This window comes from Pavona decussata, unplaced genomic scaffold (assembly GCF_977016875.1).
Source record: "Pavona decussata unplaced genomic scaffold, jaPavDecu1.1 SCAFFOLD_47, whole genome shotgun sequence".
Classification (NCBI taxonomy): domain Eukaryota; kingdom Metazoa; phylum Cnidaria; class Anthozoa; order Scleractinia; family Agariciidae; genus Pavona; species Pavona decussata.
The window spans coordinates 1646891-1751580 of record NW_028145469.1 but is presented as its reverse complement, the minus strand read 5'-3'; the positions used below and the strand labels follow the sequence as shown (position 1 = coordinate 1751580).

At 39.2% G+C, this 104690-nt stretch overlaps 11 protein-coding genes and 1 non-coding gene across 15 annotated transcripts; 5 read left to right on the top strand and 7 right to left on the bottom strand.

Annotated features, from left to right (window-relative positions):
• Nucleotides 1-1702: 1702 nt before the first annotated feature.
• On the bottom strand, nucleotides 1703-18207 carry LOC146482217 (uncharacterized). Its single transcript, XM_085107506.1, has 2 exons — nucleotides 18112-18207; nucleotides 1703-8975 (listed from the first exon to the last, which is right to left on the bottom strand). The coding sequence occupies exons 1-2, from the start codon at nucleotides 18167-18169 to the stop codon at nucleotides 4534-4536; spliced, it is 4500 nt and encodes a 1499-aa protein (XP_084963632.1). The 5' UTR covers nucleotides 18170-18207; the 3' UTR covers nucleotides 1703-4533.
• A 2626-nt stretch (nucleotides 18208-20833) lies between these two features.
• Nucleotides 20834-30554, top strand: LOC146482216 (5'-AMP-activated protein kinase subunit beta-2-like). Its single transcript, XM_085107546.1, has 7 exons — nucleotides 20834-20967; nucleotides 21643-21820; nucleotides 23534-23711; nucleotides 24280-24373; nucleotides 25101-25224; nucleotides 27677-27900; nucleotides 29387-30554. The coding sequence occupies exons 2-7, from the start codon at nucleotides 21703-21705 to the stop codon at nucleotides 29465-29467; spliced, it is 819 nt and encodes a 272-aa protein (XP_084963672.1). The 5' UTR covers nucleotides 20834-20967; nucleotides 21643-21702; the 3' UTR covers nucleotides 29468-30554.
• LOC146482215 (coiled-coil domain-containing protein 28B-like) lies at nucleotides 29507-33984 on the bottom strand. The gene has a single exon (XM_085107550.1). The coding sequence runs from the start codon at nucleotides 33849-33851 to the stop codon at nucleotides 33459-33461; it is 393 nt and encodes a 130-aa protein (XP_084963676.1). The 5' UTR covers nucleotides 33852-33984; the 3' UTR covers nucleotides 29507-33458.
• An 11-nt stretch (nucleotides 33985-33995) lies between these two features.
• LOC146482213 (large ribosomal subunit protein eL24-like) lies at nucleotides 33996-39693 on the top strand. Its single transcript, XM_085107547.1, has 5 exons — nucleotides 33996-34070; nucleotides 34385-34460; nucleotides 35107-35354; nucleotides 38777-38828; nucleotides 39546-39693. The coding sequence occupies exons 1-5, from the start codon at nucleotides 34066-34068 to the stop codon at nucleotides 39630-39632; spliced, it is 468 nt and encodes a 155-aa protein (XP_084963673.1). The 5' UTR covers nucleotides 33996-34065; the 3' UTR covers nucleotides 39633-39693.
• Nucleotides 38225-38293, top strand: LOC146482214 (small nucleolar RNA SNORD34). Its single transcript, XR_014864202.1, has one exon. It is a non-coding gene; the product is annotated as a small nucleolar RNA SNORD34 (small nucleolar RNA).
• A 622-nt stretch (nucleotides 39694-40315) lies between the features above and the next one.
• On the bottom strand, nucleotides 40316-42500 carry LOC146482212 (hemagglutinin/amebocyte aggregation factor-like). The gene is made up of 3 exons (XM_085107549.1): nucleotides 42037-42500; nucleotides 41521-41654; nucleotides 40316-41118 (listed from the first exon to the last, which is right to left on the bottom strand). Exons 1-3 carry the CDS (start codon nucleotides 42288-42290, stop codon nucleotides 41078-41080), a joined length of 429 nt encoding a protein of 142 aa, XP_084963675.1. The 5' UTR covers nucleotides 42291-42500; the 3' UTR covers nucleotides 40316-41077.
• Nucleotides 42501-45739: 3239 nt separating this feature from the next.
• Nucleotides 45740-54102, bottom strand: LOC146482211 (uncharacterized). Of its 3 annotated transcripts, none has more exons than XM_085107509.1 (5): nucleotides 53883-54102; nucleotides 53121-53784; nucleotides 49412-51591; nucleotides 48361-48904; nucleotides 45740-47511 (listed from the first exon to the last, which is right to left on the bottom strand). In XM_085107509.1, exons 2-5 carry the CDS (start codon nucleotides 53551-53553, stop codon nucleotides 47300-47302), a joined length of 3369 nt encoding a protein of 1122 aa, XP_084963635.1. In that variant the 5' UTR covers nucleotides 53554-53784; nucleotides 53883-54102; the 3' UTR covers nucleotides 45740-47299. The 3 variants fall into 3 exon arrangements, with proteins under 3 accessions (XP_084963635.1, XP_084963637.1, XP_084963636.1); XM_085107511.1 differs by having other exon boundaries at nucleotides 53127-53784; XM_085107510.1 differs by having other exon boundaries at nucleotides 53121-53754.
• Nucleotides 54103-54250: 148 nt separating this feature from the next.
• Nucleotides 54251-62617, top strand: LOC146482210 (lambda-crystallin-like). Of its 2 annotated transcripts, XM_085107545.1 has the most exons (9): nucleotides 54292-54386; nucleotides 55328-55401; nucleotides 55561-55608; nucleotides 57233-57260; nucleotides 58409-58618; nucleotides 59162-59326; nucleotides 59991-60185; nucleotides 60483-60588; nucleotides 61326-62617. In XM_085107545.1, the coding sequence occupies exons 3-9, from the start codon at nucleotides 55562-55564 to the stop codon at nucleotides 61550-61552; spliced, it is 978 nt and encodes a 325-aa protein (XP_084963671.1). In that variant the 5' UTR covers nucleotides 54292-54386; nucleotides 55328-55401; nucleotide 55561; the 3' UTR covers nucleotides 61553-62617. The 2 variants fall into 2 exon arrangements, with proteins under 2 accessions (XP_084963670.1, XP_084963671.1); XM_085107544.1 differs by lacking the exon at nucleotides 55328-55401 and having other exon boundaries at nucleotides 54251-54386.
• Nucleotides 62311-70651, bottom strand: LOC146482209 (uncharacterized). The gene is made up of 2 exons (XM_085107512.1): nucleotides 70599-70651; nucleotides 62311-67270 (listed from the first exon to the last, which is right to left on the bottom strand). The coding sequence occupies exon 2, from the start codon at nucleotides 67252-67254 to the stop codon at nucleotides 64276-64278; it is 2979 nt and encodes a 992-aa protein (XP_084963638.1). The 5' UTR covers nucleotides 67255-67270; nucleotides 70599-70651; the 3' UTR covers nucleotides 62311-64275.
• A 1579-nt stretch (nucleotides 70652-72230) lies between these two features.
• Nucleotides 72231-76704, top strand: LOC146482208 (uncharacterized). Its single transcript, XM_085107486.1, has 2 exons — nucleotides 72231-72295; nucleotides 73729-76704. Exon 2 carries the CDS (start codon nucleotides 73745-73747, stop codon nucleotides 76568-76570), a length of 2826 nt encoding a protein of 941 aa, XP_084963612.1. The 5' UTR covers nucleotides 72231-72295; nucleotides 73729-73744; the 3' UTR covers nucleotides 76571-76704.
• Nucleotides 76705-77817: 1113 nt separating this feature from the next.
• On the bottom strand, nucleotides 77818-94307 carry LOC146482207 (cytochrome b5 reductase 4-like). The gene is made up of 16 exons (XM_085107487.1): nucleotides 93678-94307; nucleotides 91423-91523; nucleotides 90673-90769; nucleotides 90364-90438; nucleotides 89275-89323; nucleotides 88729-88786; nucleotides 87616-87712; nucleotides 86591-86620; nucleotides 85999-86124; nucleotides 84479-84619; nucleotides 83026-83175; nucleotides 82032-82124; nucleotides 79940-80000; nucleotides 79597-79686; nucleotides 78982-79155; nucleotides 77818-78626 (listed from the first exon to the last, which is right to left on the bottom strand). The coding sequence occupies exons 1-16, from the start codon at nucleotides 93916-93918 to the stop codon at nucleotides 78572-78574; spliced, it is 1638 nt and encodes a 545-aa protein (XP_084963613.1). The 5' UTR covers nucleotides 93919-94307; the 3' UTR covers nucleotides 77818-78571.
• Nucleotides 94308-96863: 2556 nt separating this feature from the next.
• On the bottom strand, nucleotides 96864-102744 carry LOC146482206 (monocarboxylate transporter 10-like). The gene is made up of 4 exons (XM_085107485.1): nucleotides 102293-102744; nucleotides 100462-101021; nucleotides 98919-99288; nucleotides 96864-98213 (listed from the first exon to the last, which is right to left on the bottom strand). The coding sequence occupies exons 1-4, from the start codon at nucleotides 102474-102476 to the stop codon at nucleotides 97873-97875; spliced, it is 1455 nt and encodes a 484-aa protein (XP_084963611.1). The 5' UTR covers nucleotides 102477-102744; the 3' UTR covers nucleotides 96864-97872.
• Between the last annotated feature and the right edge of the window lie 1946 nt (nucleotides 102745-104690).

Here is a 104690-nt window from a genome sequence, read left to right as displayed (position 1 = left end):
AGAAGAAATTAAGGTGCTACAATGATCAAAATTTTGCTTCCCCTTTTCGCTTCAGCTTGAGTAGAGGTGACAAATAGTTAACACGCCGAGTTTCACATCGAAATTCCAAAGGGAAGACAAGTTATTTTAGACCTACAGTTTAGCTTTGCTTTGCCGCCATTACTCGATTCAAAAAATGGCCAAGAACCACATAGAGAGCTGGATCTGGTTGCACCGAGAGGAATATGACTTCATATGCTCAACACAACATGACCCGCAACCTGCTGAAACCAGCCACTTCTTTTTATCATGTTATTATTATTATTATTATAATTATTATTATTATTATTATTATTATTATTATTATTATTATTATTATTATTATTTTTATTAGCAGTAGTAGTAGTAGTAGTAGTAGTAGTAGTAGTAGTAGTAGTAGTAGTATTTATTGTTTTACAAATATTCTTGCCCATTCACTTACTTTAGGACTATAATTTAGTGACTTCTTCCAAGGAACGAGCGACTTCGTTGAGTGTATGGCGTCACACAAAGGATCTCAAACAAGTGAACGCTTTGTAGAATCATTACAGGCTTCCGACTTTGCGAATTTAGTAATGGCGGACGGGTTTTTGGCCGAGTTACTTCCAGGTCTAGTAAGCTTATGTAAAGCTTATTTATAGCTATTTTTGCAGTTATGAACACATTGAATGGACTGAAGAATGAAAAGGGTTAAAATAAAAATCAACATTTTCGTCAAAGTAGCACTTTAAATTGACGACAGGAATAGCTAAACTTAATTAAATCTTTATATGACCTTTAGTTCTCTGAGTTTAATATCCTCCGAAATCAATTTGTGCGCAAATTATTTGTCTTCGAAATCACATAAAAAGATTTTTTGTGCCGCAATACTGGACCTATATTTGAAAGGCGTTCAATTAGTGTGTGTGCAAGGGTCTCGGTTTTCACTTTTAAAATGGGCGTGATCTGTTGATGAAAGTCTAAACACTCTCGTTCGTTATAATTACACATGCTGTATCTCTGGCACTTAGTTTCTTAACTGCATTAGGTACAGTTACACGGGGCCATTTTACCGCGGTAAATGAACCTTTCACTACGGGAAACTGCATTTAGTGAGTGCCAGCGACCGACATTTCTCGAGTTAAATTTCCCGTGGTAAATATCCATGGATACATTAAAAAGATCACACGAAGCGCCCTTGACATTTGACGTGGTAAGTTGCAATGATTTTTTGGTGCCCAAGGTACAAGGGCCAATCACGATGCTCGGTTTAACATCAACAAGTAACCGCAAAGTGAGAGTAGCTGTCCTTCGCAGGTTTCATTCGCGCCGTTGCCGCCACATTTTTTTTACCTTGGCAAATCGCAAATCGAGTGTAACTGCTGGTTAACTCGGTAAGCTAAAGCCCAAGTGTGATGTACTGCGGCCGGGATGATCTACCATGGGAAACGCGAGTGTTCCTATAAGGAGTCGAACCTAAGACATTCCGATTACTAGTTCGGATGCTCTACCACTGAACTACAGGAGACCCGGACACACATGACATTCCAATCCTAGAAGTATGCAGGATGTTTCAGTGTCCCATCAACCTAGTTTAACGGCCTTAGCTCCCACGAGTCTCCAGTTGCTCAGTGGTAGAGCATCCGAACTAGTAATCGGAAGGTCTTAGGTTCGACTCCTGATAGGAGCACTTGGATTGTTTTTCTCATAGTATGCCTACGTCATTTACTGATTAATACATCATTCTCATTTAATCATCAGGCTTAAAATATTCCATCACATTATTTCCATTAATCTACATGTTTCAATATTGAGAGACCTTCCGAAAAGAGTTTCAGTCAGGGTGAATCAATCAAAGTCTTGTAATTACGATATCAAGGGAAAGGAATTGTCTATCACTAGTTAATATCTTTAACAATTCAATAACAATGAATACTTCTGTAAGATTTACATTCATAGGGAACTTAAGGCGTATTCGTGTAATACAACGTACCGACAAAAGATGGCGACTGGTACATTTACCCATAATTCTTAGTGTACGAAAACCCTAAAAGCGCTAATAAAAACGCCTAGAAAAGTTCTAAAAACCTCCAACCTAGCAAACACAATGGTGTTAGTAGAGGTACCAATATCGCACAAAACATGTATGGATTTCTAGAGCGGTTTCCAAACCAAAACCAAAGTAATTACTCTAGCCAATCTCAACGGATGTAAACAACACAACGAGCCAATCAGAATTCGAAGCAAATACATGTAACCGGTGGCAAGCGCGGGAAAACGCGTGCGGCCAAAACACGATTGGTTTTGGTTTGGATTCCCATTGGTTGAGAAAGTGGCGCGAGTTTTGTTAACCAATCACAGAGCTAAGTAATTCAAAACCAAAGCAAACGCGAAATTACTTCCGACACTCAATTGAAAACCGCTCTATGAGCCCAATGACTGTTAGGTTCCCAAGGTATGTGGTAAACTGTACGGCCGCCATCTTTTTCCGTGCGATGGATTGGGGGTGTTTACATATGAACTTTTTACCATCTATTTACCATTTTTCACATAAGCCATTTTCATTTCGCTTTACAACAATAATCTAAAATTGTTATGAAGGCAAAGTGACGAGAAACCATTAACATTGCTGGTAAAAAAGATCAAGTTTGAGAGTCGTGTAATTTAAAATATCGAAGGTATAATTTCGTTAACTCCGAAAATTTTATAGACATTTGTATGGAAACCGCGGGCAAGTTTCACCTGTCTTCTTCTTCAAACGTCTGCAAAAAATTCCTTAATTTCAGAACTACATTTTCGCTATTTTAAAAGACAAGACTCTAACTTGGCCTTTTGACTAATTTTAAGGTGCTCCTTCCAGCAGAGCTAATGGTTTTCCCTTACCGTGCCTACATCACAATTTTAAATTAACGTGTTAAAGGTTTGTAGCTGTATGGCGTTTTTCAGCACAAAATTGGCTAAAACTGAAGAGAGCTGATACAACGGAAACAACCCCTAAATATACGCAAGCTAGTATTATTAATTAGCATGTGTATTTCAGCTTTTAACATCTCTTGCCACTACAAATCATTAACAAGATCCTAGCTTTGGCAATTTAGAATTTAGAAAGAAAACAAATAGAAACGTCAACAATTTTAGTACATTACTAAACTTTAAAAAAACTACTATTACTATTATACTATTTAAAAATGCACCCAAAACTCTATCTCGTAACGTTTTATGATTCCCTCATTGGCTCCTAATGAGTTACGATTAATGATACAAATAACCAAAGAGAGCCAATCAAAGATCGAAAGTACTCTCTACTTTTTATGCCAAATCATGACTCACTTTAAAGACATTTGTAGAGTTATGCAACAAGGCTTTCTCGACATAAAAACATGCCTCTGCTTTCACCTCAAATTATATATATGTTATTTTCCGTCCGGGAGGTCCGTATTGGGAGAAAGTTTGCCGAGATCTTGAGTACGTGGTCTCGGCCAGTTCTCAAGATAGAGTGAACAGTTTTTCCTTATACGGAACCACCAAGGACTGCACTAAGGAAAAAATTAATGGAGAGTACGGCCTGTGAACACACACAAAGAAAGTCAATTTACACACGGAGGCTTCGCTTCGAAGTCCAAACCCTTACCCTTTCTACAGGAAAGGCATTATAACCCTTTCGTATACCTTCCATACAAAATTGTACCCCTTTCAGATACCTACAGTAGAAAAACTGCGTCTCTTTTAGGTTCGTCTGTTCTAGATATTTTAAATAACTAGTTGACAATTTTGCCAACACTTTTCTGTACTTCAGTTCGTGAAATCCCCACCCTGAAAAAGGTATCCCTTTCGGTCGAAGCCTCCTCGTATAGTCCATAAACAAGTTTCAAATTCGCTTCATTAAACAAGAACAGATTACCTTATTCTCACTAAATTTCGCGAAAAGTCGAGCGCCATATTTCGCGAGTATTAAATTTCACGATTTTGAGAGAAAATTAAAATTGGAGTGTATTAAATTTCGCGATTTTTTTCTAATCTTTGATGTGAATGTAGCTTTGATCTCAGAACTGACAGACAATTAGAAAGAACCAACAGATGGAAACTTTGACGACTGCACAATTGAGATTTTGAAGAACTTAGCGGCAGAGGACAGTTTTGACAGCGAGAGTGATGCACTGGAAGATAACTGATGGACAAAATCAAACAAAAAAACTCCTAAACATGAAGCTGAGACATGTTACAATAACAGTAATAAAACAACAGCTTGAATTTCATTAAAATTGTATTAAATTTCGCGAGTTTATTCTTCACGTGTCCTATATTTCGCGATTTGTTCAAAATCGCGAAAATCGAGAAATTTAGTGAGAATAAGGTACAACAAAGACAAAACAGAAAACTAATCTAAACAAATAAGCAAACAAAACATTATAAAAGCAACTTTTCTCTGGATTCGCTAATTTCCAAGCACTTTAATATGGAGCACTGCACAATATGAAAACATAAAATGTCTCAGCTTGTTGAATCCAGTATTGGTCTCAACTCGTCATCCTTTTTTCAGCGACACCAACTGAAACAAACCCGACACAAATAATACAACCTACGACAAACCATAACAGTTAGCCGACACAACTGCGATAAAACAGCAGCCACCACAAGAAGACCAAATACGGATGGGACAGCAACAAGAAGGATGATTTCCACTACTTGACAGGCACGCGACCAAGACGAAAAATGATCGTTAAGTGGAACTGCCAACGAAAAGAAAGAAGCAAAGAATACGTTTACAAGGGCCAAGACAACAAGAGACATTAGCGAAACAGTTTCTGCTATGTTAGCAATCCTATCACGAAACGGTTGAGACAAGGCGTGGTGAAGAAGAAAGAAAACACAAAATAAACTCATCAGGAGTAGACGAGTCATTGGATCACTGATAAAGGTCCTCAACACAACCAGGATCAGACGGCGGCCGATCATTACACTTTCCCAGCTCAAAGAAAGGCTTCTGCCATTTTCAGGCCTCTTGAAAGAGTCGTAAAGAACCTTCTCCACAGAAATTCTTGACATCTGGCTTGAGCGCGTGTCGGCGACGGTGGCAGCATTTCTTGCTCCACAAAACAAGTAGACGTACGACCAGTAAAGTAAAGAAGGTAACGGAAAAAAGCAGGCTAGAAGAAAGCTTCCAACAGAAACAGTTCTGTTGTACAGCTTGAGGGAACCCCAAAGCAAGACAAACACAAAAGGTACAAAAGATGTAACAATAAAAACAATCAAAGGGTTTCGCCACCACTGAAAACATTTTTGGTTCCCATCGTAGAACAAGCGCTGCTGTGAGCCGATGGAAACACAGCGCAGCAGATTAAGGCTGACAGAGGCCAGAGTTGTGTATCCTAGCAACACAGTTTGTAAAACGCCGCCAATATAAGGACCGGCAAGTGGGGTTACTTGACCTCGGAACTTGTGAACTCCCCAACTGAAAATATAGTAGGCCCCAATCATGAATAATGTGGCAAACACGTGCGATGCAGAAAATAGCTGTTTTGTTACTGCCGTAAGGCCAGGGAGAGGACAAATGAATCCAGTGGAAGAGAATTTTGGCTGAAAGTTGAACAGTCCGATCAAAGGCTCGATGAATTTAGTTTGAAGAACATGTTGTGCTGAGTCGGAGATGAGGAGAAGGTTTGCTGCCTGGTAGAAGTAAAAGAGAATCTTAAGATAGCCTCGGTCGAAGTTATTTTCAGCCAGATTCGCGGGTTCACGTTCCTTAAACCAAAGGATTTGACGTTCGATCCAATACACAACAGGAGGCTTAAATGTGAAATAAAACGCCATGAGCGAGACGTAAACCAAAATCACGGGCCAAAACCAGTTATCCTTGCACTTACGTGATGGTCTGCAGTTTGTAGAGTAAAGTGTCTCTGTGTAAGTCTCAATACACTTTCCACAAAGTTCACCAGAACGGTTACCCTGGCAACCATTGTATTCAGGAAAGTCTGTTTCCATAGGAGGACGACAATAACCCAAGGGGCACAAGGTGAACGTGAGTGCTGGAGTGACTTTTTCTTTAAATCCCCAAAAGTTGGGTTGGGCGATAATATTTTGAGAGCAATTTGCTCCAAAAGGACATACAAGACATTGAAATCCTGGTACTAATTGGGAGCCGAGTGCTCGACCGCGCTGCAGACTGTAGGAATTTCCTGCGCAAGCTGAACACCTAAACTCAAGAGTTAAGAGTTTAAATCTGCAGGGTACGTTGTTCACGTAAGTTGTGACTTGAGTAGTGAAATTAAAAATTTCCATTTGACTTCCAACGGGACAGTTAAAAGCCGTCATATTGTTGTTTCCAAGATCTATCAGTCTACCGTTTCTTACTTGCATAAGGGGACTGTTACCGCCATAGGGTGTAGCGTCCAATGTCGTATTGTACAGTTTTAGTGCTCCCGAACTTTCTGCGTGGATAAAGGAGGCCTGAGAGTAGTTAACCTGTGGTAGGAGTCGCTCCTTTACGGTTTGGCGGAAAACACTGTCTAGTATAACAAGACTCGCTGATCCAGGCACGGTGTATATATGCCCCTGTTGTGTCGTTGAAAAATTGTCAATGAAAGAGCAATTGTAAAATATTGCTTTTCCATTATTTAAATGCAGAGCGCCACCCGAAACTGCAGCATTTCTCTCAAACGTTGTACTTTCAAACGCCAGATGACTCTTGTAATCCCACGAGGGGAAGTCTTCAGCACTATTGATCTGACTGATCGTATCTTTCTGAATGCATCCTGGATTTTTTAATGTATCTGGAGAGAGTGAAAGGAATATAGCACCTCCAAATTCAGTAAAGACAGTATTATCGATGAAGAGACTGTCTTTTAATTCAAGATGGAGATTTCCAATATGACTCAGGTATAATGCACCGCCGCTGTTTCCACTGGAACAATTACTGAAGGTTGTGTTGAAGATTAAAATAACCGTGGAAAATGAAATTGGAGCCCTTTGGCTAACACATAATGCACCTCCAACTTTCTGAGGTTGTTTTAAGTCCAAAGGAACAAAATTGCCGTCAAAAAGGGAATCCTGCACAAGAAGTAAGTTCAAATCGAAGGTATAAATCGCTCCACCAAATTCATGAGCTACGTTCTGCAAAAATCGACACAGATATATTTTTAAGGTAAAGTTAGAACCGAATGTAGCAGCGCCGCCAGAGCCAACTAGTCCATTCGATTCCATGGTCACGTTTTTAAGAATAACTATGCTGTGGTTATATACTAATATAACAACCGCACCGACGGCATTCTGGCTCACGTTTCCAATGTTGTTTAAAAAGAGCGAGTTTTCTATTGTCACGTTACTTTTTTGTGTCCACTTTTTACCATGGTCGTCAATGAGCAGAGCGCCACCATAATTAGATATAAAAAAGCTGTTATTGATACTCAGCTCTACTTGTGTTTTATAAAAGGCTGCTAATGCTCCGCCAAACACAAATGGGGCGTCCGAAGTACATTCCATGAAAAACGAACTTTCAACATTTAAGAACAACTCGTAGTTTGACTCTAGTTCGAGCGAGGGTAGACCCGAGTATATGAAAACGCCTGCACCTCCACCTCCACCTCTACCGTGTTCATCTATAGCAGTGCAGTTGGTAAACGAGGAGTGCCTCAGCTGCACAGAAGCCTTAACAACATAAATGCAAACGGCACCACCCTCTAAGGCACTGTAAGCATTGTTAAAGTGGCATTTGTTGATGCTGATTCGAAGAAGATCTAGATCGATACTTTTTCTTGATTTACTTCTGTCCTTTGTTGAATATTCAGCATTGTTCCAGACCCAACCGGGTGAATAAATGTAAACTGCCCCTCCTTCTCCATTCGTGGCCTTGTTTCCTGTAAAATTGCTGTCTTGAAAGCTGACGTTATAAACTCTGGTGCATTCGATGTTTATCACCCCACCTTGCGCAGCTGTCGTATTAACAAACGAAGAACCAAAAACAATTAGCTTGTGAAGATCAGTTCCTCTCAACGATATTACTCCGCCATTTCCTTTCACTCTGTGGCCCCAAAAACTGGAGTTTGTAACTTGGAATGAGACATTTGATGCACTGACATTGAATGCTCGTGCAGTTTGACTTGTAAAATTGCTCGAGTTGATGAAAATAAGTACAGAGGACTTACTATTAACGACGAATTCACTGTCACCGTCAATTGTACTGAGAACATCTCGTCTAGGTAATGGGCTGTTTCCATGAAATGTCACGTTGAGAAGGTGGATCTTCTGGTTGCCACCGTCCATCTTTAGAATAAAGAGTCCATTAGAAGTGAACCAGTTGCGAGAAAATCTTACATTTTCGAGGGTGATGTCACAGCTTACAGAATCTTTAGTGTTAGACGATTTGATGAACGAGATACATGTCCCGTTATCTGACAAGACATTTCCCTCAAAAGTGGAATTTGTCAACGTGAACAATACTTGGGTACTCTGTGTTGTGTTATTTGTGCCGTTGAGAGCAATTGAGATACACTGCCTACCTTTAGAAAAAGTAGAATTTGAAATTTGAATGTCCCAACTCATCTTACTACTTTTTACGAACTCCACACCATGTTTACTGCCTTCGAATTTACAGCCATCGATCTTAGCAGAACAGTCTTGGAAGCTTAAAAAACTTTCATTCACGAACAGTCCAGATAAAGTAACATTCATTTGTTCCGCACAGTCAGAACCGTTAAAATCGAAGCCTGTTCCTTCCAAGCATCGAATCTGAGGCATGGGACGGCCATATCCTATCAGAGAGAGACTCTTGTTTATGTAAATTCCCGGATGCTCCGACACTCCTGATTGACAAGTGTAGCGACGTTTGTCAGTGTCCGTCCCATCTAAGTAAATGCTATCCCCATCTGACGCGAGCGAGACAGCACGCCCAATAGTTTCACAAGGGTTTGACCAATCACATGACCAGCTGTCGTTACCCGATGCACTGGAAATGTACAAGTTTCTTCCCTCGGTGACACTTCCTGGAAATTGGCAGAATAGAGAGGTTTGAGAATCGAATCGTCAGTAAAGGAGACGGTAGTATGGAGAACGTAGTCAGACTAAGGGTCACATTGGTGGGATTAGTCTTAGCACAAATAAATAAATCAGTGTAATAATGTAACATGACTGTCGACGCACACCTCACATGAAAAAAATATATATATTGTCCCGAGCAGGAGTTGAACCCACGTCTTAGTCCCCGGATGCTAGTCGGGCGTGATTACCACTACACCATTGAGGCAACCACGCTGGCAACGTGGCGGCCACTTTTCAAAGTGGGTAGTAGCATCATCCGCAGACCATTCCACAGGACGTTTTCTTTTCGAGGTATACGTGTGTTTCATGGCTTCTAAATCCCGAAACGGGATTAGTACAACATCAGTAACAGAAGCATTCCGAAGCCAGGAAAGCCTTAGTACAAATAAATAAATCAGTCTAACACTGTGTAACATGACTTTCGACACACACCTGTTTTTCTTTTCATGTGTTTAAAGTCATTTTATACAGTGTCAGACTGATTTATTTGTTTGTAGTAAGGCGTTCCTGCTGATGCTGTACTAATGCCACCAATGTGACGCGGGTACGATTCCTGGACCCGCCGTCATATATGTGGGTTGAGTTTGTTGTTGGTTCTCGTCCTTGCTCCGAGAGGTATTCCTCCGGGTACTCCGGTTTCCCCATGGGTTCCCCCCTTTCCTCGAAAACCAACACTTCTAAATTCCAATTCGATCTGGAAAGTGTCGCCAATTAACGCTCTGCGCTAAATACATTGACACTTAAATAGAGTGAGTTGTTTTTTCTATTCTATTTTTGAAGAAAAAGATAATAATAATAATATCGTGGTATTTGAAGCAACCTTCTTCGCGTCCCGATACTTAATATAAATATTTGTCTTCCATTCCTTTGTTGTATTCTATTATAATTAAACAAGACACGCAAGAATTTAGGTTGAAGAAGAGTAAAGGGTACATACCATTTTTACTCCAATAAATACAGTTTAAGTTTTTTGCGTTTTTTCTACATCGCTTCGTTTGTCCGTTTTAAAGGCCATATAACGTTTGTAAGTATTATTTTAGCTCGTCATTTCTGCTTATTTTGTTATTTCTATGTTCTTGTCTTTTGGTTCGTCCTTTTGCTGTAGTAACTTTTATTTTCCTTGTTCATTTTTCGAGCAATCGCATCGATTATCGCATATAGCAACGTTTTACCGCATCGTTTTTCTTTATGTAATTAACGAACATTTGACATTAAAGAACAAGATACAGCGCGTTGGAGCAATGGTTTTTTGGCCCCTTCACATGTATTGTATGTGGACCACGCAAGAGGGCGCGCGCGATATCAAGTGAATTTCAAACGAAGAATGAGCTGCAGCCAGTCATAAAAAAAAGCAACGACTTCCATTTCCATCCAATCCATCACAAACTTGCAAGCTATCAGCATTTTTGGCCTTTCAAATTAATACTAAAAATTTACGTCATACCCTGTTTCTGAAGACTGTCTACAAATCGTTAACTGAACACCCCCACAAAACAGTTAAAGGCCCTCGATGTTCCTTCAGGTAAGTTTGGACTGCTTATATTATTACACGTAAAGTTTTTCGAATAACCAGCACTCGAGCACATGTGCATTAAATACACGCCGTAATCTTGTGCGCGGACGTCTGCTACTTCCTTTGAGTTCCGCGCAGACGTTTTGTCATAAATGAAGCTCCATAGGTTGGCGATTTTTGAAGAAATTTACAGCATAAAATATCGAAAACGCCGATATTTCTCATTCGTGGGCTTACTCTACTTTTATATCTCATTTCGTATTTCGCCCCATAAAAGGGGACCCGGAATCTGGAATCCGACATATTTTTGAGTTTGGAATCCGGAATCCAGAGCCTGGAATCCGTAATCCAGTCATTGGAATCCATAATCCAGTCGGAACCCAGTTTCCTTTGTAATCTGGAATATAATACGAGTTTTTCAAAGCCACAACCGACTCCCAGTACTCCGTTTCCTCTCTACCCCTAGGCACCCCCTTCCTCGACCCCTCCCCCAGCACAAAAACAAGCTATTTTTTAAAAACTGGATAAATATAATACCAGGAGCCATAACCCTGGTTATGGCCCCTGATAATACTTATCAATACGGCGTTCCACCTTTAAAAAAAGGACACATGTACAATGCTTTCTTGTTGGGGACCTTCTCTCTTCTGCAAAGGTCTCTTTCGCACTCCAGAGACAAATAAAAAAAAAAAGAGAGGAGCAGAGACAAACAAGGGACTGGCGAGAGTGAAGTGATTCCGTTTTTCTTCCCATTTGCGATTTTTCGCTCCTATTTTTATGAAGGAACCTTTGCGGAGGATCGAGAGAGTTGAAGACCTTTTTGGCTTGTGGCAGAACTGGCAACATTGTTAAATCCTCCAAATCATAAATGGTTAATAAGAAGAAAATCCAGAAAATGTACAGGGGGCACCGCTCATTTCATAGAGAAAAGGGTGTTCTCCAAAAGTTATACCCGTGAGGGAAAAAAACTTTTACTTGGGCTAAAACACGCACATGAGAGTCACGCAGGCCTGTCAACACCATTATTGCCGAGTTAAAACTTTTGGAATCCGGATTCCAGCTGAAATATGGTATCTGGAATCCAGACATGGAATCCGAAATCCAGTCATTGTAATCCGGAATCCATGGTACGGCATCTGGAATCCAAGACCCTCTTGAATTCCTTTACATGGGGAGATACTCTACTTTTATTTCTCATTTCATATTGAATGGTGAATATTTTTTTCCAGCTCTAATGCCAGCAATTTCTTTCATATTGAAACTCCTAGTTTAAATATAAACTTAATCGACTTCATCTTCAAAATAATAATATAACAATAATAATAGCTTTATTGGCACATTCAATCAAAGTGAGTTTTCACAGACCAATTACAATAAAATCTAATATAAACAATTGAAATCTAAAATTTAACGTTTAAAAGTGATAAAACATTACCATATTACTTAAAAACTTAAAATATGCATAATCTCACCTATTAAGTGTCAATGGTTTAGAAACTCGTCAAGGGCACGTCCTTTAATCGCGTTCTTAAAAACATCAAATGACTCTATGTTTGCTAAACTTTCTGGAAGGTCATTCCAGAGCTGAGCAGCCCTATACGAGAAAGATCGCTGACCTGTTGCTGATCTAAAAGAAAGGTTATTAAGAGTGCCTGACTGTAACTTTCGAGAATCGCTGGCCAAGCTTGAAAAATCGAAACTCCTGATAATTTGCCTGAAGTTTACTTTTGGGGAACTATCTTCGAAAATATTATTTGAATGTTCTGGAAATTTTTAGTTTTCGAGAATTTTGGAGAAAACGAAATAACGGGTTTTGCCTCATTAATTATGCAAAAATCTCACTCAAAATTAGCCAAGTTCAATACGCTTGTGTTGAAACAGTACGCAACGCTAGAAAGCGAGGTCGGTTTTGAATAAGTGCATAACTCACCTACTTTCTATCAATGGGACCTATGTAAACTTTTGTAGAACTTTGGAGGGTTTTATGGCTCTTTGAAAAATTGACATTTTGAGGACTTCGCGTTTTGGCGAAAATTGAGTAAGTTTGAAGGTTTAAAATGCATCTTGGTATGTCAGGTATCGACTCGAGAGGAACATTGTGATGAAGCTTGGGTCTTCGTCTTTAATAATACGAAATAAAAAATCTGGGCAATCAATGCACGCGCTGACGAAAACCAAAGTTAGCGAGGCTTCGTTAACAAATTTGCATAATTCGCAACTGTTGAGAAAATGCTATGTTGTGGCGACTCGGTGAAAACATTGACCCAGGCTATCTTCAAATGGTTATTTTACCCCACATTGCATTTGTCTGTTTCTCTTTCTCGTTTAATAACGTGGTAGAAAAGGTCTGGAAAAACAATGCGTGATCGGAAAAGAAAATATTCGTCAAATTCTGGTGGGAAATTTGCATAATGCAAATCTTCCAATAAATCTTTCTGCAAAGGAATCTGATTGGGAAGGTTTCGTTAAGAGACCATTTGACCGAAACACCCCACATATAAGGAGTCAAAACAACGTTTAATAATTCGATTTTAACCAATTATTGTCGAATCTTAACCTTTAAATTAATAATGCCAAACTGATATTCGCTATTGCGTTACCTGCGTCACGTCAGTAGCTGTCGATAAGTCTTAGAATATAAAGCCGACAAACCAACTTGTGCTGCGAAATTGTCAATTACAACAACTAGAAAAAAGACCTTTATTTACTGGCATATGAGTGGTTTTGATAAAAATAAAACGTTTACATGACACTTGAATCACGTTTAAAAGATACATGCTTGTCAAATGAGATGCGAAAGTTGGACACAGGGTCGGTCAAAGTGAATATTTTTAATTAAATCAAGTTTGTTTACTGGAATGCATGCTTTTTCAAATAGCTAGTACAACCTTCTTCAGTGGCCTTCCAAATAATGATCACCCAGAATTTGGTCAGTCAAAAAAACTCTGTTCGTGTTGTTTGATACTGTACCTTCCCAAGTGACTGAAAAACAATGTCAGCTGGCACGCCATATTTTAACGTAATTACTGGTATGAAATATCACACATGCACGGATACACGCTTCAAAACCTGTGTGCCAATTTTCGTTTAACAAAATAATAACCTACCTACAGTCCACATTGGCTGTAGGGCATGCATTTATCTCTGTCGAATGTCAACAACAGAAACACGGGTGTCTCAGTGACACTGTATACACGCAATGTCTACTGCATACATCACAGGTAGCCGAAGCTCTATGACCTTTGTTTGACCTTTATATTTTGATGTCACGATGAGTGTTACGCAATGGCGTAAATCATTTCGGTTTGTATGGGAATTTACGAACGTGTTTTGGAGTCGAAAATATAGGGCATAAATTGAACAAAAATTGCTTACCTTGTCTCCTTGATCTCTTGCCAGTGTTTGTGCGCCATATTTTGGCCATTTTAGTACGATTCCAGTGGGTATTTAAAGGTTTGCTGAACATTTTCCTCGCTCTATATCCTGCTATATATGTCCCCAAAAGGTTGGTCACTTCAGTAGCAATAGTTTTCGTTGCAACGTCAACAATGAGGTCAGTATAAAGTCTGCGTCTCGGACAAAGAACTGCAGACAACGGACTGGGTACAAAAGAGAAACTAAAGTAAGCGATGGACTTTGGACTACGGACTACGGACTACTGACTGTGTTTAAAGGAGAACTGAAGTCTGAAAATCATATCTTTCTTGTATTCATTCTCAGTAAGTTTAATATGTATCAAATCAAGTTTCGGTAGTTGTTTTTGTCCCTTTATTGTTTTTTTTTTTTTTTTAGAAACAAAACAAGGACTAACCCCACTTGGAATAAAATAGTGAAGATCGACAGTGCAAACATAAAATCTTGCTTTATCTCAGCGAAACAGCTGGATTTTTAATACGCGCTGAAGAGAGCCGTCATTTTAGTTTTAAGCGTTCATCTCAGGGTTCGATATGGTGAAAACTGGCGTGATTAAATTCGCAAAAGGATGTTTGATGATCATGATCGTGATCAGCCAATGAGCCCACGTGCACAATCATCTAGATGTCGTACATAGACATGTATGCAGGAGACATTTCGTGTATACAGTGTCACTGAGATACCCGTGTTTCTGTTGTTGACATTCGACAAAGATAAATGCGTGCCCTACAGCCAATGTAAACTGTAGGGCGTGCAGTCAGTCCATAGTCCGTAGTCCATAGTCCTCCTATCCTAATACGAACTTTATGCCCACCCCGTGGTCCGCAGTTCTTCGTCTGCGACTCGTATTTTATAATGACCGCGTTGTTAACGTTGCAATTTATTTCAAAGAATACTATTGCTACCAAAGTGACCACGATTTTGGGGATATATATCTATAGTGCGATATCGTATAGAGAGAGGAAAATTTTCAGCAAACCTTTAAAAACCCACTGGAATCGTACTAAAATGGCCAAAATATGGCGCACAAACACTGGCAAGAGATCAAGGAGACAAGGTAAGCAATTTTTGTTCAATTTATGCCCTTTACTTTCAACTCCAAAACACGTTCGTAAATTCCCATACAAACCGAAATGATTTACGCCATTGCGTAACACTCATCGTGACATCAAAATATAAAGGTCAAACAAAGGTCATAGAGCTTCGGCTACCTGTGATGTATGCAGTAGACATTGCGTGTATACAGTGTCACTGAGATACCCGTGTTTCTGTTGTTGACATTCGACAAAGATAAATGCATGCCCTAAAGCCAATGTGGACTGTAGGTAGGTTATTATTTTGTTAAACGGAAATTGGTACACAGGCTTTTTGAAGCGTGAATCCGTGCATGTGTGATATTTAATTACGTTAAAAAATGGGGTGCCAGCTGACATTGTTTTTCAGTCACTTGCGAAGGTACAGTATCATACAACACGAATTAAGAGTTTTTTTGACTGACCAAATTCTGGGTGATCATTATTTGGAAGGCCACTGAAGAAGGTTGGACTAGCTATTTGAAAAAGCATGCATTCCAGTAAACAAACTTGATTTAATTACAGCGGTTACCAATAACACGCGACCTATCGCCTTAAAAAGACTCCGATAAAGTTGCGTTTTGGTGGACGTCAATCAAAAAAAAAGCCGTTGAAATTGTTTTGAATTCTTAGAACATTTCAAGGCAACAGAACGAAGAAATGGACAGTTTTATCCGCTGACGGATGATAAACTTAAGGAAAGTTGATTTCCAAGCAAGATTATCTAAAAAAATGGGCATTGTTTAGACGAAGCAGTTTTTTTTATAAAACATTTGAAATCGCTACACCTGACAATTAAATCAGCGATGCGTGCAAGTGAGCAAATTATCACGTGCAGTGAAAATCGAATTTTTTTAATTCAAAAATACCTTTTATTTGCGCTTTATCTGGCTGGAGAATCAATTTAAATAAAGTTTACTATATCTTAGCGAGGTAAAATTCTTAGTTTCTTGCAGGGTTACCTTGGAATCTTGTCAGAATTCAACATAATTTCAACGGCTTTTCTTTGATTGACGTCCACCAAAACGCGACTTTATCCGACACTTTTGAATGCCGTAGGTCGCGTGTTATTGGTAACCGCTGTAAAAATATTCACTTTGACCGACCCTGTGTCCAACTTTCGCATCTCATTTGACAAGCATGTATCTTTTAAACGTGATTCAAGTGTCATGTGAACGTTTTATTTTTATCAAAACCACTCATATGCCAGTAAATAAAGGTCTTTTTTCTAGTTGTTGTAATTGACAATTTCGCAGCACAAGTTGGTTTGTGGGCATTATATTCTAAGACTTATCGACAGCTACTGACGTGACGCAGGTAACGCAATAGCGAATATCAGTTTGGCACTATTAATTTAAAGGTTAAGATTCGACAATAATTGGTTAAAATCGAATTATTAAACGTTGTTTTGACTCCTTATATGTGGGGTGTTTCGGTCAAATGGTCTCTTAACGAAACCTTCCCAATCAGATTCCTTTGCAGAAAGATTTGCATTATGCAAATTTCCCACCAGAATTTGACGAATATTTTCTCTTCCGATCACGCATTTTTTTTCCAGACCTTTTCTACCACGTTGTTAAACAAGAAAGAGAAACAGACAAATGCAATGTGGGGTAAAATAACCATTTGAAGATAGCCTGGGTCAATGTTTTCACCGAGTCGCCACAACATAGCATTTTCTCAACAGTTGCGAATTATGCAAATTTGTTAACGAAGCCTCGCTAACTTTGGTTTTCGTCAGCGCGTGCATTGATTGCCCAGATTTTTTATTTCGTATTATTAAAGACGAAGACCTAAGCTTTATCACAATGTTCCTCTCGAGTCGATACCTGACATACCAAGATGCATTTTAAACCTTCGAACTTACTCAATTTTCGCCTCATCGCGAAGTCCTCAAAATGTCAATTTTTCAAAGAGCCATAAAACCCTCCAAAGTTCTACAAAAGTTTACATAGGTCCCATTGATAGAAAGTAGGTGAGTTATGCTCTTATTCAAAACCAACCTCGCTTTCTAGCGTTGCGTACTGTTTCAACACAAGCGTATTGAACTTGGCTAATTTTGAGTGAGATTTTTGCATAATTAATGAGGCAAAACCCGTTATTTCGTTTTCTCCAAAATTCTCGAAAACTAAAAATTTCCAGAACATTCAAATAATATTTTCGAAGATAGTTCCCCAAAAGTAAACTTCAGGCAAATTATCAGGAGTTTCGATTTTTCAAGCTTGGCCAGCGATTCTCGAAAGTTACAGTCAGGCACTCTTAATAAACCAAAGGGGTATTCTTTGAATAGTGGACCGAAGAATCCTCAGCTGAAGGGGCCACTTGAGGAGAAGCTTAGGAATCGCCCGCCACGCCGAGTAGATTGCATTTGAATCGGTACAGCAACTTTCGACTGGACTGGAGTCATTTACAGCCCAGTCACTGTCTGCGTGGCAGGCGGGTGAAAGTACCCTCGCGTGTCTCTCTCTCGCGCGCATTTCTTCGCCAAAACACTCCACAGAGTCACAGTTTAATCTTCGATCGACGTCCTTGCTAGTCTGAAGTGTCAGCCCCACTCCGAAGTGTCAGCCCCTGTCACCCCCCCCCCCCCCCCGATTTCTATTCTGCAGCCTATTTCAATGAGTATTTCTCTAGAAATTTTTCTTATTCACGAGCTGACTCATAGGGCCCTTTGATAGTTGATTTCAACGTAAGGTTGGGTTTGAATCGCAATGCAGGCATACTTAATGTGAATTTCAAAATCTGGTCCGGTGTGATTAAATTTCGTGTCAGTTGAATTACTGCGGGTTCATCCAAATCATAATACCGAACAACGACAAACCATTTACGACCGTAAATATGGTCCAAAAAACGCCCCAAATGCTGCTTTTTCCTTTTCAAAAATTTCGGTGGGATAGCAGTAGATACTTTCTGGCTCTTGAATATAGTTTCCAAATTGTGGTTGGCCGGTTTAGGCTTGTTGCACGTTTCCTGTTTATAATCATGATAATTTGTCTGGAAATTCCTCTGCTGCCGTGCACATGCATATGAAGGTCGGATATCTCATTAATTGTCTGCAACAAAGAGACTGAAAAGACTTACCCTCTACGACGATATACCATAGTAAGTACAGTCCTAAAGCACCGAAATGTTTTGACATGATGCAAATTCAAAGTCATCGATTCAAAACGAAAGCGGTACTCGAAAGTGAAAGTATCGAGCACGCGATATCAGACATATCATGTTGCAGGTAACTTGTCACGCTCTGTGTGAGTTTCGCTATCTGTGACGGAGTTAACAGTCTGATTTCAGTTTTTTCTTTGTTTTGGTTTTTGGTCAGTTTTAAGACGTAATCAATCCTGTTGATAAAGGTTGAGAAAAATGACAGGTACTCCAAGTCTGGAGGGATTTAACGTTGAAGGTTTTGCTTCCATGCTGAAAGTGAAAGGAAGGCTTGCGAAACGAAACGAAATGAAACGCAACAAAATGACGGCTAAACCTTTAGAGCACCACACTAGTCAGATTTCTGTGTGTGATACTCTAAACGAGCAAAAAACCACCGGAAGTGCAGAGTTTCTAAAATTTAAATACATCTGTATTTCGCGAAACGAGCTCTGCAGTGGCGGATCCAGTGGGAGGGTCGGGGAGGTGCGACCCCGCCCCCCCTCCCCTTTTCACATTAGAACCATGGGTGTTTTTTTTGCTACTTGTTTGACACCTAAATTCTTAAATTGCGCCCTGCGCTCGCCTCGTGCTTCCCTTCGCTCGCCTAAACAACGCAAAAAAAATTCCGGTGAAGGAAAGTTTTGCGTGACGTGGACGCGGACGGATGTCTGAATTTGGGCCATCCGAAATCACTGCCACGTGCATTTGGTAGACCACTCGACTCGCGTTGGTTGTTCTACTTTTTGCTGTGCTACAGCGTGCTGACAAGAGCCAACCAGCTCGAAACAGCTGTCCACGGTAGCCACATTCTGTTGATTCTCGGTTTGGTCTCTATCATGTTGCTGTCGTGTTAAGTTTTCTACGCAGTCCGATCAGTCTTGCAAAAATTTGAGTCCAAAAAATAACGCCTGTTCTGCAGGCTAGCAGAAAAGCTACAGTTTTGGCAACAGGACTTATCTACACCGTCCGCTCTTTTTTCTGCGTTAAAGGATTGGCAATACTTTTTGAAAACAGCGCACACCAAAAATTACAACGCATACAGAATATGGCAGCCAGGCTTATAACGGACACAATGAAATTCGATCATATTAAACCTGTACTTTACAACCTTCATTGGCTGCCAGTAAACTATCGTATTCAATTCAAGATCTTGATGATTACTTTTAAGGCGATTCATGGCATGGCTCCTAGTTATTTAAGTAACCTGATCTGTATTAGATCATCGTCTAGGTATTCATTACGCAATAATGATACAATATTTTTAGAACGTCCAAAAGGGGTTATGCGCACGACTTTAGGTGCCCGCTCGTTTCATGCCTCTGCGCCTGCGCTGTGGAACAGCTTGCCTGCGCACATCCGCACGATTGATTCGCTAGCGCTATTTAAGAAATCTCTTAAGACTTATCTCTTTAAGCTAGCGTTTTAGTTTCGCATTACCATGTTATAGGAGTTTTGTATTTTATTTATTTACTTTTTTATTTATTCATCCATTTATTCATTATTTATTTGTTATTATTATTTATTTTAGTACTGTTATTGTAATGATCTAACGCAAATAGCATTTTTATTGTAATATCTATAATCTATTGTAATATCTATTATTGTAATATCTATTGTAAATATTAGTTTTTCTTGGATTGTAAAGCGCCTTTGATCATTCTAATGTTAAAGGGCGCTATATAAGTTAATAAATTATTATTAATTATTATTATTAAATTTACCACGACCGGGAAATCTTATGGAGTGTGTAAAATATGCTGACGGGGGAGACTTGGAGGTGTAGGCCGTAGGGTATAAGTAATTTGCCGCAAAAAAGTTTCAACAGTACAGTATATCTGAATCAAAGTTTGGACCCCCCCTCCCCCCCCTCCCCCATCCAAAATTCTTCGTAACTTAGGCTTTCCTTGAATGTTTTTAACCGGACATTCCTTCTTTTTGACATTATTCTTTGTAAAGTGCCATACCACGAACGCACGTTGGATACGGACATGAGAAAACAGCCAACGAGGCGCTTCCCATATCCTATATCCAATCGTGAGTGGAATAATTGTTTGTTTATTTATTTATTACAATTTAATGGCACAAATATAAATGAAATAAGAAAAAATATGAGAAATGGTTCACTTACCATGACCAGGAGGACCAGCAGCCCATGAGTTCATTGGCTCCTCCCATGACCGCTAGGCCAATCAAATCCCTGGAATGATCCAGTTTTTTTTAATTTTTATTTATTTATTTATTTATTTTATTTTGTCATTACTATTGTCTTTTTAATTTGGTATAATTTAAGGTCTATGTAAAAACGGTCGGTGTCATGCGGGTATAAGGGTAGTAATAATAGTGTCGGTTTAGTAACGAAAGGCGAAGATAAACGGTACAGACAAGAATCAGAACTCAAACAACAATCAGAAAATGTATTCAATATGGCGACCGCATTACAAAAAGGTCCTTGCCATGTGACTTGCGCGCGCATACATTGTTAACAAAGATCGCATGACAGATAAGGCAACAATAACAAACAAAACAAAATAAGATTAAAGTTCAAGACAAGTCAAGTCTATTCAACAGTCGGTTCGGTCGCGATCGGTTATCCTCCGAGCGACGGCCCAAGCCTGATTGACCTTTGAAGTGTACCACCATGCTTCGCGGACTTAGACTTTTGAGCCCGTGGTCATGCGGATTCGTTTACAAAATTGTCGCGCAGGGCCTGGGAGAATCGATCCCATCATCGCCTGCGAGCAAATTTTGTATTTTCATGGTGTTTTCAAACGGCCAGAGGTGACTTTACTACAGGTAAGATTTTTGACGCTCTGAAACATTATTTCTTTAAATTATCTGCAAAGTATTGAAAGTACACTTAAGTTCTACCTTATTGTTAAAGGTTTTTGGGGTGGTTTATACCGGAAAACCTTCAAGATCGCGACAGCTTATAGATTTTAAACGTTGGCTGCAATGCAAGTTGCTTTGAGTAAATTTTTCTTGCACAATGATTATATCATCAATTATAAAGTGAAGGTTTTTTAATCATGCTAGTGATAATATTATTATACAAGAAATTATACAACAACGAAGCCACACCAATCTCTAATTTTAAAATTCTTCTGAAACAACATTAATTTTTAGTACTAGATTTTGTGGTTTGTTTTAATTGTTAATAATTATTATGACTTTTTTTGCTGTTTATAATCACATGTACTGTTTTACTATTATAATTTACTTTTTAATACTTTTATTACACCCATTTTGAAATCACTGGTGATCCTTGCAATTCAACAGTGCAGTGCCATTGCCAAAAAAAAATGTGTGATTTCAAAATGGGTGTAATATTTAAAGTGGTACAAGTAATTGAACTTTGTGTCGTGCAATTTTGGTCTTATTGATACCAGCCTATTTGAGAAAGGGCCAGCCTGCCTATTAGTAAAGAAAGATGAATTGACTTGAGTTGACGTAGCAACCCTTATTTTTCAGCCTAGTGTAAAGTGAAATAAATAGTCTGTGAAGCTCTAGAACAACAGTAACAAAACAAGAATGGGAAACACTGGACTAGGAAAACATAAAGATGTTCACAGCTCAGATTCAACTTTAGAATTTGAAACTGGCAAGAAAATGTTCCCAAGTGATCAGGAAGCCAAGATGGTTTTGTCAGGTATGTACATGTAAGATTCCATTGTCAATGTGTACATATTATCAGTTGAGTCCAAAACTTGTTTAAGGTTTGAGAGTTTTAGACTCATAATGAATTGGCCGTGATTTAAAAGTTTGTTCAAATGACTATGACATTTAAGTAAACTTTATTAAACCTTAAAAATAAAATTAGATTCATTGATTGCAAGCCACAAACTCCCAGATGGTGACTGGTTGCACATGAGGAACCAAGGAAGTCTCCCTTAACAGTTTTTTGTTGTTGTTGTTTTTTTTTTATTTGACAGTTTGAATTGTTTGTGAGTAAAGGGTTCACGAGCAGTTCACGAGCAAGTTTTTGGTAACATGTTCAAAACATTGAGCAGTAGGTTTTGAGCTTGTAAGCAGGAGACTTGTTATTAAATTCTTGGTTAACTTGGAAATTTCGGAAATTTTCCATGTCAAATGGAAAAACCTTTCTCCAGGTATTATAAACTTGCCATCTCATTGGTAGATAAAAAAAAATCAAGATGGAAAATTGAAATTTTGTGCAAACGGATGTTAACTTCCCTGGTTGGAGTGAAAAAAGTAGTTGTCAGTTTGTTCCAAAAATTTCTGTTTGAAAATTTTCACTAAAATAAAATGGAAGCACCCCTGGCCAGCAACTGTCAGAACCCGAGCAACAGCGTTGGGAAGTAATTATTATTGCTCTCACCACTCTGCAAATTCTTTGCCCCACACAATATTATTATTAATAACAATTAAGGATAAAGATTAGGGAAGAAAACACAACATTTTGATGTCACCATGAAATCATTTTCAAGTAGCAAAATAAAAAATTGAAAACTAAATTTATATACCATGTGAGGTGATAACCTAACAATAAATAACATATATAAGTATCTTCCAAGACCTGTAAGTATGTCCAAATAAATAGTCTTGCGCAACACGCAATCTGACTCCATCCATGCAAAACTATTTGTCAAGACATACTTACCTTGCACACGCACTTGAATGTTATTTATTGGTACATTGTAAGTTTTTTTATCACCTCACACAGTATAACTAGTTTTTAAGTAATAATCAAAGATTAGAGAGTGTGTTCAACCATCTTGATCCCAGACTCTCTCTCCTTTGCCAAGTTGGTGATGATGTCATCCGCCCCTGCAAAATCTGCAGGGGATGTCAGATACACATCCCATTTGATCCAGTCATTGTCCCTTGTACAATCTTGACTCCAAACACAATAAGGAGTGCGTTCTTTCTACGTTGAACGCAATAAAGTTAGTTTTGAACTTTTTATTTTGTCACTTGAAAATGATATCATGGCAACATCGAAACGCTGTGTTTTCTTCACTTATTTTAATCTTTAATTGTGTACATATCTAAACCAAATCTAATTACAATCATAATCATCATAATCTTCACATTCAAAAGTGAAAACATAATTTAAAAGGAATATTGAGAATGATGTATTATTTAGTAAGTGACACGCATAGATTACTCGGAAAAAAAAATCCGAGTCAGTGACCTTCCGATTACTAGTTTGGATGCTCTACCACTGAGCTATAGGAGACTCGTGGGAGCTAAGGCCATTAAACTAGGTTCATGGGACAAATATCCTGCATACTGCTATAGGATTTGAATGTCACAATAGAATTAATATGATGGAATATTTCTTTTTCCTTTAGTATTGTTACTGAAGTCGTATTATTTTATTTTACTTTATTTTATTTAGCAAGGGAGCCAGACGTTGGCAGTCAAAGTGATTATGAATATGAAGATGACTTTATGGAACCTGAGCCACCACAGAAAAGAACAGTTCCGTCAGTGTTTATCTGGGAAAATGGCGGCAGAGAGGTTTTACTTTCAGGGAGTTTTAATGACTGGAAAACAAGAATACCTATGAATCTAAGGTTAGTTAATTTATTTAATTACCCAGTAGCATACTTTAGTTAGTTTTTATTGACTGAAATTTCTTTGTTTAAGGGCAAACATGGTACAGTCACAGAAAACTGTCTATTGTATTTCAGACTAATGCTCTCCATGTTTAATGTCTACCTACTGTACGTTAATTTAAGTACTCGAATTTTGACTGTATAAAACATTTCCAGTTTGTTGGTAAGAAGTTTGGATAATCCAAACTGCTGTAAGGCTAAATCAAGTGGATTAACCTTCCATCTGGGTTGCTAACCAATTACAGAGCATAAAGTAAAGTAAAACCATTTGAAACAAAATTAATGTGAATTTCTTTAGACACTCAATTTAAAAACTGCTCTATCAATAGTTAAATTAGTAAAGTGATTGATGCATTGCTTTAATTTGCAAATATTTTATTATGATAATATTATAATTATGATAGCTCAATCTACAATTAATTTTTGTAACATGGCTGACAATGTCACCTGTATCATAAATAATTTATTTATTGAATAATGTACATGTAGTTGCATGACTGAAATAACTTTTTGTGACTTTTCTTAGTCAAGGAGAGTTCTCAGCAATAATTGAACTGCCAGAGGGAGAGCATGAATACAAATTTTGTGTTGATGGTCGCTGGATTCACGACCCAAATGCTGTAAGTACATAAAATATAAAATTAATTCAGATAAAAGTAATGAACATTGATTTCATGGTTCTGGACCTGTCCATGACTTTCAAAATGTTACATGTACATCTGTAACTCCGGTCTTTTTCTTAAAGAAGACAAACTAGTACTTTGTTTGTGTTGTGGGTTAAAATTAAATTTGTTTTCAGTAATGAGCTATAATTTTAAAACTTCTCAAACCTGAGCTTATTATTAATTTTTCGCTCTTGAAATATATAAATATGGGATGAAGGATTCGAAGAACATTATATGCATAATAACTACAGTGTATGCATGTAGCTAACTATATTATGTGATTGTGTTGAAAAATTTGCAGTTGGAACCATGTTACTTAATAGTTTCTTACATATAAAACCAGGTCTGTACTAGTCCTTGTGTACATGTATATCAAGTTACATATTTGGACTTCCATTGGAAAGAACTGTTAGTTAATTACAATGGTATCATTTCACTTATCAACATACTTAGGATAAACCCTTAATTTCATCGAGTTAATCCACTTCTAATAAGCCCTCTTCCCCACCCCCTTCCCGCTTCCAGGGATAAGAATGTCATTACACCCCCACCCACTAGTTAATCCTCCCTCCTCAACCTGATTCCAAGGTGAAGTTTGAGACTTCATATCACATCCCTGACTCTTAAAATAATTACTTATAAATAGTTGAAGTACGAAGTACGATATCCTCCTCCCTTGCAGCCAACCACAAATGACAATTTTGGTGGCAGAAACAATGTGATTAATGTGAAGAAGACTGATTTTGAAGTGTTCCAAGCTCTTGAGTCTGACGCTAGTGCCAGTATTGGTTCTGCTGGATCAATCAGTGAGTAAATAAATCGTGGCTTTGCCTATTTATGGCTACATGTACTTCATACTGTAGTTTATTCTTTCCAATACTGCAAAATTCTCAATAATATTATTACACCCCTTCGAAATTAAGCCCCCCAATCCTCAGCTGCAAACACCCCTTGACAAAATACAGTGTAAGTCCTTCTTCCTAATATTTGCCTGTATACTGTCAAGGATTGCTGTTTTTGGCTGTACAGTTAGTGTTTTGTGGCATTTCAAGCTCTTTTCGGCCAAGTTTGAATTGCTGAATTCTCTGTGTCAGCTATTGACACTACAGCACTGCTTAAGTGTATACAAACTTGTTCACTATCTGCAAAAACAGAACTTCAAGCAGATTGGGCTATTTACTCTTGCCTAGCTGCAGACAAGACATTATCAGTACATTTTTTTTGTTGTTGTTTATAAAATTATTGACAAGAAATTTTTAAGGTTCTTAGCAAATGAATGTGATTTACCAGGAGTACTTGTAATTTGATGGACAATTTAAAAAGACTTTTCCTAAAGCTGCTGTTACACGTTGAAACTTTGAGCTGAAACTTGTGTGCAACGGCGCTGCAAAACAAGTTTCAGCAGGCGTTGCGCCGTGTAACATGGTCAGTTTTGTGAAACTTCCGTTGCGAGACAAGTTTCACGAAAAGTAGAACGGCTTTCTACTTCTGCAACGGTCGCAGTGGTGAAAAAACAAGAGTTTCACCGTGTAACACCACTCCGTGAAACTGGTCTTGTTTGCTGTTGCCCAAAGTTTCAGCTAAAAGTTTCAACGTGTAAAGGTGGCTTAAGAAACTGTGCTGCTGCATTGGCAGGGAGTGGAAACAAAATAATGTTTGGTTTTAGCAACACAGTTGATAAGGTCTGGCCACTGTACAGATTTGAGTGCTGATGTTACGTGCATTAAACCTTTGTACAGACTTGACTGTTGCCTTCTGCTTAAACACGGAGCGATCCTATAAAAGGGAAGGACACGCCCCCTTTGAAGCGCTTTGTTGGCTTCCTAACGGATCAGTATAATGGTGGATCACGTCGGTAACGGTCGAGGAAAAAAGAGAGAAGAACTATCGTTTGTAAAATCGAAGAGGGAATCGATTTATCAATAAAAATAAGCTAAACGCTAACTATAAATCTTGTAAAACACCAGAAATTAGCGACATTAACGATAATAACAGAATAATCAAGTTTCGTTGCCTCAATCGAAAGATTATACGAAACTTTCCTCGAAATTCGAAATCCTTCTACCAAATACACAGTACAAAGATCGAAACCATTATAAACTGAAGCCTGCGACGAACTGGACATTTGTATCCCTCCATCTGAACATGCCGATAACCAAAACGAGTCTGTGTTGTTCGCCAAAAAACTGGTGGGATTTTCAAAATTTGGAAGTTTTCCGCTAAACGACTGCTCGAGTCGTCATGTTGGGTTCAAGTTCATTACCGCTTGTGTATCTATCGATCACGTACGTGAAAACTAACTATACTAATCCGCTGGAAGTGGCAGTCATAAATTCTAAACTTCTATGCACAAATTTAAGAATAAAAACATCTAAACACATTTCGTACGTGATCATGCATATTTGCATAATTTGCTAATTCGAAAAATCACCAAAGATATAAACAAAACACGACCTGATGTTGCCCTCATGTATTTTATGGATGAAATGATAATGGCAATGGCTCTCACATCAGTATTAAAACTAGCCAGTACTAAATATATTCTAAGTTTATACAGTAAGCAATAGAGAGGCCGACTTCAAAAAGATTATCAGCTCCGTCGTCTTGCGTGCGATCGCTCGCCGCTTGAGACACTTCACTTTTCTCCTCCGTTGCCCGCTCCGTTGTTTCTTCTAGGCTTTGCTTCCGCGACTTTGTGTCTTTACTTAGCTCTCGATCCCCCACTAAACGACCCAAAGGATCGAAGCAATTCCATCTCGGAAGTCGGTTTTAGAAGAACAACCTATTTCGAGACAGAGTTTGTTTACGAACTTTATCCTAATCATTTCGGAAATATCTCGAAAGGATAAGATTTTACCAGCCGATAAATGAATTTCCGATCTCAAAATAGACGGATAACTTAACTTTCTAAATTCTTCTCCTGTAGCCATATTTGTTGGATTGATTTTGAACAAAATAATTCGAACTAAAACAGTTTTTCCACCGACTCGTCATGTCCTTTCGAATCGAAGTTGCGGGAACTTGAACGTGCTAAAATAAGACCTTTGGTAATCAACCAATCCGATACGCGCGTTTGGGATTTTTGATTGACAGTCTGAACCGTTCAGCCTGGTCTTATAGGATCCCTCCGTGTTTAACTTTGACCACTAACACATAACACATTATTATTATTATTATTATTATTATTATTATTATTATTATTATTATTATTATTATTATTATTATTAATTATTATTATTGTTATTGTTGTTGTTTTAGAGTCAATGTCAGGATCTCCTCCTGGTTCATATGGCCAGCTTATTCCATCACACCTCAATCCTGTTATAGTGCATGACGGAATGCACTCCAGTGTGCCGCCAGTTCTTCCGCCACATTTACTGCATGTTATACTCAATAAAGAAGTTGTGGATCATAATGACCCGTCCCTCCTTCCAGAGCCTGATCATGTGTCTCTTAATCATCTTTATGCACTCTCCATCAAGGTATGTAACTCTACCAGGGAAGCAAATGAATTTTTTTTCTCAGAGCACAAATGGGCAGTTTTCTGTAAATCGTGCAATCTGTTTCAAGCCTGCTGCGTAACAGCAGTCCTATAGCTTGGGGTGCCCAAGAAAATGCTCTGAGCACCTAACGTGTTTGCCGCAGCACCTAACACTTCACAAGTTAGGCTCCTAACTTCTTAGCTTTTGGCCTTGTGGGTTCCTTGAAATCTTCTTAGGCAACAGCCTTGTGTTTGATTCTGGCAGGGGGCCTTGTTTTCTTGTGGAAAAAACAGAAAAATGTTATTCACCAGGGTAGGTTGGTCCAAAAATATTGGGAAAGACTGTGCCCTCTGTCTTGAGTATGGTCCTCACAGCCTGCAGCCACAGGACATACTTAAGACCTCAGGCACAGTTTTCCCAATACAGAACTCCTGCCTTGATTGTTTGATATTGAAACTATTGACAGTTGCAACCAATTTAATATAGTTTGTTGAATTTTCTAAATCAAGATATTGGTGTGTTTGCCATTGTAAATTCAAAGTAAAATAAGTTTTTGTCTTCTTCTAATATTTTATTGAGAAAACTATTGCAATAGTTGTCAAGAGTTGAAATTGTGATTGATGCACTGCTAATATTGTAACTCTTGCTGTTGCGATAAATTGATAGTTTGATGTATTGTCACACTTCTAATGAACATTTTTACAGTATTAGATGACAACATGTACAGTGTATCCCCACTCTTTTATGTCCACCAGCATTTTCAACTTTTCATGAGACACATTTTAGCTATCAACATGAAAATACATCAAGTATTAAATCAGCAACACAAAATGTTGGTTGGACAGGTATATTCAAGCACATTTTTACAGTGCAACGCACCTTACCGTGGCCCCCCAACAAACTTTTTTTACAAGTTAGCCATAAAATACAAAACAACATGTTTTCAATAATTCGTTGTTGCGTCACTTGCCTGTTGGACTTTACAAGGAGGCATGACTGTTGATCAAATTCGCGTATCCTGATTGGCTAACTTGTAAAAAAGGTTTGCTGGGTGGCCACGGTAAGGCGCGTCGCACTGTTATTAGTCCTAAATTTAAATTAATTATTTAAAAGTTGGTTGTAAGTTGTACAATGTCGAACAGCTACATGCATATTCATCTCTGTTCCTCTTTCTGTGGGTATTGACAGCACATTATTTTAATAATCATAAGTACGTAAATAATTATGATCATCTGGGTCAGTGTAGCCCTGAGAAGGACTGCTTGGAGTGACATTGACTGACCTGTACAACCTGAGCAGAAGTCATCATCAGAGCAAGACTGATGATCACTTCCTCCCAGGTTGTCAAAACATCAGTCAATGTCACTCCAAACAGTCCTTCTCAGGACTTCACTAACCCAGATGATCATAATTATTTACATGACTCTTGGGTTCAAACCATTTACACATTTAATGAAATTTTTTTATTCATTTTGTTCTTTTGCAGGATGGTGTAATGACGTTAAGTGGAACACAACGTTTTAAGGAGAAGTTTGTCTCAACCTTACTGTACAAACCAATCAAATAATCCAGATGTCTATTTCTTTGTATGAGGGTTTTTTTTACAACTAGGGAGGCATTTCCAATGTTTATTTAAGAATTTAAGCTTGAAAAAGGTTATGAAAGTACAAGTCCTGTTACAGTACATGCTGTGGGATTATAGTGTTGTGGGATGAGCACAACATGCCGCAGTGTTTAAAAATGTTGCTTCAAGGCAAACAAGGCAAACAAGATTGGAGCTGATCTGTCTCACCTCAGTAGAGGAAAGGGGTGATGTCCACATCGACTTTACCAACAATATATACACAATGTATGCTTGCTTTGTCTCATGCCTGTGACACAATGAAAATTGCAGTATGTAGATGTAAACATCACCAGTTCATTGTGCAAGCTTTCAAAGAAGCATTTGTTACCTCTGTCAAAACGTTTATATAAAAGATTATGTATATAGTGGTAAAGCATCCAAACTAGTAATCAGAGGCTCAAAGGTTCAAGTCCTCTTGGGAGAACGTGGATTTTATTTTTCCGAGTTTCCCTTTGTCAGTTACTGGAAAATTACATCAAGATGATAATTGTTGGATTATTTTTTTATAAAATAAGGGCAAGTGTGGGTAATGAACAACGCACAAATAAGATGTTTGTATCAATGCCTTTTAAAGAATTTAAAAAGATTGTTTAGATACCTAGGGTATTAATGTTTTCAAGTTGCATGTGAACATAACATAATTAAAGCAGTACGGATTACTAGTAAGTAACTTGTGGAAATATAAGTTCATGGTCTCGCAGGTTAGTTAGATTAGACCAATGAAGGTTTTGGAATAATATTATAAACAGTAGACTCGACCTCTGAACAGCTTATTATTTTAGACACCAAAACCAAACAGTTTAATGAGGTGTTCCTGGCTGGAATGTAATGTTGTTTTAGAATTGAAGAAGTTGTTGCCCTATAGTTAAGAATTCCTTTAAAACCTCAGCCTGTTGTATAAACTTAAACAATATTTAAAAATTATTTTTAGTTAGTTAAATGATTTCCTAAATTTAGCTGCTGTAACTGATGCTGTACATTGTCTCTTGTTTTAATAGATCGTAAAATTAAATTATCAATTTCAAAGAAATCTGACCAGTTTGTCATCATTAGTAACATCATATAGGTCCAGAAAAAATTTCATACCTCCCCCACAGAAGGGATTTTCTCTGAGATCCCCCCCCCCCTCCCCAACTGAAAACTCCAATTATTTACATGTAGCTTCATACTTTCCTTTCAATTTTTTGGCCTTCAAGAACTGCCACCCCCTGGAATTTTTGGTGTTGTTCTTTCCTCTCGAAGGCTATTCTGTTGTATTTAGCTGGTTTTATCAACAATCTTGTCTGAAGTGAATATTATTCATGGTTTAGTATAACAGTCATTTTAGGGAATGGAGAAAAATGAAATTATTATAAACATCTTATGAAATAAAAATTAATTTCTTAGTACTTCCATAACAGGAATGCAATGTCATTTTTACTACAGTAAAGGTCTACATTCATTATAATTCTCATTTAAGTCCAGGCCCCAGTTGTTCAAAGAAAGATAACTTTATCCACTGGATAAGTCGCTATCCAGAGTAGCAAATGTACTCCAACCAACCAATGCTTCTGGCAAGTTTTCCACCCAATCCCATTCTTAAATTTGACATATGCTTCTACTCTATTCACAAATTATAAGACTATCGGGAAAATCTTGCACACATTTTATCTGCCGGATAGCAAACTCTCCAGTGGATAAAATTATGCTCCCTTTGAACAACTGGGGCCAGTATGACTATTGCTGACCCACTTATGTTCCAATCTCACGCACTGGAAAGCAAACAGAACTGTATGTGCATAGCTACATACAGATTGAATTGCCATTTTTCTAGCCAGTGAATACAGCCACCTCTCATCGTTCCCTGTGACTATGGCATTCATGAGGGAGAGGCAGTAAAAACATTAGTACAGTGGAACCCCGTTAATAGGACCACCTTTGGGCCGCGAGAATGCGGTTGTAATAACGGGGTGGTCGGATTAACGAGGTTGCAAGACTAAGGAAATGACTGGACTTTCAATTCATTTGGGGCACAAAAAAGTGGTCGTAAGGCGGCGTTCCGCTGTATTGACAAATAATGTCATTAGCAATTGGTAACTGCGGTAAAGATGAGTGGCTTGTCACATTTGTAAATGGCTAAAAGACTAAAGACTCATTTAAGGGAGTGACTGGTCCCTTGTGGAGCTAATTTCACCGGAGTTTAGGAATAGCCCTGGGTGGTACTAACCTGACAGTGTACAATTTTAACAGGAAGAGCTCAGTCCATGGCCACGCCAAATGGGTCTTGGTGAAATTAGTGTGAACTAAGCAGCAAATCATCATCAGATCTATACGCTGCAAAATTGCTGGCTGTCAGCATGCAAATGTCTGTAAAATTTCCTATTTTTGTGCCAACTATAGAACTTAAGGGTTTGCTGCAAGAAGGGCAGAAATCACTTTTTTGGCCAAAAACTCGAGAAATACTCCAAGTTTGCCCAGTTTTACCATGCACTGCAGCTTTTGGGCATTCAGTGGGTATCCCTATTATAATTTTCTTTTTGTGTAAAAAAAATGTTTACTCTCAGCCTCAAGGCTGAATTTCAAAGGATTACATGAGAGGAGCCAGTTACCTTCACTGTGGTCACTATCAAGAATAGTCTACTGCTGGCTACTAACAACAGCCCCTCAAATGACTTGTACAATGAAGATTCTTAATGAACTTACTGCACCCTTCAATGACACAAAGACTCTGAACTTCAAGATTCAACCAACCATTAAGTTTTTCACTGCCATCAATCACTGCAATGGACTTCTAAGAAAACAAAAGCGTTCAACTCAATGGCTTTAAAAGGTCATATTCGTGTGCTGTGATTGGCAGATTTTGATCTACTTTGTTGGTTTCTGTGTTTTTGAAGTCAGCCAGTCGTTGCCGTAATAATAATTATTATGATTGATAGCAGTGAAACACACAAATCGTTAGTTGGGGTTGAAGTTCAGAGTCCACATGTTATGGAAAGGTGCAGTAAAATTTGCATACGTAGCTCATGCTAAAAGTTTGTCCCAAATTGGTTGTGAAAAATAATTAGAACTCATTCATGCTGAATCAGGCTTCAATTTTAACATTTTTTATCACACAACAACAGTGCTGTTATTCCTATCTTTGAAAATGGAATCAAATATGAAAAATATCTCTAACTATGATGTACAATTATACCTACGTCTTACAAATCATGATGACCTCTTGTCGGTGGTGGTAAGATGATGCTTAGACCCGGTTAATATGCCGTACTTCCACGCCAAATCAAATTCAGTGAATTAGGTTCATGTGAAGTACGGTGTCTGAATCAATTCAGAATGGCTGATCTAATTCAGATCGGCTCAGCCAGGAATAACAACTGTGGACTGGCTTTGATTCAGACACCATACTTCACATGAGCTGAATCAAGTGCAGAAATCATTACAAATTTGCAATTTTCTTCAGTCATAGTATGCTTCTGTGAATTAAGTTTGGCTGAATTAAGTTCGGTGTCTGAATCAGTTCCGTCAGGATTACTTAATTTGGGTCGGTCTAAATTAGAATTCAATTCGGCTCATGTGAAGTACGGCATCTGAACCAGGCCTAAGTGAGAAATTGTAAAGTGGTTGGCGTTAAGAAGTGTAGAGCTCTACAGTACAGGTAACCAGGTTTTCTGCAGTTTACATTTTTAAAATGCTTGATGCAAATTCTTTTATATTATAGCCCTGATAATTATAGATTAGTATATGGGTCTATGAGTTTCCACATAGTGTTGAAAAACTGAGAGGGTACGGTGAAGCCACGATATGTTTCTCTATTTAATTCGGTACATAGCTGCTGCTGAAAAATAATATTGTTTACATGCGTACTTTGTCTTTGGGAATATTATTATTACACCCTGTAGACCACTCTGTAAATCCCCGACGTTTTCTCTCAGTAGCCGTTTTATTCTTTAATCTATTACGTTGAACTTTCTTGATGCAAGCTTTGAACGGTAGAGCTAAGAGTCTCCAAATTCTTCATTAATTTTTCCAGGTTTCCTCCGCTTTTGGTTTCTTCTTCCTCGCCAAATCCTTCCGTCATGTCATCAAGTTCAAAATGTAATTGCGCTAAACGCTCCTGAAGCTCACGTACCTTATCCATCTTCTCAATAGTACAGTCCTTTCCAAATGCATATAGTTTTCCGTGGTTGAAATCGTGCATGAGTTCAAGTAATCCTTTTTCCATTTGCTTCACGTCTGTTCTATCGGTCAAGAAAGAATGTTCCTGAATCTGTGGTTTGGCTTTCACCTGCGATCTCTCGCTCTCTTTAACTTCTCTTGATTTACTTTTACTGCTGCTTGGACCTTCCATGGTTGAAGCCGTTAATTTTCTACGTATTATCTATAGGCGGAGGCAAGAGTGGCTTTGTTGCTTTCTTGTGAACTCAACTCACTTCTTATATGTACGCGCAGGACGCCATCTTGGAAATACCCATAAGGCTATTCATGCGTTTCGGCTGGCTGTTCCAAAGGACGCATGCGCACAATTTTTCCTTCTCTTCCACCAAAATATTCATCGTACAGTGATGAAGTAAGTTTGATTAAAATCCTATTGCATCCAGACAGTAGTCAGCTAGAAAATAACAATTTCCAATCATAAAAGGCTAGTCTAATGACCGTAGTGTCATTTGAGCGAAATAATTTAGAATGGGAACTTGAAACTCTCTTCGTATTTATCTCCTGAAGCGATGCTTGTTTTTTGTGACATAGCTTCTACATAACAGTATAACTCCTTATTATAAGCTGGTTTTCTAGCCAAAACCACTCTGATTTATCGAAGGCTATCTCTGCTCCTTTGAATTATTTTTGCAAACAGTATTAAATTTATTAACTGTTATTTTTAAGGCTCGAGTTGTGCAACTATAGTGGGTACAAGATCTACCCCGGCCATGGCAAGCGATACTGCCGGCTGGACGGAAAGGTAAGCCTATGTACCGTTGTTGTCTGTAGTCAAGAAAGCTTCCATTCCAACGGGTGTGCAAGTTGAGAATTTAGCATATACCAGAATGAAGCTTATTAAAAATATATGTATTGAAAAACACTTTAAAAACAAACAGCTGTCGTTGAACTCAGCTGTGTGTTAGGCAGTCATCATATACTGGTTTTATGATAAAATGTCAAATTTCTTGTCGTATTTTTAATGTGTCACCAAATAATAATAATAATATAATAATAATAATAATAATAATAATCGAATATTTATCCAGGATAACCCTTCAGTATAGAATACTGTTATCAACGGGGTCTTGTTGACTAAGAATTAAAAACTTACAAATAAGAATAATTAAGAACTGATATGTAAAAGCAAAACATGCACTAATTTAGAACTACAGTAGAAATTTACAGATAAAAATCGTCCAAGGCTTTCCTAAATAAAAATCTAGAATTAATGCTTCTCAGACTTAAAGGTAAAGAATTAAATGTCGAGGCGCCTAAAAAAGCATACACATTACAAGAATTTATGAAATAGAGTTGTACATGATTTGAGCAATTCAAGGCATGAAATGGGCTATATTTTATATGCACAGTTCCATAAAGGTAACATTCAAACATTGCCATTTCATTAGGTCTTTAACTTCCTCAACAAGAAATGTGAGAGGGCTCTTCTGATGCACCGGAATCCTCGTAAGATTACCTGGACAGTCCTCTATCGGCGAAAGCATAAGAAGGGAACAACGGAGGAAGTCACGAAAAAGCGAACAAGGCGCAATGTCAAGTTTCAACGATCAGTTCAGGGAGCTACTCTGGAAAACATCCTGGCTAAACGAAACCAGAAGCCTGAAGTGAGAAAAGCCCAGCGGGAACAAGCTATCAGGTGGGTACTAACACGCCTTCAGACAGAAACTGACGAATGTTTCCCTTGGAGATGAGTTACATTGTACCCCGTAAATGTGTCATGGTTACTTTCTCAATAAAAGCATTGAACTTGAATAACTTTATTGAGGTATCGGTGTTGTGTAGCTGGCCACAGAGCTGTCATTAAAGGGGAAGTATCACACAAATTTGCTGTCATTTCAAAACCCAAAAATGTTTGTCTGTCATCAGAAACAACAAAATAATTGTCAAGTTTGTTATAAATTATCCCCCAGTGCAATAAAACTGTCGATTAGTGCCTCTGGCCAGAGACGGAGTAGGCCAGTATGGATTGAAACTTGAAAAATGTTAGGCTAATGTTTTTCAAGTTCTCGCATTATTGTTTCCAAAACACGCTGGAACAGATCACAAGTTGTTCCTTTCAAGAATTGAGTTGATTTCTTTTCTCTTGTCATACTAGAATTATTTGGCAGCTGATTGAAGATCTAATATTTCATCATTTTTAACAAAAGATATCAAAACCCCATGATACTTCTCCTTTAAAGGCCATAACACCTGTTGTATGGCTTAATACCCTTGAAAGAACCTTGATGTTGATATTGATGGTTGTAAAGTCATTTTACTCAGAAACCAACAACAATGTTATGGGTGAGAAGCTCACTGCAACAACGTGTGTCTAAAAATGTAACGACAGCCCTGGGTCAAATACAAAATTATGTCTAAAAGTAAACTTGACTCAAGCGAAAATGTTTCTAAATTTCACAGCAAGCCAAATGTAATAGACACTATTGGTATTTGTATTCATGTTGAACTGGATCTAGCTTGCAAAGGAGGCTCTTGCAGGGGAATATAATAATTATTAACAAATATTTACATGTAGTAAGATTCCCCCTCTTAAGCCTCGTATGCAAGCTTGTTCTAGTTTTTTACCGAGGATATGAATACAGCCTGTTGTTTATCTTGAACAAACTCAAATGTGTACCTGTTACATGTATGTAACTTTGGTCAGAGTAGTGTTCCAAAAATCATCGTTGTACATGTGAGTTATTTTGTGAACATGACTTTTACTTAAATACTTCTCACAGCTGACTATAGAATCGCCTTCCATTTTCTCAAGTACAGTACCGTGCAAATGTAAGTTGACAGTCCCTCGAAACTCGAACTTCGCGACTCGATCCTCGATCCTCGAAACTCGAAAGCTTCGAGTATTGAGGCTCGAGTCGAGTGCATCGAGTATCGAGTCGAGTGCATCGAGTTTCGAGGCAGGGAAACAAAGAACTTTTCGCGTGATTAGTTTTTCACACGTCTTATCCGAGGCCACAGTTCAGTTCCTTTTTACAGGAACCAACTCCGCGAGACGGCCATCGGTGTTTCCGTTTTTGTTGGAGCGATGTGCGCACGTGTATGCTCGAGCTGGAAAGAGTTAGCTCTCCAAGCGTTTTCTCGGTTCCTTGCCGATTACAACCGAAAGTATTGTGCGTTTTTAATCAAGGAAATGCTGTTTTTGAAGTTTTGATACGAAACATTAAAGGACAATCAAGCATAATTATGTGCAACGTACTACTTAGCGGGGCTAAAAGCGATCGCACGTTTCCATTTTCAGCTTGTGAAACAGCGGCCGAAAAAGTCGCAATCTTTTACTTTCGCTTCCTTCACTGTTAAAACAGGGTTTAGTAAACAAGTAATCCAGTCATCTGTCAGAGAAGGACACGGTTACAATCAACAGTTGATAGAAAATGAAGAAAACGTGACATTGCCTTTGAGATGATCTCGGTAATATTTATGCAAATTTGTAACGCTACGCCACAAATGTAAACATTCTCGGCGGCTTTCGAAGTCTGCTCAAAGGCAAGGGAACGGCCACGTTGAAGTTTCCCCGGTTCCTTGCCGAATCTACCGTTAATGTATTGCGTTTTTACATAAGGAAATGCTTCATTCGAAGGATTCAAATACAATCAAGTATAATCCTTGCGCAGCGAAGACATTTCAGAAGCGATCGTGTTACATTCCGGCCCGCGAAAAAGCCGCAATCTTGTAGTTTTCCGCTCGCTTCGTCGAGTTTGAAGTTTGATTAAAAAGAATTGGTGTAGCATATGAAAAAATTTAAGCATGTTTTAATGTCACAACAACGACGAACAGATGTGTTTTGAATAATACGCGGAAGGAAGAAACGCGCCGAAACAGATTTATCGAACACTCACTGCCGCTGATTTGAATTACTTCAACTTTCGACCAACCTAAAAAAAAGACCACATGCAAGAGCCATGGGAAAATCGCTTTTGTTCTCACTTATTGTTTGAGGTTCGAGAAATTAATCGTTTCCTCGAAAGCTGCCATCGAGATCCTCGAAAAATTCTTCGAGCGTCTCAATACTCGATACTCGAAACTCGAGCCTCGAACCTCGATACTCGATTCTCGATAGCTTCGAGGATCGAGGATCGAGTTTCGAGTCGAGACTGTCAACTTACATTTGCATGGTACTGTATCTGTTAAACCACAACCACTGCAGTGATTCCATAATAATAGGGAGCTTAAGCACAGATGTTCGTGAGCCACGGACGGCAACCAGAAGTCAAATGTTTCCTTTTATGGTGTGATTTTGTTCCTTACCATGGACACGAAGAGCTCTTGTTGATGACTGTGAAAACGCCCCAAAAAAGGGAAAAACTCAATTTCCGGTTGCCGTCCGTGGCTCAAAAAAGTCTGTGCTTAATTTCCCTAATGACTTCCTTTTTTTTAGACAACTGCCTGCATCATTTTCGAATGTCTTTATTCATGTCTTTTTTTATTTTGGCTGTACGATTCCTCTGTGCATTGTCTTTAGCCACCAAGTGTAGTGCAGGGCAGTGTAGTTTCGTTAAGCTGGGGAGCATTTTTCTGTGATGATGCCATTTTACCTACATTGTTTGAGATACTATAAGGAGTGTCTCTGAGAAGTATTTTCATCTGAGAGGAATGTTTTCCAGCAGTATTGTACCACACAATAGAGCAGCGACAATGGCAACGGCAACAAAAACGTCACCTGAAAATATATCTTTATTTCATTTTGTGCTACTTCGCAATTATTTCAACTCGCTCAGCTTCTACAGAAACGGCGAACTATCTAGGAACCAAATTGGTAGGAGTGGCATTCAAGTTAAGAAGGAAAATGAAAAGTTCACTGTTATGTGTTTACGTTCTCCACAAAACCTTGAATTTGGTCATTTCATGTTGTCGTTTTGCAGAGGACGACAAAGATATGTACCAAAATGTAAAACGCATGTGCAGAGCGATTGTTTTTGCTCATTAAACCTATTGTTTTGCGGTGTTGTCGTTGTCGTCGCCCTCATCGTTGCTTAAGCTTTATAATGTTTAGCAAGAAATAGAACTCTTCAAGTAATTAGTGCACTCGTAATTACCTTTTTTTTTTTCCTTTTCTTATAGAGCTGCAAAAGAAAAGGCCAAGGCCAAAGAACAACAGAAGAAGCTTACCAAGGTATTTGCTGAAATATTTTTGATATTCAATAATCTCTAGCCCTTTCTACTGAAACCTCTTGCACATTAATGAAAAAAAAAACGAGTTTGCCACAATTATGGAAAGATGACACAAAACGGACTGTTTCAAAGGTATGAATCTATCAACTCTGTGGCTTTGTCATCAAAAAGAACCATCATAGAGCATAAATGCCTATGTTATTGCAAGCCTTGGGTAACATTTTATTATTTGCATTCTGTGATCATTACATTTGTTGTTAGTAACATGATGTTGTGGCTGCATATCTGACCTTTCACATTTTCTTAGCTTTTAGTTTTTACATGAGCCTGCTCATTAGTTTTGTGATGCGACTACAGAGACAAAATGCTGACTCTTTCTTCTCTGTCTGAAATTAAGAACAATTTTAATGAACTTCCTGTGAGACAAAACTGAAGCTTCCAGTGGAACATTGTACGCATGAAAACGAGAGAATTCTAATGAATTTCATGTGCCAAAATTGAAATTCTGGTCATGGTGTCCCATGAGGTATAACAAAGAGCTTTCTGATGGATCTCGCAGGAAAAAGTTTTATTTTTATTTTGCATTATTTTTTCTGACGCCCCCTTACCAACCAATGCTGAGTGCAGGCTTATGCAAACTGCTTCACATTTTTTGTTTACCTTACATTTAAGTCTTATTATTTTACTAAATATATTTGCAAACTTTTGTTCCCAACAGGCACAGCAGCAACAGCCTTTGCGACAAAAGCAGAAGGCCGCCAAGCCCGTGCAGGCAAAGGCTCCACGTGTTGGAGGAAAGCGCTAATGAAACTCCTTAGTTCTTTAAAAAGTGACCAGCATGTAATAAAGCCTTTGATAAAATGTAACATGTTCATTGTTTGTCATTGAGTTTTTGCAAATTTTGCACTGCAGCTACAAATGGAAAGGGACCCTGGGCAGATCTTGGGCATCTGATCAATCTTTCCATCTCCTCCCTGTGAAATTGGAGGTCACATGACAATTTGTGGATCAAATGTGCTGTATAATTTTGTGAAAGGGAAATAAATCACCCCCCAACACCCCCTCCCTATCTTTTTAGGCCACATTTTGGGGAGTCCACAGCTTGACATTTGCCTGCCTTGCCTGCCCTTCAGGGAAGTACTTAGTTGTACCTTTTCTTTGTTTGTTTGTTTGTTTGTTTGTTTTGTTTCTTTTTTTGGTAATTGTGTGGTTGCAAAACATGCCAGTGATATGGGTTATTGGAATTGTAGGAGTTGAGTTTGTGCTGTTAGAGCATCCAGTAAGGGACTTCTACATTTTCCTTTGTATTGCGACCTAAACTGTTTTAGTGATGCCTCTAGTCTTTCCAGGCTTGCAAGTAGGATTTCTTACATCCAGGTACTCGGACAAAAAGTGATGGCACAAAAAAGCGAAGGGGGTTGATTCTATGGTGTAATCTCCTTTTTGTTCCCATTTTACAGTATAAAACAGCAATAATAAACATCAAAATGAGTGCAAGGGTTTTTATTACAAAGCTTAGCCCCACTACACGTATTACAACCTTGACACGTTATGGTCAGACTACACCTTTACTTAATGAAATGAATTCAGCATGTCACAGCAACTGATCGTGAAAAAAATCGCCAAACTGCTGCCAGAAATCAAATCAAATCCACCGTGCAGACCCTGGATAAAGTTAGCAGTGAAATGCTTTGAAACAAAACTGATAACAACCTTTCTTTCTTTCTTTTTTTTCAAATCAGTCCTTAATTTTCATGGTAGGCTTGTAGTGTGTCTTCTCAGTCTGCGGTTTTCATTTCACTTTTGTCCAAATCCGTGACATCCGACAGCCTGTTTTTATACAGCCATGTTGACTATTTTCAGCTAATCTTCGCAAGGTTCCAAATCATAAACTGCTCTCATCTCGCGGCTATCAGAATAACACCCTTAAAATTAATTCCAGATATAATCAGCTCGCTCAGTTATTACTAGCCTTTTTAAGCAAATCAACAGGGCTCGTGCAGCTTCTGGATTTCATAAAAGAAAAAAAAAACTAATCCAGCTCCTTAAAACTGGAGTTTAATTGAAATGATCAGTTTCACCCAGTCAAAACAGAAAGCTGAAAAATTGTAGAAAACTCCCTTAATACAAAACTACTTCCATAATAATTTTAATTAATCTTCTATTGTTGAATGCCTTCCCCTCTGCTCAGCTCTTATCCCTTGCACTAACGGGACTGGCGTCACTTTTTCCCGAATCCGTAACCGAGTTTTACTTGGCAGACCTCGAACATCCAGCGACGGTCACTGAAACTGAGTAGAAAAAATTACAGTTGGATTTGATTAGAAACTAAAAAGATTGAAGTTGTAGCCTGTATCGATGGGGGAGGGGGAGGTAAAGCCCATGGATTAGCCAATTCCCCCCAACCTCGCCTACCCCTTCCAACACCCAGCCACAAGTGTAACTTCACGCTAAATTTTCCCTGATTTTTTCAGTTAATGCTATCCGTCTACATGACACATGACTTTTGAACTTCTTGTTTATAAAAGGAGCGTAAGTGAAAGTAAACCCCAATTTGCCAAATAGATCAAAACTGATATTCACGTGCTGGTATAAAATGGTAGTCACAATTTATTGTAGCTGAAAAGTTGTCTTTGTTTGTAAATTCTTTTGTTCTGGATTTGGCACTAATTATTCATCCCTAATTCGCCAACCTGATCGAAGAGCTAGCCACGTGTATCCACGAGGGACAATGTAGTTCAACGTTCCCCCAAATGAGTTCACATATCGAGTGTTCTTGCAATTATAGTGCCTGTAGCCGCGAACATTGCAACACTTGAGACCAATCCTGTAAATATCCCCCCCCAAAAAAGTGTCACTCGTGCATTCAATTCTTTATATCACATGACATGAAATTGTAGCGGGTTTCATTATTTTTCAGTTTTTCGCGTTGAGCAGAAACGGATCAAAAAAATTTTCCCTTATTAAAAAACGCATATGTGCCATTGCTAAATTTGCAATTTTTTTTATATTTTATATACATATATACATATTTTTTTTGAAGGACAAAGGACAATTCTTGAGATTTTTTTAAAACTGAAATTGCAATGAAAAGGCCTGATTTACCCGGTGCTTTTTCAACAGTTTGTGTGGTACCCCATTTACAGTCGACAGGGTCGACTATAGAAATCACGGCTATTCACGGAATTCAATCAAACATTGTGGATTACCTGCGATCATTAGTGACCTTGTTAAAATAGCTGATCACCCCAGTGACGAAGCCATTTTTGGGACACTTGAAGAAGAACGAGTGTTTGACATCATGCAAAACGTGCGGAGTCCAGTTGCAGTGCCCAGAACGGTACAGGGCAGGACCTAGACGGCATCTGAAGTGATGAAGGCGATCCTGTTGGCATTTTCGGAAGACTGTGAGCCATTGGAACAGCGAATACCCTGTAACATTGAAGTAAATATAATCATACATCAGTAATCTTTAAAGGCGTCAGGCGCGCGTTTGATGCGTTTGGCTTGTCAAGCCTCGGTGTTTTTTTATTTATTTATTTATTTATTTACTTTTTTTTTTTTTTCATATTACTCACTTAAAATAACCCCACGTTTTCTATAACTGCTTGGAATAATCCCACGAACGTGCAAATCTCGTATTTGCAAATTTTTCTTACGCCTGCCGCAAGGCGAATTTGCGGCGAGAGAAACCCAGTTGTACTTCTCAACTGAAACTCAGATTGTTTTCAGGTTGTTTTGTTCATCATGATCTGCAAAGAGCTCAGGGAGCCGTGACTGTCTAAATCGCGGCAACCAGAATAAAACTATGAATTTTTCGTTACATTACAGCACAAGTATTTCAAGAGTAACAATTGTCTCTGACGTATTTTGAATTTTTTTTTGTCAGTTAATGGGTCTTTTTCGAAAAGATTCCCAGAGAAATTCCATTCAAATGCCGAGCTTTACAAACTCGAAATTCGAACGCATGTTTATTTCATTCTCGGAACTAATAGTCACGCGTGACATGGATTGACTGTAAAGGCTGGTTTCCATATGATCGCAGATCGCAGATCGCAATAAGGTCTGCGATCGTCTGCGATCCTGCGATCGTGATCGCAGACGATCGCAGAAGATAGAACTATGTTTTATCTAAAGGCTGGTTTCCATATGATCGCGGATCGCAGATCGCAGATCGCAAACAATCGCAATTGATCGCAGACGATCGCAGGAGATAGAACATGGTTCTATCTTCTGCGATCGTCTGCGATCATCGCAGACGATCGCAGAAGTAGTTTCCATATGATCGCAGACGATCGCAGACCTTATTGCGATCTGCGATCCGCGATCATATGGAAACCAGCCTTTAGATAGAACATGGTTCTATCTTCTGCGATGGTCTGCGATCACGATCACAGGATCGAAGACGATCGCAGACCTTATTGCGATCTGCGATCCGCGATCATATGGAAACCAGCCTTAACAAACGAGCACGATCATGGAAGGCGGCGGGGGTGTTCATAGTAAGTTCATGCACATTCTAGTTCAAGAATTTGCTGGTTCAAGGAAATATATTGTCTCGTACCTTGTATTTTTTGCCTCATTTCGTTTCTTAGAAGAATAAAAGGTAGTCAATTCACGGAACCAATGTCCGCCAGAATACGGAGCTGCATCGAGTGTTGTCACCAATGACCTATCCTCAGCTAGTAGGCTTTAGAGACTCAACTTTTTTATTTTGGCTGTAATCCTTATTTGACCCACAAATGACCTGTGATGTTAAAAATAAAAAAAAAAGAAAAGAAAAATAAAAAGGAAAAAAAAAAGAGAGACCCCGACCCCGCGTTTTACAATCTCGTACCCAGAGTCCTCAGGCTTTTTGGTCAGCGGGGCAACGCCGGGAAGACTCTGGTGACAACGAATTTTATCACCGCAGGATTTCTACGGTAAAACAATGGAAACCGTAATAAAAAAAATTGAATTTTTTCGATGTCCCCAGAGTCTTCCCGGCGTTGCCCCGCTGACCAAAAAGCCTGAAGACTCTGGGTACGAGATTGCGCGTTTTACTGACACCCCTCTGCCACAGTTGTTACACAGTTGGTCAAGTCTGTCATGACAGCGGGTTCTGCTGACGCTCTTTCTGAGCCGCTGTCTCCTGTTTTTAGGGAATAAGACAAATCAAACTCACCCTAAGACTAGCCAAAACACACAACGATTGAGTGTAATTCAGCCCCAAATCAATATTTACTATTTACTCTCCCCCGTTAATTAGTTGTTAGTATATCAATTAATTTTGATTAGGCTGAATTTCGTTACGCGTCACCAGCGGATGGTTTACCGAAGAAAAGCCTGGTATGGCCACCGATTAATCGGGCCGTTTTGGCTCAATTTGACAACAAAACGAGTGAGCGGGCGAAATCATCCCGATTTATAAAATTCTTCGGCAGTACTGTAGAAATTTTTTTTAATCAGTCCCGCGAACGATATTTTGTGTTAATTTCGATGATAACTTCGAAAACTTCATAGGGGGGATTTTTACTCAGAAACATTGTTTTCTTGGAATGAGACAAGCCGAACGCACCATTGGTTTTTGTGAGAAACAGAAAGAATTGTAAGTCCAGTTTTACACGCGACTCAAGAACAACTGTTATTCAATACAACACGGATGGGCGTCCAAACCCGGACTTGTTTCAAAGGTTCCACTTTGCATGGAGACGCGCGGTTTTTAAGAGTTCTATTATGTTTAAGAAGCCTGTCTCCTGATGTAAGGCGATGATGAAAACGGAAACTGGAAATGAAATTTCATTCATGTGAGCCGGACTTCTTCACAATTTTTTTGAAGGCAGTAGTGAGAGAAGTTAAATTTATAGAGTATAGAGTGTTCCTTCCTACTTCTCACCCTCCCTCTCCCCACCCCACCCTGGGGAAAGCAACTCGGAGTACTATTACCCCCCTGGATGATAGTTCATCAGGGGGGTAATATTTGCAGCACTATATCCCTAACGATTTATTTTACAAAGTTTCCACCTTGAATGATATTAGAAGAACTGACTCAAAGAAAATGGGTCAAAATAAGAACTGACAAAGACAAAACTGGTGAGGTCACACAACAGAGCTAAGCTGCAGTTAATAAGGCTGCCCCTAGGCCCCTGTGAGACATAAGACCCAGTGGAGAAATTAGGATGGTGGTTAGCTGTGGCTTTCAGGTGAGAAACAAGGTGAAACTAAGTGCCTTCATTTCTGGGTGGTGTGTGTGTGGGGGGGACGAGGGGCGGAGTTGAACAGAACAGAGAACGAGACCAAATCACAGATGGACTGGAACTCAAGGAAAGAAAGCGAATCTCAGACAGATGTGCGTTATTACTTCGCCATGCAGCAGTACCGTTCTATGGAACTATTTCAGTACTAATGATAGGGCGGGAACTTTCGGACTTTAGAGAAACGGGCCCCAGGAGAGCATCCTGTGGCTGCGAGAGATCTTGAATTGATATCTGCTCTCGAGATCTGGCGCCAGATTTACAAAGCTCTCCTAAGTTAAGATTAATCTTAAGTATCGTTACTGAGCAATAGTCTGTTGTTATTCCAACAATAGGCTTTTGTTAACAGACAATACTTAGGAGGTCTTGGTGAATCTGGTCCCTGCTCACTGTTCTTGTCTCTAAATTACTAACGCAAAGTCGTCAATACTGGAGTCGATAACTTTGTCACCTTCGCACAAGTCAATGTACTTTAGATGGGCTTTCATCCAGTAGAAAACTACGCTAAGTATTCACTATCTAGATTTTACCACAGCCTGCACTGATTTCCAGCTCAAACAAATGGACATTTGGCAAACTGAAAAAAGTGGAACAAGACAAAAATACTCGAAGGCATGAAAAACTGGGATATCACGTCGCCCGTTTCCCCACAATCTTCTTTCTCATAATATCGCTGGCCTTTGAATGTGTCTTAGGTTTTAATCTAACATCCATTAAACTTCCGAAAGACAGTTTTCGTAGAAATTACCATTGGTTTACCTAGCCTATTTGAACAAAAATAATCCTCAATATACATTTACCGAAAATCATTATAAATTTTTGTACACAAGCAGAAATCGTTTCACCGTGAGTTTATGAATACATTTACTTCTGCGATTATTAATAAAGTAACTACGAGTAGTATTGCTAAAATTAACTGTTATCTTGCACAAAATAATGTATATTCCAGTCTTAAATAAAAAGCTATATAAAATTATAAGTTGGTCTAGATTTTTGGCCGATATTTTACTGTGAATGAACTTTTCATTTCCTATTTAATCTCCGCCTCGCTGGATAGTTTTAAACAAAAACTCTTCAACATGAAACAACATAAAACTCTATCAAAGGAAAACAAATTTGTTTTCAGTTTCCTGGCTCAACGTGACCCTGTTTCAACGTCGTTCGAGTCTTAAGGGATCTATAAACAATAGCTTACTATCAAGACCTGTTTCAGTTTTTGAACGTGACAAACAATTTCTTCCCAAAACAGGACCGCGTATTCTTCCCCAATCGAGTAATCATTTTAGTGAAAATACCATGAAAAGGGCAAACATTTTCCCCTTTCAATCAAAACAAGAGAGGATGATCCTCTCTTGATCAAAACCACTTTGCCAATCTTCCTGGCCTTTGCTCAGAAACCATACCAAGGGCCTATTGACAATTGGAAGTATTTTTTCCCCAAAAAATGACGACCAAAGAATTCAGGGGCCAATTTAATAAAATATTCACACTTGTAGCTAACAACCTGCCTCCTTGGTACTATAGACTCATGCAGAAAACTAGTCCAATGAACATTGTTATAAGTCTTTAACGGTGATTATTGAACTTGTTTTTGAAATCTTCGTAGAGTTTCTTTTTGTGTGTGCATGTTAAACCAACGGCCCACCTCGTAAACTACAAGTGTAAAACTTTTGTGGAATTAGTCCCAGGTAATGTTTTGATAATATTACTGAGATTTAGAACTACATTTACGGCGAAAGGCAAACGGAAAAAATGACCACGTGACCATGTTTATACTTCGTTTGCGCTCGCTGTTTTCAGTTTCTCAGTAAATTTGAGTAGTTTTGCATTAACATGAAAGGCCAGAATTGTTTTGTACTATTCTCAACTATGAACTCATTTTTTCAAGAAAATATAAACGCGAATCTCACGTTTGCCGTTTGCCATAAACGCGATTCGAAACCTCTCTATTGTCATGCTGGAATCTCGATGAAGCATGATACTATCACTGGCTAATTTTATAGCCTCCTATCCAAATTAGTTATTCGTTTGGATTATTCTTTAAACTAGATTTTGTGCAGTGTACGATGCTATTTTGTAATACGACAGGCTGCTTAAATGTTCTTGTGTTGCCTGCACTTTATACGTTAGCACAGCACAGCACTACATGCTTGTCCAATTTGGAGAGAAATTGGACTCAAAAATTCCTGGCAGCCAAATTGGACTCAGCCTAGAGTCCCATTTTAGGCAGAACGAAGTTCTAATTATTGCTTTCGAACACTTCAGACATTTGCCTTTGAGCAAACGCCTCATGACGAATCACTTCTGGGTAGAACCTTTTATAACAATCCTCACAGTGACCGTGCCGGGAAGGAGCAGCGAAGTTGCCACACCCGGTAACGACGCATTCGTCTGATAACGAAGCACCAGACAGCAGAGATACATGGGAAGACGATGCCTCGGATGGGAAATCTGCCAAGAACAAGAGATAAATAACATGGTTAGACAAAATAAATGTAAATATATAAAACATATGGTCAGACAGTTGGTAACTATTATGATGAAGACCTTGTGGATACTTTAACCAAAAAGTCTGGAAGGCTCACAACTGAATGCAGTACTTCAGCCTAGCAGTCATACGCCACTGGCAAGCCCAGAAAACACTTTCAGTAGTTTGGGCAAAATTTTCCTAGGTGAACCCTGCCTATTATGCAGGAATTTGTACTGTACTGTATGGCAATCATTCAAGCATTGTATCAATATTGTATTAGCTCACAATGTCACTTATAAGTTCTCATAATTTGTGATAAATTCACCACAAAAAGACTTGGTGAAAACTTGCCAGAATGTTGGCATGCCCAGCTGCTAACCCTTTAACCTCTTATATCAAAGAACAAATTCTCCTATCTTGTCCCCATACTTTCCTTATAAAAGTACTGGAGAGATGTTATTGAAAGAAGAAGATTTACCTTGGGTGATCATATCTTTAATTCTCATGATCTCAGGGGTTGAATAAGCATTGATATTGCAAGGAGAAATTTGATGCTGATCACTGTTAGGGCTTAAAGGATTAGAATTGATTTATTAGTCTGTCTGATCAGGGGAATAATTTCTTGGTGAGCTGGGCTATTAATATAGTATCTAAGAAAGTATGAGAGGGCAAAAGAGCCTCAGGTATTGTACCACTATACAAAAACAACTTCTAAATAGTGAACTACAGATTTTGTCTTATGAAAAGATCAACAGAGATCTGTTCTTTAATAAATGAAACAAATGTAACACTTTACAAAAAAAAAATTTGTTTACATTTCAATTCATTACCTGGAACTGAACATGGTCCTGACTGAGGAATCGTGCTTTCCATAAAGCACCGTGAGCAGTACCCATTCATCTCTGGCGTCCCGAATAAAAGGCAGTTGGTTTCACGGCATTTGAGGCCTTGGACACTTCCTTCAATGCTTCCTGAATCAAAATCATGCCGTCTTCCTCCAGATCCATAAGGTGGACTTTGAGTCTGAGAGACTTGAACAGGTCCCTGGAGTGAATAAGATGCTGGGTGAGTGCTGTTGACAAACTGTCGATTCTGTTCAGTATGACGAGTACCAAAGAGGCTGTTACTGTTGCCGACACGCTGTGAATTGTTAGCTTGTGTAGCTGAAGTGGCAGTTGGTCGTGCATTTCTCTTCTTGAGGAAACACTCCTCGCATAGGCCATCTTTCTCTGGAGTACCAAATCTGAGACATCCTGTAGAGTTGCACGGCAATTGAGTCACTCCACCCGGCTTTTTAGTTGGCGATGGTGGTGGCACAGTCTGCTGGAAGCTTCTACTGGAATTGGACAGAATGCTGGCATTTCTTTGCTCCACCTTTGAAAGGAATCAAACCATATACAGTCAGAACATGAACGGATATGTACATACAGCTGAACCTTCAAATTTGACTACCAGTATGAGAAGACTTTTCAAATCTAGCTTGCATGCTTATCACTTGTCTTTTTTCTACAGTCTCTTTATCTGCTGGTAAACCACAGGAAAGAGCGAGAGTTCTAAGGATGTGACGGGTTTGAAATTTGAAAGTCGTACTTGTACTCAATCTTGTACTATTACTCAGATCTGAACGTCCCTATTATGTTCAACACCTAACAACTATTCACTAAAAAATATAAGAATACAAATTGTTGAATACATTTAATTCCAAAAACTGGAGAGCACATTGTACTGACCAAAAGCAGCTGTTCTTTAGGAGTCTTTGGAAACAAATTCAACCGTGAGTTAATCAGGCACTACAGTGTAGCTGAAGGACATTTCTGTTTGTTTATATTCACTACGTAAACTAGAGCAGCTTCTGTTCCGCTGAACTACGCAGGCACATACCTGGTTGTTGGAATTTCCAGATGCTGTTGCTCCTTGCCGTCTGGATGGCTGTGATACTGTTTCCCTGTTCAATTCAAGCTGAAATGCTCTAAGGTAGCACTGCTCACACAGACCACTGTCCTGCACAGCCGGTGCCCCGCACCCCATGGCACATGAAGCAGCATTAGGTTGAGCAGATGGTGCAGTAGATGCAGAAGTGGCACCAGTAGAAACAACCTGACGCAAAACTCCAACCTGCTGTGCTGACGAGGAGACAGGTGTGGTATAGGCTCCCGTGGTAACTGGTGTCACTTGAGCTAATGGCATGCTTGCTACTGTTGAACATGCTGTAGCTGTCATGCCATTTGGCCTTCCTGAATGCTGAGATCTTACGTCAGGATTAACGTAAGGTGAAACAGAAATCGGACCCTCGCAACGTCGGCATAAGGCGTTTGTTAGTGCTGCTGTCAGTTGATGAGTCGGGGCAACTGAAGCTGTTGCTGTCGTGGTGCTCGGAGGAGGTTGAGTCACTGGGAATGGAGCTGCAGCAGCAGTGGTCACAGCTGGACCTGGATTGTTCCTCATTTGTGCAGATGGACCTGATTTTCTCTCATAGCATTCTGCGCACAGATCACCAAGCTGAAACACCCCTTCATTTAAGCAGCCAGGAGAGGCACACAATACACCTTTCTTTCCAGCACCTGTAGGTAACGCACCTTTCTTGGAAGCAACTGTAGGTAGTCGAGTCTTGTTTACGACATCAGGTGGCCGCGGCAGCGGTGGAAGAGGAGGACTGGTTGGCATGGCAGTACCCACTGACTTGCCTTCAGAGGCTATAAAGGTATGGATGCATCCTGTGTAACATTGGACGCACAAGCCATACAAGGCGGGGACACCTGCAAATTGACAGCTTGGAGTCTGGCATCGGACAGTCATGGTGGCTGTTGGGCTACTGGGTGGCAACCCAGTCGGTGAGCTCACTCCCAAACTGTTCTCCATGCGAAGGCAGAAGGATCTGTAGCATCTGGAACACAAGTTATGATGTTCTGGCAGACCGAAGAACTCACAACCATTCGTTCGATTGGCACAAGGGACTGCTGATGCCAAACTCATAAAATTCATACTTGCTGCCAATTCTTCAGCACTTCTCTCAGCATCAAAGCACCTCTCACAAAGGCCACCCTTCTCAGCTATAGCACCATACTTGCACCCGGTGGTACGGCATTTCCTTTGAAGTGGAAGATTCGTGGAAGATGCCATTGCACTGGCATTAGGAGGTTCCCGTTGCTGTCCTGTAGACATCTGCCTCGACGGAACACGTGGACTTTGTTCACCAGCTGGACCCAAGGTCCTCAGATACTCATTAAGGCACTTTGAGCAACGATTGCCAGTTTCAGTTGACCCAAAGAAATCACAGCCCTGTGTTTGACATCGCACGATCTGAAGAGCTGGCTGTTGTGTACCAGGTTGAAACTGGGGACTCAGTTGTCTGTTTCTTGAGACACGTTGGTATTCCTCCCTAGCCTTTGCAAAATACCCCTGAATAAGATCTTTCATGCACTGAGGCTGCTCTGCAAAATGCAATTTGGCAACTAGAACAGGAGGCCTGGATTCCCCTGGATTACCTGGGAAGGACACTTTAGCGCATTCTAAGTACTGCCGCAGCCGATCACTTGCCAGTGGGGCTTCATGATCAAGCAGGAAATGAACAGGTAAGGGTGTGCCATCATATTTGACTAACGGCACTGCATGCATGCAGTTAGTTGAGGCTGGAGCTGGTGCACTTTGAAGACCCAGGTCTAATTTTCCATCTTCAATGCTCACAACAGCTGTGAAATGGCCATCAGCATAACCAATTACCAATGGACTCTTTACACAGTCAATAGAGTCCCACAGCAGGGGTAAATAAATACCTCCAAAGTTTATTGGCGCATACGACTCATCAAATTGCCCTCTCAGAGTTTCATCTGATAACACAATTATGGTACGACGCAGGATATTCGCAAGGACGAATATGTGGATCTCTTCCAGGCTTCCGAACTGTGCACCATTTGGGCCAAAGGGAAATTCAGCTCGTGAAATGTGTCTAATGACCTCCTCCCACTCGTGGGCCCATTGTTCTTCCGTTCGCTCGTATCCACCAATGTGATTTAATAACATCTGGTTATGTTCCTCAGTTTTCCAACGACTGTGGTAGAATCCTAAAAACGACAAGAAATGTTTTAGCTTAAAACTGTCATACAGTTATTATTGAATGGTTTACTAATTCTAAATAATATTATAGTCAAAGTACCAATAATTTTACATAATTCCTCTATCTAGAATGCTTTCATTTGAATGGCCACACCTTAGGAATTCATATGCAGGAACCAACCTGTACAGCATAATAAACAGTACACAGGAAAGTACTGCCCAGTAGCTTTCATTTGAGTTTAATCCCCAGGACTCAAAAGTCACAACCACCTTATAAAATACATAAACAGCACCAGAAGGACTGCGCAGTTGATTTTACGAGTCTGTGAACGGTCACATTTCAGGATTTCATCCATCCTCAAAACTTGGAACCACATTGTAGTCAAATACAATATTTATTATAATAAAATAACTCACAAGCAGGACCAGTTTTCAACAATACAATGGTCTTTTCAATTACCAAATGAAAATGATAATTTGATTTTCTACAAGTAGCATTACATGTTTACTACTGTCATATAAACATTGCAAACGCTTGCCTATGTGCTTGGCTTAGATGACTGAATCCCTAAAATGTCCATCCTTGCATTTGAAACTTCTTTCATGCTTTAAAGTTTTGAGATATTGAGCATGGCTTTTTAACCAGGTATTCCCAAGGGTATTCATTTATTTTGCAATTGATATTAATATTAATTAAGCAGATCTAGATTCCACTTCCCTGTTTTAATTAATAATTAAAAGGTGACAACAAGTATCCTGTTTCTTTTTCAAGAATGATGTATTTTTGTTTTTGGTTTCCAACATCTTTAATAAACTAGTATGTTATGTTATCATGTCTTTAAGTTACAGCAGGAAGTGAACTTGGCACTGTCAACAGCTATCTTTAGCCCATGAATCACTTAAATCATCATTTCCTTTTTGTGAGTGTCTTTCCCTTTTAACTCATTCACTTCCACGATGAGTACATTTTTTCCATGTGAATCCCACATTCTGGGAGTGATGACTTTCTCAGAGCACTGCAAGGCTGTCATTACTAAAGCTTTTGAAATCATCTAGAGTTAGTTACACACGTGACAGCAACTTGGCGTGACATTAATATATTACAACATGGTAGTCACATGATCTGTTTGATTGTTTCATCTTGACTATACCAGTGTGTGTTCAACTGTACTCATCGCTGGTTTATTATAGCTTTAAACGAACTGGTCTAGTTTAATGGCTCCTTAGCTCCCCAGAGTCTCCTGTAGCTCAGTGGTAGAGCACTAGAACTAGTAATCGGAAGGTCTTAGGTTTGACTCCTGATATGAGCACTCGGATTTCTTTTTTTCCGAGTATGCCTGTGTCTTTTTCTGGAATAATACATCATTCTCAAAACACACCGCCGCACAACTTATTTTGGATGACTACACTTGAAGAATTGTACCCAGACCTAACATTGCTCTCAGAGTATTAGAGCAGGGGAGGGGTGTTGTAGAATAAGCAATGAAAATTCCAAAACTATCCACCCCCTTCCCCCCCAACCCCTACTTTAACTTACTTGTACCTTCCACGTCCTCCACCAGTGCTTCGTACACTGTCTTCCTGAGAGTTTGATAGCGATCATTGACGGCCCACATTGCGATGGAAGCTGCATGCATAAGACAGTTACCATCACCAATAGTATTCACGGTCGCCATACGACATAACGAACTGCACCAGTTAAGCCTCCTGGCCGTCTCCAGCTCCCTCAGTATGTGCCCGTCCACCAGAAAGCTGAACACAAACTTGCGGAATTCTTCTTCGAGGTTTTGAAAGGATGGCAAAACCAACGAATAACTGGTCGAAGAACCAAGATGGCGGTGCTTCGTGGCTTCTTCTGGAACCACGACATCTTTACGTACGATTTCTCGCACGTTCAATGCCAAGTCGAGGTCGTTCAGCGAGATGTTCCGCTCAAACAAATGGCTTGGCGGTTGAAAACTAGCAGCCATTATTGGACACGTCTACGTTACGCACTAGATCGATGACGGAACTCAAACCGTCTTTTTTTTGGCAGTCAGATTTTTGATTTAATATCCGTTAACTTCAATTCGCCGAGAAGATTTCAAAGCGAATAAGCATTCCTCTGATTCCTTTGAAGAATGAAAAGTTGAAAAACTTGCCTTTTCAAAATGACGATGCTTTTCAAGTATCTGTAACAGGAAGTGAACTTGTGTCACGATCTGGGGAAAATAGTTGACGCAGTCATCAAAACAGTGCACATGATGGACGTCATACCCTTGCTAAAGAATACGTTAAATTGGCTGGAAATAACACTAACCTTTTTCGCTGAAAATCACCACCAAAAAGCCCTGACGAAACGAAACTACGAACAACCCAAGTAGACGACTTATCTAGTTCGATTCCGGGACTTTTCCCGCGGGGAATCCCCGACACCACTCCTGTTCGAGTTTCACTGCTGTCTTAGCCAATGGGTGCGAAGGTCACAACAACTTTTCTCTGGGGTAGGCATGGAGGAAGTTTTAGCATTTGGAATATAACTTCATTTTTCTCGAAATTTCTGTTCTTAATTTCTCATCAACACATCTTAAACTTCTTAATGTACTGTCTTGTTGAAGTTTTAAACGAAAATGTAAGGACTTTGAATTGATATTTGTGAACACAAATACGACAAACCCTACCCCAGTGAAAAGTAAGATACTTGCTGAATCTGTGGGCTCATCGATCAAAAATAACATGCCGTCATTGGCGTGGGTTTCCGAACTTAGCTGCAAGGGAAAGTTTTTACGATCCTTCCTACATAAACAGCCGCAAACAGGACAAGGTTTGTAAATGTCGCCAATAAGTATTATTCCTTGGGGAAGTACTCCCTTTCACATATGCAGAAATATGGCGTGAATTTGACGCTTTATCGTGAAAAGAAATACACATTTCAGTCGATAGTTAAGAGCGTACCATTGTCTGATAGCTTTCAGCGTTTTTGTATGAGCCAATGAAATAGCATGAACCTAAATTAGCACTGCATGAGCAGAATTTTTTGAAGGGGGAAAAAGCATAAATTCCGGTTAGCGTTCGTTGGAGATTAAAATTAGGGGTGTCATTCAGGAATTCCAAAGGGGTTGAACAGAAACGGACAGGAGAAGGTTGTGGGGTGGGGGAGTTAATGATCAGTCAATTAGGGGGTGTTTACATGTAAAAATTCGCACCAGTGCGAGTTTCATACCGGTATGGCATTGTGATTTCATGCTGTGTTTACGTGAAGAAATGATATTTTATATTTCCGCGTTTACATGAGGGGACAACTCATGTCATCCCAGATGGCAGTAATGCCATCTTGGATAGGATGCCAAAGAGTACGCACGTGCTACCTGTTCCAGACTCCCAGAAGAGTGATTTCACGCTGGGATTAACAGTCGTACCATGTTTACATGACATTGGAATGAGTTTTTGTACTGGAATGAGAAATCTCACTCCGGTACGTGCAGTGACCGGAGTGAACTCGCACCAGTTTGTCGACTCACTCTGGTATGAGATGTTGTGCTGGTATCATGTAAATGAATACAGAGCCACAAAAGGGAACCAGAGTGAACATATGTACCGGAATCAACCTCATACCCAAAGTCCTCAGGCTCTTTGGCCAGCGGTGGCTGCCAGGAGAGACTCTGGAGAATTCGAAAAAATCTAAATTTTTTTTATTGGCTGCCCTGTAACAGCTTACAGTGTTTTACCACTAAAATCCTGTGTAATAAAATTTCTGTCCCCCAGAGTCTCTCCTGGCGGACAACCCCCAGCCAAAACCCACTCAGAGTGCACCGGGATGGTGGAGGGGGGAGGTGGAGGTAAGGTACAGATTTTTCTGGAAATTATCACCTCTTAGGGCTTTTTAATTTCCATGCTTGTTTTCAGTTATGAAGAAATGGAGACTTGATTCTTTTTTCATTGAAGGTTACAGTTTTGTAAACATTTTTTTTTATTTTTGTTTATATGGCTGTTCAAAGAATGGCATCTTTACCCAGCAGCAAAGGAAAAGTGGCAATAATTGGCAGGTTGGTGTGACAGAACAACTGATGTTGATTATCATAAAATTACCGCAAATGCTCAAATTAGCACCCACCTTCAAATTAATGCCCCCCTTGAGGTTAAAAATATTAAATAAGTTGCCCTCCCTTCAAATAAGCACCCCCACCCCTCACCAAGGAAATAAAAATCAAAGAATATATGGTATGCGGTACAGACATCTTAAATGAATAAATCATGCAAACAGTACAAATCTTAGACCATTAATGTCTAACACACATATTTGTGTTTCTCCTTACAAATTCATTTCAGTTTTCTCAGTTTTTGTTACAGTTCATGTTTACTTGAGGCCAAAATTTGAAAAACAAAATAAGCACCCTCCTTCGAATTAGTGCCCCCCTCTTGAACCAGAAAATTACATAAGCACCCCAGGCACTAATTCAAGCATTTATGGTAACCTTTCCTGCCCCCCCACCCCCCCCCCCTACACCACAAAAAAATCACTCCAACCAATGACAGCAAACACAGACAATGCAGTAAACTAATAAATCAAAACTCAAAGCAACTACAAGTAACTTACTCCAAACAAGCGTAAAAAGGCATGTACAAGCAAGTAGCAGTTATCATTCAGTTGGATTTTAACCAATAGTACAGAATATTTAAATTGACGCCATGTAATTAAGTAATGCGGTTAACACTCAAATGAGAACTGCTTTAAGAGAGGCCTATCCTTGAATACATGATGCCCATCTAGCAAAAATGGTCTTTTCCCTGCACCCATCAGTTCAGCGAATACAATGGAGGAGAGGCCTCTCAGTGCTAGCAGGGAAGGGAATTGTTATTGTATTTTAACTCTGCAATTCAGCTGTGTAATATATGACTTTGATAATGTAAAAGGAGACCTGCATTGGTTGGTTTTCTGTAGACTTTTGTCTCTAATCAGTAGCTAGTTTTTATTTTAAAATGTTTCTCAAAAATGTCTCTTATTATAAAAATTGCCTTTTATTTTTTGCAAATCAATTCAAAGTTGGCACTGGCTAAGCTTATAATAATATTGTGAACAGGCATTATAGAGTGAAAGTGCTTGCAGGATAGGACTTATTAATAAATAATAATAAACTATTACTAATTTTGATCCGGCAATGGGAAGTGAAAATCAGATTAAACATGCTTTTGTTTTTAGTTTTGAATGAAGTTTTGGACTAATTAATAATAATATTTGTTTTTCACCTGAAAACGGCTAGCTAAATTAATTTGCATTGTTCTTTGTTGTGGTTATGGTAAGGTAATAAACCCAGGGACCATAACTATTGAAAGGCAAATAACAAGAAATGGTATTGATCTACGGTAGCATGAAAATATTTGACCTAAACTTAACCAGTCTGTTTAAACTACGATTATAATACATATAATACAGCAATACATGTAAATGATATGATTGTGTAGTTCCAGAGAACATTCATACTCTGATTCCTTGGAAGGTCATTGGAAATTCTGTGAGGAAAGAGGACCCAAAAGCTGACATGGAATTTCCAGGGATGGGGGGTCATTACCAAAAGAACTGGCCAATATGTTAGCAGTAATGGATATTTTGTGGAACAACACAATGTCTTGGCTTACTGTCTTTCTTTTTCTTTCTTATGTTGTCACCAGTGGTTTAATAGGAAGATGTTGGTCAGTGGTAAGTGATTTTCCTTGTATTCAGATGCCAGTGTGGCAAGTGATCTCTTATTAAGGGGCCACTGCTGTGGTGATCACCACTTCAAGTTGTAATACCCATCATTTGCCCAGATCCTGCCCGGTCACCACAACACCCAGCACCCCTAGCTTACTTTTGGGTGGGGGTGTGCCACTGGAACTCTGAAACCCTTACCCTAAACCAAACCAAATCCAGCTGTATTTTGCAACCGTATACAATAGGGTTTCAAAATACAGCTAAACGTATACTGGTCATCTAAAGAACAAAAATCTCTACTCTATCCCAGACTCACTATTTTCCAGAAACGTGGTCACTATCACAGTCTAGCTAAAACAAAACTAAAACATGTTTTTTTAAATGTCAATTCCTGAGAAACCTAGTCTAAATTCTTCTCGTTAACCAGTTTCCAGACTAAACTGCTTGAAAACCTTACCCTTCACAGTGGCAGTCATAGCCATATAGCTTATGCGTATATATATGGGAGTCCCCCCAGCTCCCAATTTTGTGGGGCAAGAGGTACATGTATGATGGATGCTTTGAAATTCCAATGCACATTTATTGTTCAACATCATTGGGGATGTGACACTTGAGAGAGTAAATTAGAGAAAGTAAATGTTGTTTACAGGGTGTGCTGGTGGTCTGGGATATAAGTACTGTTAAGAGGTATCTTTTTGGATCTGGAATTGTTGACAGATGAGCATCTTTTATTATAACTGATTAGAACTGTTTAGATGAAAAACTTTCAAAGCTAGTCTACTTTCCAAAACAATCTTTCTGTGAGACTAATGGCCCTCTTTGACATTTTATAAAAATAACCATAGCCAGATATTCAACAGTGAGATTTCAACAGTAGTGATTTGCCCCTTTGGAGATTGCTTTGTACACTCACTGGCCAGTTAAAAAACCTCTTTTAAAATAATTATTTGGTAAGGATTAACTTAGGGTTTATGTGCAGCTTTAGGGAGACAGAAGCTAAGTCGGCTGACAGTTGACAGGAATAAACTGTATTTTAACCAGTTGCAGTATATCTCTGTACAGTACACAATCTTTCCACAAAGTCATGAGATCATTATGTACATGTATTTTTTAGTGTATTATTAAACAGTTTTGATTGGTTGTATTGTTTACAGATATTTTCCAGTGCTGGTTACCATGTCACACTGTATGATACTGTTGCCAGTCAGTTATCTTCTGCACTAACAAGCATTGAAGCCCAGCTGTGTGATATGGAGGCCAAAGGACTGATGCGAAGTGATGAGATGACTGCTCAGAAGGCATTTCAGCTGGTTGAGAGCATCGATGATCTTCAGAAGGCATTGGATGGCGCTATCTATGTTCAGGTTTGTGTCAATATTCAGTTGCCTTGTTATCTAGTGTCATAAAATCATAAAATAGATTGAACAATGTTTACTCTTGTCCTCATCAAGCTTAATAAACAATTCCTAAATAAAGAAATGATGACAAATGAATAAAAAAAAATTAATGCTGGTGCTACTTTGGAAAGCAGTATATGGGAAGAAGTCTAGAAGTGCCCCAGCTCAAACTTATATCGATCAACTTTAAGATGGCTCCAGTCTATCCCGTAAAGAACTATTTTTCTGTCAGTGACAATATGAATTAAATTGCCTTGCTTGTGAGAGTTGTCTCTTTGGCTTGAGGAAAATTATACTGTTGCTATAATATTGTTTTAATTTGCTTTTCACTTTGGAAATGTGAGGGTCTTGCAGACTTCTCCAGGGAATAATTTTATGTACATTTGTACATTCTAAGAATTCAGGGAGAAACAAGGACAAAGTGCAACTTACAGGGTTAACTCATAAATGACTAACTGGTTTAAACTGGCTTTCCATTATTTATAATAATTGATTTGTTTTAAATGTCAGGAGTGTACTCCAGAAAACCTTGAACTGAAGAAGAAGGTTTTTGAAAATCTGGACAAGTGTGTCACTTCTAATGAAACAATATTGGCTAGCTCCAGTTCCTGTATTGTGCCGTCAAAGTTTACGGAATCTTTGAAGCATCGCAGCCAATGTATTGTCGCCCATCCAGTAAGTATAATCACCACTATACCAATAAATTATTTTATTTTATTTGTGTTCATGGGGTCAGTATTAACTTCAAAAAGTAACTTTTCAACAGATTATATTATGTAGTAGCTTTTAGAGGACACAAGAATTAATTTCTTTAAAAATTTACTGACAATTATTTGTTTAAGTCCAAAGGGTGTTACTGTAGTTTACATGCTCTTGATAAAGTTAAGACAAACTTTGCAATGCTTTAGACATTTAGACATCTTTTATTCCTGATGCCTTTCCCTTCTTGTTTTATATTACATATTTATTAAATTCTTAAAAAGGTTTCTCTCAATTCCTTACACTTTGTATGAACTAAGACAGCTTGTAACCATTACTTGAGAATCTACTCAATGAATTCTTTAATAGTCAGATGAAATGCATAGTACATGTAAGAGAAAAAACAAACCTCGCGATTTTTATTTTCTCACTACTTAAAAGCTTCTTAATAAAAGGTTGTATGTTGTAGTGTTTTAAATTCTTTAATTTTTCTAAAGTATTGACTTTTTAAACCTTTTTCAAACTTTGTTGTACAAAATGAAATCGTCTTCTGTTCCTTAATACTTTATGATTTCTTGATTTGTTTGTAAGGTTTATAGTCCTGTGCAAAGATGGGTAATATTTATTTTTTTCCTTTCAGATAAATCCGCCATACTATGTTCCACTAGTAGAGGTTGTGCCTGCACCCTGGACAGACATTAAAGTTGTAGATCAGACAGTGGCACTAATGAAAGAACTTGGACAGTCACCTGTTGTCACAAAGAAAGAAGTAAATGGCTTCATTTTGAACCGTCTACAGTATGCAGTGATCATGGAGGCCTGGAGACTAGTGGAGGTATGATAAAATGAGCAGGGACTGAGTGTACTTCAACCATAGACCTCTATGAGAACTGCGAAAGAAGCTTTGAACTTACAGCCTTTTACAATGAAATTTTGATCTAAAAACTGAAATTTAAGGCCACAATTAATGCCATTTAGTGATCATAATCTTGGCAACTGCAGCCAAAGTTTGGCCACATTTCCCTTTATATTAGAAGCTACATTAGAAAGTTTTGTTGTTTCTGTAAGCTTGCACACCCCCAGCCAGCTGACAAATTAAGCACTTTCTCATACAATGCAATATTTTCTGTAGGATGGTGTTTGTTCTCCTCAAGATATTGAGACCACCATCACAGAAGGCCTTGGACTGCGTTACTCTCTACTGGGTCCATTTGAGACCATGCAACTGAATGCGAACGGTATGTTACGGTTCCTGGTTGCATCCTACTACAAGCTTGTTAGTCAATTGGTCAGTCAGTCAATCAGTCAATCAGTCATTTAAAAACCCATACATCCAGTCAATCAGTCAGCTAGTCAGTCAGTCAGTCAGTCAAATCAGTCAGTTAAACAGCCATCCAGCCAATCAGCCAGCCAGTCAGTCAGTCAGTCAGTCAGTCAGTCACTGAACTAATAAGTCAGTCAGTCAGTCAGTCAGTCAGTCAGTTAATCAATCATTCACTGAGTTAGTCAGTCAGTCAATCTCAGTTAGTCAATCATTCGTTCAGACAGTCAGTCTGTTTCAGTCTTTTGAGAAGAGATAATGTTCACTGTTACCATCTTGCGCTATTTTTGAACACTTACTGTGTTTTAAATTTTAGTGTCCGTCGTCGTCAGTCATTTACTCGTTTAGACATTAACCATTACTGTGAAAGAATGAATGACTGGTTCAGTTAATCACGCAGGCAGTTATCGATGAAGTCAGTGTACATCCAATTAGGCAGTCAGTTAACACATATGAACAGACGTGCATTTCATTAGTCTTTAAGTCTGTCCTTTAGTCCGTTTATCTGTAAATCTTTCAAGCACCAAGCAACCAAGCAAGCATTCCATTGAAGGTGTAAAGTGAAGGTAGGTAGGCAGTGTATTTAACCCTTTTTGAGGGAATCATTTATCACGAACTTCTAAGACACCAACAAAGTGCTTTTCCTTTCAATAGGAATCAGAGATTACTGTGAGAGATATGGAGCAAACATTGAAAAAGTGTGTGAGGAACAGGGCGGACCGCGCTCACTTAGTGGCGATACATTAGACAGACTGGAGAAGGAACTGAATCAAACCTTGCCTTTAGATCAACTAAACAAGAGAAGGGAGTTACGAGATAGAAGACTTGCAGCGTTAGCAATTCATAGACGTCAAGAGACAAAAGACAATGAATCCGTCTAGCTTCTCTCCGTGGTATAATTGTTCATCAAATAAGGTTAAAGGCATTACAAAGGTGTTGTTGGTCGGTGGCCAGTGTTTAACAAGGGTGCCACTATAAAGCGTGTTCAATTAAGTAGGCCAAAGTCAAAAACAAAGTTATCACTTTAGCCAATCACAACAGACGTTGAAAGCACAATGCGCCAATCAACTTTCAAGCGGGTTCATTGAAATGGTTTCAAGCGCAAGAAAACGCGTGTAAACAAGTCGCGACGGCTAGTTCTGGTTTTACTTACAACTGGTTGAAAATTGGCGCGAGTTTTTTTTAACCAATCAGAGCACAGTTAGTGGTTTTTAACTGAGTGTTTTGAGTTTCGAAAGTGACTCGCGTTTGCCTTAGTTTCGCCTTACTATGCTCTGTGATTGGTTTGCAAACTTCGCGCCACTTTCTCATCCAATGAGAAGTAAGACCAATACCAATCGTGCCTTGCTCCCGCGCTTGGCGCCCTTTACACGTATTTGCTTCGAATTCTGAATGGTTCACTGCGCATTGCGTTTTACGAAACTCAATTGAAAACCGCTCTAAGCAAAACACGGGGAATGAAAAACGGAAGGTTATTTGGAGATGACTTGTCAGTGGAGAAACGAGGGCTGACAACAAACTCAGCTCTGTTTCTGAGATTAAAATCCTCGGTCACATTGGTGGGAGGCGAGTGCACAAATTATTGCTCAATCTCTGCTTTCCAGGTAAAGCTCGAACTTCTATTCATTTGTTGTTATTAGTTAACCAAATGAGGCGGAATGTGAAATCACTCTCCCTTTGATTCTGCAGTAAACAGTACTCTACAACTGTGTCATAGGAAAAAGCTTCATGATGACCTTGAACTGAAAAATGTTATTGGACCCTTTTTCCTCATAAATCAATTGGTGCAAACATAATACATGTATGGAAGAAATTATTTTATTTTATTTTGGAATCACTTTAGAAACGAAAGCGCTGTTCTGGGTTGTATTTCTTTTGCTTAATAGTCAATTTAATATTTTCAATTCTATACAGTGGGAATGCTAATAAATTGTTGTTTGTTGTTATTGTTGTTGCGTTCACTACAATCGGGTGGCTTGTCTGAAGATGTAATCCTCCCGTTCACATTAATGTAAGCCTGGCGGATAACCCTTCATAGACGAGTTATCCGTGAGGAGTTTGAACACGGCCACTTTGGTTTTCGTGGGGTACACAAAACTTAAAGAGGAAGAATTCTCGACGTTTCAGTAAATATCCGCAGAAACGTTTCTTAAAATCAAAGATATAAAGCCTTGAATAACTGTTTGTTTGTTTGTTTTTCAGGTAGTGTTTTAGCTCAAATTCTATTGACATCTTCAAGCACTTTACTAGATTTTACTTCACAAGAATGTAACCAATAATTTTCAAGTAAGCCCTGACGAAATAAAGGTTGTTGTTGTCGTGTTGCATTGCCATAAACACCACGACTGCCGACACTCCAGAAATGTACAAGGCATTTCATGTCAGCTCGTGTTCTCAAATGCCCGTCACGTTTTATGGCAATGTCACAATGCACGATTTTGCCTTCTGTAAGCGTTCGAACGACCGTGTACGTTTTTCTTTTCAAGGGAATGTAGCCCCGTTCTCATAACACTAGATTCGCCGACTACCCTGCTACAATTAAACAACTCGAAATCTCATGTCTTTTATGTCCTTCAGTAATTACGGTTAGAAAAAATATTTAATTGACGAACGACCTGTTTGATTGAAAGGAGTGTTTCCGATACATTTTACACTTATTTTCTTACAATTAGAACAGCTCCAAAAGTGGTCGCAGTTGCATCCGAGAGGTGGATGCTGACGAGAGGTTCCAACTGCAGAGAATTTGCCCGCACACAGAGATTTGACTGACTTGTAGAAACGATGACCTTTTTTGTCTTGGCATGGGACGAAGAAAATCTAAGGCTATGTTCACACAGGGCCGTTCCTGGGTGTATCTGGTCTCGCTCCGGTCTTTTTACGCTTTTGTGAGCATCTGTTCACATGGGACCGCTCCAGGACGCCTACGCCTTTGTCTTCTGTTTTGGTACTTCCGCCATTAGAGCACAAGGTATTTAACCTTAGAGTCATGTTCAGCACCGGCGGTAATGGTCATTAGCATTCTTATGTCTTCGCGGTACGTTGGTTCAATGTTTTCTCAATTCTCGCAGAGTAACTTAATCAAACCACGATCAAAACGCAGTACATTTAACTAGTATCCACGCAAAATTGTGCTGTTGGTAGCAAAACGAACCAGTCTTGGTGTTTTAAATGGTGCCGGTTCCACTTGGAACCGGAATGGCTCCAAAATTGGACCTGCGTTTTTGCACACATCTAAAAATGAGACCGAATTTATTTCTATTTTGGGAATGGTTAGCTGGCACGGATAGTAGGTGCCATGTAAGCAAAAGGCCTATCCAGCCCGATGTTTGGACCATTTGGAAGCGTGTGAACATAGCCTGAGTCTCCGAACGAATTCGAATCTACGACCCTGCGCAGATTAGTCCGATGCACTAACCATCGGCCTAATGGAAACTCGTGCACTAAGCACTGTAGACCATGAGTTGTCCCTCCATCCTACATTTTAGAATACTAAATATATGTAAAGGGTCGGTAACAAACAAGAAAGTTTTGCCTCGATCGATTTCAGTTTCATCTGCGACTGTTTCCTCTTTGACCACCACCGGAAAGTAACACTCACGCCTCTTCACAAATTAAGCTCAATGTCATCTCCTATCAGAACAAATGGTGCCCAGTCGCCCATGCTGCTGTAGTCGGTAGATTCTCTCATCCACTTCATGGTCTGGTGAACGGCCTGACTTGTGGTCAGTTTATCGCATACAAGACACTTGTAGAAGCGAATCATGAACTCTTTGGTGGATTTGTCGTCAAGGACCCACAGCGACACCAGAACTGAACGCGCCCCAGATGCCAGGAAGGCGCGAGCAATGCCCACCACTCCCTCAGATTTCAAGATCTCTCCACGGCCACTATGGCAACAGCTGAGAACAACCAATTTGGCGCGGACACCAACCTTAACGACGTCTTCCATGGTCAACATAAAGTCTTCTTTCCTTGGAACTCGAGGAGCAGAACGGTTTGGAGAAAGAGCAATCTCTCCTCTTTCTGCATCACCGTGGGCTGCAATGTGGATCAAACTCACCTCCTGGATTCTTCGCAAGACTTCTTCCTTTGTAGCTTGCCTTCCTACAATAGCTGTCACACCTAACAGGTCGGCGATTTCCTGTGCCTCCTTCTTGGCTCCTGGTAATGGAGGTAGTCTAGTCTTAGGATGCACATCTGGATCGCCCACGATCAGTGCTCCAGTTGTCTTATGATAGTCAACCGGACTGGTCTGGATCAGCTTCAGGACTGTCAGTGAAGGGATAACCCGAATGCGATAGGTCTCTGATAGGAATTTCCCATCTGCATCTTTTAATGCGGGGAAAGGCACCATCCACATGTCACCCTCCGGGACAATAATGATGTCTTGGCTTTGAACGTGATCAGAAACCGGGGCGAACATCCTTCTGTACAACAGGTGAAGTGCCGATTCCTTCGCCTCTGTCTTCTTCACATTTTGGTTATGCTCCTTGTTCTGCGGATGCTGACCTTTGACTTTACATTGCTTCTTAATAGCTGATGAGTGAACTTTGTAATATTCAGCCAATGAGCGATCCTCACACTCGCCGCCACTGCTGCCGAGTAAAGCCCTCAGTAGTTGGTCTCGTGGCAAATTGAAGAGATTTGTGACACTTTCCTCTCTTGACTTACACTTTGATAGTCTAAAAGAGATTTTTCCTTGATTAATAACCCAGGAAAAAAGGTCTTCATGGACGTCAGCCATAAAGATGATCGTACTCTGACTCTGAATGGAAGTACGTTCTATCTCAGTCATATGAATTGGTTCATCTGAGCAGAGCCTGTCTTTGACTCCATAGTTCTTGGACAACAGATCAACAAGAGCTCTGGCTCTTCCACGCTCTGCGGTACACAATGCTTCAGGAATGTTACCAAGTGCGATGAGGAGAGTGCTTAGTTCTTTGTAGTTTTGAAAGGTCAGGTTGTCCAGAGCAAGTTTGCACTCATCGCCAAGCAGTTGTCGATCTCTTTCCACGCATAAAATGCTCTCAAAAAGATACTCACGAGCTTTCTCAAATTCTAGGTTTTTGGAGCTACACACACCTAACGAGTAAAGAACACTGTACTCCTGCCCTTTCTCTCCAGTTTCTCTCAAGATGCGGAGAGCTTCCTGCAGGTGTTTCTTTCCTTCGGCAAATTTCCTCAGTGCAATGTAAATAGACGCAAGACAACTCAAAGATGATACTTCACGAGTCCTGTCTCCAATTTCTTTTATAATTTTCATAGCGCTCTGCTGGTTTTCAAGTGACTCCTTGTATTGACCTTTTCGAAGATTCATGGCAGCAAGCGTTGTCAAGTCTAATGCCATTTGATGTTTATCCCCCGTTTGTTTCGCAATTTCAAGAGCTTTCTTGACATTTTTCTCTCCTCGACCGGAATGCCGGTCCAGCGCAAAATAGGCTTCTCCTAGACCTTGATAGGCGTTTGACTCAACCTTCTTATCTCCAATCTCTTTACTTACTTTCAGTGCTCTTTTAGAAAATGTTATCGCTTGGTAATATTGACCTATCCAGTTGTATACAGCACAAAGACTTGCACAGGATCTTCCCACGCCAAATTTATCTCCAATTTCCTCCAGAAATTCCAGTCCCATTTCATAGTGCTTCAAAGAGTCTTTGTATTGGCCAAGTTCGCTATAACAATTGCCTAGGCCGAAATGGGCTCTTCCTTGAGCTCCTTTGATACGAAGTTTCGTCATAATGTTAAGTGATTTAAGGAAAAGCTCGACTGCTTCATCGATTCGACCTATCACAGCATACGTAGTGGCGATATTATTGTAACAGACACCCTGTTCAAATAGATCTTGAAGTGTAGTCATCATCTTGAGTGACTTGTTATGACAGTTGAGAGCCTTGTCAAATACTCCATACTCGTGGTAAGTATTTCCAAGTTCTTGATATGTACTTGCTTCTCCCCTGAAATCTCCAATTTCGTTTCGAATACGCAAGGCCTTTTCCAAGTTACTTATTGCTTTATCGTATTGGGCGAGCTGTTTGTAAACAGACCCAAGAAAAAAAAGCGCATTACTCTCTCCTTTCCTGTCTCCGATTTCTTGGCTTACTTTCAGCGCTTCACCATGGCTTTGAATGGACTTCGTTCTTTTGTTGAGTCTGTAGTACGCTTCACCAATGTTTGAGTGAGCAGTCAATTCTAACTGTTTTTTCCCAGTTTCTTTAGCAATTTGAAGCAGTTTTCTTTCATAAAAAATGACATGCACAAATTGACCTCGGGAACTGTATACGTCTCTGATACCCTGGCATGCAGTTATTTTTCTTTTTATATCGTCAATGGCTTCGCTAACTTTCAAAGCGTGCTCGTAGTTTGTCAATGCTTCCTTCAAGCTCCTAGTGATGTAAAATGCTCTTGCTAGGCGGAGGTGCAACACACACGATTTCATTTTAAAGACGGACAGATCTTTCACGTTCTTCAACAAAATCTGAGCTTCTTTATAGAAATCAATAGCTTTTTCATATCGACCTGTTTTGAACAAAAGGTCCGCTACCACCACGGCGATATCGTACTTCGTAGCATTGCTTTTCTCCATTACAAAGCCGGAAAGTCTGCAAGTCAACAAGAAATGCAATCAACTGGTGCCTATCGCTGCTGTACGAAAAAGATTTAAACAGGGTGATCTGTTTTGATTTGAACCGACAGACTGAGAAGAATTTCACTGTAAATTCAAACGATTATTAGGGCCAAAAATGTTCTAATTTGAAGGTGAGTGCACTCAAGGGCTAAAATGAGATCTAAGCTTGGGCAGGAATGGTCCTTGATATTCAAAGTTATACCAGTGAATGGAAAATAATCATACACTTCATACACTCCAGGCCATTTTCTAGATTTATCATACTCTGACACCCATTAGAATGAGTACTAAGGCCACCTTGGAAGCGGAATTGCCTTAAAAGAATTGCCTTAGTGCCAATTCTACTGGCTGCGGTTAGTTGTGACTTTGTCATTTGTATCATTAAGCGCATATCGAGCAGCTTTAATTTGTCATAATTTGATTCGCTGATACATGTGGAAACCCTGAACCCGAGTGGGAGTACTTGGTGCTGATGAGAACAAAAAAGGCATTTACCAAAGTACATTGAAACTTAGCAGCGATACAGACCTCGATGACTTTAACTCATGTCGGACTTAAATTCGGGAAATGTATATCACGTGACCTGTTGTGACTGTTTCTTTATTGAAAAGAAAATTCTCAATGGGCCGCGCCGATATTCCTACGATGACCCTCAAATGTAGCATTCCTGCCTTTGTATAAGTATAAACTTACTTGAATCTGTCCCGAATGGTTAGTTAGCAAAATAGGTCATACGACCTACTAAACTTCCTAATAACGGTAAGAAATAAAAATCTATTTCATTCAGTACCATTTTGTATCTTTGTAAGTGTAATAGTGATGGGGGACACGCTCAGTTACACGTTACGGACCACTCTCGGCCTATATAATTATTTGTTTAGCTCAGTTATGAAGTCATAAAACATGTATTGTTCATCTTACCAACATACCGAAGCCCTAGTGATGCTTAAAAATAAAAACAAAGGTGTTCCCCTACAAAAAAGCAAGCCCGTACCCTCCTTCATTTCACACCTTTTTGTTCATGTGAAATGCACAAAAAGACGTTGTTCCAACTTGGCGGCCATACATTCCCTTATAATTTATTGAAAGTTCGAATTGCCAAAAAAAGGTTTTGCTTTCAATTTTGAGGTGTTGGTAATTTTAACGCGCTCTTGTATCATAATTGTTCGTCTCACGATGTAGTCACTTAACTGTAGATTGTGACGTTTCAACAGTTTACCGCCAGTCTTTATCAGGCGATGAGGTCGACTGATTTCATTATATACACTCAAAGGGTTCGGGTCGCATGTATTTAGCGGATTTCGATTCTCAATACTTCAGGGAAGAAATTGAGATCGTGTGATTACTGAACTTTGAATCACTTGTCAAAGCTCCCAAGTAGAGAAGAATTATTCCTTGCGAGCGTAGCTTAACATCCTACTTGTTCATTTTCTCTATGTCGAATCTGTTTCCTGTTTAATGCATGATATCCAAAACAAACTAGCACCTGTTCATATTAAAAATTTATTTAAACATGTCTCAGATATACACTCCTACAACACCAGGTCAGCAACCGCCGAAAAATTTTATATCATGTCTTCACGTCTTGATCATCTAAAGAATTCATTTTCTCGATTTGGCGCACGGCTATGGAATTCTTTACCGGATAATATTCGAACGTCTGACAACAGAAAACTATTCAAAAAACAAATACATGAAATACTAATCAACATTTTTAAAAAAAGAAAATGCTTACCTTACACCTTCTTCAATTCTTGAAATAATGAAAAGCTTGTGAATATGTAACAATCCTTTAATTTCTATCAGCTAGCGAATCCCTTTTTTTTGGCGTCACTTGTTTGTTTACTACTTATTTAACTTTTATTTTAGTCAATTCAGTTGTAAACACCAAATGTATTTGTATTTAGTTTAGTATAAACATAACTACCCGCCTCGACTAGCTTCAGCTATTTGCGGGTAGGTATATAAACACCTTGCAACTGCCTATTTTTTAATAAAGTGTTGTTGTTGGTTGTTGTTGTTGTTGTAGCGAGTTAAATGCCGCGCGATTTCGAGAGAAAAATATATTTATATATATATATATATATATATATATATATATATATATATATATAGATTTAGAGAGTTGGATTATCTGATCGAAGACATTAATTGCTACTCAGAGTTTCATGCTTCTTACGAAGCAATTATCAGGCAACTGTCAAAAATAATGGTCCATAAGAAGATATTATACAAAATTTAAAAATACAGAACAATGCCTAGTGGCGTGACATGGAGACGGATATAATTGGTTAATCTAAGCGAGCACTGTCTTTAACAGGAATTTCTTATATATACAATTGGGAATTTATAAATATTAATATATATCTTTGAAGGCGTCCGCAATGTTGCCTGGCAACAGTGAAAATAAAGTGTGAATGACGTCAGACAAAGGGAAGGTTGCTAGGTTGCAGCGTCAGACTCAGTTTGTTAGAGCAAAATTTGCATTCATCGGGAAAGTTTTACGTTTAGTGCCGGATCAAATTTCAACTGCTATTTGCATCAATGTTCACTGGATGAAAATATCTCTGCAGAATCTTTTCCCTCTCTTCCAGAAATCTTTTTTGTGAAAGATTGCATTGAAGAAATTACACTTTTTTATGGCCGCGGTAAAATAATTTTCCGCGGGAAATAAATTCATCGAACACGACAGCGCTGCCACCCGTTGTACATTTTGTCGTGTCAGAAATAGATTTCAACCGCAAACTAGCCTGTGGAACTACGAAAAGACCATGCTCATCAAAATAGTTGCTACGTTCAGAAACCTTTTAATCTCATCATTTGACGCTACAATACGAGTAAAGAGGGCTTTCCACTCAGCCCTAACTCCGCGAGGTTTGCGAGTCACGTATTTCTAGTACACAATTTAATTGTGATCGAAAATAGGAATATCTTTACGGTGGCCAAATTACGATATCAACTCTGTCGCGCTCTTTCGACAAAACCAAACATTCGTTTCTCCACTTTTTACTGACACAGAACATCAGTTTCTTTAGAAAATAACTATCTAATCTAGTAAGAGCTTTACATATCGTCGATGCCTAAGCGTGAATGTCATTTGTTGATGAGAAACTAATTCCGACATATTAAGAACTAACTGGTACGCACGTAATTTTATGTGCGTATTGGATTTCCGGCTTGTTCTAATTCGATATAATTAAACATAAAAACTTGGTTTTTACATAAGAAAACATCATCAGAGGTAAAATATGTAACGTAAAAACATGCGTGGGCCAAACTATTGAAACTTAAAGGTTACAAACCTTAAATATTGGCTTCTTTGAAAGTTAGAAAGGTTCCAACAGTCTCTATACTCTCGTGGGGAGGTCCGATATCAACTCTGGTTGGACACGGTCCTAAAGGCATCTTGGATGTGGAAATAAGCCAATCACAAACTTGAATTCTCGTAACAGATATATTAATCTCGTACCCAGATGTTTGTCTTCAGAAAAAAAACCCAGAAGATCTGGGTACGAAGTTTACAGAAACATACTTCCTGTCACTGTCACTAGTTTCTATTCCTAAAATCTCGAAATGTTAACGTGTATTGATCGATTGAACTGCTCTTAAATTTAGCCTTGCCTACGTGGATTGATCGATGGCCAGATGACATTAGAAGCGAGCGCACAAGGCGCTAGACTGATTCACATTGTTATGACATATCTCACATACATACCTCTTACTAACCTCGTTTTCTCGGTCCGTACTGTAAGTTACGCACCGAGGGTTTTTCCGTTGATTTATGGCCCAAGCGCCATAAATCAAGCGTATTGGATATTAGATAAGGGGGTAAGTCTCTAAAGAAACTACCAAGTATACTCAACTGCATTACAGAAAGAGAATCTTGAGTTATTGTTTTTTGAGTTTAGTGACCGAGGGAAAAAAGTTAGTACGTGCCGTTGTTGTCTAAAATTCGAGCCGTTTTCGAAGGTGCTTTCGAGATGATTCTCTCGGATGTACATTGTAGAGAAACTGCCATGGAGTCACTCTAATAATTGCGCGAAATCGGCGAAGAAAGACAGGAATGACATCAAGTTAGATTTCATAGGCAAAAGCAGATTATCGTTAGGAAATCTTAGTTCGCATTATCGATCCATACAGACTCTTATATTATGATTGGGTTTCCAGTACAACTGCTGTTTACGATAGCCGCAACAGCTGTTAGATAAAACCGGGCTGCTTTTGGTCTCGAGGGTGTCCACAGAGGCTCATCATTGCTAGGTGGTTCAAGAGCTCAAATCATGTTTCTTAACTTCAAAGCGAAATTTTGCGCGCTAGGATTGACCAGTCAGTGCACATTTTCTGGGCCGAAGCATTCGCACAATGCCGTACGCTAGTTGAGGGCCTGTTGAATTTATGAGCCAGTCATTTTAAGATCCTTGTTGCTAAGCCTGGCCGGAATTTGAACCGAAAGGGCAAATTACTGATAGAAAAATTTTCGCTTTTAGTTTACTATTCTCTATCCGGAAACTTTAAGGTTTTGAGTCAGACCGTAAACGACGTCTTTTAATTAACCCTCCCTTGTTGTCTCAACAATGAAAATCGATATTTTGCCAGTTTCATTTCCGTTTCGAAAGGGCGAAGGAACAATATCATTTTACATACAGAACTATGTTTGCTGGTCAGCGGACTCAATAAATCGAAAGGAAATCTACCCTCTCAGCGCTTTACGTTGGTGTCCAATTTCGTACCCAGAGTCTTCAGGCTTTTTGGTCAGGGGCAGCGCCGGGAAGACTCTGGGGACATCGAATTTTATTACCGCAGGATTTCAGCGGTAAGAAAATGGAAACCGTTACGGAACAGCCAATCAAAAAAATTGAATTTTTTCGATGTCCCCAGAGTCTTCCCGGCGTTGCCCCGCTGACCAAAAAGCCTAAGACTCTGGGTACGAGATTGGTTGGTGTCAGAGAAAAGACGTGTAAACAGTGTGAAACTTGACTGAAGGAGTCCTCATTGAAAGGTTTGTTAACTTTGTTGTATGCTGTCTTTTTAGCGTCCTTTACCTTACAAGTTTTCATAGGCTTTCAACAAGAAACTAGATCATGGGCCAGAGGCGGAAGTTTGATATTTAAGCATCCTCTTGGCTAGACGGGGCTTGTGTTGCAATTGTTCCAAATCTGTCCATTTAGCCAGGGAAAAACGGACGACGAATGCGTGACAATTTGAAACTTAATGGGTTTATAGTTTCCTTGAGAACAGAAAAAGATATCGATAAAGCGACACAAGAATAAAATGTTTTCAGCTGAATGAATTCCCTATGGATATGATTCTTGCAATATTTGCATATTTTCAGTAAGCAAACTTCATTATCCTCGAGTGGACTGGACCTGCAAACAATGAATTGTTAAGACATGTATTTGTAAATTTTAAGTGCCATATTAAGCAATTGCAAAATCGTTTATGGTTCATTGAGCGAAATACTTCGTTCTGTTTACTTGAGCAAATAAATCTCGGTACCCAGTTCATGGTACTCTTTAGCATACAGTCTCAAAGATTGTTCCAGTATCTACCGTCATTTCAAGAGAGACCACAAGCAGGGCCATTGCCAGCATGAGGCAAGACGAAGCACCTGCCTTGTCTTTGTATTATCCCGAAATTGAAAAATATATATTGTTAGTTGAAAAGTTGTAGCCTTTACAATTGCTATAGCAACGACTGCGACGCTCGCAACACTTGGTTCGTCTCCTCCAGAAAAACTGGCTACCGCCCTGCTACAAGACGTATCTTTCCCTGGAACAATTTTTAAATTCCAGGTTAATAATAGACTTTTGCATTTTTTCACTGATTAGTATGTTACATAAAAGGTTTTCTTTCAAACATTTTTCTATATTGCAGCCTTTTGTATTAATATTTTAATACACACTGTAATTTACAAAAGGCCACAGGGAGGGTCGGTAAAGTTTTGCACAGCTATTCTTTCAACCACCGGGTTTAGTCTGCTTTTAAAAGACCACTACACTTCTTTTAAATATTGTCAAGTTTGTTTTGATTGTTAAGTTGTAAGAGTGGGTGTTACTGTGTTTGGTGGCACCGCCAAATAAAAACTAATAAACCCAAAGGCTTGTTTGAAGAGCGTTATATTTTGGAGTATTTACAGCATTAACATTATTCGCAGCATCCATAAATTATTAAGAACTTACTTTTTTCAAAATCAACCTGAATAAGTCTTCATATATTTGTTATAAGGTATATAACATATAACAGGTGTCCAAGATGACAAATTTTAGCCTTGAGGCTCCTAATCCACTTGTTCTTTAATGCGGGTAGCTTACTGTGTCAGATGATAACGAGCATAATATTGTAGAGTAATCCAATCTAGTTCAGTACTCTTCCAGACAATGTGTCACAATATTCCTACTTTAACACGACCGTCGTGGCTTTGTTCTCTTCCAGTTATCGAGTCTTGGCGATGGGGGAAAGAAAAGCTACGAAATTCGGCATTGCGCTTGCTGTAGCTGGCTTCCTATCCAACACTAATCGTCATCACAAAGCCATTGATTTCTACAAAGAAGCCTTAGTGCTGTGTAGCAGGGGTGCAGGAAAATATGAGGACTGGCGTAAGATGGTGTTTTTTATACACCTTCGCCTCGTAAAATCATGTTGCGACATAATGAATTTTGAGAATGCATTGGCACACTGCAAGGAAGCTTTCAAAATCAGCAAAGAAATTGGTGACAGAGAAGCGGAAGAAAAATCGTATCTATACATGAGTGGTGTGTACGTGTCCTTAAATAAACCAGTTCAGTATATTTACTATCAGAGGAAGTTGCTGGAAATTGCCAAAGAGCGTGGGGACAGAGAAGCAGAGGCGACGGCTAACGCAAATATCGGAAAATCGTACAAAAAACTCGCCCAACTTGACAAAGCAATCAATCACCTAGAAAAATCTCTGCTGATTTACAGAGAGACAAAAAATTACAGGAAAGAGGCAGAAGCATGTCGGGCAATTGGAGTCACCTACTTCGACTTCGGAGAGTGCGTCAAAGCTCTCGATTACCATACCAAGGAATTAAAAATATTGACCACATTTGGAGCTGATCCGGTTCAGAAAGGTGTTTGTTATAATAACATTGGTACTTGTTATCACGCAATTGGTCAATATGATAAGGCACTCGAACATTTCCTGAAAACACTTGAAATTATGACAAAATTTGGTGACAAGGGGCAAATTGGAAAAGCCCACTACGGCCTTGGCCTCTGTTATGGTGATCTTGGCCAGTACAAAAATGCTTTGGAGCACTTTACAAAGGGATTGGAAAATCTAAGGGAAGCTGGAGACCTGAATGGAGAGGGAAGAGTCAGTGCTAGTCTCGGCACGACATGCAGTCACATTGGCCAGTATAACGATTCCATCAAACATTTCAATCGGGCAATACAAATAGCTCAGCAAACCGGAGACGAAAGATTGGAATCGGGAGCGTATTGTGGTCGTGCTGATGTTTACACTCATATGGATCCGCGTTCTAGTGAAGTCAAGAAGGACGCGGAGAAATCTGCCAAAATTGCCCGAGAAAGTGGAGATAAGAAGCAGATGGTACAGAGCTACCTCATTTTGGCTCCAATTTGTTCTGCGAATGGTCAATACGTCGAATCTCTGGAATATATCAAGTCTGCAGCTGAAATTACCAAAGAAATTGGGTTCAGATGTGGTGAAGCGACGTGTTCTTGTTTCCTGGCATCTATTTACGAAGCGCTCGGGGAGTTTAGTAAATCAGAAGAGCATTTGCAGAGAGCTCTCAAAATCACAAGGGAAACTGGAAGCAAAAGCGGTGAAGACAACGTTCTTTTCTTGCTTGGATTGTACAGTGCCAATCAAGGAGAGTATAAGAAAGCGCGTGAGTATCTCTATGAAAGCATTGCTTGTACTGAAAAATGCCGTGAACGACTTGAGGATAAACACAAGCTGTCTTTAGACGATCAGACATTTTTTAACTATAGGGTATTATACACCCTTCTTATCATCCATGGTAACGTTTCTGAGGCATTGTGCACTGCAGAACGAGGAAGAGCAAGAGCTCTCGTTGACTTGATGTCCAAGAGCTATGGTATCAACAAGAAACATTGTTTTGGTGAAATTTATGTGGCTGAGTTAACAAGTCTTTCTATTCAAAGTAAGAATACCATCATCTTCTTGGCTGTCGCAAATGGACACATCTTTTTCTGGATTGTAGGAAAAGGAGGACAAATCACTTTCAAGTTATCAGAACGTGATAACAGTTTCATGGATTTTTTTAAGTTGCCAAGAAGACAACTAATGAAGGCTTTTTTTGAAGGTGCAGCCGGTCAGTGCGAAGATCGGTCATTGAGTGCATATTACAAACGTAAAGGGAAGTGCCTCGAAGAAGAAGAGGGGGATGGCCAAACAGAAGACAGGGCTAAGGCACAGGACCTGCTGCTTCATCTGTTCTACAGACAGCTGTTTTCCCCTGTCGCTGATCAAATTCAAAGTCAAGACATCATTATTGTCCCTGAGGGCGACATGTGGATGGTGCCTTTCCCTGCATTAAAAGATGCAGATGGGAAATTCCTGTCGGAGACCTATCGCATTCGTGTTATCCCCTCACTGACAGCGCTCAAAATGATCCAGGCCAGTCCGGATGACTATCATAAGACAACTGGAGCACTGATCGTGGGCGATCCAGAGGTGCATCCCGACACAGGGCTTGTACCATTACCAGGAGCCAGGAAGGAGGCACAGGAAATCGCCGACTTGTTAGGTGTGGCAGCTACTGTAGGAAGGCAAGCTACAAAGAAAGAAGTCTTGCGAAGAATCCAGGAGGTAAGTTTGATCCACATTGCAGCCCACGGTGATGCAGAAAGAGGAGAGATTGCTCTTTCTCCAAATCATTTTGCCTCTCGAGTTCCAAGGAAAGAAGACTTCATTTTGACCATGGAAGATGTCGTAAAAGTTGGTGTCCGAGCCAAGCTGGTTGTACTCAGCTGTTGCCACAGCGGCCGTGGAGAGATCTTGAAATCTGAAGGAGTGGTGGGCATTGCTCGCGCCTTCCTGGCATCTGGGGCGCGTTCAGTTCTGGTGTCACTGTGGGTCCTGAATGACAACTCCACCAAAGAGTTCATGATTCGTTTTTACAGGCATCTGGTGCGAGATAAGCTGACTGCAAGTCAGGCCTTTCAACAATCCATGAAGTGGATGAGAGAATCTACCGACTACAGCAGCGTGGCTGATTGGGCGCCTTTTGTGCTAATAGGAGATGATGTTAAGCTGAGCCTTTGAGGAAGCCTGAACTTTTCTTCACAAGTGTTGCACCAAAACTGTATTGAGGCAGACCTTACACTACACTTAATATTTTTATGATGACATAAAGTCAGAGGAGTTAACACCGCTATGTGAAAGTCGTAAGGAACTTTGAAGACGTTTTGGCTCAAAACAATTTGCTTCAACCCACATAATTATGACAGATGATTTCCAACTAATAAGTAGAGCTCGCGTATGGTTTATTTCATAAATGGCCTTTTGTAAATAACCAAACTTCTATTAATAGTCTTCAGTGGCGGTTCGCCTTAGTGTCCTAGGCCCAGTTGTTGGAAAGCTGATTAAAGCTAATCAGCGATTAAAAGTTAATCGAGATTTTCGTCTTGCTCGTTTAAAATGTTTTTAAAAGCTACTTTGAAGATAATGGTAAAGAAAAGACAAAGTCAAAACTGAGGAGAAATAAAAATCTTTTGGAAGAATCGTAAATGATTGGTAATTAAACTCGAATCGAGGTTCACGTTGATTCAGGATTAGCTTAATCGGGCTTTGAACAACTGGGACCAGTAGCTATTGCGTTTGGCGAAATCGTAACACGTTTTTACTGCAACATCCAGAAGACGTTTTATTTTTTAGTTCAGTTTTATGGTCACCGCACGTTGGTGTCCTCAATTATTCTGTTAGCAGGGGCGTCCAACGGTTTATTTCGGTGTATATCTGTTCTGGAGGCCTTAATCTATAGTTAACGTTTTCCCTGGAAGTGTCAGCTCAAAATTTCATAAAACTGGTAAACTAATGCCTTTCGTTTTCAGTGGGTAAATTTTTCGTTAAAATGCAAAAAACAAACCCAGCTACCATCTTCATAAAACCAGTAAACTCTCATCCAAGCAGATGAAACTGATCAAAGTAAAACAATTGCCTCTAAAAACAGAACCTTGCGTGACGACAAGGTTTAACATGGACTAATCCCGGAATAAATATCAATTGGCCTCCCAACGGTTGGATCCTGACTGATAAAACTTACTCTAAGTTCACCCCTTTGGAAAGATAAGCAAGCAAGAAAACAAACAAAGAAAACAATTTTCTTCAAGCGCTATTGTTAGGTAATGGAAAACATGGGGACTAAGATCAGTAGCCATCTCGGCACTGTTGGACAGCAAAGACGCCTAGTACGCTTGCTCGACGATCAATTCGTGATCAAACTTTTAAATGGTCCAACACAAACGTAAGTGATGCGACAGTAATCAGATGATTTTCATATACACACAGAATTCTCCGGCAAAAATTAAATTTTAATTCCGTCTTCAAAGAATAGTTATTTACAATATTTTTTGGTCAATACATTGCCGGCAGGGTTTTGAATTTTGAAACTTACAAAGTACCCTAGCGCGTGCTACAAAACTATGTACATTACAAATTGAAATGCTCGTGATGACGATTGGTCAAAGATAATAAAGAAGATATTGACGATAGTTGTGAGGATGATGATGATGACGATGATGACGACAATGATAACGACGGCGAATATGTACAAAATAGGAATAAATAAGTGAATAAATAAACGCAGTTGAATTGCGAAAATTATCGAGGTTGTGAAACTGAAGAGTCTTAAACAGCAAGCAAACCGTGCTTCGTGCAATTAATACACACTTAAAAATCCAGCTAATACAATCAACTGCCCGAAACCTGCATTTATTGTACTTTGTGCGTTCAGTGCGTTCCCTCGCGGAAGACATTTAAGGAAAGGAGTCTGGCATTTACAAAGCTGCTGACTGCTTCGATCTGGAGCACTTCTGATTGGTCACGCCCGGCCATTCAATATAAGGCCGCGTTGGAAGAGGGATCGTACCAAACCCTCATTATATCCGGCGGTTTGGATTTTTTACCACATTTAAATAGTCATTGTTGTCCATTGGCATGTTAGCACTGCAGAAACAGTTTGGCACATGAAGAGTCTAAGGTTCAATCCTGTCGTATCGCACAAGTGTGGAATCAATGCATTGGAGTGTACACACTAAGCATTCATCAGCCCAGGAATGCGTGGATCATTTTGCCAGTGTAACTTAGGTCTTTCAACATGCTGCAACAAAACGGACCAAATACTTTATTCAGAATGGACACTCAATTTAATTTAGCAACTGAGTTCTCTCTGGGGGAGGGGGGTGGGGGGCAGGGTTGACGCAGTGGTGAGAGCACTCACCTCCCACCAATGTGGCCGGGTTCGATTCCCGGACTCGGCTTCATATATGGATCGAGTTTGTTGTTGGTTCTCGTGTTTGCTCCGAGGTTTTTCTCAAGGTTCTCTGGTTTTCCCTTCTCCTCAAAAACCAACATTTCCAAATACCAATTCAATCTGGAATCTGAAGGCCACGGGTTTGTCAGTCGTAACAGACTGTTAAGTGTCACCCTCGTTAAAGTTTATTTCTTTTATTTACCAAACAATGTGATGCGTGAACGCGTCCGGACCACATACACCAATCAGCAACTCGCTCTCGTGGCCAGCACTGGGGGGAGGGGGTAAAATTTCTAACAACATCTCCAAGGAAACACGACCTTCATAACCATCCCATTCGGGTGTGGGTTTGGACACAGTGTAGAACACTTGAAATCTGCAAGCAAGTGAAAATATTCAATGAGACCATGACTTTTCTCCGCACTAAATGTAGTAACATTTTCCAGCAGCGAGGTTGATAGTTGGGACAAAACGTCGGGGGATCACACTGACAGAAAGAGGTCACGGTAATTTAATGGAGAAATAAAATCATTATAGAAACCAAGAAAACAAAGAGGTATGGTTCAAGGGGTTCAGAAGGCCGCATTCAAACACGGTGATTGGTGGATTTCAATCCACTTTGTCGATTTTTGTTTTTCACGGTGTCTTGGTTATTGACAGAAGTACTGGTGATTGACGGGTTCTGGACATGTTATTTTTCAGTCAATTAAATTAAAAGGTATTACGAAAAATAACAGAAAAAAAATTTTCTTTTTTTTTTCTTTTGAAAAGCTGTTGTTTTCCTACCGGCCGACACTCTATTCTGAAAAATTCTCACCTCTGACTAGCAGATTCAGCTAGCTCATCTAACTGCTGTTTCCACAAGATGTCTTTTTCCTGGTTATTAGCAAACAAGAGCTTCAAAGACCTGCAAAACCAGATTAAAGAAAATTTGGAGGAAGGTCGAACGCTACTTGCTGATTAACAAAACAAAAGGAGATTCATTAAACCCTTCCTCGTTCCAAACAGTGTCTCTCAGATCCTCAAGTTAAAAGACTGCCAGACCAGAGTTAGCCAGCAAACGTGGCGGGATTGCTCGCGCGGCGACAAAGTTTTGTCGACGGATCTGGGTGCGATAACCTCTTTAGAGTAAGGAGATAATTTTTTTTGCGGTTACTTACTTTTCACTTGATGTGTTCTCCAAGACTACTTGCCGAATAAGTCTGACCATTGGAGTGAATCCTGTGGTAACAAAGTTCACAATAAAATTTCCAACTGTTTTTCTTATTAACCACCATTTGAATCAATAAGGGACTGTGAGATATGGCTCGGGGACTTCCTATCCCATGTATGTTTCCTTTTAAAAGAGTCTACAAGGAAAATACGAAGGCCTAAAATGCGTCTATCGACAAGTTATCATTAAGTATAATTATTTTCGTCATACAACTGTATTTTTTCCAGGAGCACTCAACCGTTCATTGTGGCGAATAATCTGTTCGGAAGGCACAAAATCGCCTCAGAAATTCGGATTAGATTTCTTTGGTGTATTCGTGTCAGCTGATAGCTTAGTAAGATGGGAAAATTAATTCCTCTTGTTTTCCAAGGGGCGAAATATGGCGTTAAGAACAGTGCCTCCTAATACAGAAGTATTTTTACGTGGTTTATGACATGATCTTAGCAAGGGCTATTGGAATCCAAAAAAAAAAAAATTGCCAGTAACCACGCATTTTTCAGAGATAATTAAGCAACAATAATTTTAAAAAGCAGTAAAATACAAAGAAATGTATGGCGTTTTTTTCTTCCATATTGAAGCTTTAGTATCTCTAAAAGAATGCATGGTTACCCCAATTTTCTTTTTGGACACCAAGAGCACTTGCTAAGTTCTGCTATCTCCGCATAGTTTTAAACCGCGCAAAAATATCCCTGTATTAGTAGGCACCACCCATAGAAAACCCAAGCTGCACAGACCGTATGCGCAGTAACAAACGTAGGCACGATCCTTAATTAAGAGGGTAAAATAAGGTCTAATGGGATTTTCGGAAAACAAACAAACGCTCCAAACTTTGGGGAACGGGATTCTCAGGGGCACCCAACGGATCGTTTCGGTAAATCATCTGTTCGGAAGGCCCTTAATCCCCTACAATTTTCTTAAAGGGGCAGTATCATGGGAGATCGATGGGAGATATCACGTTTTTTGGCCAAAATTCTCTGAATTTAAACTTTGAACACTGTGTTAATTAATTTCTCACTCGCTAATTTAAAGAAATATTAATTAATAGTGATTCTAAGACGAAAGGTTGAACCAAAATATAGTAAAACCGGCGATTTATAGTGCGGTACAACAGCGAAATTTGAAAACGTCCGTCAGACGTTTTCAAAAGCCGGCGAAAATATCCGTGGATAGTTTCTTTGCATTCCGATAGTCTTTTAATGAAATTTTGTCATTATATCTTGGCTGCTATCAACCGAATCGCGTCTTTCCGATTTTCAATGTGTTCCTAAAAACAGCGTGATACTGTCCCTTTAAGGGAACTTTCACCTCGAACGTTCGTGACATGGGTAATTTAAGGCCTCGTGTTTTCGGATTGATAAAAATGTCGTTTTGGAAACCCGAAAAAATGTCAGCTAAGATTTTCGGGAAATGGACAAAAAAAGCCCTAGTAATTTCGAAAAGACTCAAGTTGCCCTGGAATGACCGAAGAGATAAAAATATTATAGCGTGATCTGAAATGAACCTACAGAGCTTTAAAGTCACTCTAGATAGCCTAAAATAGCGTTTCAAAGGTTCTGAGAGAAAACTGTTGTTGGGTGCCCCTGGATTCTGCTCCGTTAAACTTTCGGCGACTGGAAAATTCAGCCGGAGAATCCGAACAGATAAAATCGTGCTAGCATACACAAATATCCCATTTAAAGGCTCGAAAACGGTCTTGGAAAACAGATTTAACGACCTTTAAAATATTCTCGATTCTTCCATATAGCTGTTATTTTTGTTTTCTCGTTTTTGGAGTCTAAGAAGGACCATTGTCTCCTTCCCCTTCTCCTTCTCCCTCTATCTCTCTCTATTGCTATTACAGATACAACAGACTGACTGAAACTCTCATTGACTGTTCAGTAGGTCGGTTGGCCTGTTAGACTAAGTAAATCAATGACTGACGGATGGGCAGAATGGCTGACTGACTGACTGACTGACTGGCCGAATGGTTGTCTGCCTGCTGATTGATTGATTGAGTGGATTAATGAATGTCAGATTGTTTGATTGACATGATAACAAACCTGTTCCCCCAGCAATAAGAATTATTTCCTTTGCTTCGCTAAGTCGGGATTCTTGAAAATCTCCAGAATAATCACTTATTTGAAGGCTATCGCCTGAAAAAAAAAAAGAAAAAAAAAACCAAACTCCTCTTAAGCTCTAACAACGCACAATTTACTGTGTATAGGTTATGTTGTTTGCTGGAAACGTGGATCACTGGAAGAGAAAACAAAAAGTACATGTACTTCTTCGTGGGCATTTTTTTGCCATAAATTGCAATTAATATGAACATATGAAAGATATTTGAAGTGTGGATGAAAGATTAAATAGAAGAAAGATCCTCCCAGTCAATTATTTACGCAACCTAAACAGTTGCAAAAAGAAAGCCTTCAATTTAATCTTTCGCCCGCAGTTCAAATATATGTTCTATGTGTCCATTTTCATTTATTCATCCTTCACAGGTATTTTGCGAACTCACAATATGACCAGCTCCCAGTTGGCTAGATAGCTCAGTTGGTAGAGCACTGCACCGGCATCGCAGAGGTCATGGGTTCGAATCCCGTTCAAGCCTGAATTTTTTTCAGGCTTTCTTTTCGCAAATACTCAGGTCGCGTAAATAACAGGCCTAAAATTTCCTTTCTTCTATTTAAATACTTCAATGTAGGGTAGTCAGACCCGGCCTCTGTATTTACAAAAGTCTAGAGCCGGTTCACGAGAATATAGAGAGTGTAGAAGGACTGTGAAGACAAGCTACAGGTATAACGGCAGGGCTGAGATTGTTTGTCTGCGGCATGGTTGTGAATATCCATGTCTTCAACATTTCATGCCACCTCTGAGCACTTAAGATAAAATTACGAACACTTCACATTCAAAAACAGTTGGTGTTTTCATATTGTTGCATGCAGTAAAGTGAAGAAACGTGAAACGGCAAGTGTCAGTTGTTTGGGATCTCAAAAGAAGTATCCCTTTCAAATTATGACCAATTGATCTTCAATAACGACCTTGCACACAACTGACCTGCTTCTACAGAAGATAATGTTGGTGTTAGCGTTCCGTCAGGGTAGATTTTTATCATAAGATAAAAGCGCTGGCCGTCATATTCTCTTTCAGTTGGACCAACTTGCAGCGAGGGTAGAACTACTGTGTATGGCCGGCTTATCTGCATGCCTACAATTGGGACAAAAATGGCAAGATTCTATCAAACGATCCAACTCCAGGCTGTTGCTTAACAGGATCCCAGTAGCCTGAGGCGTCCCCCCACCCCCCCCCCCCCCAAAAAAAAAAAATGTTCTGGGCGCCTACACTTCTGGCAGCAGCACCTAACACTGTTGGGCTCCTAAAGTCTCGGTTTTTGGCCTTGTGGGCTCTTTGAAATTTTTCTGAAATAACAGCCTTCCAACTACATTGTAGGTAAGTAAGAAGAGTCTACAATGACACTTTTAGTTTAGACAAATGTCTTCAGTTTGTTTTAAATGCATTTCAACAGATGCATACCTTTCAGTGAAGCACTTTTGCCAATAGCCCACAAAAAAGTGCATCTTCTCAGTAAAAAGAGGGGAAAAAAACCTGAGAAAAACCGCTTTAAAAATGTTGAAACTGTTTGTGGCAAAAAGATGCCAAACAAATGTGTTTTTGTATGATTTTAGGGTGGTTCATTTAGCTTCGTTGCTTGCACATTATTTTAACTAATAATTAATTTAATTCTCTATATCGCCACTACAAGATTGTAAGAATCAACCATGTACATTGAAAAAAAGCACAAATAAAAGATTATTATTATAAAAAAGATCATTATTATTGAAGAAGTGTGCTCTTTGGGATAACAATGGCAGCAAGTTGTGTATAACTGTAGACAGGGCCACACAGCTCTAATTTAAACTTGCATTTAACTGACCATATTCCACAAAAAAGACAAGGAACATCCTCTAAATTTGTCATTTTGGTTCAATTTGGTGAGACTTAATTGTCCAAGCGTTTGTTCACACACTCCATTCAAGAGCCCTTTTGTATTCCAGGAACTCAGGAACGTCTTATGAAAAGTGTTCCGAAATCACTGTAGACATTGTGATACCCGAATACATAAGGGGGTTAGTTTCTAAAGAAACTACGGTGCTGCGTTGTTGGAGTAGAAAAGAATGTTTGGCTTATCACCAGGGTTAATCTTCCTATAATTTCGGCACTCTTAATCCCTACAGAATCAACCAACGCTTTTCATTTGACTAATTTACTCTTGTTTTCCTAGTTACCATGCTCCCACCAATAGCGTAGCTCCACTACTCACTATATAGACACAAACAACCCACAGTTTCTTGATTCACTCTAATGTAGGGCCCACGCTCGAAACATCAACTCTGTTGATAAACCAAACATTCATACCAGAATGCAGCCATTCAAACACACTCTAGGAGTGTGTTACAGTGTTATTATCCCTGAACGATTGCTAGACATGTTATAACCCAACATACAGTACCTTCAACATTCCTATGCATATGTATATGATGTCCAATAGGAACTCTCATAATGACACCATCAGGCAGCTCACAGCAGAATAGCTTACAGTTGTGTGTGACAGACTCGACTGACACTACCTTGCATTCCCATAATCTGGTCTCTACACAACAAATGAACACAACATGCAAAAAATAAATTCACAGCATAGCTATTGAGAATAGTATTGATATCTTGGTTAGATGTATTTAAAAAAAGTACTCAGTTAAAAAAAAGTATGGAACAAAATTTGCCTCTATCTGAACCATTTGTGATGGCCTAGAAGAGTTATGTTGCACGAGCTAAAGACAATTCCCTTTGGATTTGTTGAATTCTAGCACAGTAGTTTAAACCTCAATATTAACCTGGATATTAGCTCTATTATATATGCACTTTAATAATATAGAGCCTAGCTCTGTTGTGCAGTCCCTTACCTTCCTAGTTTTAATTTTACTATCTTTACTAACTTCATTTTAAATGTTCATTAGCGAGGGTGGAAGTTTTGTAAATAACCAAATAAACCTACACTCCAGTAACTCAATCTGACAGCTGATTTCTTTGCTCAACTAGACAGCCTTTGCTACTTTGACCACCACACACATTTTATAATCTGTACTGTAATTATTTATCTTGTAATCATCTGCTGTAACTATACTTTTCTTTCTACGTTAATTTTATGTAAATAGTGTGAAATAAATGAACCTAAACGTGAACCTCAAAATCCACGTGAAATGTAGCCATTTTAATGAGCAGAAATCACCACTACTAATTCAACAAAGTTAAAAGTATAAGTCTTTGGATCCCAGCTAACCAATATTCAATAACATGTGTTCAGTTTTTAGTGTCAGGCTCGTAGAACAGAACACTAATGTTTTGATATAATATTATAGGTAAGAATACTGCCCTTCAGATAAGTTAGATTTGTTCATAGGATGTCAATCCACTGTGTTGAAAAAGATGGCGGCCGTACATTTTATCAAAATACCTTACGGACCTAACACAGCCACAGGCACATACAAAGAGTACATGTATATGTTTGGCAAAATTCATTCCTGTACTAACAACATTGTGTATGCTACAATCAAGGACAAAAGAGTTGGGGCAAATTCAAATTGACAATGTTTTTGTATGCATGTGACAGAAACAAGGTAAAAGAGAAGGAACATATCCAGTCACCGACCCCCACCCCCATTCAATGTTGAATCCATGTAAGAAAAATGCCTTGTGGGACTTCAACATTGTATGGGGGAGGGTGTAGGGGAGTAAAATGCATTGAAAACAGATAACATGGCTTCTTTAGTTAAGTCACACTAAATTAGCAGTTAATACTATACTTTGTAAGATTTTTCCCAAGACCTTTTGTCCTTGATTGTAGGTTTGAGGTTTTCAAAACATTTCTATGTATTTTTATGAGTGTTTTAGGGTTTTCAAACACTAAGAATTATGGTTAAACATACCAGTCACCATCTTTTTCGGTACAGTGGATTATGTTCAATACTGTACCTCTGTCTTTATGTAGCTTATTTGAATTATTGCCATGTAGACCTCGTCCCAAGTCTGCCCACTGAAGCCCTGCAGTTTCTTTTGTTAAAAGTAGGTCCACTTTTCCACTTTCTCCAGATATGCGCACTATTACAACAGTAAAATAGTGTGCATGGCCATTAGCCAATGAAACACTTATTTCACTATAGTTAATATATGGTGATGCATCTGGGTGACTTTTAAGTTTGAACAACAACAGAGTGCATGCAACTTTTGTATGTGATAATCAAAATGGGACAACATTGTCCAGATGTTTAATCATGCGAGGCATTTGACTTGTTTAAATCGAAACCCCCTCACTGGGTAAAACATGGGGATCAAATAAAGTCCCCTTAAATATGGGATTTACTTCCTTTTCAGCTTCCATCGGAATCCACTGATACCCATCCCTGGGTAATTGACTGTCCCCAAATCTACCTGAAGTCCCCCCCCCCCCCCCAAATCCTGTTCTGTACTCTAGAGACTTCAATGCAATAAAAATTATTGCTAATATTGTAGGGTGTTATTTAAAGAGTATCATTCATGATAAACTATGTTTCTACACAGTACACACCTTGTTGCTGACTTACAACATTGCTGAGTGCTATAAGGAGAAAGGAAAAGGATTTCATTATAAATAATTTATTGTCAAGTTGAAACATGCACCAGTACTCATTTTTGAAAGTTAATAAGATTTACAATTTCTATTTCCAATTAAAATGTTTTAAGTGATTTTTTATTTATTCACTTATTTAGCTTTGCCTAACTGAAATACAGATAAAGATCTATATGCATGAATACATAAAAAAAATTATTAGGCAGAGAGACCACTACAGCCTAGCCAATTACAGCGAACCCCACGAATCCCTACTTATATATAAACAAGAAAAATCAAAAGGAGAAAAAGGAAAAGAAAACAGAAGTTCAAATTGCTAAAAGCAGCATGTCGGCAGGCACAGTAGAGTCCTTGCTATGCTTTATGTTTTCTTGCTATGTTTTCTCACAATGTTGAGTCCTCGCCATATTTTAAAAACTGGCCTGTGATGAAAAAGCGATATTTTGCCACATTATTTTGTAATTGCACCACATGTTTAATCCCTTTAATCCCCAAGAGTGCCATTTGGCACATAATGCCAGAACTCTTTCAATATTTGACAGATTTCTATGAATTTTTGACACCAAGATGATCTTGTGAAGATCTACTCATTAAAAGGATAAAAACTTAACCCCCTCCCATATGTGATATGGTTGACCAACCCTATAACTTTTCAACTTTTTCCCCCCAGAAGTTGTGGGTCTTAAGACATCTCTCACATAAATGAAGATGTTGAGACCTGCAAAATAAGCTATAGTTTAGGGGTATACCTAATATACACAAGGATTGGGGCATTTTTGAAGTTTTAAATTTTGGCGTTTTAAGGCCATTTACCTCAAAGCCATAACTTTTCTTATTCATAATTATATCAGTTATGAAATACACTCATGAGTAGCTTTAAAATGGTATATCATACATGGGCATTGAGTTTGTAGTCCTGGATCTGGAGAAAATATCGTTTTGCTTTAGGGGTTGAAGGGTTAATGGAATTGTTAAATACATACCTAAATGTATTTGAAAACTTTTTTCTCCTAACATAAATACTGCACTGAAGTCTTTCCCATCTTTCAGTTCTAATATGACATCCTCTATTCTGATATCCTGAAAGACACACATTAATGTTTATGAAAGAAACCAAATAATGAGCAACATAAATAAATAAATAAATAAATAAATAAATAAATAAACATATTCAATAGAAACACAGAGCATTGCACTGTGTTCTTCATATAGAAAACTCCACAACTCCTGGGTTTCATTTAGTAAACCCAGAAATACTCGGACAGAATTGGGAGGACTCGAAACTGGCCAAACTTCCATGCATGACTAACTTAAAGTTCATAGAAACACAGAAATCTGTTTTGACTGTTTTAATTTTTTAAACATTAAATTCAAAATTTATGCTCAGTCTTGAGTAACTTATGCAGTCTAGGAAAATAATAAAAATTGCCCAATTGGTATTGTGAGGTAACTCAGTGGTACTTATGCTTTTTTCTTTGTTATTATTTAACACTTAAACAGCAAGTTCCAGTATAAAAGGGGCCTGGCCAGGCCATGCTCACCTTCAGTTGTCAATCAACCATCAGAGTGTAAACAACTGGCAAACAACATGTATCTTTTTCATCGGCTTTTATCGATAAAATTGGCTTTAGTTAGTTTTCAGAATTTAACCCTTGTTAAACAAATTAGAACTTGATATCTTATATTGCTGTGGTGATATATTATAAAATTTTGAGGCATATTTTTCAGAGGGCACTTGAGTCAACAACTTGCCATGACTAAACAGCATCTAAATTTGCATCTCACGCCCACAAAGGTATGAAATGAAGGAGGCGCTTGCCCCTTTATAGCAGAACTTCTTGTTTAAAAGTGTTTACTAATAACAATATACAGTATGCCAGTTTCCAAAACAATTCAAGTTTACTGTCAAAACATTTGCCCAAGTTTTGAACAGGATGCAATCATTTACTTTAATGTATGGCCACACAATCAGCAGATTTCAGCAACAGAATGACCAAAATTGGAAGCAGGAGTTGGAATATCTACACAACGAAAAATAAATAGCACATGACAGTGCTGTGATAATTATTTCACAATTTAAAAAAGCTGTATCCAACCTTTTTCTTGGTATAAACTGATATTGTGACTATTTTGTCATTCTGATACCAGTCATAGCTGTAACAAAATAATGTAGAAACAATACAGTATATCAATTATTTCAAAAACTGAAATCTGAAATAATAAAACATCTAGAATAGCATCAAAGTCTGGAAAACTATTTAATATATGCTAAGGAGGGAATACACTGGGTAGACATCAATCTAGGACATAAGTGAGATATTGTGATCAACTACATGTACTCTTTGTATTTCAATTGGTACATTGGCAGGCTTCACATCAGCAAATGTACACATCTTTCTTAATGCTACGGAAAATGCAATGTCCACTTAGAGTTGTCTTCTCTAAGTCACTTAATGATTGCAGCACCAAGATGCATGTGGAAAAAATGCTACGAAATTGAAACTTGCCCAGACAGTTTCCATTTTTTAGGGCTTCAAAATGAGTTAAAGCTACAAGACTTCTTGGCTTCTCCAGACTTGTGAATTCTTCAATTGTATGCATACAAGTTTCTCTAAAATGAAATACCATTGCTCTACTCTTACCGTGGGTCTGGGGAGTTTTGTGGAGGAACTGGAACAGCAAACCCATCAACTGAAAGAACAAAAATAATGAGCAAAATGCAAACAATACCAGCCAATTGCTATTAAATTCTTGCTTTTTCTCAGCTAGTGTCCCTCGCAGACACTACTTTGGCTTGTCTTTCCTCATTAGGGAAAAAAATCATGTGACAAGCCTAATGAGCATCTGCAAGGGAGGCTACATGTCAGCATATCATGAAACACTAGTTTAAAATAAAGTCCATCTACATGTATACACAAAAAGTGGAAAAAAAATTCCTTTGTTTAAGTTTCATTATGTATTTACCACAGAGCACTAATTAGGGACACTCTGCAGATCAAATTGGAATTTAGAAGGGTTGGTTTTTGAGGAGAGGGGAAAACCAGAGTACCCGGAGAAAAACCTCTTGGAGCAAGGACAAGAACAAACTCAACCAACATATGACACCGAGAGTGGGATCAAACCCAAGCCACATTGGTGAGAGGCAACTACACCTGTACTTTGCGCCAATCCTTCTCCCCATGTCACAAAAAAGACAAAAACGCACTGTATTTAATTATGCTTAATTTGATTGGATTATGTTGAAGGTTAAGAGGGTAAATTAAAGGTCCCTGGGAAAAAACCCACGGAAAACAATTTCATCAAGATGAGTAAATCAGTTACTGGGACCACTGTAATTGACTTAATGCTGTTGTGGTATCCCTGCTGAATTTAGCATTTAGTATACCTATTCCTTTATTTTTCTGTATCGTAATAGTTGAAGGAAATAAAAAAAAAAAAAAAGTTGGTTCAAGGCTTATTTAATTATTTTAAAAGACAGCACCTGTCAGTATGGGATCCATACATTACTACAGGTACACACTTAAGTAGTGGCCTGTAGCAAAATAGTTCATCATTTTCAAAAATTGGTCCTTCAAATTGCTACATAAGATTATAATTTTCTGTGATGCAATGCTGGCCGCCCCAACTCCTTCCCCAAACTCCCCTCTAGATCCACTAAACCTTGACTCTGAAAACACAAGATATTGTTATGCTGACAAAACCCTCCAATGTATAAAATGTTAGCTGCCTACCTTGTGCACCAGGGACAAACAGACTGTTGTGAGATTTCAATGATGCAGAGGAAACATTCAGAGATCTTCTTGACCCTACAAAAAACAATAGACCAATGTTCTGAGACAAGCTGCTTACTAATGAAGTTCCATAAAAGCAGACCTCTTGAGTTTCTTCAGTTTAAGAATCTTTTAACTGGAATAGTTTAAGGGGCATCAACTGGGAGGGAGGGGGGGGGGGAAGAGGAGGGGGGGGGGTTGGAAGAAGAACAAAGAATTAGAAAACAATAAGCATTAAACCCTACAGCTGAGTTGCAGATATCAATATACCTGTTGCTGAAGGTTTCATCTTAACCACACTGTCTCTTTTGAGTGGGCCAACGAAACATTTCTCAAGCATTGATTCTGCATTCACCCATTTATGTGTCTGAAAGTCAAACAGGCAATAATTTAGAGAAACAAAGCAACACCCATCAAATGGTGAGAAACAATGAAGAATTACAACAACAACAACAAAATGACTGATCTGACTACCAAAGATACATTAACACTGCATTCAAGTTGGCAGTGGAAAAGATGTTAATTTTTATACAAATACAGTTGTGATCTTATTGTGTTTTAGTTGATTTTTACATGTATCTCCAAGAAAAGTAATCTCTGTCAATCAATTGAGAGATCTTCCTATTCTTGAGAATTCATGTTGGTTTTGTCTGTTGCACATACACTGTATGATGTCACATCCCAGGCATTTCAGCTAGACCCAACCCTTTTCCTTGCTCCTGGCCACTTGTGAATCAAGTAATGGTGGACAACGAAAACTAAAAAGCCATGTTTCAATAATCAGACTACCCATGTGAATTTTGAGATAAAAATTGGCATGGAACCTATTAAGTAGGTCTATCTTCAAAATTTGAATAGAAAAGGACATGCCAAATTTTTGCCATAGTAGCACTTTAATATAGCAATGATACACACATTATGTTTAACATCACTGCATTAAATTTACAGGTAATTTGATTCATAACTTAAACCTCAGTGACAGCAAATAATAGCTACGTAAAGACAACAACAGATTCTCACCTCATCAAACAAGTCTGTGCCATCCCTTCCTACCCCCCTCATGATCTCTGGAATGCCTCCAGGATGGTACTCCAAGTAAGGTGTCATGTTGTATACTCTACCTTGAAAAATTAAATTGTGGTAAACTGTGATAAACTGTGATATTGATAATTTAAGAATCACTAAAATTACATCGCTACAGGTATTTGTACTGAAATATGCATACGTACTGGTTGGTTTCTATACTTCCACATGCTTATTATACAGCTGTTTCGACAAAGGTTGTCCAAAAAAAACGTTAAAGCGTACGCAAAAATGCTGAAAGGCAGTTGGGAAATACCCAAAAAATTTCAATAAAAGCTCAGATTTCATAATGCCTTGACCGTACAGCAAAGACTTGAGATGGCGGGTAATAGGGATTCTGAGCTTTTTTGAAATTTATTGGGTTTTTCCCGACTATACCTTTCAGCATTTTCGCATAAAAGCGCCATGTGACGCTTTTGCGCTTTTTTGGACAAAACCTTTGTCGAAACAGCTGTATATGAACATTGAATTTCCTGGAAATGATGTTCAGTTTAGGGCTATAAGAATCAGTGAACTTCAGGCAACAACAAAGTGACCATAATTTCAGTGAGCAATTTTAACAAATGGCACTCTCGTCAGGTCTTGTTACATAGTCATGTAGGTTGTTTGATTAACATTGTGCTGGGATGCAACACACCAGTTGGAGGTCTATAATCAACACCCATAATAATTATTTCTATAGACACCATGAAATGGAAGTCAATGCAGCATATGTACTGGATAATGTACTGTACATAGTCTATGCATGTTTGAGTTCACTTCAAACTGGTGTTTCCATACATTGAATATTTTTACTAAATATTGAACATTTTCCTTACACAAGACACAGTCAGTCAATCAGTTAGTCAGTCAGTTAGTCAGTCAGTCAGCCAGTCAGTTAATTTGTACATGTATCTAAGGTACAATGTAATCTAAGCATGATTTTGGATAGTTTTGGGTCCTATCAGCCCAAGTTTCAAGTTTATTAAGTTTTTCAAACAGTTACTTACAATGAACACCGCCTGCAAATAGGGAGCTAATCTAGGCAGGCGATGTTAAGGACATACATACAGGAATTACTAATTGAAGGCATTAAAAAAGTCAATTTTGAATACATTATTTGTCAAAAGAGTAAAAAGTAATGTTGTGGCATTCTAACATTAATTTTGAAGGGCATTTGTTTGGGTTTGCCAGATTTTCGCTGGTATTTGTAACAAAAAGTAACTTAATATTTTCAGAAAAAGTTACCTAATGTGACTAGTCTAGTCTAGATATGTGACAGTCCACATGACATGACAGCCAGTCCTTTCTTCCAGTCTGCAGAGCTTGGCAAGTGTACATGTGCATTTTGCCATACTCTGCAGTCTGGCCTTTCATGCATTCAGGCCTGACTTTGAGTACTAGGGAATGTACAAGTATGTTTATTACTTTTTTTAAATTTAAATTATCTTACGTATTGTTCAAAAATATTAAATTAGGGAAACTCTGTTGTGACCATTTTTTTAGATTGTGAAAAATTGCCCTGGCTTGTAAATCGTATAATTTTTGGAACTTATTAGTTTTACTGCTTTTAATTAGCAGTCCCAACAGTCTGTTGGTCAATTGTTGGCAAACATGTCAGTAACCTGTTGGCAGCGTGTCAGTCCAGTGTTGGTTAACTGTTGACTCACAGTTGGCTGACAGTCGGTTGAGAAGACCTGTTCTACATGTAGTCAAGTACATGCTTGAATATACACTGTACATAAACAAACTCAAACGTTTATAATTGTACTTCTAAAATGCTGCTGTACTTGGTGGCAAATTTCATTAACACAATGAATTTTAGTTGAAGACACAATGTTTGGAAAAAACTATCAGCAATATAATGTTTTGTGCTTCAAATTAGTCCTAACACATGTACATTCTGCTAACCCATCATGTTTTCAGCTTTTAGCTATCTTCCGTCAGTGTTCCTGAAAACAATTCCTTTTGTGTTGATATGGTTATGTTCACATCCATCCCTCACGAAGAGCAAGGTTTTGAGCTTTAGTTTATTACAGTCAGACAACCATGTCCATAGGCCAACAGAATTCATAACGTTTGACATTCATTTCTTTGTCTAGCCAGGCTACAATACCTGATACATAGGCATATTTGAAATAATTACTACAAGAAAATAATTAGGTTCAGGACGTAAAGAATAAAAAATAACAAATTCAGATTAGTTTTAATACCTCGAATACAGATCCAAGCATCCCTTTCCGTGTTGTGTTTGCTAAGTTCTTCCATCGTCACAGGTCGTACAATTCCGCCGGTTCCAGCTAAATCTTGACCGCTTTTCCCGAGCCTAATCCAGTCCATCAAACTCCGTCCTTGCTTTAGAGGTACAATTTTAGCTCTGATGTTCAACGAGCCGGACGAATTCGCCCGCTGGGGCGAATTTTCGGCTGGGAAGCTAATCTTCGGAGCGGTCATGGCGGAATCCGCGTTTATGTCGTTTTCAGCAACATCACGTGTTTGTGTGTTGCGATCAGCCGCTGAAATCGGCTGAGAAGTCTTGGATCCTGAACAACCCAGTTTGACGTTTGTAAAATCGCGTTTGGCTTCGAATACGAACACTGAGCAAGCTGTTAAATACGATCAAACCAATTTGTCGGACTCTCACGAGACTCGAGACAACCAAGCTATTAAATCCCAAAGACAAATCTCATCCGAACATTTGGTCCGATCGGATGATGAAAGAAAACAACACTTTGTCAAGCGCTCAGATTAATGCATTTAGCAGGCGGATGCAGCTCTCCACTGATTGGCATTAGAACTGCCAATGTCTTTTTACCGAATATTAGAAAATGCAAATTTTCGCTGGTAACTATATTTGCTGCCGAGCTTCAAGTACAGCGAGGGTTGTAAACAATGATATAATTGATTACAGCAGTACATAGAAACAAGATGCTTGTAAACAGAAACCGCTGTCAAACTGAATCCTTTATGAGGTGAGTTCCGGTCGGGTTCCGCTAATATTTTTCGTCAGGTTCTGTGAATTATGATTGTAGTGATTATTTGTTGTTACAGCCTGTCATTGTTTGCTTTAGTTCCAAAATAATAAAATATCAGTCTGGTGTCTCGGGTTTTTTTTTCCATTATCTCTTCCCAGTTTCATGAAAACTAATTATTTTGCAAATGCTTGTTTAATTTAACAGACCGGTAACATCATCAAAAACTTCACCTCCATGGAAACTGAATGAAACGATGATTTTGTGTTTTGATGCAGCTGTTCTTGGAACAACGGCACCCAATGGTTCCGGTTTCGGCTGAATATCTGGTCGGAAAGATCGACATTACCCAAAGAAGTTCACATTACTGATTGTGAAGAAAACATTTTCTTTTTCGAAAGATCACTTAAAACTTTCGCAACGCTGATAAAACTAGTCCATTTTGGTTTCGGAGGGGCAAATACGTTGTTAAAAGTGCGAAAAAGAAAGTCAGCTAGCATTTTGGAAAAACAAAAAGAGCAAATAAATTCGAGGATTAAAATTCCGTTCCTAAAAATTTCGGCAATTTAAATTTTCAGCTGACTGAGAATCTGAACCGATCAACTGCGGTGTTAGCGCACATATCATAACCTGTAGATGTGAGAATGTAGGAAACTGCATTTTAACTATTTTGCATTAATAACGTATTCGTTGGGAGCTCTTTTGAAATTTTTATTTTATGATTTGAAATATGGAGGGAAGACTTTTCAGAGCCACCTTAATTTTCAACTTTGCCAAAAGGCCAGGCTCCCAAGTGAGGGTATAACGCAAGGGAAAAAAATCGAGCTCACCGCGCTCCGCTCGTCCGGTTTGCCGATTCTTTTTTTTTTCGCCCAATACTCCACTTGGGAGCCAGTTCCCAGGCTTGATAAGGCCCCGTCCTTACCTCCGATGGTATGTACAGGCTATAGAGTGACAATGTCGCAAGGGTCGCACGAGGGGCGTCTAAGCGTACTATGCGAAACGGTAGCGAAAGTTAAGCCTAGAACATTTTAGGGGGTCACAAGAATACACGAAGACTGTCAACCGAAACTGGGTGGTAATTAACTTTCAGACAGAAATGGCAATAACGCAGGAGCACCCAACGACAGTTTTCTCTCAGATCCTTTGAAACGCTATTTTAGGCTATCTGGAGTGCCTTTAAAGCTCTGTAGGTTCATTTCAGGCTGCGCTATAATATTTTTATCTGTTCGGTCATTCTAGGGCAACTTGAGTCTTTTCGAAATTACCAGGGCATCTTTGTCCATTTCCCGAAAACCTTAGGCCTTATTTCCTTTCCGGAAATCTTAGCTGACCTTTTTTCGGCACTCGAAACGACATTTTTATCAATCCGAAAACACAAGGCCTAAAGTTTTCCATATCACGAAAGTTCAAGGTGAAAATTCCCTTTAGAAAATTGTAGGGGATTAAGGGCCTTCTGAACAGATAATTTACCGAAACGATCCGTTGGGTGCCTCTGTCCCAAGGGTCGCACGAGGGGCGTCTAAGCGTACTATGCGAAACGGTAGCGAAAGTTAAACCTTGAACATTTTAGGGGGTCACAAGAATACACGAAGACTGTCAACCGAAACTGGGTGGTAATTAACTTTCAGACAGAAATGGCAATAACGTAAAGATTACGTCTGCCGCGTCTGGAAAGAAAGAGCTTTGAGTTATCTTAAGGACGGTGCCTACTATTGTTACTGCGTATACGTTCTGCGCATCTCGAGATACTCGGGTTTCCTATGGGTGGTGCCTACTAATACAGGGATAATTTTGCGCAGTTTAAAACTATACGGAGAAAGCAGAACTTAGCAAGTGCTTTTGGTATCTCAAAAGAAAATTGGGGGTAGCCATGCATTTTTCAGAGATAATTAAGCTTCAATTTCGGAAAAAAATCCCATACATTGCTTTATATTTTCACGTTTTTTAGAGATATTATGGCTTAATTATCTCTGAAAAATGCGTGGTTACCCCCAATTTTCTTTTTGGATTCCAATAGCCCTTGCTAAGATCTGTTTTTCCCGCATAGTCATAAACCGCACAAAAATACTTCGGTATTAGTAGGCACCGTCCTTAAGAAAGGGGTGTATTGTTCTAGGCATGTGAACGGGATACTATTTCGGAAAAAACTTCAGGCGTTTGAATCTCCGGACGGAGCTTCCCAGCTGCAAGACCACCTCAAACACCGTGGCGTCCACGCGTATTCGTTTTTGATCGCTTTTGTTTGAAAACGCAAATATTTTTCTCCAGTTTAGTGTTAGACCTTTTATCGACATGGGATACGAACAAAAACGATTGAAAACGTTCCGGCAGCCAAGGTGCATGAGGGTATATAGTGGATAAAGGAGATTTACGCGTTACCGTCTCAAAAAACGATAAATCGATAGCAGATGGGCCGTCATAGCAGTTAATATTAGAACGTAGTATTTTCGATAGTATTTAATTGTTTTCCTGAACACAGCGAACACAAAAAAAAAATGCAAACGATTGGACAAGAAAGGTTTTAAATAGATCCGCTTGGAAGTAAATTCGATCGAAAACTGCCGTGTGTAGGGCCGGACCTAAATCTTCTCGGTTTATAACATTTAGATGTAAATGGATATGGTAAAAACATATTTTTGAAATATTTTACGTCTCCAAATATTTTAATCTGGGGTAAAAGGTTACGAGATTAGTGATCTAAAATATGTTACACGTCTGTGTACCTTGTCCATACGCTACTCATAGTTCTAATCTTATCATTGCATATCTGACTTATGAAAACTATGTGTACTAAATGTCTTTTGTAGAATAATTAGTACTATTTTTTTAATTCTTTGTAAAGTGCTACTGATCAGCTTCTGAAAATAGTACTCTTGACGTATTTAAATTATTATCATATCTCACACTGTGCCCCCCACACTAAGCACAAGTTCTTTCCTAATGGTGATCTGGAAAACTGCCTTGGATAGGCGTCCGCTTTGAAGGTTTAAGAAAAGGACCGAAGCTGTCTCAAGTTAAAGAGGAGTATCCTCTGACTTCAAAAAGGTGGCAGTCACACTTTTTGCTGGCTGCATGATCGAGCACCGCACGTAAAAATGATGGACCGTTCAGATGTAATTCAAAGGTAAAATAACAAATCAGTGCAGAGAAAGGTGAGATGAGTGTCTGGGTATATTCACGCGCCATGAAATGTTCAAAACTCAAGTGGGACCACGAGCCGCAGGTAAGTGGTTGCACTGCCAAGTTTTGAACATTTTTTTGGCGTTATTTTGCGGTCTGTAACTGAGAGTAGAGAATACAGAAAACTGCCGTTATTATAAAAACTAAATTACAGCGCTTCAATTCTCTAAGAAGGATAGTCGCCTAAAAAGAGCTAACTATAAAATAATAAAAATATTTTTGCACTGCGTGTGCATGCAATGATACCCTTGCATCATAAAACTGTCTCCCTGTCAAGAACTTGAAGCAAATCTCTAATATCAAGGGTGTCATGAATTTGGCATCGCCCCTTGGCACACTCTTCATCTAGCATGGGTTGTAACTCAACATCTTTGTGGCCCAGCTCCGATACAGAATCTTCAGCACAACTGAAAGGGCTACTTTCAATTATTTCAGAGCAATCGCAAATGGGTTCCCTGTGCCTAGTAACATAGGTCTTCCTGTGTCTCCTTCCCATGTAATCAACACCAAAGAGCAAAACAGCAGAAAATATGGCGACAGCACCGGAAACGTAAAACGCTTCGTTGTAGGAGCCAAATCCTTCATGCAACCAACCTAAAATAAAAAGCAGGTAATATTTTTAAAAGTTCATGCATAACAATAATTTATTATTATTTCACTCTAGCCAGCCAAACAGAATTGTTTTCCAATCCTTGTTACAATACAAGACAAAATGATCCACCCTCCTCACACAAGATTAAGAGGGGTGGGGAGGGAGGGGGTTTTGAGAAGGTAAACACCCGCTTCCCAGCCATTCTATGGATGTTCCTGCCTCTGCGACCTGAGAGCTTCTTTTGTTGGAAATGCAGGGTTTCTTTTTCAAATTCTCAACACTTTGAGAATGAGATGTTCCATTAATCATCTGCACCTCCCCCCCCCCCCCCCTCCAAAAAAAATATTTTTCAGCTTCTTTGAAAAAAAAAAATTCTGACAGCCCCTATCCTATGACAGAAACCACCCTCCAGAGAAAGGTGGGGGGGGGGGGGGATTTTTTGGAATGTCCCAATCCAACTTCTCCGTTTCTTTACTTCAGTAGATGTCCTCCTCCCTAATTTCTCCACCTTTACTGCACCTTGTCCTAGACAGTGAATGAGTGGATGAAAGTCAATTACTGGTTATCCTCTGCATTTTGCCAGGTTTTTGTGAAGGACACCATGAGAGCAGTTCTACAAAGTAAAACCCCTTTGTAACAAACTTAATTGTGTGAGCTAATTAGAATAATTATGTTGCAGTACAAGGCAATTTGAATGAACAGATCACCTGCAAGTGGAGGTCCCAGACTCATGGGTATTGCCAGTGTACCAAACATGTTCCCAACTGCTTGAGACAGCTTCTCATGTCCAACAACATCTGCAGTTATGACGGCAACTTGACCCACAAAACAGCCGTCAAAGAAGCCAAACATCAAAGCATAACTAACAAGCCCTGCATAGTTCTTAGCCAGCGGGCACAGGACAGTTATTATTCCAATGGAAAGAATAGAAAATTGGTACAGGTAGAGCCTCTTGACAAATTTCAAGTCAGATAACTTGCCAAACACCACTCGTCCCACTGTTGAGGTGATTGAGAGAAATCCAATTAACCAAGCTCCTTTGGATTTTGGAATTCCTAAATCCTCAGCAAATTTTACCTAGAAAAATATATTAAAAAGGCAATAATTAAAATTATCATTACTTGGCAGTATTGTTAAGCCCTCTTCATTAATACTGGGTGTGGTAACATTTTCTCTGAATAACCCAACCTCTTAAAATTGACTTAAATAGTGGTCTACACCTGGATTCACTAAAACAACTGCAATTTCTTTAAAAACAAAACTCTTTGCTTGCAAAAAATATTGAGGCATCAATTAACCTGTGAATGTTTTATGAATTTGGCCCCTCCTTCTGGTAATTACAAGTTAATGTAACAGTGGTCAGTATCAGTCTATAGAGTAGAGGAGTTTCAGAGGTGGATGGACCCAAAACTTTTTAGACCCCTCTGGTGTCAATTTAACATTCTCTGAAAAAGGTTGGGTGTTCCATAAATTCTTCACTCTGTTAATGGCACAGTCTTTCTATTTTGCCAAATGTGTGGGATCATTAACGAGTGAAGAATGGAAATACAACACATGGATCAAATGGAAACTTGTCAGAACAAACAGAGGACCATTGGAGGTACTACTCACTTTTTCTGTTCTACCCAGTTGAAATGGAAATTTGCCATTCCATTTGCCCAAAATTTCCATTTTGCTGTCCAATTCCAATGAGATTACGTGTTTGGAACTGACCAAAGACTATATGTTTTTTTGCCCAGAGAGAAAGAAGTCTTTCCCTTTGCCACAGAAAATTTCTGGAACTTCCAACCGAAAATTTGGGCTACATGGATTTAACACTTTGAAGAACTGATGTTGTGATACATTTAGACATGCATGAATGCCTTGTCCTTACATGGCCAGTTTCTATATTGACATATAAATGTTCATTGGGTCTATGGATCCCATCTCCAATTTGGAAACTAAAGTAACTGCCAATAAAAGGTATAAGAAAATCACTCCTTTTTATATATTACCACTGGAAGATGTGGCCTCTGTCTGGGTGGGGAGGGGGGAGGGGTACTCCGATATATAACCTATATGGGTATGTGCTGCTGTGAAGGGTATGGTTTTCAAGCAGTTTAGTCTGGGATAGGGTATAGAAAACAGAGACTTTTGGTCTAGAATGCAGGATATCATTTTGCAGGAAACTGATCAATAATAATTGCGGAATTAATAAAAAAGAGAATATACCGGCTAGCAAAGCCCTCCCAGGCTGTGTACATGACTTACCAAATGGACAAAAGGAATGAGGTAACCAAACTGGAAGAGAGCCACAGTAGTCACCCATAAAACATAAGCTTTATTTCTCCATATTGATGTGTCAAATAGTTTGGTAGGCTCTTTTGTTTCTGCATCGTCACAATGATTTGCTCTAGGTCTAAAGAGCACAGCGGCAATCCACAGGACATTAGCAAACCCACTTAAAATGCGCATCGAGTTTTTCCAGCCAACTGACTGCAATAAATAGTTTATGACGGGACCGGCCACGAGTGACCCAACACCGCTGCCAGAGGTGGCAATACCATTGGCCAAAGCTAATCTTGTGTCAAAATATTCTCCCAGGACAACAATTGAGGACACAAAGGAGAAACTCGAGCCCACTCCCCAGACAAGTCCATATGTAAGGTACATTTTATGAACCTCTTGTATAAAGGATGTTAGAAGTAGCCCCAAGATGGACAATAAGGCTCCAGCAAAGGACACGACGCGACAGCCAAAACGGTCACACAAAGCACTTGTTATGGGGCCAAAAAAGAAATTTAAGCCCATAGCCATTGCACCAATCCATGCTGTCAAAAAAAAAAAAGAATATTATTAAACTTGTTGAAGTACAAGTTACATGTAAATATATGAGAACAAGCAAATTAAGTTCACAATTTTTTCTAGGAATATGACTTTCAAGGAGGGGCAATTTCTAAAGTTCTACATATGTCCCGCTAGAAGGACGGGAAAATTAAGACTCTTCAGTGAGGGAAATTTAAAAATTGCCCCATCTGTGCCCAGAGTCCTCCATGCCGGGGGAAGGCTGATGATACACTGTAGGTGGAGTTAAGTTACCTTACATTTTGTAAATTGAATTGATAATAATCAAAACCAAATACAGTTAAGCGTTGTAACTCTACAAAAGTTCTCTTAGGCTACAACTTGCCCCAAAAAAGTCCAACAGTGACAGCCAGGACCCTAAAAACTCCATTTGTCTCCTAATACAAACTGTTGACTAAATCTAAATCTTTCTGCCAGAAAATATCTAACCCCCAAAAGTCTCCAGTCATTAATTTACAACCCAGAAAATGGCCTAAGGCCCTTGTCATTAATAATATATACTGAGCACCCCTTCCCCACCCCCTTTCCAAACAATGGACAAGCTTCAATAATTTTTCAAAACGAAAATGATTTCATAAATTACTAATGAGTAATGATTACATGCATGATGCAATCATCTTTCAACGCGATTGATAACTTGTGAGTTGCTTCATCGTAGATCACAAAGGCCCAACAGGTCTGTGATCGAATTATATGTTGAAACAGCCAACTTATTGAACACAGATCTCAGGAACAATTAACAATAACAGCGAACTGACAGCTTTGCCTTAAATTCCAAACCTAGTTTGTTTATTTCACGGGTTTTCCGGGAAGATGCGTTGCATTTGCATTACAAAAACTTTCAGAGTTTATTAGAAAATCTGAAGAGAAACCTACGGTTCACAACATGGATTTTTTTTTTTGAAGCATCTAACACATAAATAATTTCATGCACTTGATGAAGCAGCTGTTTTAAAAAAAATTAAGCTTACTTCTGCTGAAGGGTAAGGGTGTTTTTGTTAAACGTGAAGCAACACATACAATCGAGATGACATCCTTGTGACCGGAAGGAAATTACAGGCTTGTCATTTACTACACAGTGTTCAGCTTAAGAAACTACAACATAAGCTTAAATAACAATCTCAAGCTTTACCCTTTTCACGCTTAAGAGTTTGCTAAATTGATTAAGCTTTGATTGATTAAACTTAGCTCAAACGTTTCAAGTTACTTTTATCAAGTGAAAACATATACAGCTCACCAGTTTCCATTTCTCCCAGCTTCAGATCGTCTAACAGACTAACATAAACAACACCAAAAGAGTTATGAATCCCAAAGACCACAAAATTTACGATGAATGTCCCACAGCACACGATCCAGCCATACCCTCCATTAGGCTTCAAGTTGCCCCCAAGAACATCGTCTTCTCCACTTCTGACCTTCATAATTTCTTCCGCGCAAAATAGAATCTATCGGGTCTGCAAGCGAACGGTCCAGAGCCAACAAGCCAGAGCTTACCGAGGTCTTGAAAGACCTAACTGCAGAGGCATTAATTAAAACGAAGATTCGATTCGACTTTGGGCGCCAAGTTATCAAAACATCCAATCAATTCTTGAACTTTGTGTTATGAAATCTACCCATGTCCCCAGGGACTGTCTCAAGGACTTTGTACCGACTTTTGTCTTACCTCGTTGCCAAGGAAACAGAGCCGAATTTGACAGAACCAAAAAACAACAACAACAACAAAAACATTGTCGTACCTTGCCTTGCCGTGTGGATCATATGCTAAGGAAAATGACATATACGTCTAACTCGGCTCAGTCAAGGTTGCGGTCAAACAAAATTCGATTCTCCTAGAGTCACGAAATCCTTCAAACCAGTATAGGAGCTATAATGAGGAATCTGGCTAATCACGGCTCCTGTTGAAACTTATTCCTGGCCGTACTTCTGGGTTTTGACAGATGGTGCTCGTTAACAGTAGCATATTATGTTGCTAGCACTGCTCGTATTTTTCTGAAATTATGCCTGAAAATATGCCCGTTTTTCAAAAATATCACAGCCAACGCTAGCGCACGCAAAGCCCAAGCGCTAATAATACTTCGAAACTGTGTTGGCTAGTTGTCTCACGGCTCTTAGTTTTATACATGACTCGAAACTACGAAAACTACATGCAACATTTCCGTCACTTCAACTATCCGAAACAATTAAACAATATAAAGCACGCAAAGTCAAACATTTGTCCACTTATTCTGTATTCTTATGAATCATACTCCGCACTGCCACAGAAAGTTGTTCAGTAGCTAGGACAAGAACAAACAACAAACTCGACCCACATATGACACCGACGGTACAAGAATCGAATCCGGAACACATTGATGGGAGGCGGGTGCTCTCACCACTGCGCAACCCTTGCTCACCTAAGATCGGCCGGGTAAAACAAAACAAAAAAAACAATAGATACAGGTATCAAAAACAAATACTACAAAAGTTCTTTCCTCATCCGGCTTCTTGTACCGCAACATGTTAGCTTGTAGGTAGTCTACAAACGCACGATCTTGCTGATCACTGAAGGGTGCTGAGTTGAGAGCAAAGAAAATGCTCGCTTTACCGTCGACGTATGGTTGCACTTACAGCACTTGCTTCACTGCTGCAAACCAGCGAGGTATATGCTCCACATGGAGGTGCCACCAAACCAATTTCTCTTCTTAAGTGGGAACAACCACATGCTTGTACCGGGCACAATATTTTGCCAGCCTTGAAAGCCACAACACTGACATTAAGATTTAGGTCCACGGCTCGGAATGTACGGAGGAACCTCTGAATTGCGCCAGGATTAACACTAGCCTTGGCTCTCTGTTCCAGAGATGCACAGGATGCAGCCTGCTGTTGCATGTATTGGATTCTCAGCTGTGATCGCAGCCGAGACTGCATAGACATTAGGAAAGTAAGAGGTTTGACAGGCTTCCAAAACGGACCTCAATCACTCATGACATGAAAAGACAAGTGGCCCATCCCCCTGCAGGTTGGTAATAAGCCGGCCTTTCACAAAGTGCTCACCAAAGTCAACAACCGCAGCCAGTACTCGCAGCTGAAGGCTAACCAGACGACATTTCCTGAACCTGACAACAATCAGTGGGGCAACAAAACAACTTTTTACAGTGCGACGCGCATTACCGTGGCCACCCAACAAACTTTTTTTACAAGTTAGCCAATCAGGATACGCAAATTTAATTAACGGTCACGCCTTCTTACGAAGTCCAACAGGCAAGTGACCCAACAACGAATTATTGAAAACGTGTCGTTTTGTATTTTATGGCTAACTTGTAAAAAAAAAGTTTGGTGGGTGGCCACGGTGAAGTGCGTCGCACTGTAAAATGGCATTTTGCTGCGGCAACGCGTTGCAAGTGTTTGAGGAAAGATAAAACAACTTGGAATATGTCGGCCGCAACAAATTAAACTGCTTCGTTAAAAGTTCTCCGCCTGCTGTTAAACGTACCACAACTTTTAACGGATCAATGTTGCCTTAAAGATCGTTGCGTGTAACATTTACCTTAACAAAAGGCAAGAACCAGCAACTCAATTATTATTATTATTATTAATTTTCTTTTAAAGCGACTTTCTTGATTCTTCAAGCAAATTTCCCCACCATTTTGAGAAAC

Bases quoted from the DNA above. Each gene is read 5' to 3' on its own strand.
- LOC146482217 (XM_085107506.1), bottom strand. From the start codon at position 18,169: ATGTCAAAACATTTCGGTGCTTTAGGACTGTACTTACTATGGTATATC. The intron at 8,976-18,111 runs GTAAGTCTTTTC...GCCAATTTCCAG, and splicing joins ATGGTATATCGTCGTAGAGG to GAAGTGTCACCGAGGGAAGA.
- LOC146482216 (XM_085107546.1), top strand. From the start codon at position 21,703: ATGGGAAACACTGGACTAGGAAAACATAAAGATGTTCACAGCTCAGAT. The intron at 21,821-23,533 runs GTATGTACATGT...TATTTTATTTAG, and splicing joins AGCCAAGATGGTTTTGTCAG to CAAGGGAGCCAGACGTTGGC. The intron at 27,901-29,386 runs GTATGTAACTCT...GTTCTTTTGCAG, and splicing joins TTTATGCACTCTCCATCAAG to GATGGTGTAATGACGTTAAG.
- LOC146482215 (XM_085107550.1), bottom strand. From the start codon at position 33,851: ATGGAAGGTCCAAGCAGCAGTAAAAGTAAATCAAGAGAAGTTAAAGAG.
- LOC146482213 (XM_085107547.1), top strand. The intron at 34,461-35,106 runs GTAAGCCTATGT...CCATTTCATTAG, and splicing joins ACTGCCGGCTGGACGGAAAG to GTCTTTAACTTCCTCAACAA. The intron at 38,829-39,545 runs GTATTTGCTGAA...TGTTCCCAACAG, and splicing joins AACAGAAGAAGCTTACCAAG to GCACAGCAGCAACAGCCTTT.
- LOC146482212 (XM_085107549.1), bottom strand. From the start codon at position 42,290: ATGTATGATTATATTTACTTCAATGTTACAGGGTATTCGCTGTTCCAA. The intron at 41,655-42,036 runs GTAATCCACAAT...GGATATTTACAG, and splicing joins AAGGTCACTAATGATCGCAG to GATTGGTCTCAAGTGTTGCA. The intron at 41,119-41,520 runs GTTGGCGAATTA...TTTTCTACTCAG, and splicing joins GTGGCTAGCTCTTCGATCAG to TTTCAGTGACCGTCGCTGGA.
- LOC146482211 (XM_085107509.1), bottom strand. From the start codon at position 53,553: ATGGCTGCTAGTTTTCAACCGCCAAGCCATTTGTTTGAGCGGAACATC. The intron at 51,592-53,120 runs GTAAGTTAAAGT...TGTCGTTTTTAG, and splicing joins GGAGGACGTGGAAGGTACAA to GATTCTACCACAGTCGTTGG. The intron at 48,905-49,411 runs GTATGTGCCTGC...TTCCTTTCAAAG, and splicing joins CTGGAAATTCCAACAACCAG to GTGGAGCAAAGAAATGCCAG.
- LOC146482210 (XM_085107544.1), top strand. From the start codon at position 55,562: ATGGCATCTTTACCCAGCAGCAAAGGAAAAGTGGCAATAATTGGCAG. The intron at 55,609-57,232 runs GTTGGTGTGACA...TGTTGTCACCAG, and splicing joins AAAGTGGCAATAATTGGCAG to TGGTTTAATAGGAAGATGTT. The intron at 57,261-58,408 runs GTAAGTGATTTT...TATTGTTTACAG, and splicing joins TAGGAAGATGTTGGTCAGTG to ATATTTTCCAGTGCTGGTTA.
- LOC146482209 (XM_085107512.1), bottom strand. From the start codon at position 67,254: ATGGAGAAAAGCAATGCTACGAAGTACGATATCGCCGTGGTGGTAGCG.
- LOC146482208 (XM_085107486.1), top strand. From the start codon at position 73,745: ATGGGGGAAAGAAAAGCTACGAAATTCGGCATTGCGCTTGCTGTAGCT.
- LOC146482207 (XM_085107487.1), bottom strand. From the start codon at position 93,918: ATGACCGCTCCGAAGATTAGCTTCCCAGCCGAAAATTCGCCCCAGCGG. The intron at 88,787-89,274 runs GTAAGAGTAGAG...ATTTTGTTACAG, and splicing joins CAAAACTCCCCAGACCCACG to CTATGACTGGTATCAGAATG. The intron at 86,621-87,615 runs GTATGTATTTAA...TTCTCCTTATAG, and splicing joins AAGTTTTCAAATACATTTAG to CACTCAGCAATGTTGTAAGT.
- LOC146482206 (XM_085107485.1), bottom strand. From the start codon at position 102,476: ATGAAGGTCAGAAGTGGAGAAGACGATGTTCTTGGGGGCAACTTGAAG. The intron at 101,022-102,292 runs GTGAGCTGTATA...TTTTTTTGACAG, and splicing joins GCTGGGAGAAATGGAAACTG to CATGGATTGGTGCAATGGCT. The intron at 98,214-98,918 runs GTGATCTGTTCA...TTTTTATTTTAG, and splicing joins TCTGGGACCTCCACTTGCAG to GTTGGTTGCATGAAGGATTT.